Source organism: Pectinophora gossypiella, chromosome 5 (assembly GCF_024362695.1).
Source record: "Pectinophora gossypiella chromosome 5, ilPecGoss1.1, whole genome shotgun sequence".
NCBI lineage: Eukaryota > Metazoa > Arthropoda > Insecta > Lepidoptera > Gelechiidae > Pectinophora > Pectinophora gossypiella.
This window is the reverse complement of record NC_065408.1, coordinates 15,890,920-16,035,098: the sequence shown is the minus strand read 5'-3', so window position 1 is coordinate 16,035,098 and position 144,179 is coordinate 15,890,920. Positions and strand designations below refer to the sequence as shown.

Below are 144,179 nucleotides of genomic sequence, written 5' to 3'. Positions count from 1 at the left end.
TGGAATTTTCGCTAGAATACCAGGAACAAACTATGCATTGGTGAAGTTTGTAGCCAAAGCACACAGTTGATCGAATGTGGTCACGCGGGGTGAGCACTAAACAGTATTTTGCGCGGTGATGCAGTAGGTATCATTGTTTAGTGGATTCACTTGTTTTTTTTCGAGGTGGCTTATTGTTAGTTTGCCTGAGATATCATTAACTACTTGGCCGGCCAAATGGGGAGCCTGTGATTTGCTGTACAAGAAAAAGAGTGTAACGAAGTGGAAGGAATTTATTCTTATGCATTATGGGTACATTTGCACCAGGTATCTCCAGCCAAGTAGTTAATGCCATCTGCGGCAAATCTACAATAAGTCACGTCAAAAAAAAAACCACCAGGTATGATTAGTGGCGGGCTTTTTTAATTAAGGTTTAGTTTAAGTGTTATTTGCAGCGTCGTGGAGTATGCTCATTCTTCTTCTGTAAAATAAAAACCGACAAATACTTGTAGTTTTAGAACTTGCGAAGGCTATAATTCATATATCAAAACTAGCCAAGACAGACCTTAGGCTACAATACATTATCTTATGTTATAAGAAGATATTTTATGTTATACTGTTACTTATAAATAAATTTAGGACTGACCATTGAACTTGGCACCCATTTAGATCTCACTTCTTTTGTCGTTGAAGTCAACAACCAAGGCATATATTTGTATTGAACTTGGCTGTCATTTCACATTTATGTTTTTGATTGGATACATAATTACTGAAATTATTCACAAAATAAACATAAATGTTTATTAAAAATTCCAATATTGTGTTTCCAGTTTTTAGATTTGGGAGGCATATCAGTGTTCATACATTTCTCGCAAATGGCACTACCCATTCAAATATTTTTCCAATTCCATTACCCTCCGGTTGATTGAGGGGAGGCCTGTGCCCTGCAGCGGGACATATATAGGCTATTTATGTTATGTTATGTTTGTTAATTGTACTTAATTTATTTTGAATTTTGTTTATTTGTTTTAGTTTAATTTAATTTTATTTTTGTTTTGTTTGATATTTTTGTTTTGTTTGTGGTGTAAATAAAGTTGTTATACCTTCATTTATTCTTAAACTGTGAACCGTCGAATAAAGAATAAAAATACGTATAAAGTGACGCTCTATGCCCCGCACCATTTCGTATCGGTACCCAGCTAGATTTAGCTCACCCCTGCTGGGTCTTACTTTAATCCAAATGGCCTGTACGGCCTCCGTGGTCCAGTGGTTGAGCGTTGTGCTCACAATCCCGGAGGTCCCGGGTTCAAATCCCGGTGGGGACAAATCACAAAAATCACTTTGTGATCCCTAGTTTGGTTAGGACATTACAGGCACTTGATTGTCTAAAAAGTAAAAAGCTCCGTGCTTCGGAAGGCACGTTAAGCCGTTGGGCCCGGTTATATAAGTACGTAGTCGTTACATGAGTCATGTCAGGGGCCTTTGGCGGCTCAATAGTAACACTGACACCAGGGTTGATGGGGTTGGTAATTGACCTCACAATCTACACGATAGTAGAAGAATGGTCTGTAGAAATGTCTGTCTCGCTCGCACTTACGCACACAAAGATATTTCATGTTGAAATAAATTAGATATAGACTGAATAAACATAGGCTATTAATCCATTAGGTCTTTTTTTATCTTTTTTGGGGTTATGTATACGTTTTTACAATAAAATACCAGATAGTATTTTGAATTTGTCAGAAAATAAATTTAAAACTCATGTGAAGCTTACTTTATGAAAAAAAAGCTTATTATAAGATAAATGATTACCTAATAAAATGTCTGGTATTAAATGTGTTCCTGTAGTTATTAAAGACCTTGTAATGTATAACCTCATTGATTTAAATAATGTGTTACTGTTGCAGTTTCTTGTCATTTCTTCTGCTCGCCTTGCGAAATGACGTAAATTCAAAAATATTACATTGACCTTCAACAAGTTTATCTATGATAATTACTTTGAATAAATGATTCTGATTGTTATTGTATTACGAGTTTCGCCGAAAATAGGTAAAGATTATTTACAGGGGGGTTAAAATGGCCACATCGAAGCAATTCATCTAAAAGTAAGTGCGCAATGCAAACAAATGTTAAATAGCAATATTGCTTTCTTAGATGAATTGCTTCGATGTGGCCATTTTAACCGCCCAAATCGTATTTAATGTATAATCCACATTGTGGAATACTTGACCAGCAATTACATTTACTTAACCGAAATAAGCTTAACTTTCTGGAATTCCATAGAAACTTCCTATTGTTAATATGTGTATTTACCTATTTCCGCGGAACATGTATTAGTAGCCATTGTTTCGCGGAAATATCCTAATTTACAATAAGTTGGACGGATTTAATAGTTGACCTCCAGTTATAGTCGATAGGGTTACCACCGAATTCCGTTAAGCTGGACTTCAATAAATACCAAACCTGCTACTATGTATTATATTGTCAATTATTTAAAATGTTAAAACGTTCTGTTTAATTTATCATTATGTCCAATAATTATAATAACACAACATTTAAAGCAAATTGTCTTAAGGGGCCTCTACGTGTTGGCTTCGGCCCCACGCACGCCTTCCAAAAGTCCAGGACTCCATAGGCCCGAGATATGGAAACGACATAAAAAAAAATTATATGATAAATTGTATTGCTTTTTTAACTTTATAAACATGTCTTATTACAAGCTCGACCATTATAATACAGAATTGCATCAGCTATCATCTTGGCCTAACAGAAAGTCGTCTTGTAATCAAAGTCAGACAATCTTGTGATCAGCCTGTAATGTCCTAACCAAACTAGGGACCAAAAAGTTTTTTTTTTGTGATATGTCCCTACCGGGAATCTCCGGGAACCAGGGACCTCCGGATCGTGAGCCCAATGCTCAAACCACTGGACCACAAAGGCCGTTAGAACGAAAAAAAGCTCGGTGAAGTGTGGGTACTTAGTTCATCTTGCGATGTATGTACCTCTCACTAACCCATTTGGGACATGGTCGTAAGCTTATGTTATGTTATGCTTATTGAAGGTTTATCTCAAATGGCAATAACTACTTGTTGGGATAAATGGAGAGGGCTGACCCACCTGTATCCCCATGGGGTAGACAGAGGTATAAGGAGGAGAAGGCGTGGGGTGGGATAAGTTGTTTTGAATAATGTTCTTAACTTTGGAATTGGCTACTTAACAGTTTTCGGATAAGTATTTTTTTTTTATATTTATTTATTTTCTCGAAAAAAGCTTTATATCAAAGAAAAAAATGTTTTTCTTCTATAAGTTCAAATTTCGTGCGAAATCGGTTGGTCACGTGACATTTTGTCCAGTGACGTCACATTTCAATTTCATTTTAATTTGTAAAATGTGACGTCATTCGAAGCTCAATCATGGCCGCCCGTGTTTCGGGTCTTGTAATACACAGATAAAAAAATCGCATTTTTATTTTGAAATAATAAAAAATAATCATCTTCTATCGCGTGGGTTGTGAGGTGGATTACCAACCCTAGTGTCAGGGTTACTATTGAGCCGCCAAAGGTCCCTGACATAGCTCATGACCTGACTTACTTACATCAGTAAGTAGTAACCGGGACCAACGGCTTAACGTGCCTTCTGAAGCACGGATTATCTTACTTTTTGGACAATCAGGTGATTAGCCTGTAATGTCCTAACCAAACTAGAGTTCACAAAGTGGTTTTTGTGATATGTCCCCACCGGATTTCGAACCTGAGACCTCCGGATCGTGAGTCCAACGCTCAACTACTGGACCACGGAGGCTGTACCATTTAGTTATATATAGTATATAGTTAGTACTTAAATACAATTTTTACTTTCACTGTGTTCTCTGAAGGACCAGCTGGAGTACGCACAAGACCGCGAAAAATTATAAGAAGAAGTAAAGGCCTTTGCCCAGCAGTGGGATCTTGGAGACTAGATTAGTTAGTTTGTTCTCTTATGATCTTACATTGAATAAAATTAATTATTAATTTCGTTTTTTTTTTATTATTATTTTAGACCTGTACGATAAAGCAATCCATTTATTGTGAATACGAATAACTTCACTCACGCACAAAGCCCCGGTTCATTGCAGCGGACAGACGCGAACATTTACCGCCGCATTGTGGCAGTTAGCTGGTTTGTAACCGCAGAACTTTTTCATGCTTGCAGTAAAAAATCAGTTTTAAAACTCATTTTAATAATGCATGGCGCAAAATGTACCAAAGAGGGTTTGTCTTGTAAATATAAAGTTGTCATGTGAAACTGTAAAAATAAGTAGTTGTATTAGTGTAGCAGTGAAAACAATGTTGGAATCTAAATGTGGTAACGGAAAATCGAATCGGCCATCTTTGTGGACCGCACAACGAACCCGGTTCGGTATCGCATCATTTCGATTGGCTGTGCGCCACACATTAATTATTATTAAACTCTCATCTGCCGAGATACCATGCACAATAGACTTTACATTGTGTCTGGTTGAGATCTGCGTTCCGGCATTCGAAAGGATTATAATTTTTTATTATTAATATTAGTGTGCCGCATGCATCCGGAACGATGGGCAAAGATCATCACGCACTGGATACCACAGGACGGACACCGTAGACGTGGTAGACCCCGGAAACGATGGCGCGATGATCTCGACGGTTATCGAAAAGACTGGATAGAGCTCGCACAGAACCGGGATACTTGGAAGAATATGGGGGAGGCCTTTGCTCAGCAGTGGGATCATATAGGCTAATAATAATAATAATAATTATTATTATTAATATATCATTATTACTCTTTTCGACGGTGAGGTCGTCTTGCGCATCGAACAGTGTGGATGGTGCACCACACCGAAATCAGTCCAATTGCTATTCTGCCTTTATGCGCATAGGTAGTGCTTGTTTTTAGTGTCTGTTCTTTTTTTTCCTTTTTACTTGTCATGGCAAGGTTGGTAGCTGCGAATATGCGATTTTAGTTTGTTGTTGTATGAGGTGATCACACACCGCTAGCTCGGAAACGAATGGACAGTTTCGTCGTTCACACCATACGACCGCACCGCACCGCACTATCGTGTTTGAGGTGCAAACCGCACAGGTTCAATCGTCTATTTGTCCTTTAAATTCTGAAGTAGGAGCAAAAAGAAATGCGGTCGAACTACATGTTCTACCGGAAATCATACGTATAATAAACGCGGTGCAGCATTTGCAGGTAACTTAGGTTGCTGGCCGACTTCGGAATTCACTTTCTAACATTGTAACATAACATTTGGGGTAACATTGTATTGAACAATATTTCTGTTAGACACTTTAAGTCAGTTTTTTTATTTATTTTTCTTCGTACGTTCGTTTTTTATACAACTAGTATTGTATAAATAATCTTTTGTTGGAATCGATTAATAAATATATAAAAATCATCTGCATGAGTTGCCCTACGGTATTAACGTTTTAATAACGTTTTTTAGTCACTTTCAAATTACCTTAATTAAGAATTTAACTTTTCTATAAAGTCATTGACTAGCTAACATACAACAATCATATCCAACAAAATATTCCAATCACACCTGAGTCACGCACGTGACAATCCAATAGCATTGTATACGAATAATAGCTTCATAGAATGACTGGATCGTAAAAGTTCAAGTACATTTCAGTTTTCAACCCAAGTATATAGGGTTAAAATTCCATTTTCAACTTCAACTTTATGGTTTATGGCAACCGGTCGTCGAATGCCACATTGAATCAAATCATCTAAAACAAAAATTTTGCTATTTGACATTTCCGTATATTAAATATCAAATAGCAATATTACTTTTGAGATGAATTGCAACAATGTGGCCATTTCAGACCCCCAGAAGACTGTAAATTAGAAAAATTAAAAATGAAAATTTAGTAGATGTTATAGTCCAAAACTCAAACATCTTACAGAGATTTTTTTTTTGACGTAATTTTTATTTGATTTGGAATTAACTAGGTACTTGTCCAGACTAATGAGGACCGCCGATGTGTTTCATTCGATACAAAATTTAAGGCATTACGCATTAGGGTGCCCAGTTGAGTGAACCTAGGCTGAGAGCGTCGCGCTGGATTGTTCATTCATTCAATCGACATTCGAGAGGATTGTTGTATTTGAAAGAATTAATGAAGTCCCTCATAAATTTATTAAACGCCATGGCTTCATGGTCATCTGATCCCACATAAAAATCGTCCCGCGGGCTGAATGACCCCTTTCGATTTTTTGCGTGGGTGAGTGGACTTAACTCAACCCGCGGGCTCAGACGACTACTACATTCAACCAAAGGGTCTACTCGGCCCACAGATTTATAATAGTTAAAATTGTAAAAATATGAACAATGCCCACTGGGCACTGTTCACTAAACGCAAACTGCCTAAAGGTCAATTAAAATGTATGTACGAGGTTATTAAACATTTATTAAAATTAAAAAAAATAAACATATCTCTTCTTGTAAATTAAATTAGTTTCACTGTGTACACCTACAACGTGTATCAAATAAGTAAAGAAAATAGGAAAGGCTCAAATACCTACATCCTTAACTGTTCAACGCACAACTCTAGATTTATTTTTCGGTTTTCCAAGTTCATTATTATTTCGGTTATTGTATCATTGACTGATATAACTTCGGGATTTCTTTTAGACGACTCATTTGTTCTTATATTGTCAACATCCTTTCTCATCAACTTTTGAAGTACTGCTAGTAGTTGAATTATATTGGGTTTTGGTTTCAGCAGTTTATTTATTTTAGCATGCCATCCTTCGACGGCATTGTTCGTGCGGTTTAGTTGCTTATAGCAAGTCCATCGGCCAAAATATATAGATTTTGGGTTCATCCACGTCTTGAAAAAATAGTTGTTAAAAACTTTTGTATTTGGATTGTTCATTCATTCAATCGACATTCGAGAGGATTGTTGTATTTGAAAGAATTAGGGAACGCCATATCTATATTGTTTTTGATAAACGTATGCTGCAAAGACCCTCATTGATTCTAGTGGGCCGGTAGCGATAAAGCGGGGTCGATTTCGGCGTAATGATATATTTTATTACATGACAGACATTTTTAGACAATTCTAAAACTATTGCTATCCTTCTTTAACAATAATTGCATGAAAGGGACAGGGAACTGTCCAACTAAATTAAAAACGTATGACTAACATACAATGCTATGTAGAATGAATACTATAGAGTATAAGTACGTTCGTACTATGAATACTAGTGTCCAGTAGATGGTAAAGACGCGCCAATTGTTGAACACTTCAACTCCACTTCCCGCCGATTGGTGTCTAGTAGGTACTACTAAACGAGCATTCCCATTTGCCTTTAGAGTCTCTCAGAATATGGAGACGACTTCAATTGTCGTGGCAAGTATCGATTTTAGTACACTTTGATGTATAATACTGACTACAATTTCCGGAAAAGTAGATACTGCGGCTCAGCGGGGCTCAACAAATAAATAAATAGGAAAGTAACTCTAGATAGAGTTACGATAAGTGTGAAATGTAACAGATAGACAGATAGACAGTTTATCTGTCCACACGGACAGAGTCGCCTGCGAAAAGCTAGCTCACCATAAAAAGAAGTGCTTTTGCTATTCGGGCTAATTGAGGATCTCGTTTTTTTTTTATTTATCGGCATTTCTCTAAAAATACTTGTTTTGTAGTTTGTGTGCAATAAAGTATATTTGTATTGTAAAAATACAATAAAGTAACAATTGTCGCCTGACGAGGCCGGATTGAGTCGCTAGTCCACAAAAAACAATTTAATCTACTCCATAAATTCTAAAACTTACGTAGTATACTATTATTTATATTTCCCAGTTAATTAAGACAGTGATACGAGATTCGGTCGCGCAATCTTGATAGCGCGAGAACAGTGCGGGCGCAACCGTTTTCAATAAAATAAACTAGTCGGCGGGTCGGGCCGGTTCAATAGCGGCGCGACTTGCAACTTGCGATCCCGGGGGACTTGCTAGGGTTGCTCGCAAGTCACAGATATAGTAAGTAAAGTAATACTCACAGAAACTAATCAGTGCCCTTCTTTGGCTAAACGTCTTCCGCTTTGCCACTTCTGCATTACTCAATCTTCAAAGTTTGATAAAAAAATATTAGCATTCTCCGACGTCACGATAGCTACACATTTGTTCGTGATTTTGCCGCAAGAGGGCGTTGCCGGCATATAGAGTGATCGGCGTTTGTAGGTAGTAAAACAATGATCGTGCAGCCGAAATTGATACAAAGTGATTGAGGACCCGACAAAAGAAGGTTTGAAAAGTGTGCGTGTAGTCAACGAATTGCGTGTTTATTGTTTTTTTTTTTATTATTTGTACTTTATGCCTAATAGACATCATCATTCTATCCTTTATCCCGATTTTATTCCTGTATTTCGAGTTCTGAGTACAGATATCTCGGTGAGGTATAGGTACTTAGTGCGTCGTGATATTGTCGTGAGCTTATATTATAATACTATGTTTTATTCCGACTTCCGTTTACCTAACCTGAATTATATCGAGAGGTCTGGTTTTTACAGGAAGGGAAAACCGGATACTGTCAGTTTTAATAACACATTTACAGCAAAATACTAGATTATTAAAGTAACAGCGAATACGAACAGTCGCGCCTCTACTGCGGGAGCTATTGTGTACGAATCTCGCGGCAGTCACGCGGGGTGTGATTTGCGAAGCTTTTTGTGACTCACGTGAAGGCTTTGATTGTGTACCATTTACTGTATAGAGCATCTGCGTACTCTACTGTGTTACTAACTGAGCTGGTGGAATGGAAGGCTATTTTAGAGGGTTTTACATTTAATCTCATTCCAATACAGATGTAGATCATGCGTGCGAGTGAGAAAGAGAGTTCTCGCGCGATCCTTACTCTTTAGAGACGTAAAGAAATAAATAGACTGATTATACTGCAGCCTCCGTAGTCTAGTGGTTAGAACGTTAGGCTCACGATCTGGAGGTTAGGATTCGATTCTCGATCGGAACATTGTCGAAGGCACTTTGTGAGACTGTCCTTTGTTTGGTAAGGACTTTTCAGGTTTGAATCACGTGATTGTCTGAAAAAGTAAGATGATTTCATGCTTCGGAGGGCACGTTAAGACGTTGGTCCCGGCTATTAGCCGTAAAATCACCTCCACCAACCCGCAGTAGAGCAGCGTGGAATATGCTCCATACCCCCTCCGGTTGATTGAAGGGAGGCCTGTGCCCAGCAGTGGGTCGTATACAGGTTGTTTATGTATCTGTGTTATGTATACTCCTAAATAAATAGTTTTTTTTTGTTTAGGCTGCTTATCAACTCACATGTCTTAATTGTCTGCTAAAAGATTTTATCCCTCTCCAACGTGATTAGCTGCTTAAGCATGGCAGATATGAGTTAGCTTCCATATGCTACTGACAACGAAATCGGCCGTATTGTAGTTACATAAGAAAGTAGGTAACCCATTGCCGTCTATAACGATTCTTCGTCCATTATCAAAGGTGGCAAGGTCTTCTGTGTTATTACTTTTCCTGTACCCCTATAAGCTGTGTCATTATGTAAACGCAAGAATAATGCTCAAGTACTAAATAAGTAAAACGGGGAAACATTTTTTGAGCAAGTAATTAAGCAACGTAACGAAATTAGTTATTGTTATAACGCCCAACAAGAGCGGAGAAAGTTTCCAACTTGGCAAAGAGTGCACGTTGGTGTGGTGTAAGTTTCATGTAATGCGCGACCAAGAGCGAACATTACTTTCCTAAACAATATTATCTATACAAAAAATATGTTCTTCAGTACCTAACTAGTACAAAAGCGAATATGTGCTTCTTTAATCGTGTGGGTTGTGATGTAAAGTACCAACATCATCAACCCTGGTGTCAGGGTAGCTATTGAGCCGCCAAAGGCCCCTGACATGGCTCACGTAACGAGTGCTTAATTACATCAGTAAGTAGTAACGGGACCCACTGCTTAACGTGCCTTCCGAAGCACGGATCACCTTTTTAAAACTAATTTAGCGAATAATAATAATATATTTAATTAATTTTATTAATTATTATAATTAATTTGGTACTAATTTAGCGAATTATGTTGAAATGTTTCATATAAAGTACTAACTATTTTTATGGTTCCGAACATCAGATGAAAAACGGAACCCTTTACTAATTATTTTTTTGTCTACACTTTAACACTTTGTTGTCTGTCCTTCTGTTTATCAAGACCTATTTTCTCAGGCACCAAGTTGAAATTAGCATCTAATACTAATTAATGTCTGTGGTCCCTTGAAGCTGTTAAAAAGTAAATGTAATCGGGCCGCATGTCGATATTATGGAGACAACAGCTTTTCAACGGCAATAAAATACATGTGTTTGCGTTCACAAACACATTTGCAGTATCAAAATGTTAACACAGTGTGTCATGTGTTACAGATTAAGATATTTTATAAAGAAGTATAAATTATGATATGATATATAAGTATATGTATTACCTATACCTTTAGGTGTGTCCCACTTCTAGGCACAGGCCTCTTCCCAATAAACCGGAGCGGCCTCTCTCCACCACGCTGCTCCACTGCGGGTTGGTAGAGTGGAAAAGCTATACCATTATTCCACACTTATTTGATGATCTTGTAAAATACACCAAGTCTTAAACAAATACCAACTCGTAACAAGTTTTAACTCGATCACCGCAAGCGATTCTAGTCTTTAACTCCAAGTTTTAAGACATAATGAGATAGTGGAATAACTTTGCCTAGAGCGTTAGCCTACTCATCTTTGTTTCGTAGACTTTTTTAAAGAAATAATATGTGTGGTATGTTTTGTTTCGATGTATCATTATGACTGAAAGAAACAGTCTTGTACAGGCAGAAGGTACAAGCTGCGTACCTATAACCTACTAACTTAATTACTTTTTTCATCGTTAGGGTAAATGTTTAAGTAAATATAATAAGAACATTAAATTTCTGTGATAATATTTAACAAACTTAGATCTTAACATTATCCTACATAATAGCATGTATTTTTGTAAGAAAAAAAAAAACAGACACAAAGTTCTGAAATTTCCTCCCTTTTGGAAAACGAATCGCTTGTGACAGTATTTTGTTTCAATTGATTTATGCATCACGGTGATTCTTACGAAAAACGACAACCATAACGAAAAAATACATAAATACTTCCTTTTTTCTGCATAACAATGTTACATAATTATAATTCGATATATTTTCTGCAGATACCGATGCAAACCCTTCAAATTAAATTCGCGATCATTCAGCAGTGGGGACGCGAAAGTTCAAACCCCAAAATCGCGGTGCCACACCGCTAGTCTAAAATGGGTTAATCCACTTTTATCGTAAAATTGACTTAAAACATAATTGGTCTAAGTACATTCTTACCTATACCTGACTTCATTAGCAGCCGTACGACGCCCACTGCTGAGCATAAGCCTACCCCAAGGATCTCCACGACGATCGGTCCTGCGCTGCCCGCATCCAGCGGCTTCCCGCGACCTTCACCAGATCGTCGGTCCACCTTGTAGCGGGCCTACCCACTGAGCGTCGTCGCTCCAGAACCCTTCCGCCTCAGCGGCCATCGGTTCTCCTCGCTATGTGTCCTGCCCACTGCAACTTCAGCTTTGTAATTCTCCGAGCTATGTCGGTGACTTTAGTTCTCCTGCGGATCTCCTCATTTCTGATTCAATCGAGCAGGGAAATACCGAGCATAGCTCTCTCCATTATAATAATCATACCTGACTTGCGGTATGATTATTATATTAGCAATAAGTAAGGTAATAAAACTAAAACGCGCAATATTCAAAATTCGCTATACTCTCATTAGACACAGAGCTAACTTTTGCATGCCTCCATGCTCTCGTTCCGGAAAACGAAGATAAAACAAATGAACACGCAAAAAAGACATCATACCGGCTCACACCGCTTGTCCTTTTAAGGAAAACAAAGTTCATTTACAGAAGCTTAAATAAAAGCTGAAAAAAAAACGGAAAGTCACCCGCTCTGCACAGTATCCTCTTTTTGTAAGTCGGTAAGAAAACCATTAGAGCTATCCCCATAATCTTAGTTAAGTTAACTTTACTTTAAATGAACTGCGCTGGAGTTTAACGACGTTTTTAATCATCAATTACATTTAATTAATGTCGTATAACCCTTCTAGAGTTGTAGGTTGCTTTTTTGTATAAATTTAGAAGAAAGAAGATATCTCTTTTTGTCCGTTACATTGCCATGGTAGTCCATAAACGTATGCACTCTATTGTGTTTTATGATGATGGGTGATCATTTGTGAAGCTATTTTTTTTAACGGTAATTTTAGTAGATTTGCCGCAGATAGCATTAACTACATGGCCACAGAAACGAGTAGCGCTGAGGGCTCTCACCCGGTACAAAATTTAAGACAACAGGAAGTCGTCTGAAAGGATTATATTTGAAAGATTTAATCAACCCTAGTGGGTCGATAACGGTAAGCGCTGAATGAAGGAAAGCTGCCTATCCCGATTTAGTTTAGGTTACGAATAATATTAATAATATATCCGAACGTCTCATTAAGAAATATTCGATTTATATTTCAGTGAGCATTTTAATATATCTCGCATGAGTACTGGCAAGTAATATGCGGCAAAGTAAACAGTTAATACACCTGTATGTAGTTGAAAGAAGATCTGTTTCCGTAGCCCTGGGGCATGGGATATCATATAGGGGAATACTCAAGGGTGAAGAGGGGTGGTTTTCTTATTAGCAGACCAGGGAGTTGATTAAACGCAATCCTCCTTACCTTATAACCTCATGTTATTAACATATCCGTCTTCTAGCAGGCTCGAGAAACATATTCAAATTTTAAAGGATTTCATTTGATATTTGTTTTGCAAAATGTTATGCATAAGTCCTTATGAACACTCCATAAATGTCTCAAAATGAAAGGAAGTTTGGTAATTTATGTCTGTCGACATAAATGAATTAAAGAATAAAAAATAGTGATCAGGCCAAAAATAAGCAAAAGCACTAAATAAGTATGAAAAGAAGAAAACACAGTGTCAAGAAAATTCAATAAAGAGTATAAAAACAATTGCGTCTAAGTCCGCAACGTCTAGGAAATGAAATATGGCTGACGCGACACACTACGGACAGACGACAAAAACTGACATGATTTGTACTTGCCAGCCATTCTTGAGTCAAGAAGTCAGGAATATAATTTATTTGTAAAAAAAAAAATATGTTAATTGATAAGTACCAAATTAGTAGAGTTAACTGAAACTAAAAGAAAAAACGAAAAATTTAACTTTGTATTTCCTAAAGAATAAAATACTTACTTAATAATTGTTTTGAATCATAACCAGGTCGACTCGCTAGTTTTTGAATGCAGAATAATTACAGAACTGCCATTTTCATTTGTATCCCTAAAGTGGCAGAAAGCGGTGTATAGTATATTACACCCACTTCTCGACAGCTATGTTTTTAAATGTCATATATAAGAGGGCGAGCCTACTGCCATTAACAGGGCACTAATTCTGGAAACTTCGTAATATTAATTATCTATAATCCAAAAATCAATTTAAACTTACACACAACTACAACTTACTTAAAACACATAATAACGGGTTCTTACCGCGTTTAAATCAAGGATAGAGACTCCCTATATTTCGACACTGTTGCGAGTGCCATGATCACGGGATGACTGATGAGATTAGCGTTATTGTCATTTAATTATGATAATAACCGCGTAAACCTATAAAACAATGTATAACTTACTTAAAGTTTGAACATAAAGAAAGAAATCGTTTAGGCACCAGGAATCTATAAATAGCGACTTGAATTAGGAAGTGCAGCAGTTTATTTCCGGATCTCAATTCAGATGGAGCTCTGGATGGAGTGTAACATCGGGTTCCAAGTTAGAGGGGCTTGTTCCGGCTATTTTTGAATGTTGTTCCAATTCAGTTCAGGAAAATGTTGCCCATTGAATGAATTTTGGGGGAGGCCTATACCCAGCAGTGGGCGTCGTACGGCTGATGATGATGATGAATGAATTTCAATGTGCTGATTACGTTTAAAATTAATATATCTTCTTTTTATCGTGTGGGCTGTGAGGTGGAATACCAGCCTCATCAACTCTGTTGTCAGGGTTATGATTGAGCCGCCAAAGGCCCTTGAGATGGCTCATGTAAAGAAATCAAAAAAATAATATGTAAGAATGTAAGAATTCACACATAAAAACTTGTAATCCAAATGTTGTCAGAATTATATATAGCTCATCTGGTGACAACTTTAGGTTCCTGGAGCAGTCATAAAAAAAATATTTGTAATAGTGAGTGAACATACACACATACATACATAAACTCACGCCCGTAATCCCTAACGGGGTGGGCAGAGCCACAAGTAATCAAAGACAACTTGCAGCCACTGTGGATACGATGTCGTAAGCTGGATATGATGAACCTTATGGTGATAAGGGATCAGCCTATCGCCCATAACATTAGTCCATCATGTTAGAGGACGCGACATGATGGAATAGTGAGTGAACCTTGCCAATAACGATTTATTGATTACGTATATATACCAACTCCCCGCCGGATATGTTGTTTAATTAATTAATCTTTGACTAATATTAGAGACTGTGCTTATAGACCGTACTGAAACGACGTAATACTCGTATACGATCCTCGCGACCCGATTACTCTAGTCATAGAGGCGGCCAATCAGCTCGCGACAACAAACACTTTAGGACCCCGATACCGACCACGCCGGCGACGGTCGACATTTTCCCTCATTCAGCGCTTATCGCTATTGTTGCACAAGGGTCGATTTTTTTTTTTTTTTTCAAATTAAAAAATTAAATTTAAATTTTAAAGATTTATTTCAAAAATGGCAAATGGCAATATTCAATAAGTCACGTCAAATGTGCTTATAGACCAGCGACATTTGATCGACAATGTCGTGTTCACTCCATTTAGATTTATTAGGGACAATTATCATTATTTTAGAATGTTTAAAATTTTTATTATTCTTCTAAGTAGAGTTAATTTGTATACTTAAGCTCCTGTTATTATTTTATAGTCAGTGGTGTGTGCGTCCATATTGGCAGGCATAGTCGAACCTTTCTCAAGTGTATTTTATATTGTACTTGATGCATCATTATAAATACCTATATACCTACTAACTAACTGAGCGAATTTTATCAAACTTTATTAAAACCCACGAACAAATAAGACAATTTATATTTTAGATATCGTACAAAGATGCACTCACTATACTTATAAAATATTTGTTTTCGCGATCCTCCCTCAGAAGTCCCCTCAAGAAAAGTCCCTTACAAAGAGGGATCATAATTCTCCCGGCAAACAGGCAGCCAGGTATTCTGCACAGTGGCCACCCCGCCGACTGCACATTCATAATTAATGGCCGGCTAGTTTGAAGCCGCCCTAATTTACTGCTCTCCTCTTGTTACCATTTTTTATTGTATCTACTTTTGTGTTTTATGGGAATTTTCTTCTGCGCTAGATAATTTGCTTATAAGGCCCCTATCTCACTACATGTAAGTATGCAGCTTTATAAACGCCACATCACCAGGTGCCTTGTTGATTGCGCAAGTGACTTTATGTTTTGAATTATGTCGGTGGTGCCACTGTGGGGTCCTCGTGAGCAAAAATAAATAGATTATTTATGTTAGTGTTTCTTCACACACACAGTAAATAAAACACAGTTACAAAACAAAAGAGAAGCGCTATTTGAAATTCAAGGTTATATTTCAGTTCTTTTTATTTTAATATATTATAATTGTAAACTAATATCTTACTAACAGAACAGCCTCGGTCTAACAGAAAGCTTGGTGGATATTTAGTTCATCTTGCGATGGACGTATCTCTAACTATTCCAATTGGGATACACCTAGTCGTGATTTTATCTATACTTATAATAAATCTGTAGAGAGGTCAATTCTGTACATTAAATATTTTTTCAAAATAACTATCAGGGGGTGATAAGTGATCGATACTGATGCCAAAAATGCAATCAGTAAAATTTTTGTCTGTCTGTCTGTCTGTCTGTATGTTCCTTATAGAAACAAAAACTACTGGACGGATTTTAATGAAACTTGGTACAATTATTTTTCACACTCCTGGACAGGTTATAGTATACTTTTCATCACGCTACAATCAATAGGAGCAGAGTAGTGAAGGGAAATCCTTTTGTATGAAAAATCTAAACCACTCAAGTTAGACGTTTGAAATTTGGCATGCAGGTACCTTAGATATCGTAGAGGTGCACTAAGAAAGGAATTCCCGAAATTCCTACGGGAACGGGAATTAGCGGGAAAATCCTTTTGTATGAAAAATCTAAACCACTCAAGTTAGACGTTTGAAATTTGGCATGCAGGTACCTTAGATACCGTAGAGGTGCACTAATAAAGGAATACCCGAAATTCCCACGGGAACGGGAATTAGCGGAAAAATCTTTTTGTATGAAAAATCTAAACCACTCAAGTTAGATGTTTGAAATTTGTCATGCAAGTACCTTAGATACCGTAGAGGTGTACTAAGAAAGGAATTCCCGAAATTCCCACGGGAACGGGAATTAGCGGGAAAATCCTTTTGTATGAAAAATCTAAACCACTCAAGTTAGACGTTTGAAATTTGGCATGCAGGTACCATAGGTACCGTAGAGGTGCACTAAGAAAGGAATTCCCAAAATTCTCACGGAAACGGGAATTAGCGGGAAAATCCTTTTGTATGAAAAATCTAAACCACTCAAGTTAGACGTTTGAAATTTGGCATACAGGTACCTTAGATACCGTAGAGGTGCACTAAGAAAGGAAATTCCGAAATTTCCACGGGAACGGGAATTAGCGGAAAAATCCTTTTGTATGAAAAATCTAAACCATTCAAGTTAGATGTTTGAAATTTGTCATGCAAGTACCTTAGATACCGTAGAGGTACACTAAGAAAGGAATTCCCGAAATTCCCACGGGAACGGAAATTAGCGGAAAAATCCTTTTGTATGAAAAATCTAAACCACTCAAGTTAGACGTTTGAAATTTGGCATGCAGATACCTTAGGTACCGTAGAGGTGCACTAAGAAAGGAATTCCCGAAATTCCCACGAGAACGGGAATTAGCGGGAAAATCCTTTTGTATGAAAAATCTAAACCACTCAAGTTAGACGTTTGAAATTTGTCATGCAGGTACCTTAGGTACCGTGGAGGTGCACTAAGAAAGGAATTCCCGAAATTCCCACGGGAACGGGAATTAACGGGAAAATCCTTTTGTATGAAAAAATCTAAACCATTCAAGTTAGATGTTTGAAATTTGGCACGCAGGTACCTTAGATACCGTAGAGGTACACTAAGAAAGGAATTCCCGAAATTCCCACGGGAACGAGAATTAGCGGGAAAATCCTTTTGTATGAAAAATCTAAACCACTCAAGTTAGACGTTTGAAATTTGGCATGCAGGTACTTTAGTAAACTTAAAGCTTAGTTGCAACAGGATATTACAAAATTCCCACGGGAACGGTAGTTAGCGGGAAAAAAACATTTGTATGAAAAAATCAAATCTAAATAAAAGGAGAAACTGACAGACTCAGTGACTGACACATCAACGCATAGCCTGAACGGCTAAACGTAGGTATTTGAAATTTGGAAGGAACATAGCTTAGGTACCGTAGAGGTGCACTAAGAAAGGAATTCCCGGAATTCCTACGGGAACGGAAATTAGCGGGAAAATCCTTTTGTATGAAAAATCTAAACCGCTTAAGTTAGACGCTTGAAATTTGGCATGCAGGTACCTTAGTTAACTTAAAGCTTAGTTGCAACAGGATATTGCAAAATTCCCACGGAAACGGGAGTTAGCGGGAAAAAAACATTTGTATGAAAAAATCGAAACCGCGTAAGATAGATGTTTTCAATTCAATTCAATTAAATTATTTATTGCATTCCATGTAGTACAATGGGGTGTTACATAGGCATAGGAACTAAAACATGGACCCTGTAGGGCACAGCAACGTTGAAGGGAAGAGAGGAAGTGTGTATTAAAATTAAAACTCAATGAACAATCAATTAAAAAAAAAAACAATTCAATCAATTGATTGCATGCATGCATACCTTAGTAAAAATAAAGTTTATTTTTGGCTGTATTTTAAAAAATGGGAGTTATTGGGAAAAAAATTGTATGAAAAAATCTAAACTGCATAAGTTAGATGCTTGAAATTTGATATGCACTCCCACACACACAAAGATCTCTCTCTTATTTAACACGCCACGCGGACGAAGTCGCGGGCAAAAGCTAGTGTAATATAATACTACGTGTACTATTTTTTATTACCATTATAATTGTATGATTATATATTTATGCACAATAAATGGTAGTCAATAAAACATGTGTTAACATTGCTTAAAAAGGAAAATAATTACCTCCAAAAACTTGCTACGACTCAATTTTGCGAAGGGACATATACATATAAGTACTTTACTTTATGATTATTATTTTTTTCTAAGGTTGTAAATGAATGTGTATCTTCCAATGATGTAAAATTTATATACGTTATTTCTAATGTAACCCTGATAATAAGAAACCATTCAACATTTTATATTTACTGCCAATAATATAGTAGAGAAGCGCAGTCGCTACGACACGCCATGTTTATTTAAATTATCTCCGTAAAACATGTTTCTACACGGTAGCACTTGACACATGGCCACTTCATCCCCACTACGTTCATAATTAACATCCACCAACGCTCTGCGCTCCTGGTAGGTCACAGTTTCAGCCTGCCCCAATTTACTAGTCATGACTGCAGTAGTTTTATTACTACTCTTTATAATTCTATAGTTACTACAGATGGACTTTTGACTGAATAAAAGGTTTTAGTACGAAAATATAGAAAAACCTCGTAAGCGCTTTATTAAAAAAACATATTCTGATGTGATTTTTTTTTAAATATAACCTCGCAACAGTCATGCTAGTTTCAATCCAGGTCAAAATTTGTAGTCTCAGCATTTGTTAAACAAAATCAAATTATGTAATTTTTCAAAAGGCCTTTAAGATGTTTTTCTTATGAGGCGACAATAAGTATTTTTTGTCACATTTTATATTTGACTATTCTTCTTAATTCAATTTAATTCAATTCAAATTATTTATTTCAGATTAATATCCATAATTATAAGTACATTAGATTAGATTCCATTAATAAAAATAAAATAAAATTATATAAAATAATATGATAATGATGATGAAAAGATAGATAAGTTTGTGATAAACTGCAGTATCTTAAGTGTCCTGTAACAGTAGACATGAATTGAATGGCTTTTTCATAAATTGCATTAGAATGAAAAACATTAAAGGCCAATATTTTTGGTAGTAAAATGAGAGCCTTGGTTATCTTGTTTTGCTAAATATTATAATCGTGCTATAAATATAAATGCGTCTGGCTGTACTGTGCATTGAAACATCATCCTTATAATATCCGATCCTTAACCTCTTGAGGTCTTAATACCCATAATGATAAGATTAACTTCCCCCGATGTAAACATTAATTCAATTACCTCATCTCCTAAAAGATTCCACTAAAACACGGTACTTACGTTAAGGCCCTTATTAAAACTCGACACACAGCGCGTTGGTAAGCCGGCATTATTCCGCCTTTCGACAATTACGGGCGGCAAATAAAGACGTTGCGAGCAATATTCAAGGGGAAGGAAGGCGTATAAAAAATTATCATCACCTCATTCCGTCCCGCGGGCTGGGGCCCAAATAAAAAAGTAAGTCGCGAGTAATTTTTTTACAGGCTTTACACATAGCGGCAATAAAAAAGCGCCGCGGCGGAGGGGCACGGCTATATTTCATTTTATGTCTCACTCGAGTGTATCCCCGCCCCGCGCCGCGCCGCTCTGCCGGTGACACTCGGAATGAAAGTTTAAATGTCGCTCGAAAATAATGTGGATTACGTGGTCCCCGTGACGCTGGAGAAAGAGTTCGCGAGTTCCGCTCATGACTTCTAATAATTTCTTAAGTTCTTTTGAGAAATGGCCAGCGAGAGAAATTAACTTCGGATCCGAATGCAATAAAAACTCTTTTAAAAGTAACTCTCTAGCACTCGATATGAATATAGATCTGAGAAATAATGAATTGTTTCTCAGAATCAAAACCAATCATTATAACAAACATTTTTATCGTAAGCAATCCCCATCACCTCTCTATCGTTTGTAGTTACACTGTTTTAATACATGATCCTGTTACCTAACCTGAATTTCGAAAAAGTTTGATTTATATTTCAACCAATAAACCAAACTCTCTGGTCTCCTAAGAGCTCTCACAAAGGTAGTTGCGCCACCAACAACAAAATGTATGCAGTTTTATAAACGCAGATAGCGTAAACATACCTGGCGTCTTGTCGGTAGCGAAACTAACACTGAATACGCCGGCTAACATCGTGTAAATATTCCAAACATCCCGTAACTACAGCGAGACAATACCCCGGAACTGACCTTTCATCTGTCCATTACAATCTCGACATTTCTCCGAAGCCGAAAACATCTCAATCGGCTCTCGACGCGACGTATAAAGGCGGCGCTCATTTGCGGGATGCTCGCTTAAATCGATTTAATATAACAAGATGAGGCAAAAATGTTCCCAGTCACGCTCCTTATTACCCGAGCAAAGGTTTAAGGTTTTTTAATCGCATTATAACCCTTGGAAATATTCATATCGTAGGAAAAAATGTAAAGAGCGCGGGATTGAACCCTCAGCGAACGATTAAGAAATTTCAATAGAATCCCTTGAAAGCCTTTCAGAAGCTGATTGTGTTGAAGTTTTAAATCTTTAGGCATTGATTCGGGTGGAGACGGCTGTTCATTAGTGATAGCAAACTTCTATGTAACAACGCCAATTACAATTTCATTAAATTCTTTATTGGGACTTAGGGAATTATATAAATAGGGTTTCAACGATTCTTTTGAAACTGAATGAGTGGTTTATATCAATTTTATAAGTTTTAATGAGCTTATACGCCTTAGGAAACCTTTCAATAATATATTTATCAGAAAACTCAAATGAAGTACATTTGGTATAACAACTACTGGCAAGTGCCTGTGACTTCTTCTATAATTAATTTTAGTTATCGCAATATGTACACTACGCCCCTCTCTGGAAATTAACAAACAAATTTACTGTTGTATGTATTAGTTTTTATTTGATTTACTTACTGACAAATTTACTTTTGTATTTGATGAACTGAAACGTTTCACGCACTTTTCTGTAACTTAATATAATACAATCTGCACCGTGTGAGGTGGTGAGCTGTACCAACGTCTGTAATGGTCTACCCAAACTCGATGAGATGGGTACTTAGTTCATTATGTTCGGTGAAGACAGTGTGGGTACTTAGTTCATATATTTAAGCACCACTGACTAGGTACGCAAATTATTGGTAATAAAGCCATGAAATTACGTTTGGATATTAGTATTATTTTGTCATGTTCGCAGGTTTTGCTTTTCTCACATTTTTACTTTGCTATAAATACAATTAATTATTACCCCCATTACCCCACTGCGGCGAAGGAAAAGGAGGGTCATGTGTTTTACCGCTATGTATGTATGTGTGTGTGTGTGTGTATACACGTCTCCTGCAACCTAACTTCTAAACCACCAGTCAGAATTTAACAAATGAAGCTCACTGGAAGCATCTTGGTTATCCAGTGGTTATATATATGACGTCACATTAAATTCTATGTGGCGCCCTCTGGACGACATAAATGTTTTTTTAGTGGTATTGTGTTGAGTATGAAATGAAAGGGTTTAATTTACACAGTACCAACTTGCTGCGTTGGATTCTGTTGAGCGACGTGCTAAGAGGTAGATCGGCGACAGGAAGCTGGTGGAAGCCAAACTGCATAGCCTATACCACCGCCGTAAAGTCGCCTGCCTGTCGGTTTTTTACAGATTGTACTTCGGGGAGTGTGCACAGGAGCTCCATCAGCTCATTCCACCAAGTTCATTCCATCTGAGGACATCCAGACTTACGGCGGGTTACCATCCTTACTTGATTGACATACCACTAATCCGCACCAAACGCTTCGCTTCATCCTTCATAATGCGCACAGCCAAGGAATGGAATGGGCTGCCGGCGTCGGTGTTTCCTGACTCTTATAACCTGGGGTCCTTTAAATCACGGGTGAATAGGCATTTCCTGGGTAAGCTCGTTCCAACGTCGATCTCTTCTTCTTGTAGAAGAACGAAGTCAAGAGCAAACCCATCTTAATTAAAAAAAAATACAAACCATACGTACTACTAGTTTTTACTTGCGGGTTTTTATTTAAAGCAATAAATGGCAAACTGGTCAATAACGCTCGTCATAAAGCTATCTTCACACAATCGGAGAGCCGTGGCGATCCCCGGGCAATTTGTCGACTGCGCCCGTGGCCCACGACGTTCCGTTCTCTCAAATTCAATATCCTCAGGCATTTTTCAACAATCTCCTGCAAGACCTCGCAGACGGTTATTGGTATTTTATTGGTCATACTCTTCAGGTTAGATCTCATTTGTGGGTAATAAGCGAAATTCTATTTGTTAGCAGTCTGATTGTAAAGTGTGTTCTAGTTATTTGATAAATCAGTATAATATAACATACATTCTTACCAATCTACACATAACAATTAATATAACTTGTCCATTTTTAAATATACATTCAGTTGTTACTGAAAAAGTACTTGAGAATGTAAAGAGATTACACTGAGAACGCTATAAATAAAACCTGTCAAAGTTCAACAACACCTTTTGTACTGCAATAATCGTCTTGAAAGCTTCCGAGCAGCAAATTCGAATCTTAAAACGCGGCAGTTTATCATCGTTAAATAAAACTAAAAGTATTGAGTGAAGTTTGTGCAAGTCGCGCAGGTCGTTGGGAGGCGGCAGCGTGGAACGGAACGCAAGATTAATTGCCGGCAGCGCCGACGCCGATCGTCGGTGTGTAATCGCCTTGTCGAGAATTACCGGCTTTACGGCTCGTAGGCGATAATTGTGTAAATAAGGATATTATGGCTTTAGGTGGATTTGGGACCGAATTTACCTCAAGCTGTTTAGCGATAAAATTTGTGTGATGACAATGTTATTGTTGCTTACGTAATGAGGATTTTTGAGGTGTTTAAGGTTGATCTGATCCGGTATAGATGTTTCGAATAATAATTTAAATTAATGGGTGTATTCCCAATTGAAATAATTAGAGGTACAGCATCGCGTCATGGCCCTCTTCAGACGAAAATTTTTGCTGTTATTAACATAACATAAGCTCACGCCAATAATATCTCAATGGGGTAGTCAAAGGCACATTGATCGTATGTATATGGTGTTTTAAGTACCCACGCCTTACCGAGCTTTCTGTTAGACCAACAACGTCACAGTTGGTGAGGCGTATCGCCTTCTAGAATGGTCGAATAATAACTCATTGCTGCAAGTCAGGTCGGGGTTCCAACCGGCGCTTCCCATTTGAAAAGCAAGCCGGGTTACCACAGGACCACAGTGACTTCTTGTTATTAAATAAATCCCAAAATTATCTTATTTAGGAACAATATGTTTATTACAGAAGCCAAATTAAAAACAACTGCATGAAATCATAAAAACAACATTGACAGAACAAAGGGGGAAGTATTTGCTCAAAACAAAAATGGTGTCCAATGTTTTTTACAGCACTCACCCGTGCTTAGGGAAACTCACAAAGAGAAAATTAAATCGAAAATAAAATTTCAGACGGGACGAGACTTGAACCCACAGCTCTTCCCGAAGATAGATGCCGAGGGCGTCGGCTGAATGACGATACATAGGTCGAAAGAATTTCGCATGGACAGGAGGACCCAGTGGTGTAATGGTTAACACGCTCGTCCCGGCTTGACAAGAGCTACGGGTTCAAGTCTTCGTTCACTTCACTTCACACGTCACTTCACTTTTCACTTCACTTCACTTCACTTCATTTCACTTCACTTCATTTTTACTTCATTTTTTTTTTCAATTTAATTTTCTCTTTGTGTGTATCCAATGTTGTCTAACAAAGTGCGGTTCGCTGGTAACGACCGGTCACCGTCGGGATAAATTACTCGACTCGCTCCCCGCGGCAACTGTCCTATAGCTTTTCAATTTACAATTCTATTACCAGGGAACAAGCTATTCTAAAAGCTGCTGGATTTTTAAATTTGAAAAAATGTTGATAGCTTGTCTAGAGATAGTCTTTGGGCTGACGGTGAGTTCGAATCTATACCAACTCGTGGTAAGGGGATTCATTACCTGTCTCATACAAAAGGGTTTCCAAAAACATTAAATGTTTTTGTCTAAAGATTAATTATGTAAGACACGCTAGAGTCAAAATAAGTATTTTTATGTCGCAGAATTATGTTACAATGTGTTTCTTTTAAAGAATGATAAAAATAAAAATTAAAAAAGAAATCATAAATGTATTAATAATATAGCAGTTCAGCTCCCTTGGCACCGGAACCATTAAACTAGCTTCTATTATAAGAAGCTTCTCAAAAAGCTGACTCCTCGTATAACTGCGAGTACTGCAAGTGCCCCCAGCTATTGTTTTCTTGCAGATTAAAACTTCGCGGCTGAAGTTTGATCGAGACAGACCAGCAGCACCAACTAGTTCACTTTGTCCACCGCTTTATAATATGTACGCCTTTATTTTACTTGCGCCTCCTTTGTTTTACTCTTTGAAGTCTGAAACTGAAAGAAAAGTACAAAAGAAGTATACATTATTAATCAACAGTACCGACTCATTCCTAGAAGGCAGACAGTTATTGAAGTTGCGTAAATATATATAAGATTATTATTATAACATAACTTTGCATCACGCCTCTATCCTTGAAGGGGTAGGCAGAAGTACAGTACATACACTCACTCCTCGCCAGCTGTGTTTAAGACCCATGAAACCACGTGATAGAAATTTTAATATCTATGAAACTATCTATGAAAGTCCAATAGCACAAACAAAACAATCCGTGTTCCTCTAGTTATTAAATAACTTGTAATGTATATCCTCATTGGTTTTTAAAAGATGTGTTGCTGTTGCAGTTTCTTGTCATTTCTTCTCCTCAGCCATAACACCTTGCGAAATGACGTAAATTCAAAAATGTTACATTGACCTTCAACAAGTTTATCCATGATAATTACGTTGAATAAATGATTCTGATTCTGATTCAATCGCTAGTCGTGTAATATATACATAAGATGACGCTAATACCCCAGTGGGGTAGGAAGCTTTCGCTTCTTTCAGTCCCAAAGACTGAATTATATCGTAGTACTGGCGATATATCATATCCAAACTCATCACCCATCCAATGACTGACCTTCATCAATCAACATCCGCCGTCCAGCTGCCGGTTCCGCCATCATCTCCCTAGCATTATCCCGTCTTTCACAGGGTCCGCTTATCTAACCTTTCAACCCGCGAAGGGAAAACCAGCCATACTTCCTAAAAATCTAATTCTCTGGGTTTCCTCACGATGTTTTCCTTCACCGCTGAGCACGTGTTAATCATTTATTATAGGTATACAAATTAGACAATTATTGGTTCAGGCCTGTGCTGGATTCGAACCTGCGACCTCAAAGTGAGAGGCAAGCGTTCTACCAACTGGGCTACCATGGCTCAGAGCATAGGTACCGGCTCCTGTAATATCTAAAAATTCAAAATCTATAAAAAAATATAAAGGATACCCTCCAAAACATATTTCTGCGTAGCGCTGTGGATGCAATTTCAATCATAGTTATCTGAGCTTGGCGATATAACCTATAGTACATTTCTGCGTTATTTTTTTATATGCGGCGCAACCATGTAGTGTTTCACAATGAAAAGTTGGTTCTTTGTCATAAATGTTGAAGTGATAAACCGTTGGTGAGGACGTTCGTGTTATTGAAGTATTTTTGCCCATAGGCTGCGGATAAATGAATTTATTTGGATAAGTATGCCAATATTTACAAAACTACGTTACATATGTACCCACGTATTTACGTACATTGTATTAATTGGAGAAGTCCTTAGAAAAGCTTTTGTATGATCTACTCTGAACCGGCGCACTTCATACACTCATGAAACGATTGATGAATGTGGATGAAGCAAGAGAATTGTGTCAGGATCGCAACTAATATAATTCCATAGTTTCTGCTTATCCGGTGGGAAGCAGGCGTGAGTTTATGTGTGCTTGTAATATTAACAGAAAGCTTTACTCATCTGAAGGTTAGTGCCGAGATATAATACTTCAAAATAGTTTAAAAGTCCAGATTAGCTGTAAACCTATTTCGTCTACAATTTGCGACTTATTTTATAATAATAATAATATGTAGTGACCACAAACACATACATATGTCATTAGATATAATCAACTTGATACCTCCAACGTATTCCCGAGAAAAGGGATCTTGACGGACAGATGGACAGTCGGACGCACAGCAAAGTGACCTAAAAAGTTCCATTTTTCCTTTTGAAGTTCGGAACTCTAATAATCAAATTTAGAGAATATGACGGCAATTTTATAATGGTTCAATTTTAAAATAAATTTAACATACACGCATACATACATAAACTCACGCCTATTTCTCACCGGGGTAAGCAGAGACTATGTAATTCCATTTGCTTCGATCGTGACACAACGACACGATAACATGACATGATGTATTACATATGATCACATATCAACACCCGCTCAATCATCAAAATCGGACTAACGCGTTTAAAATATATACCTGTAGGTCACAAAAATGCTGAAAGAATGGGGAACGGATAAACTTAAAATATATTTGCTTTTACGTTATAAAATATTTGGTATATTCTCTGTGAACCGCAGTTTTTCAAACAATATTTTTTTCATCGCGGCAACTTTGTCGTGATAGCGATATTTATATGACGTATATATTGCTCTCTGTGTGCTATGACGTCACGGGTGTATCCATCGCGGCGTTAATGCATCACTTGCCTCCAATAACACACTTTACCCGCGGTATTTTGCAAGGAATTATTTTTAAATTGCATATTTTGCGACATTTTAAACGAAAAGCTTTTGATATCGTACATTGTTTTTCACGATGACGCAGTGTTAGTGAAATTAGTTCCTTGTTTTATTTTATTTTTATCTTTGTAACATAGCGCTTCCACTAAAGCCAATTGCAAACGATTATGACAATCGACAGTGACAGTCGATTTTCCTTATTTGCCAAAATAATGTCTAGGGCCCTGTGCCGAGGTTTTTCTTTCAGCTTCTTTTCCCCGGCTATACAGGTTGTGAGAAGCTGCAGTAGTTTTAGGCGGATGAGACGTTCGTTATGGAAAGACGATTCAAAGTTTAACTATGTTACCTACTGAATAAAGATATTTTTGAATTTTGAATTTGAATTTGGGATTACAATCCCCATTAGGGATTACGGGCGTGAGTTTATGTATGTATGTATGTATGAATTTGAATTTGCAACTTTGATAATACCCGTGAAGTTATTACAAGTTTTGTAACGGGTCAGGCCAAGTAAAAACAGCAGAAAGAAAAAGGACATAGGTACGTCGCTATGTAATTGCTACGATATGAGCAAAAGAAAAAACTAATTCACTCCTATCGGCCAATTTGGAGCTCAAAAATTCAAATGTATAAAACGTAAGACGACAGCGCTCCAACAGTAGAATTTTTAGTCAATTTCTCGTTTGACACAATTGAATTTGATCGCGGGATAAATCAGGTTTCTGGGCACGGAGCGAAGGGGACTTCCGTCGAGACGACAAGTGATAAGCGACGGCACGTCGTATGTATTCTAATTGATTATCACACAGGAGATACTTATTAAAAAATAAACAACAAAAATCAGCGCGATTTTTTTTATGATTCATCATCACCAATTTAAGAGCCACGCCCTTGTCGGTACAGTATTTTCCATGCTACTTTTTAGGGAAAAATAGGACAGTGGTTTACTTCTTGCCTTCCGCCCCGCAGTACTCTGTCTGACGCAAGTGAGATGGCGCCCAGAGTAGTCCATTACAAAGCCATACTAGGACTCCTGTCCTCCGCCTCTGAATAGTACTGACAGTTACTGCTGCCCTCTGTCTGGTGTGTGTGTTTTTATGATTATTTTCAAATAATTCCTCTCCTACTTTCTTTTAAAAAAAAAATGATTTTAAAATGTCTTCGTTATACCTAACTGCCTAACCAATACATAAAACGTAATTTAAAAATATTAAACCGACTTCAAAATCTGTCAAACAAAAAGTGAGAAATAATGTTTTATTAAATATAATGTTAGAATCTATAATTATTATGAAACCGGCGCACCAGCAACGTTCATTACCTGCAAACCCTGCAAATGTTCCACAGTGGTTACTAATGACAACGGATGGGACAATTTCGATTTTTGAACACGTTCACCGCTTGTCAGTTTAAAGAGCTTTATTCTCATAAAAAACTGTACGAGTACATAGTCTCTTACTATGAGAACTAAATATTTAAAAACATAGGTTTTTATCCTGTTGAACAGGCGGAGAGGGTATATAATATAAAAAAAATTAACTATAATTGCACAAGAAAAAAGAATAAGAATAAACACCGGTTTGTAACATTGGAGCTTGTTTATTTCTTATTGGCAAAGCGGTTATTGTGTTGCGTTTTGTTTGCCACAGCTCGTCATATTATAAAATTCAAATATTGCCAGTCACTCCCCGCTGACGCCCCCGCCTTACTCCATCCGGTCTCCGCCGCTCGCGACCCGAGATCACTCGTTTGAGGCTACTTAACGAGTCTTTGTACTGTTCGGCTCGTTTGTGGTCGCACGCCAATCACTTTACTGCCTTCACTACAGTTACTGATGTTTCAATGTCACTCGCGTCTGTAGTAAAGGCTGTTTAACCCTTTCACGGACAGAGACCATGGGTCATTGATGGTTCATAATAGGTAATATGCGAGTATGGCAAATTGGAATCGGAACGTCATGAGACTTTCTGTCCTCGAAAGTGTAAAGAAGCAACCATTTTTGATCTGCTGCAGGAAATTGTGATTGTTTTACTGTGCTCTTGTGGTGATTTTGGTACTTAATAAGAAACATTGAAAAATAAATACGGATGAAACCTTTTAAGCATATTTACGTCCCACTGTTAAGCTAGAGAATATTTACATCAACTAGAGATAATACGAAGCCTATTTTACCACTTAGACCCAAACGAATTTAAATAATAATCTTTTCATAATGAACAGAAGTAGAGAAGTTCCTAACGAGAGTTGGCTGAGAAAAACCTACAAAAAGAAAACAATGACCAAATTGAGGATGTTCTTAAAAAAAATTAGTACGATCTACTCAGAATCAACGCGCGTGAATGCAACGATTTATGAATGTAAAGGAAGCGATATGTCAGGATCTGAGCAAACGGAATTCCCTTGTCTCTGCCTGGCCCGGTGGGAAATAGGCGTGATTTTATTGACGTATGTACGTATAGATTCCAGAAACTCTAGATTAGTGGTTGTTTTGTCCAGCCAACGCACCACGGAGATCATACATATACATAAATGTTACAGCGCAGTACAGTCCGTACGTTCATAAAAAAACATACCAAGAAAAACCCCCAATGAATGCAGTACGATAGTTATTTCCATAACATAACAAAAACTAAAACTCCAAAGTTATATTGAGCTGTGCTGGCATGCGAATAAAACCGTCGTCAGTCCAATAATCTTTTATTGCTACGGGCTACGACTGCTACGGCACGCTACGATGCTACGGCGTAGTGACGAATATTTCATTTTAGTTTACCAACTTGACCGCTAGGTAGTAAAAATTGCTATTCTTTTAGGTTACAACAAAATATCTAGTAAACAAATTCTGAAAACACTTTGCTTAAAGTGCTTGAAATGTATTAATCTTCGAAGTACGTATTCTGAATTTGATAGAAAAAAAACAATTTGATAATGAATGAGAAAAAAAAGTAGGTAGATAATTAAAAATATTTGCACAATTTAACAAATTGTTAGTACGTGTTTTCCAGGATTTATGATCGGTTGATGGCTATAGCCTCCCTGCTTAGTAGATCTGACTTAAACATGGCTGACGAGGACTGGGTGTGTATAATATACAATAATACTGGCATGAGTCTCCTTTTAAGTCATTTAAAAAAAAAATATGATTATCCTTGCGAACTAACGATGACTACATCACCAGTCCGCGCACCCATATGCCCGCTGACTATCTTCTTCTTCTTCTATCGTGTTGGTTCTGAGGTGAATTACCAACCTCATCATCTCTGGTGTCAGGGTTATTATTAGGCCGCCAAAGTCCCCTGACGTGGCTCATGCAACGACTGCTCACTTAAATCAGTAAACTAAGTAGTAACCGGGACGAATGGCTTAACGTGCCTTTCGAAGCACGAGTCATCTTAATCTCGGGCAATCAGGTGATCAGCCTTTAATGTCCTAACAGGATCACAAAGCGATTTTTGTGAAATTTCCACACCTGGTTTCGAATTCGGGACCTCCGGATCGTGAGCACAACGCTCAACTACTGGACCACGTAGGTCGTTAGGCGCTGACTATTATGAATGTTAAATGAGTGAGGTATTAGTGAGACTAGCCGCCGCCCGCGGGTTCGCCCGCATCGATTTGATGCTCGACCGATTTAGCCCCGCTGCCTTGACGATCTATGATGTATGGAGCAATGAATTGGCTCAGGCGGCGTCAGTCAGGAATAAATCCGAATTAGATCGAGAATCAAAATGTAGCTTTGATTAACCTTTTAGTCGCGGCTATTATTTACTACACTTAGATCTAAGTGGGTATATACAATAGGTATATTACATTAACATAACTACTTTACAATATATTATACTATATTGATATCAAATATAGTGAGGAGCTCGGTGGCGCAACGGTAAACGCGCTCGGTCTTCGATTGTTGTAGTTAAGCAACTTTCGCAAAGGCCGGTCATAGGATGGGTGACCACAAAAAAAAAAGTTTTCATCTCGAGCTCCTCCGTGCTTCGGAAGGCACGTTAAGCCGTTGGTCCAGGCTTCGATAGCAGTCGTTAATAACCATCAATCCTGTGCCCCAGCAGTGGGGACGTTAATGGGCTGATGATGATGATTAATTGAAAATGGTATTATTTAGAAAAAAAAAATGGTTGTTAATAAAATAATATATAGGTAATAAAATAGACAATAGATAGTAGTTATAAGTTCCCCGTATCGCCGGATACGTATCTGTCAGTCCATACATCACGAACAAAACATTGATTTTATCACCGCCGGCCAATGTGCGACACGTTTATCAATACAGCGATAAACGCCGACACGAAAATTAATAAATCAGGAATCGCTTCACTCTGTAAATTGTTGTCGTTATTTCAGGAAAACATCCACAAAAATAACACACGCGTATTTATTGTTTATATTTGTTATGTGGAACAGCATCCGTGGTCTATTAGAGCGTTGGGCTCACGATCTGGAGGTCCGGGTTCGATTCCCGATGGGGACATTGTCGAAATCACTTTGTGAGACTGTCTTTTGTTTGGTGAGGTAATTGTAGGCTTAATAATTAACGTAACATAAATATAAACAGCCTATAAGTCCGGTATTTTACAAAAGCGACTGCCTGTCTTACCTTTCAACCTGAAGCAAAAACCAGCACAGTACAGGTTAGGTTACATGCGTTCGAATCGGATTTCTCGGCAATATGGGTTTCTTCACGATGTTTTTCTTCTGTACACATGATACACATTTATTTATGATCCAAAATTAAATCAAATATGATAATCAATATTTTACGCCTCCGTGGTACAGTGGTTGAGCGTTGGGCTCACGATCCAGAGGTCCCGGGTTCGAATCCCGGTGGGTACATAACACAAAAATCACTTTGTGATCCCTAGTTTGGTTAGGACATTACAGGCTGATCACCTGATTGTCCAAAAAGTAAGGTGTTCCGTGCTTCGGAAGGCACGTTAAGCCGTTGGTCCCGGTTACTACTTGCTGATGTAAGTAAGTAGTCGTTACATGAGCCATGTCAGGGGCCTTTGGCGGCTCAATAATAACCCTGACACAAGGGTTGATGGGGTTGGTAATTCACCTCACAACCCACACGATAGAAAAAGAGAAGATCAATATTTTACGCCCGTGCTATGAGTCGAACCTACGACCTCACTGTGAGAGTCAAGCGTTCTTCCAACTAGGCTAATGGCTCTCAAATATATTAAATAAAAAACACTGTTGCTACAAAGTAGCATTTATTATTATGAAGGCGTTCTCCATTTATTACAGATAATTTATACAAACTTTTTATGGCTGTGTGTTGTCTATATGCTCAATTGGGCTAGTCATAAGTACATCCAGTTAGTATTAGACCAACATGATAGGTGATGAGCTGTACGGTTCGTACAGTCAAACGGGAGCAAAAATTAAGTGTAGATTTTTAAGTTTCCTACTTGTAATTTTTTTTTCTGTTTTTTTTTTAGCCAAGTATATGTTGGCTGATTTTTTTTTGACGTGACTTATTGTAGATTTGCCGCAGATGGCATTAACTACTTAGCCGGACAAATGGGGAGCGCTGAAGGCTCTCACCCGGTACAACGTTTAAGACAACAGGCCTGAGGGTGCCCAGTTGGGCGCGAACCTCGGCTCAGGGCGTCGTCTGAGAGGAAAAATATTTGAAAGAATTAATCGACCCTAGTGGGTCGATAGCGATCCGCGCTGAATGAGGGAAATCGTCGACCACGCCGGCGGGGTCGGTATCGGGGTAATTTGGCTGAACTGTGCCTGATGGTAAACATAGGGAAGCCCTAATTGCAGTAGCAAATGAAAAGCAACGCAATGAGTCAGTTAAGTTTCCTTTGCCAAATTGTGCGCCAACCTTACTCTTACCCCATTTTTTACGGTTTCTCAAGATACGTCTCCGGCTAGTTTGGGAATCACTGTTAATATGGTCAATTTTCACTAACACATGTTATCTCGACCATTATAAACGCAATGAGAAACAATCCAGTCACAGGACCACAGATACCTTATTCCTCTTTTTATCTCTTTTTTTAGAAATCTAGTAATGTCATCATCATCAGCCCATTAACGTCCCCACTGCTGGGGCACGGGCCTTCCCTATGGATGGATAGGGAGATCGGGCCTGAAACCATCACGCGGGCCCAGTGCGGATTGATGGTTATTAACGACTGCTAATGCAGCCGGGACCAACGGCTTAACGTGCCTTCCGAAGCACGGAGGAGCTCGAGATGAAAACTTTTTTTTTTGTGGTCACCCATCCTATGACCGGCCTTTGCGAAAGTTGCTTTACTTCAACAATCGCAGGCCGAGCGCGTTAACCGCTGCGCCACCGAGCTCCGTAGTAATGTAATTGACATTATTATTATAATAATTTAGGTATCTACAAAAGCCTGTGTTCGGTTTTTGTTCAAACTATTAAGTTTCGATATTATTATTTAGTCACAATCAGCGATTTAATGTAATCACCACACTGCCTACTTTCATTTACCTGAACACGACTGTTAATTAAATTCGTTTACGTTAATAACGTTTATGACTTTTATGATATCGCCTATATTGTTCATTAAACATGTGAAATGATGTAATTTCCTTCTAAACGGGTCGTTAAATAATTATTAATTTATAAGTCCATTAGTGTTTATATACTTCTTATTATAAGTGTCAATTTGTGAATAATAATTAAAGCACTAACTAATAGTAACATACTTTAAAAACTTAGACATATTTTTGGAACCTAAACTACTGAATTCGACTTTATGAGTTTGAATTCATATTTGAATCATAGATCATAGATCACATGGTTTCTAGAATTTATGGTTTATGGCAATAGGCTCGCCACCTATTACAAAGGACTTAAATAGCTAGCGAAGAGTGGGTATTATACTATACCCCTCTGGCTACCCCTTTGGAGAAACAAGTGTGATACAATTTTTTGTGTCCAATTATCAATTATTATCAAAACGTCAAATGTTTGTACCTACCTTACTTAACCTACTTTAACCTACTTTACTTAATTCTTGATTTTTATGATTGTAAAAGAGTAAATAACTTAGCCACTATTAGGTGGAGACTTGTAATTAGCCTTTAGTTATTGTCTGGTTATTATTTTAGAAAATGTATATGGCCGTAAGTCATCCTCAAAATAAATAAATTATCATTAAACTAGAGATGTGTTGTTTAAAATTTTGGTATAATTACGTGTAGGTAATTACAAAATAATTGCACTCGCATATGAAACAACACAGAATAATCTGTTTGCAAAATGTAATATTATTATCAGAACAAATTAAACACAGACTGAAAGTCACAATGAATAGTAAAAGAAGAAGAAGAGAGGCAAGCCTATAAGTTATATCTACAATTGCGTGACCTTAACTCTTACCACAAGAAATCCCCGCAATCACACATTGCATGTCTACGTTATCCAATAGTAAACCAGCAATGGCTTGTTACAGATGTTACGAACCAATCAGTGGTCGCGTGAGTGGCGTCATATCGGAGCGTTGTGATTGGCCGCGGCATGCGAGTCTGAAGCTATGAGCTGGCGACGGGGGCCTTGCAAGAGCTTCGCGATCAGCGTCATCCAGATCATAACCATCATATGCCAAGGTCAGTCAGTATCATTATTTAAATCGTTTCGGAGAGGGTAAGCAAAATGACACAATTAAGTTACCATCAAAGCTCGTGATAGTAGCTCTAAGTTTCTTTCTTCATCATCATCAATTTAAAAGCCACGCTCTTGTCGGTGTAGCATTTTCCATTCCAGTCTATCAAAGGCCAATTCCTTGACTTCCCTATAAGACACGACGTTAACCTTTTCTTTAATCTGTTCCATGTAAGCTCTTCTTGGTCTTCCCCTTCCTCTCTTTCCTTCTAGCTTTCCTTCTATGATGTTTTTAATGAATTCGTCGTGTCTTATTAGGTGTCCAATCATCTTGCCTCTTCTGTCCTCAATAATTCTCAGTATTTGTCTCTTTTCCCTTACTCTTACTAGCACTTCCTCATTTGTAACCCTTTCTGTCCAACTTATTCTTTCCATCCTCCTCCAACACCACATTTCAAAGGCCTCGAGTCTCTCTCTGTCCTTCTGTGTCAGTGTCCAAGTTTCACATCCATAGAGGGCTATACTCCATACGAAGGTTTTGACACATCTTTTTCTGATAGATTTGGCAATCCTAGCCTTGAATATGCACCCTTTGTTATGGAAAGCTTGTTTTGCCATTGCTATTCTGGTTTTAACGTCTAAAGTACATCTTGAGTCATTCGTTATTATGCTGCCTAGATACTTAAAGTTTTTTACATTTTCAATCGGGATATTATTTAACTTAATTATTTGGCTGTCTATTTTTGGAGTTTTGGAAATTGTTAGAATTTTGGTTTTACTTATATTAATTTTAAGGTCGTATTTTTCAAAAACTGTGTTCATTGTGTTAAGTAGGGTTTCTAGGTCTTCTTTATTACTGGCCAGTGCCGCAATATCGTCTGCAAATCTGATACTAATTATATTCTGTCCATTTATTGTTATTCCGTTACTGATTTTAGCTATTTCCTTCATGGCACCCTCTATGAAAATGTTAAATATTAGTGGAGATAAGGAACAGCCCTGTCTTACACCTTGCCGTACTCTAGCTTTTCTCTTCACTTCTCCTATTTCTACGACAGTTTCCTGGTGTTTATATAGTTCGTATATTATCCTTCGGTCTCTATAATCCATTCCTACTTCCTTCAACCCCCTCATCATTTTCCTCCAGTTTACCTTGTCAAAAGCCTTTTCAAGGTCTATAAAAGCCACGCTGGTATCCATGCTTAAATCCAATCTCCTGTCAATTATCAGTCTTAAAGCTAATATTGCTTCTCTTGTACCTTTCTTTTCCCTGAACCCATACTGGTCATCTCCCAGACATCCCTCAGCTTTAGGTCTCAGTCGGTTTTGAATGATTTTAAGTAAAATTTTTGAAGCCTGTGATATTATGCTCAGTGTCCGGTGTTCTTCGCATTTCAAAGTATTTGGTTTTTTTGGTAATGCCAAAGTTTTACTAACTTGAAAGTCTGTTGGTATTTTGCCAGTTGTATACATTAGATTGATTAATTCGTAAATTTCGTTCAAAACTAAGGGGTTTGCAGATTTTAGCAATTCTATAAACAACTTGTCGTCTCCGGCCGCTTTTTTATTTTTTAAACTGTTTAAAGCTTTATCAAATTCCTCTCTCAAGATGTCCGGGCCACGATCATCCTCTTCCACCTCTTGTTCATCCTCTATATCGTCCTCGGTTAGTCCATCTCCCTGATATAATCCTTCTATGTATCTCTTCCATCTGTTAGCTATATCCTCATTATCAATCAAAATCTTTCCATCTTCATCTAGTATTGCTGTACTTCTTGTCTTTTTCTTCCTATTTAAACTTTTTATTATGTTATATGCTAGATCCATTTTACCTGCTTTCATATAATGCTCAACGAGATCACAATCCTTTTCTAAGTCTTTTTCTTTACGGTTCCTACATTGTGTTGTTATTCTGTTAGTAAGTTTTCTATATTCAACAATGAAAGTTTCTTTCTTATCCATATATTATAGCAACAATATAAATTCACGTGCAAAAACGTCTGCACTCTAGTCAAAACTCACACAAAACAAGGATTGTCCCAGTGAACGGGGCACGGCAACAAGAAGGATTATCTGATTACAATTACCGCTAAATCTGTTAAGCTCCGAACTCCAGTTTAAAGGTTTACCTCTCATGGGAGTTATACAAAATCGGGGTAAAGTTCTACCGGAACACGGCCCGGCAGAAATGAAACTTCTCAACTTAGCTGTAAGTAACTTATCTTAATTTGAACCTCGCAAATACGGTGAAACGAGAAGGCTGAATCGAGAAAATTGAGAAGTTAAAGGATTGTTTAAATAACAACAAGCCGGCCCTCGCCGCACATAAAATTTCCATTAACCCTGAATGGGTTCAGTACACAGCAGTATCATTAAAACGATATCAACTTTTAAGGTGATGAACATCACAAATGGAACTGTTAATAGGCTAACTAAGTTTCTAAAATTACACGGAAACTTTTCAAATAAAACCCGTCTGAGCGCGTCGCCTCTTAATGAAGACAATATTTTGGGATCCAAGTTGAGTAATTAAATCTACTTCATATCGGGCGTGTGTTCGCGATGGCCCGACGTCGGGTATTTAATTAGTTGCGGTGTCAATCAATTTAACTGGCTTTGGCGAACTTTTAAAGTCGGAAAGTCACCTGGGGCGATAAAGTACTTGGATGAAGTCGCTCTCCGACCTCGATCATTATTTAGTACAAGTCAGATCTTAGGTTTTACTTTCGTTGGCTTAGTTGCTGTTGTAATTTGGAATATTTAAGTACCTCCAAAACCGTAAGTAAGTATATACTTAGATTAAAAGGGAGCTATTTTTTATCTTGTCTAGTTTGTAATAATGTGTCTTTTGGAGCACAATCGAGCCTCTCTCGTTTGGATATTACCTCAGGATATTACACACAATACATGATTATATAACCTGACGTTCTTTTCGATTTTAGTATAATATTGTATTATTAAATATAAATATCATAAGGATATTATTCTGATTATGTTGCTCTTGTAGAATACATATTGTCATAAAGCTAGCCTGTGAATGTCAAAACGTTTGATTTCAATATAATTTGGAAGAAAAACAATCGTCACTATAGCCAAAAATATTAAAAATTAAAATTAAAATTTCTTTATTTCAGATAACAATGATCCATAATTTACAAAATAAAACATTCAAATAACTTAAAATAATAAATATAATAAAATAGAATTAGATAAAACAAATAAAATCAATTAAAATATAATAGTATTTTATGCAACAGTTGTATAAGAAGGGTCAAAAAATGCGAGTGGCGTGAGTTGCGATGTGAGCCTTGGCGAACATCGCAATAAGAGACGCCACGAGCATTTTTTGACCTAGTTATACAACGTTGCATACAATACTTTTTCTACGACGACGTAATTTTAAATGAAACAAAAAAAAATTCCAATTTATTTTCCAACGCGCGGGAAAATGGCGGCAAATGTATACTTTTTTTTTATAGTATATCTATGGCACCAAACAAAGTAAAGGTGCCAGTTTCCAGGTCAAAAAAAAAAAACAACAACAATGCTTTTTTGGCGACATTATAGTACAGTTACACTTTGTAAACAATGCTTTTATAGGCCATAGAGCGTACACTTTTTCAAAGAGTTTAATTATGTATGTACTTATATTAGACTTTTTGGTTATTTAAATGCCAGATTAAAGTAGAGGAGTAGAAAAAACATATTAAATAACTGCATTAATTTTGTATTGTATTCCGTTTGTTTATTTTACGAAATAACATTTAAATTAAATATTGAAAATGTAATTCTAAATACAAGTTGTTGTAATTATAATATAATATTTGGTACGGATAAATTGAATACGTATTTGCAATTAGTATATAATCTGAGCGAGCGTTAGCCTCTGAATACAGTTATTGTGTCGAGTCTCGCCACCCCTCGACGATTATTTATATTCGAATATGTTTTGAGACGGATACCATAAAATCAGAAGAATAAAATTCGCCACAGATGATGATTTCTCGTCTTATCATCATTTCCCTAGCGTTAAACTGGTTTTCACAGAGTCCGCTTACCTAACCTGAAGATTTGACAGGTCGGGTTTTTTACAGAAGCGACTGCGGTTTGGAAGGCCACACCTTCCAACCCGCGAAGCGAAAACCAGCTCAATATAGATTACTTACATAACTTCGAAATGCATTTCTCGGGAAAGTGGGTTTCACCGCTGAGCACATGATAATCATGGAAAAACAAATTCGATAATTATTAATTAAGGCCCATGCTAGAATTTGAACCAGCGAAGTGAGAGACAGGCGTTCTACCAACTGGGCTATCATGGCTCACATGATATTAATAAAAATCATATTGTAATCATATGGTTACAGAACCATTAGAGTTACTATGTTTTCAAGCTATCACGATCATGTTTCAGATCTTTTCAAGTGTGGGTTGTGAGATGAATGAGCGACCCCATCAAACCTGATGTCATGGCTCATGTAACGACCACATACGTGGTCTCCGAAGCATGTTTCATCTTACTTTCGGACATTTTGGTGATCAACCTCCAATACCCTAACCAAACCAGGGATCACAAAGATTTTTTTTGTGAAATGCCTCCATTGTGATTCGAATCCAGGACCTCTGCATCGTGAGCCCAACGCTCACTAATCTCTTCTCTCGTAAGCTCGAAAGTGGCCGACAAGGCCGAACTTTGTTTTGAACACCCGGTCATATTGGAGGTAGAATAGCTGTCCATTTCAGATGAAGATACAGTTATAGATGGGCTAAGGACGATCCGATGTTATTCTTCTCTCGTGTGAGTTGTGAGGTCAGTAACCGACTCCATCAACCCTGGTGTCGGGGTGTTATTGATTCCGTAACGAAAACGTTAGGTGATGATTCAGGCCATGATTGTAAATTGATGTCAATTGGAGTTTCCTGTTGGCAAATTAATGAAAAATATAGTGTTTTTTTTTTAATTATTTTCAGCCCTATATTGTGCTTTAAGCTGCAAAGAACATCAATTTAAAATGAGAAATAAAAAGATTTACATTATTAAAAACCAATGTAAATCGAACAACGCGTACATAATGCGCAGCCTAGCGACTATTCACGTTGTTCGATTAAGATTGCAGCGCAAAAAAACCTAACCTGAAGATATTCGAAAAGAAAACCCACTGCGGCACCCATATACCTTTATGTTTTCCAACTACTTAAATATTAATGTTAATGTGTGTATATTTTAATGTTGTAAATGTATATGTGTGTCGTAGATTTTACCTAAATAAACTTTTTTATTATTATTTTTTTTTATTTTAAAAATACCATCTATCATTTTAATACAATCAAGTAAAAGTTCTATCTTTTTTTATTATTATTTTATAATATATTTATAAAATTTTCGTTACGGAGTTACTAAAAAAAATATTTATATATTTACACACACACATATACATTTACAAACGCCCTGTATACAATGTATGTACTCTTTATTGGTAACAAAGAAACATTTAAAACGCCCTTTGAGAAATTCATGCGAGAGTAATGGCTACTGGAAAGTATCGATAGAACGTAACGTTCGGTAGTAAAATGTAAATAGAGTGTGAAGTTTTAGCTTTGAATCATCCCGCTTGATATATGCACATTGTACCTCAGTCAAATGTATTGTGATTTAATGTGCAGGGGATAAAGTCTATTGTCGTTATTCTTGCTAACAACTTCTTCAACCTGATTCCATAAAACCGCAGGATTAAAAAGAAATGGCGTATGATTACATGAAGAAAAAAAATGTATTTAAATTAAAAGTGTTAATTGCGCTATCTAGGCCTTTTTTCTTGCAGCTTCTTTTCCCCGGATATACAGGTTGCGAAAAGCTGCAGTAGTTTTAGGCGTATGAGACATTCGTTATGTAAAAATTGACGATTCAAAGTGTAACTATGTTACCTACTGAATGAAGATATTTTTGAATTTGAATTGAATATGGTTACAATAATGTAATTGAATTCATCGATTTATTTATTTATTTAAAAGACGACCACAATAGTTAACAATCACAATAGAGGATAATTATCATCTGTAAGTGTGTAAGGTATTATACCAGATTGTTAAACCAGTAAAGTGTCGTACAGTATGATCGACCTTAACAACTGTGATAGCAAAAAGAAAAAGACAAAATATTAATTGATATTATTATAGTGTATGAGGGTTTAAACACAACTGAACGAGGGGCGAGTTGGAGTCTTCTCCCAAATGACCAATATTTGGGATCCAGAAGGCATCGCTATGGGCCGGGCTGTTACCTCATTATTGTTTCCTTTATCTCTTTGGAGTACATGCTCTTTGCACGAGCTGTGTATTTGTTAGGAATTTTTAAGGGCGATAATCACTTAGATTTGCATTTATTTTATCGCATACGAGTACTGTCTAAAATACATAATTACGTACGACATATCGATATAGCTGGTAAAGAATTTTTTTTTTGCTTGACTTATTGTACATTTGCCTCAGGTGGCATTAACTACTTGGCCGGACAAAGGGGAGTGCTGAGAGCTCCCGGTACCAAATTTAAGACAACAGGCCTTACGGTGCCCAGTTGAGCGCGAACCTCGGCTCAGGCCGTCGTCTGAGAGGAAGAACATTTGAAAGAATTGATGACCATGACCATAATTCTGAGTTATTAATGATTGAGACGATGGAAAATTCCACTTGATATTAACTCTGAATAATGAGCTGAATCATCCCCCCATATATATACAAGTAGATAGGCCATACAAGTAGATAGGGTGTTAGTGATATTGTAACAAATACTGAGAGGGATGTTTCAGACCATGATTCTGTATTGATATCAAGTGGATTTTACTGACGGATAATTCATGAATATTTTAGTGTTGTTTTTTAATTATTTTCTGTTTCATACTATTGCGATGGCAAATTCCACTTGATTTCAACTCAGAATCATGGTCTGAATCATCCCTCAAAGTTTTCGTTACGACGTCACTAACAATGTGACTCTGTAAAGGTCTATTGGGAGGGGGATTCAAATGTGCTTGTGTGTGTCACATGCAGATACATGTGTGTTAAATAAACCTTTTTGGAGTGTTCCTAAACTACTTCGATTTGGTAATTCAGTCTGCCAATCGCTTAGCCTTCGCCAGCCATGAGTTAGTGTCCCGAGAGGGCTATAGTAATTTGAAAACCGTCTTGTGTCCAATTTACACAACAATCTAGGTCCATTTCTCAAATGGCTTCACATATTCACACATACATATATTCCGTTATCTGTTGCTAGGTAGACAATAGACAGCAGGTGGTCTTAGATGTTCGATCTTCTAAAACTTCGTTATCGTCGTCACACAACACAATCACATCGTGAATTTGAATTAGAGGTGTGTTTATAATGCCTTGCCCTCTAAGCTTCCCACATTACTTGATACGGATTGTTACACATTACATAGTACTAAATCTTTTTCTCTTCTATCGTGTGGGCTATAAGGTGGAGTACCAACCTCATCAACCCTGGTGTCAGTATTATTATTGAGCCGCCAAATGCCCCAGAGATGGCTCATGTAATGACTACTTACTTACATCCGTAAGTAGTAACCGGGACCAACGTCTTAACGTGCCTTCCGAATCTGGTTCTGATTTTGATTCTGATTCTAATGAGCAGGGGGGTCAGCCAAGTCACAAACGTCACCTTATGTCACCCATACAAATTTATCACTATCAATGTCGCTTTTTAAAATCTTTTGCAACTTGGCTAAGGCTTCTAATCTGTTTAGTAATTGACATAGTTCTCTTTCCTACCTTCAGTACTCCTAACTTTCCTACCTTCCATACAGTACCTTATATTTCTAAAGCCTGCTTGTGGATTGTTCACTTCGATTTAAATTCATCCAAACATTTGCCAAATGCAAATCCTCAAACTCGTCAAGTTCGTCACAACTTTGCGTTTGATTAAAAATATCAATCCATGTCGTCTTTTCAAAGGATGTTTTGATATTCCTTTACAATTTGTAAATATTTTTCCACGAACTTTTCCTGTAATTATTTACATTCAAGGCTTGTTGGCACAGCAAAATATGAAATAATTTGTCAAGCAAATTAAGTACATTGAAATGCTGATAAAATTACCAAATATCTGCGACGGGAATAATTTCGTAGTAATCATCAATTTATTGATTTAATTTATTATTTCATGATCTTGTTAGTAAAATTTTCATCAATCCGGACCTTAATCAGACAGTCAGTGGGTTACATCGTCAAACTGAGCTGACTGATGGAATGGACTGATGAAATTATAACCGCAGAACCCTGATCTATTATTTTACAATAACTAAATGTGTTTCTGTGTGTTATATGTGCAGTGTTGACGGAGGAGCCTCGCTTCGCGGAACCGATCCCCAACGTGACGGTGGCGCTCGGCAGGGATGCCAGCCTGCCGTGCGTCGTCGAGCACCTCGGCACTTACAAGGTACGTGTTACCTCGGCACTTACAAAATGCGTGTTACCTCGGCACTTACAAGGTGCATGTTACCTCGGCACATACAGGGTGCGTGTTACCTCGGCACTTACGAGGTGCGTTTTGTCTCGGCACTTTTAAGGTGCGCGTTATCTCGGTGTGTTGCAAGGTGTGTGTTACTTACCTCGGCACTTGCTAGATATCACCATGAAACCGTGTTAAAAATCATCCAGGCCATCAGGGGCTAATCTTTAGCTAAATAACGTATAAAGTGCTTCAGCAATATACTTACATTATGATTAATCAATACATAACATATATAAATGCGTATAACAAACCTCTTTCCCATCATAAACTTCCGTTTACCGTTTCATTTATTCATGATATCTGTCTTGCTTCACATTGGTTACCTACTAATCATTTCGTACACACGTGTCGGTAGACCATACTTGACCTTTTTAAATATCCCCCAATTCCGACTATGTATATCTGCCATTATCCTTTTCTTTATACACCGATTACGTAATTTACATTATGTATAAATTTATTCGAGCTAAACAGCCTGTAATGGCCTAGTCTGGGCACAATAATTACTTCAATTATCAAATTATGTAGATACTTATGAAGATTCTTATCCGGCGAAGTAGTAGGTTCAGTGGGAGGCAAATCATAAACATAACATGGTTGGTGGAGGTGTTTTTACGGCTAATTATAATAGCCGGGACCAACGGCTTATCGCGCCCTCCGAAGCACGGAATCAACAAGTTGAAAAGCCTCTCTTTTTTTCGACTCGACGTAGCAAATATTCAATTGACTCGTCATCATCTTCCTGCCTCTATTCCATTCTAAGTACGGTTGGCACAACTTGTATTTTTCTTACACACATCCCACCTTCCATACACTATCTTTTCATACTTTCTTGGGTCTTCCCCTTTGATCCATCAGATCGTTTACCATCATTTTTCTCGTAATTTGCCTTTCATCTCTCATACATGTCCACGCCTGTCTATTGTTCCTCAATTTAGAAAATAGTCATGGGACTTATAACAAAAATAAAATATTATAATATGGAAACTTGCTTATCTAAAGTAGGTAATGAATTTGATTCGGGGTTTCCAGGATTTGTGCCCGATTTAAGGCAATAGGCTCGTTCCCTATCAAATTAAACTTAAACATACGTAGCTAGCCATGAGTGCATGATACGATATACCTCTGCTTACCCCTTTGAGGACATAGGCGTGCCGCTATGTCATGTCACTGCAGGTACGCAACTCCGTACCTACCTACTTCAAGAACGTTATACTAAGTACACTGGGAAACATTGAAACCCAGTTCTTGAGTTCTACTCAAAATATTAGTTGAAGAGTTATAATAACAACAAGACACATTTCGTGGATGAGAAAATTACATTAGTCTTACTTACTCGAGGCGGATTCTGAACTGAACTGAACGAACACCGGAGTTCATTACGCCAACTAAATATCTTCCGAGATGAGAACAATATCTGAGAACAACTTTTAATGAACTTGGAGAGAAACAAGAATTATTCCGTGAGCCATTTTGGTTCGGACGGTATTTTACAATTGGCTGAAGGTTTATATTGTCGACGCCGCGCCGTGCCGTAAGCTACGTGTGTGCCAAGCTTGCCAGCAAAAACGCGTGTCATGTTTACGAGGAAATACACGTGCTGTTCAGTTGTAAAAAAAAATCTGTCTAATAATTATAAGGTCGGAAATTCGGTTGCATATTCACCCACCAGCAGCGGTACCAACGGTAGTCCGTATTAAATGTATTGTATGCTCAAAGAAACTGTCTCAGACACTAAAACAGATTTAATTACATAATTTACTTAGTTGCTTTTTTTTTTGTTTATAATTTTAATTTCAAAAATAAAATTGTATAGTCTCTGCTTACCCCGGTGGGAAATAGGCGTGAGTTTATGTATGTATGTAATTTTTATTTTAAATAGGTGCGCCTACAAAAACTGGAGATGCTTTTTAACTCCAAAGACTTTAGCCTCGAGTGATTTCTAACAAGGGAGCTGTAACCGAGCGAAATGAAAAAGGACTATTCAGTATTCATATATTAATATAATGAAAAGAGATATAAACACAAAAATAATTATATTATAAAAAAAACTTATTTATCAACAAATTTAGGCAAAGGAGGTTAGCAGATCTGACGCCAACAGGAGCCGAATGGCTGCAAAATATTTTGATACAGAGAACGCCCCAAAGTAATTGTTACTCTGTAAAACAAAGTAGATAAAACGGTAAGTTCGCGTGTAAGGTGCGCAAACAAATTGTTCTTGCTTATTATATTTCGGATAACGTAAAACTTGGCATGTGTCTATATAAACCGAGTTTATGGAGAATTATTTCAACAATCAGAAGAGAAAATAAATGAACGCCATGTTATTAAATACCGACCACAAATAAAGTCAATACAGAAATATCAACTATCACAAATGTAATCTAAGCTAATCTAATCTACTAACAAAAAAGAAACTAACTTTAAAAATCAATAATTTAAAATACACTTCTTTTTAAAATAAAGAATAAATAATCTTTTGTTACGTTTTCATAAGGTGACAGTGATATAATTTTATTTTAATGTAGTAAAATTCCATTTTATAAAATTGAATTGGTTTATTAATGATTTATAAAATAAAATAATTCAAACTGTTACCTTCCGTTGCAGCTGCACGTAGAAGTAATTTATTTAATTAATGGATGCAATTTGTCGTATGTAAAGCGGCCTGATTAATTTTATCACGTTTAAATGCGCACAAAGGCGGTACGATACGGTACACGTGTCTGTTTTTATTTCTGCGAGTTGCCATCTAACCCTAAATTTCACAGCACCGACGCTGCGCGCGGCGCGAATTATATCGAAGGCTTGGACCAATAGCCGCTGAACATTTATCTGTATTCGCCGCGTTTGTTGGTCCAATTTGTGACGCGCACGGTGCGATTGCTGAGGCGCGGGCGCTGGGCGCAGGAATTTGAATCAAGCCGCCCGCGGATTTCAGTGTGGACGGACGCATACAATTCAACCTTTAATATCACAAAAAACGTCTACTCCCGCTCTTAGTATAACTTTTCTGTGCATCTGTGTCTATTTAAAATAGAATATTGTCGTGAAGATGTAAATAAGGTGGGCAACCCTGCATGATGTAATATATTTTAAGAGGTTATATTATAATTCTTTCACAATATAATATCCCAAGAAAACCTTCAATATGTCACTTAAAAAGAAACTAAATATTACTATACTAATAAAAATAAAATATCAAAAAATAATTCGCATAACCGGCGTCTTTTTTTCTGCCAACCGTACGGCGCGAGCGGTCCCCGGGGAAATCTGTCGCCCACACGAGCTCCGGCCCGGTACACGGAACATGAACCCGGTACTGGTACGTGGAACATACGACGAGAACGGAGAACAGAAACATGGGGCCGTAGGAGTACCATGCTTGTTAAGTACAACTAATTAACTTTACTAAGCCCCCTGTGGTACTGTCCTCGATCCACGCGTGTATTGGAATGTGAAATAAATTAATAGCATTATTTAGATAGATCGATACAAAGTTTGGTGAAGGAAAACATTGTGAGGAAACCGAAAAATTCATTTTCGGAGGTATGTGACCTAACCTGTATTGGGCCGGTTTTCCCTTCGCGGGCTAACCGGTCGTGTCAAATCTTCAGGTTAGGTAAGCGGACCCTGTGAAAAACTGGATAATACTAGGGAGATCTGCGATTGTTGAAGTTAAGCAACCTTCGCAGAGGCCGGTCATAGGATGGGTGACCACAAAAAAAAAGTTTTCATCTCGAGCTCCTCCGTGCTTCGGAAGGCACGTTAAGCCGTTGGTCTCGGCTGCATTAGCAGTCGTTAATAACCATCTATCCGGACTGGGCCCGCGTGATGATTTAAGGCCCGATCTCCCTATCCATCCATAGGGAAGGCCCGTGCCCCAGCAGTGGGGACGTTAATGGGCTGATGATGATGACTAGGGAGATGATGACCAATACATCTTTACCTAGTTCTAAGACATTATTCCACGTCTCAAATACATCTACACACAGAGGCGATACTGTAAACTACGCTACGTACGCTGCGTCTCTGCATGATAACGCTTCAATATCTGTGTGAACGCGTGCGTTGAAATTCGAATATAAAAAGAGTCGTTTAATCCTTTAAAATATTATCCTCTCAGACCCTGAGCCGAGGTTCCCACCTTCACCTGTTGTCTTAAATTTAACCGGGTGAGAGCTCTCAGCGCTTCCCATTTGTCCGGCCAAGTAGTTAATCCCATCTGCGGCAAATCTACAATTAAGTCACGTGAAAAAAAGCGTCATAAGCACTAATAAATACATTAGATTTATCTTTGACTAACAATGAATCTCTCTCATTCTGATTTTTCAATTTGAATTATGAATATTCAGTTGCAGTTCTCAAAATAGAATTTCTTAGAACTTTCGACAATTGATTATTGTTTAATTATAAAACAGTTTTGAAAGTTTAGGTGCGTATAGTACGTATACAAAGGTCACAAGTGTCCTAAGCATTGATGTATAATATTTTACTACAGCCTAAATGCAGCCTACAGCCTAAAACAAGCAAAAAATCAAGCGCTTTACAAAAAAATATATATTTGCATGTGCATAGTTACTAACCACCATCAATAAAAAACACACAAGCTGTAAACGTGTCCTGTATTTGACAACCAAGCAAGCAAAATTGAATCCAATTAACAAATAATTCGATTAAACTTTGTTAAATACTTTAACATACGCCTTATATTTTCTTACTATTTCAAAGATTAATTATAACAACATCTAATTTAAAATTTTCCCATGGTAATTGATTTATTAACTTCCATATTAAATTACTCATTTCACATGACAATTAAGTCGACACTCGAACGCCGTTGCCATGATAAAGCGCTGAATTAGAGAGCGGAGGCTGCATAATGGTCCTCTAAGTAACTTCCCCGGAATATTACCCCGGGTAATATGGGTAATTTACTAATATAATAATATGTTATTGAACTAACTAATTCCATATAGTCTTATACGTTTATCTATCAATTTACAGTGTGTCGAAATGAAGACAGCAAAAATAATGTTTCTTATTTACATAATATTTTTCACTTTTATGCAGTCCGGCTTTTTTTTACATACATACATACGTAAACACGCCTATTTCCCGCCGAGATAAACAGAGACTATGGAATTCCACACATACACACATACTTCTCTTGCTTCCTCCACATTCATCAATCTTTTTTTTTTTTAATTATTTTTCTTCGGTTCTTTTTTCACACAAAAAATAACACACGTAAGAAGAAGTACGCCATCAATACCGAGGAGGACTCCTATAGGTGTGTTTTTTTTTTTTTTTATAAGCTCACGACTACATTCCAATTGGAGTAGCCAATCAGTTTCTTGCATAGAAATAAATTATCAGGTTGCAGTTAAGACCTCCTGGTTACATGTCGTTTCTGTAATAGACGAAAACACCTGTAGGTGTTGTTAACATAAAAATAAAATAAAAAAATAAAAAATGTTTATTTACTTTAAAGGTAGATTTTTACAATACAAGGGCTCGGGGTCTCCTTTTAAGCAAGAAGTTGCTTGTAGTAGGAGGCTCCGCTCTTCCATAACTATTTTATACATATGTAAACTAATAATTAAGTGTACGTGTGTATGTGAGGGTGTGTGTGAGTATGTGTAGTGTATGTGCGCTTATGCAGTGTATATGTACGTTATATAATTATGTTATTCTATATATTCGTTAGCAAGATAGATTCTACTTCTGCGTAGGTTTTTTGATTTAACCAAGCTGTAACAGATTTTTTACAGTTATAATGTGACATAGGATATATATTTAGTTTTTTATTTAATAAATTATATATATAAGATGACTGTTTATTGTATTGCCTCATTGCAAATGTAGTTTTAACTCTTACTATCGGAGCAACATCATGTTTTCTTCTCTTATTATTAAATAAATTTGGATCAAAAGGGAGTGCAAGATGTTTTTTAAGAATAAGATGTAGAATGTACAGTTTTCTTATCGTAAGAATATCCGATTTTGTATATAGGAGATCTGTAGGATACCTGAAGGGTTTGAAGAGCATCACTTTTATAAGTGATCTCTGGGCTCTTTCCAATTCCAAAAATTTAGTTTTTGTAGCACCACCCCAAATAGGCAAGCAGTACGATATAATTGATTGGCCTAATGCTGTGTAAATTTGTTTTATTAGCCTTTTAGAGGTTACATGGCGCAGGGTTTTGAAGATCCAAATAAGTTTGCGGATTCTCTTCATTATTAGCTCACTGTGGTCATGCCAGGATAGCCTTTGGTCGACAATAACGCCTAAGTATTTAGTGTCATGAACTTTCTCTAGCACTGTGCAGTTACAATCAGCCGCTGCCGGGGGTTGACATCTGTGGATTTTAATTTGGAAATCAGCTGTCGGTTGAGTGACTTCATACATGGTGAAACAAATATAGTTTGTTTTAGCGGTGTTAAGGGTCAATAGATGGGAATCCAACCATTCCACTATTTTAATAAGTCCAGACTCGGCGATCAAACGAACTTCGTTCCATGTCCTGCCATAGAAGACTACAGCAGTGTCATCTGCGTAGGAGAATATGTGACCTTTCTCTAAAACCAAATTACATAGGTGGTTTATGTATATCAGAAAAAGGGTCGGTCCAAGTACACTTCCCTGGGGAACTCCGTAAGTATTGATGCTCTCAGAACTGGTGTAATCTCCCACCTTTACAGTTTGCTTACGTTCGCTTAGATAACTTGCAAGCAATCTCAGGGGTACATCTCGTATACCTATCTTCTCAAGGCTGTGTAGAAGAATGGGGACCGAGACTGTGTCAAAGGCTTTTTTTAAGTCGAGGAAGACAGCCAAGCACTTACCTCCACCATCCAGTTTATCTGTAACAGTGGAAGCAAGCGCAAGGATGGCATCCTCAGTTGACTTTCCCTTTCTAAAGCCATATTGTGAATTTGATAAAATATTATATTTGTTTAAATATTTGATCATACGAACATTAATTAATTTTTCCAATATTTTAGAGATGGCTGTTAGTACGGATATTGGCCTATAATTGGCACAGTCGATTTTGTCTCCATTCTTATAAACAGGTGTTATAACAGCCTTTTTAAGGGCATTCGGAAAAACTCCTTGTCGGAAACAGAGATTCACCAGTTGAGTAATTATTGGGACTACTAGTTCATGTACTTCTTTTAGGAAAAAGGTGGGAATGTTGTCCCATCCGGCAGAACTATCCGACTTCAAGCCCATTAAAACCGCATGCACCTCCACAGGATCAGTCTCTAAAAGAACAAATGATGACAGTTTTGTGTTTGAAGAGGTATTGAGCCGCTTGATATTATTAGGCTTATGATGAGACGTATTTCTTGACATAATATCGTTTGCTAGATGGTTCCCAATATTAACAAAGTATGTGTTAATTTTATTAACCGCTTCCTGCGGGGTCGCAGCCACTTCTAGTAGTCTGGTATTTGATGACATAATTTTATTTCTGTTTGTAATGGTGTTAATAGCTTTCCATAACTTTTTAGGGTCCTTGCTCGACTTTGCTATCTGATCACGATCAAATTTTCTTTTTAATTTCCTGATTAAGCAATTGCAGTGATTTCTATAACGCTTATAAGTAATTTTTAAGATTTCATTTTCAGGGTTAGTTTTTAGCTTTTTTTGCATAGAATTTCTATTTGTGATGCACCTTAATAGGCCAAGAGTCATCCAAGGTTTTATCAATCGACATTTTTGTGGTATTCTTATTTTAATAGTGTTTGCAAGAATGCAGCTTTGTAAATTATGTATAAGATTATCTGTAAATATATTAGGATCCGTTAATGAAATCAATTCGAGTAATTTGTTAGTGTTACACAGTTACACACAGTTACACACAGTTACATAAATTTTATAATTATGAATTATGGTTCATAATTTCACCACTGTTTACAAATAGTTCGCTGGGCCCAGTGACTGCACTTTTACTCTTTGATTGTACATACATCGCAAAATGAACTGTATACCCACACCTTGCACGCTTCCTGTTAGACCAACGATTTTGTTAGTCAAGAATAGAAGACGATATTTTTTGTATAGTTTGTATTATTTCATAATGGCGTCATAAAACTGTTAGGCACATTATTGTATGAAATAATTTAAAATCACCTTTCATTCTACCTATATCCATATTGTATCAAACATATTTTTAAAACCCTCCCCGCTGCAGTTGGGTAAAAACTAAAATTATCCAGCTGTGGAATTAATTCAGACTTAGTACTTAAGTACTCAACGTGTAAAAGCATAAATAAATTCATTTTTGAATAACTTTTCGCGCGAATTCTGTAATCCCTTTATAACAATTTATAACCTCGTTGGAGTTCCAAAATGAACCTTACGAACTTTTCATAATAACTTGGAATTTGCAGCAATTTACTACTAGAGGTATAATTAAAGAGGTCGAAAAGATTCACGCGCTATCCAAAATTGTCTAATTAATAAAGACTATTCAACGAATAGCCTCGTAATTTCAAACGTAGACGGTAAGTCAGCCCAAGCCCATCTCGCCTTACGGGGCTGGCAGATATGACTGTGAAAAGTCTCTTGAGATTTCTTCTATCGTGTGGCTTATGAGGTGAATTACTAACCTCATCAACGCTGGTGTCAAGGCCATTGTCATGGCTCATGTAACGACTACATACTTACACTAGTAATTAGTAACCGGTACCTTCTACTAAGCGTGCTTTCGGATCATCTTACTTACAGACAATCGGTTGATCAGCCTGTAGTGTCCTAACCCAGCGGTAACAAAGTGATTTTTGGAATATGTCCTCGCCTGGAATCGAATTCTGGGGATATTTTTTCTTGTGTATAAGAAAATTCCTGCCATCACCACGTCGGCATTGACTCAAATTAGCCTGTTGCACAAACATTAATTTAAGACAGGTACATGGCGTCATTGTATATTCATGACTAATTATGCAAGTTGGTTCACTTTTGAGACTCCACTGAACAACAACGAATGTACACCGTTGTTCTTTATGAAAATTTAAAACTTAATTTGAAGCAAAATGCATTGTAGCGCAATAAAAAGGGGAAGGAACCCAAGAAAAGGGGACTCCACATAACTCTTGGGGATTTGGTATAAAATTTACGGTCAAACTGAATATTTCTCTTCGCCGGTATTACGGTGAGAGATATGGAGATAGTTCATAGGTTACAGGAGATGTTTTATTGGAATTCCCGCCAAGTATTTTTTCTTAGAAAAATGTCTTTATCTTTCTTTTTACAACAATTGAGACTTTAAATGTTCTCTACTTTGTACAAATGCAAGAACTTCATTTAAATTATTCCTACCTCATTGTTTAAGTCAAGTTAAAGCTTTTTTCAGCTTTCATGAATTAAACATATAACATAGGACTTAGAATTTTTACTAGCACAACTGAGTTATACAGGGTGTTAGTGACATCGTAACGAATACTCAGGGGGATGATTCAGACCATGATTCTGAGTTAATAGCAGGTGGAATTTTTCGTCGCAAAATTCATGATTTTTTTTAGTTTTTTTTAATTATTTTCAATTCTATACTTTTGCGATGATGGAAAATTCCACTTGATATTAACTCAGAATAATCAGCTGAATCATCCCCCTCAGTATTCGTTACGATGTCACTTACACCCCGCACAAGTACATACGGTAGCCATACAAGTAGGTATAGGTGTTAGTGACACCGTAACGAATACTGAGGGGGATGGTTCAGACCATGATTCTGAGTTGATATCAAGTGGAATTTTCAGTCTGAATATTCATGAGAATTTTTGTGTATTTTTTTGATTATTTTCAGTTCCACACTTTTGCGACGGAAAATTCCACTTGATATCATCTCAGAATCATGGCCTCAATCACCCCTCAAAGTTTTTGTTACGATGTCACTAACACCCTGTATATCATCAGACGTATAGATCCACTCTAGTAATCCACCACATAACTCTAAATTACGTTCTACGAATATACTGTCAGTTACTTCACCTGCTTTAATGTATAGTCAAACAAACCTTTTTAAACATATACAGAGCATTGTACTATAGTAATAAGATTAACTAAACAACATCATCATCTCCGCAGCTTTATCGCCGATTTCACAGGATCCGCTTACCTAATCTGAAGAAAAATAGGTTCGGCTTTTTTCCGAATCGATTGCCTGTCTGACGTTCTAACCCAACGGGAAAAATAAACGAATAATTAGTAAATCATATACCGCCGAAAACACAATTTTCAGGTATGGATTCCCTCACAATTAAATAAATACATACATTAACACACGGCATACAATTTTATTTTCTTCATTCTAAATAAATCGCTAACCATTGTCCAATGGCTCAAATTAGCTTCAAAACGTTTTTTCGATTCTGCTCCGCACCACCCAAATTCCCTGGTACTCGTAATTGCGGCTTCCGAATACATCCCGCTTAGGGACGGCACTGAAAAGTATCGGCGTCCGAAGGATGTAATATACGATCCCGACGACCCGATTACTCTAGCCATAGAGGCGGTCAATCAGCTCGCGACACCAAACACTTCAAGACCCAGATACCGACCCCGTCGGCGTGGTCGACGATTTCCCTCAATGAGCGCTTATCGCTATCGACCCCCTAGGGTCGATTAATTCTTTCAAATATTTTTCTTCTCAGACGACGCCCTGAGCCGAGGTGGGGCAACTGGGTGAGAGCCTTCAGCGCTCCCCATTTGTCCGGCCAAGTAGTTAATGCCATTTGAAGCAAATCAAATAAGTCACGTCCAAGTACCAAAAAACTTTTCTATTCTACTTTTGCTTTGGCGCTAAACGGAAGATATTTGTCATATTTGCGTTTATTTGGTAAAATAAATTTTATTGTGTTGAATCGGTTTTTTTTTTCTGGGCTGTCTCCTTCAGCAAAATATTATTGTAATTAAATAAATAATATTTTTCATACTCTATAACAAATCTTAGTAAGAGCAAAGCCATGATTCGTTCGCATTGTGGAAAACTCCTCAATAGGAAATGGGATAGTAACTCTACCATAGAACAGTGTATGTCTTAACCGGGCAGTGACTATTAACTTATTCATAGAAGCGCCGGCGCCGGCGACGTCGCAACAATCATGATTACAACGCTATTATCCTCCTAACTTCCCACTATTCCACTGGTGCAAGATTACCATCCCATTATCTGATACACGGTATCTTCGTTACCATGGTAACAAGGAACATCGTAGAAAACAGTATTTTATTTAATTAATTATACGAGTAAAATAAATATGATTATTTTTATTAAATAAATTTAAAATACCTATTCAGTGAATTGAGTCAATAATTACAGTAGTCTTCTTAAACAAAGTTAAACGAAAGTTATGTGTCAGGATTGTAGTAAGTGTTATTCCATAGTCTCTGCCTACCCCAAAAGGAAATAGACGGGATCTTATTTATATACGTATATTATATCGTATTTTTAACATAGATAATCATGTGGGTATACGAGTACCATGTAATATGCAAAACCGATTATCCCCCAATATAATAATATTATAATATCGGTTGAGTCCTGCCTCCGCCACCGGTTCAACCCACCCTATAGGGATGACGGGCATGACTCTCTGTAAAAAACAGCGTATTAAAGGAAGAAAATTTAAAAATATGAAACTTAGGGATATAATGAAACGTTAAACAAAAAAAGAAACTCTGAAACTCGCTCACCTCAAACTCTTCATCTCAAAGAAAACTAATCGCGCCTCAGAAAACCGCAGTTGCTGTAAGTGCATAAAGTTCTCTCAAGATATGAATAAACTGTCAAACCCCCCTCAGTAATTAAAGAGGGAGGCAACCCTCAACCCTCCAACGGGTTGACTTACACCAGTGTCTTGCTACAATTAACTTATTCATGAATGTGCTTCAGCCGTAATTATTTATTTTACTTTACGACCGCTATTATCTCGATACAGGCTCCCCGTAAATACTTAAGTAAGGCCGCTTTAAAAAGTGAGAGAATTACAGCGTTATAACCCGGTTTATTAGGAGGGGTGAGGCCGGCAATTTTGTGGTCGTTTTTTTTGCGTCAATGGCGGTGTCTATTAACGAGGTTAAAACATCTATGTTGGGCTCACAATCTGGAGATCCTGCTTCGATTTCCGATGGGGACAATGTCGAAATCACACTGTGTTTTGCTGTTGCAGTTTCTTGTCATTTCTTCTCCTCAGCCTGCTTCTTGCGAAATGACGTAAATTCAAAAATGTTACATTGACCTTCAACAAGTTTATGATAATTACGTTGAATAAATGATTCTGATTTCTGATTTTGGATGTTGCAGGCTTATTTTATTTATGGACACCCAATTCTGTACTTCGGAAGGCACGTTAAAACGTTGGTCTGGGCTATCAGCCCAAAAACCTCCAACAAACCACAGTGTAGCAGCGTGGTGGAATATTCTCAATATCTACTAAAGTGATTAAAGGGATACCTGTACCCAGCAGTGGGACATATGCATATAAAGACTGGTAATGTTTTATGTTTATTATCTCGTAAATATTGAATTAAGGGCAGTTTAAAAATATAAGAATTTCACCGTAATATCTCGGTTTATTAGAAGGGGTGAGGCCAGTCATTTTGTGGTCGTTTTTTCGCGCCAATGACGCTGTCTCTTAACGAGGTTAAAAAATATCGCCGGCAATTAAAAATTATGCACTTTACACTCCGCATGTTTCAACGTTATTGAATTTAGCTTTTTAAATTCTGCCGTGTTGATTTGAACTTTGAAATTCGAATTTAAATGTTGAGCAGTTTAAAAAAATATTGCACACATGATCATTAACAAATTCACGAGTTTCGGATTCTTTTTCTTTTACTTGTGCTAAGTCCTTCCTTTATGCCAAATATCACGAATCTAGGTCTATAGGATAAATACCCCGTAGATTTTTGATTGCCCTACGAAATACATGTAAATAAGGCTAAAAATGGTAGTATTTTTGGATCGCGTTGACTTAGAAGCTATTTTTTTTTACACTTTTAAGGGACCGTCTTGGTACCTCCTCGCGTTTCCGAGAAATAGGGTCTTGGCAGATAGACGGACGGATATAACAAAGTGATCCTATAAAGGTCTCGTTTTTCCTTTTGAGGTTCGGAACCCTAAAAAAATAAATAAATTTCTTTTCAAATATTGACTCACATCCGTGATCCCTAAAGGGGTGGGCAGGGCTATTTGTAGCCAGAAGTCATCATACAGCAATAATTGTCTAACGAATGTTCTAGATGGTGATGAACTATTAAGATAAAAATCACTTTGTGACCCCTAGTTTGGTTAGGACATTACAGGCTGATCACCTGATTGTCCAAAAAGTAAAAAGATCCGTGCTTTGGAAGGCACGTTAAGTCGTTGGTCCCGGTTATTACTCACTGATGTAAGTACGTTGTATGAGTCATGTCAGAGGCCTATGGCGGCTCAGTAATAACCCTGACACCAAGGTTGATGGGGTTGTTAATTCACCTCACAATCCACACGATAGAAGAAGAGATTAAGACCATCACGTAAGATAAGACGCGGCCTAGCCGGCTTTTACTTACGTCATGCTCAAAAACAATGTAACGCTTCTATTGTAGGTAGTGTAGTAAAATACGGAAGAACAGTAATCACACTTATTTATTTTGGTATCAAGAAAATAACACTTAACTTGGTAAACACGTCCGATGTCGACAAGGTCCCCAACGCAAGAAAGCGTGTATCAATCCGTCCGATTTGACAACCCCATTCTTGTGTTGCCATTTATAGAAAAATGTCTTATAACTGTCAACGAACTATTCAGCCTAACAGTAGTGTACCTACTTATGGAAATAATCTCGAAATAACCACACTCAAAGAAGTGGAATAACCCCTCTCTGTGATATTTGAGGCTTCGCCAACAAAAACATCACGATTTTACTGAAACAAGACACGTTTTGTTTTACTGAAATGAAAAATAAATAAACCCTCAAAACGATATTAGGGCATCTCGAGTAAAGGGCATCGTTGAAAATCGATTTAATGCGAAATAAAAATAGGCATATGACCGCCCCAGGGGCGGTTCAGGCCCACGGGACCCTAATCAAATATACCTTACCGTGGACGATTCAGATTTACAACGATGGATCATGTTTTTTCGATAAGTGATTTCATATTATGTTGTTTGATGAAGCCCCAGTTTGGTCATTTTATTGTCTGCATTTTTATACACATGATTTGTTTTGTTTATTGGGAACATTTTATCGTTTTGTAAGTACTTATTTTTTTGGATTTCAATTCGAAGGTTGGAGGGTCAGACAGGGTCGCTTCTGTAAAAAACCGGACCTGTCTGTGAAAAAAAAGATTATTATTTACACAACCCGCAGTGGAGCAGCGTGGTGGAGTATGCTCCAAACCCCCTCCGGTTGATTGAGGGAGGCCTATGCCCAGCAGTGGGACGTATATAGGCTGTTTATGTTATGTATGTTATTATTTACACATACACATAAAAACAGCCCATACACGTCCCACTGCTGGGCACAGGCCTCCCCTCACTCAACCTGAGGGGGCCTCGATTATTAGGACTAAACATCAGGAGTTGTTGATGACTCAAGATGAAGCGCTGCTCACCCCAACAAAGACATGAGTGTGATTATTTTATTTCCAAAATTTAGTGTGTTTACAAGTGTGTGTCTTTCTCGTAACTTATCAAGTTAAAAGTGTATCTCGAAAAAAATGAATGTGAATGAACACCAATTTATACGTCAATTACTTAAAGTAAATCCTGTTACTCCACACGACGACAGTGTCTGGTAAATATTGAAAAGTGTAGGTTTTAAAAGGCAAACAGGCGTTTATTTCATTAAGGTGGTAATCGCGTCGGGCAGTGTAGCCGCCGCTAACTCGGTTACATCTCGCCGCCGGGAAGTAACTTCCCCGGATACACTTTGTTTTTATTTCGAAAAATACAAAAAACCATTTTAAAATGGATATGAGATACTACTCGTTAGTCAACTATACCTCTAGCAACTCAGGAAGGGGTTATACTTTATTAACTACAGAAAATTTAAGTATGAATTCTTAAAGCGTTTGTCACAATTGGAAAGCTCTTTGTAACTGTGTCAGAAAATTTACAAAGACATGATTTAGGAGTCCTATTACGCTACATTAATTTCAGGTACTAAAAGTAATTTATTTACGTTACATAGCTACGCTTTACAGTTTTGTTCGTTGCAAATGGTTCAAATTAAATATGGAAGTAGGTTCCTAGAAATTGACTTATTTCATTTTCTATATACCGTGAAAATAATTTAGTGCGTTTTAAAATGATCCCACTCATGTAACGTACACTTGTTGTTTATATGGAGAGAGTAACCTGGGTGTAATCATAATGATACGACGCGGCGGTGCCGCGGGCTACAGCTACAGCCCGAGCGCAAACTCCGCGCAATGTGTTAAATTAAGAATAACAAAGTTAAACAAATGCGCATCGTCGGCGGCGGTGCGGCGCGGGCGGGGGCTTCCAACACGCGGATAAACCGGCGGTTTACTCAGAATTGCCGTTAAGTATGTGGTGGGGAAATAAAAAGGGGGCAAAGAGGAGCAAAGAGGCTTAAGGGGGCTTTGCGAGACTCTGAGAGGCAAGTTTCGGAGTTATGCTTCTTTGTGTGTTTGCTCACGTGCCATTTGCGAGGTGATTAAGTGAGGGATTATGAGTTCATGAGAGATGATTTGTATCCGCGGAGTGGGTAACGGATATTTTCGTTTGTGTTTTGTCTTTGTTGCTGTTTAGGAGTTTACGTAGGCCCCGCTTCGGGCGCCATTATTTGCTCGAAATATCTTGAGGTAATTCCGTGTTTACTATTGCCCTTTTATAGCGGCAATAGTTATAAATAGTCGTTTTACGTTTCAGTAAACTTTGCAACTTCCATTCGTGCACGGAAGTGTACTGGATGCAAATTGGATCGTTCGGCGAAGTCTGCATATTCAAAAGTCGAACAAACGAAGCTGTCAAATCTTCAATACGTTTTTAAATTCAGCTGATTGGCTGAAATCGGTGTTCGCAATTGGGTCGCTCGGCAGTCGGTAGTCCATCTCAGTTCCGCAGCCGGTGAGCTAATAGAAGGTGGACTCGCTCGCAGCCGGCACACTTTATTACCGCCCGGAACTGCGCCAGATAAATTATGACGACGCTTAATCACAAATTCGCCATTGCTGTTAATAGTCCCCGGGTTAGGGCACTGCATTGATTTATGCTCGCTCTTAATTTAAACGGAGCTTCATCATTGGGTCAAGGTATTTGCAAGTGCCCAGCTGTGTCAAATTTTTTTTCCGGATCTTTACAGCTTATATTTTCTTCCAGAAGGTTCAATATAATGAATGCATGTGATCAAATATTACTTCATGAATTCCGATCTGCATGCTACGGACGATTGCCCCGCTTTGAAAACAAGAAATAAAACGTGAAGAGTCAGTACTCAATATGCAGGAGACTTGCTCGGCGCTAGCGAGGCGACCGACAAATCCGAGTCGTTCCGCGGCGAGGCAGCTCCGCAAAAATGGCACATTTCTACCCACGATCGGATCACAGTACACAAAAGCAGATACCGTCTGAGCAAAGTTGAGAACTCTCATAAAATATGCAAGGTATTGACTGTTGCGCAGTGCGGCACTGCGATACGGTCCCATGTCTGCGGTCTCGCCAGGCAAATTTAACGCCGCCGTGACTTTGTCAAAGTAAACAGGGATGCGTGGCCTGAGGTTCTGCTAGTTTGAGTTGATGTAAAATGTTGTTTGTCTTAAGTTTTAATAAGTAAGTGGCAGCTTGGTGTTTAGCGCTGGTCTCGCACTAATTTAGCTCCTTTGTAACGACTAATTTGACGATTACGTCCATGTTTGTTTTCTCGTTAAGAATAAATTCATGCTTACTGTTTTGACGTTCAACCTATTCATGAAGTGGAGGGATATGCCCAGCAATGGGATCGAATACGATAGATATGTCTTAGAAGTATAAAATCTTTGATACTTACTAAAAGTTTGGGGCAAATCCAACAAGATGTAAGTGTATCATTTAATACAAAATCAATAGGAGTAAAGTAAACCAACCCATAATGGGACGGTACGTACAGTATGTGGTTGGAATTCAATTTCCGATCTCGCTAAAGCTAAATTCATACTACAGAGTTCAGTAGTTCCAGACATAAATATCTGGCGGTAAAGTTACTATTTTAGGAAGGAAGTTTTATGTGCTAGGTGTATAAATAAAACAGGAGCGGTGGAAATGGAAATAAATTATGATCCAAGCATCGTATCTACTAATGGGGAGATAAATAATACCGGTATCTCTCACGGGCGCACGCGGGGGCGGCGGCGGCGGGGGGAGGGATTGTTTTAGCTATACGAGGCGGATGGCATCATAAAACTTGTACTGCGATTAAAAAGTTACAGTTTTCCTCTTTCTTTGAACCATAAAATACTGCGGCATCAAAGGACTAATCAAATCAATTCATATACATACATAAACAGCCTATATATGTCCCACTGCTGGGCACAGGCCTCCCCTCAATCAACCGGACGGAATATGGAGCATACTACACCACGCTGCTCCAATGTGGGTTGGTGGAGGTGTCTTGACGGCTAAAAGCCGGGACCAACGGCTTAACGTGCCCTCCGAAGCACGGAATCATCTTACTTTATCGGACAATCAGGTGATTCAAACCTGAAAAGTCCTTACCAAATGTCCCCATCGGGAATCGAACTCGGACCTCCAGATCGTGAGTTAACGCTCTAACCACTAGACCACGGAATAATACTTATAAGACATACATATTACATACATATTTTTTTAATACAGATTGACTTTGATTAGTCTTACGATAAAACCAAAATGTGATTGATAAAGAATACGAATTTACATATTGGTGCTGATTTCAATACACACCGCCTGATTTTATTTAAAGTTATTAGTGATTCCGAAAAGGAAAGGAACGGGTTATCGACAGGCATAAAATTTATGGAACACGTGTCAATTTTAGGCAGAAATTTAAACAACCCTATCAAAATTTTACAAAGACCAACGCGACCGAATTAAGTTGTAAAGCACACGTCAGATTACTCATTCATTAGCTCCTCCTTTTTAAAATTATCATGTATCAATCGTCCGTCCCTTTCCTTTTCGACGGATATAAAGGTATAATTTAAAATAAAATTAGAATTGATTTGAAATCTATGTCACTTCCTAAAGTGTTTTTTTTTTTTGCCATAAAGCTGAGGAGATAAAAGTCAACATTTTTCTTTGCTTTTTCTTTTTGACATGACTTATTGTCAAAACTTGTTGTTATTGGTTTGCCTCAGATGGTATTACCTACTACTTGGCCGAATAAATACTTGGCCGGATTACCTACTTGGCCGAATCAACTTGTAATTGCAATTTAAATGTAATACAAACTGGACTTAAAAGAAGAAAGGAAAACATGAGACAGTAGGAGTAGGGCCCTGTGCTGGGAGGTTTTCTGGCCACGTCTTTCCCTCAGCGATAAAGCTACCGATGTGGTAGTAGTTTTACAGCTAGTTACATAATAATGTAATTTAATTTTTGACTTTAATATTTTTTTTTTATTTTGAACTATTTGCCCGGATTAACTATTTAGCCCAATTTACTCCTTAGCCGCAACAAAACAGCAACATATCTTTAAACTCTTTTTGACTCTTTTTCTCTTCCCGCAGGTGGCATGGATCCACATCGACCGTCAGATGATCCTGACGATCCACCGGCACGTGATCACGCGGCTGGCGCGGTTCAGTGTGTCCCACGACAACGCCATGACGTGGCTGCTGCACGTCAGCCAGGTGCAGCAGGAGGATAGGGGCTACTACATGTGCCAGGTCAACACCAACCCCATGATCAGCCAAGTGGGGTACCTGCAGGTTGTTGGTGAGTGGTGGCATTTTTTTTATAAATAAATAAAAAATAGTATAGTTAGTTGTATCGAGTATTGTTAAGGCATCACAAACTACTCTCAGGCAGCTATTTTTTATATATTTTGTAGTGAAATAAAATTATTTCACCCTAATCAGAAGATTGAAAAAAAATATCTTAAAAAGTTACGTGGACTAACTGAACTGTAACATTTTAGGGTTCTGAACCTCAAAAGAAAACACGGAACCCTTATAGGATCACTTGGTTCTCCGCCCGATTGTCCTTCTGTCTGCCAAGACCCTTTTTGTCGGCAACGCGTGGAGGTATCATGTTTTTTTTTTATTGCCCTGGATGGGTTTGCTCTTAGCCTCAGACTTGCCCGAAGGCATTGACGAAGCCTTAGATGGAGCGAACTCGCCCAGAAGGTGCCAGGTGAAGGATGTTGAAATTAACATCTGATATTTATGTCTGTAGTCGGTGAGAGGTTTCTTGTGAATGTGCGTTAATCATTTTGTGTGTTTACGCCAGATTGTACGGAACCCTCGGTGCGCGAGCCGAACTCGCACTTGACCGGCATTTTTGTTAATAAACTCCCGGGCGTAACGTCCCACAGAGTTTTATTTTTTACTTCAAGCAATAATTATAAAAAGTCTTGCTTTTCTCTTGTTTGTATATCATTAAAGGGAAAATTGTAGGACTTGAAGGAGGAATCCCATGAGGTGTTCTCGGCGGTTTGTTTCTTCAAAGTTTTGATTACCCTCCATTAATATTTGAATGGTTTACGTTTGTTCCTTCAGCTCGTTGCGGTGAACAATAATTTCTGGGTTAAACTCCACATTTTGTGAATGATTCATAACGAGCGCGCGACTGGATACCTTGGGACGGGTCCTTTGACATTAGGAAATTAGGTAGATGGAATTGTTGAGGAAACGTCGCGAGTAAAACAAAATAATATAATAATGGCTTTTGCTTGTAATGAGATTGCAAAACAAAAACGGGAACGTATATTTGTGAAGGAACAGTAAATAATAAAACATTAGCAAAGCAGCTCTATGTCGCAACACAACTCTCAAGTGGGTTAGATCGTAACTCTGACGTCGCTAATTTGACATCCTCTCCAATGGTACGAAAATCCGTTAACTCAATACAAATAAATATTAGTGAAATATATAGTAATAGCCGGTTTGGATTATATTTCAGGACAATATTTCGGAAATTGTCAGGGAACTTCGTATTAAACCGTTAACAAAGTCTCGCACCCAGCCCGCTCTCCGGGCGTGCAGCAAACATAAATATTTGGAAATGAAAACTGAAATAAGGTGTCTAATACACAAAAATGTTTAGTTACTTACTTGATATTGAAAAGAAAGACTGTAGTCGATACTTAAAGGTAAGGGATTCAAAATTCGAATCCTATTTGTAAGTCAAGGCAATCGCTCGGTGCGCCCTCGGGGGCAGTTACTGAGAGACTGACCGATATGTGCGGCAATTTGTATGTGGACGTAAACCTCTGAGACCGAGGGCTGAGCCCATTGGTGGGGCGGGGCCGGCTAACAGTCGATCGGGGAAACACTTAGTCTTTTATATGGCCGCAGTTTCAGCCAACTTTTAAGTGGAAATAAAACGGAGGTTTTTTTCGGGTTCGCCTGGGATTAGAGGCAAATGCTGGAGTTTTTATTTGCATTTAAAACGTTGCACTCATGGTTTGTTCAAATTAAAATGTGTTAGTGGTTGAAATTTTTTAGTCATCATAATAATAATAATACCTTACCTTAGATGTTGCGCGGGAGTCTAATGCCTTTTTACCCGCGTCCACTAAGGCAGGGAAACCCAGAGTACGCATGAGTTGGTTCAAAGATGTAAACGAATTCATCATGCGTACTTACTACCATTTAACAAAATTAGAAACCGACATGTCTTGTTACAGAAAAACACTTCACGAGCTTTTTACTAGACGGTATCCCGGTGTTAGAAATACATACATAAACTTACAGAAAGCCTCAATTCTGAACACCTGCCGGATAGTTAGAAAATTCCTCCAAACAGATGAATGCGACACATCAACAACAGTTGCAAATCCTTAATACCTATGTTATTTACTTGGCGCCAGCCCGTAAATATCATACGTATACCAGCATTAAGCTGAGATAATATTAATTTCACAAGAAAATAATAATAATAATAAACGTTTATTGCATAAATTGTTATTTTTTATAAATACACGTAAAGTTAACATTTACACGAAAAAAGGCAAAACATAATGTTATTAAAATATTTTATGAATTTAAGAGCCACGCTCTTGTCGGTGCAGCATTTTCCAGTCTATCAAAGGCCAATTCCTTGGCTTCCCTATAAGACGCGACGTTAACCTTTTCTTTAATCTGTTCCATGTAAGCTCTTCTTGGTCTTCCCCTTCCTCTCTTTCCTTCTAGCATTCCTTCTGAATTTTAGGATTTTATGAACACCCCACTAAATTCATGTAAAAGTAACAGCCTGCTGCACTCGTAAATATACATCGTAAAAGTACGAAAAAATAATTCTTATTGTGTTTGACTACAATCGCAAATACGCGTCCAAATTCGCTCCAATAATCGTTCCAATCACATCTTATTTAAGGCGTCTTCCCATAATACAATAATACGAGCATTTCGTGTACCCTTCGAATGAGTGTCGACGCGTGTAGACGCGTGTCGGCGCGTGTCGACGCGGCGGCGTGTCCTGTCAATTTTATACGGGACCTTAGCACGTTGCAGCCGTTTTATGTCTGTTTCATGGCTCTCGGACGTTTTACGTGTTTTGGATTCCCCACTTCGCGTTTTATCGGTTACTTTTATTAATTGACTCCGGCAAGTACAAATTGAATGTCCTCCTTCGAACGTTTATTGGTTGTTTGCGGCCGTTATATTGTTATGTGCGCTTTAATGCTGTTTTTGAGTAAATTACTCTTTGATTTTATTGGGATTCGTTTTATTTGTTTTCTTTTGCGTGTTCGGATTTTCTTTTGACTTAAACGGAGAGAAAATATGCGTCAAAATAACTAATCAGATTTTGTTCAAACGGAACCTGTACTTTAACTTCATTCTTTTGGGTTGTTCCACTGCTGGGCTAAGTAAGGCCTCATTTTAAGCTACGACTTCTTCCTGGCCTGGACCTTATCCAGATTAGCTATTCATCACTGTCTGCCTCTGTTTCTGTGCTCAAGAGGCCTCCACACCGTAACAGTTTTTGTCCACCTATCAGGCTGCATTTTACAAAGATGGCCAGCCATCTCCCAATTTTTTTGTAAAACATATAGAAACAGTTTAGTTCCAGTGGTGGAAGTGGGGTCCTGGGTTCGAATCTCGGTGGAGACATATCACAAAAATCATTCTGTGTTCCCAAAGTTTGGTTAGGACATTATAGGTTGATCATTGGCTGAAAATAGATGCTACGTGATTTGAAAGGTACGTTAAGCTATTACAGTCCCGGTTACTGCTTACTGATAGTCGTTGTATGAGCCATGTCAGTGGCCTTTGGTGGCTGAACAATAATCCTGACATTAGGGTCGCTGAGGTTACCAACCTCCTCCTCACAGACGATAGTAGAAGAACCAATCGCAAATATTGCACCATAACATCTATTAAACATGTTCTGTTATCTTCAGTGCCACCGAACATCCTGGACGAGGAGTCCACACAGTCAGCAGTGGCAGTCCGCGAGAACCAGAACATTAGCCTGGTGTGCAAGGCGGACGGCTTCCCCGCGCCGAAGATCATGTGGCGGCGAGAAGACGGCCAGCCCATCTCCGTGGATAGGAGGAAGAAAGGTAAGGACAGAAAGAGACAGAGAAGAAGACAGAGAGTGCACCTCTGTCTGCTTGTAACCTAGCCACGCTTCAACCACTAAACATGTTTGTATGAAAAGCGAATAGCTAGTTTAAACCTCAGGCAAATAATAAAGAAGAATACAGCTTATAGACCGGTACCTATACTCTCTGCCCCGCGCTAATTCGTATCGGGCGTCGAGCTAAATTTTCCTCACCCCCTCTGTGTATTTTACTCTAAATGGCTGTAAGCTGCTAAAGTGGGCGCGCGGACTCCCTGTCTATCTTGCACTCAAGTGAAATGACACATTGTAAGAATGTGACTTTTGTACCTACTGCAAACATAACTGACAAAACCTTTGATTTTTTATATTGCAATCGTGCTATCAATCTTAGCAACTTGTATCGGCAAGTTGCCACACAGCGAAATCGTTTAACAAATGACGTCACTTAAAGAGCGACTAGTAAAACAGTTTGCGAACTTGTACTTACTGCTAGTTTAGCTATTAAAGCTTTATTACACAAGTTATAAGTTGTGCAAATGGGGGACTTAGTACCCATTAGCATTCTCCGACCTCCGGGAGAAAAAACGCCGGTCGGTTATAGTTGTAATACCAAGTAATGTGCAGTGGGTTAATGTTGTTTGCATTAACATGCGACACTTGCTGCAACTGTTTTTAAAACGGGACAATTTTGTCAGGTTGGCCGTGCTTGGAATCGCTATTAAATTTTATGCTGCATACGCTGAAAACTAAGTGAAATACTTAGATAAATAAAAACAACAAACAATGTATAATAACAATGTATACTTACATAAAGTCACGTCCGTATTCCTATTGGGGTAGACAATCGAACCATCAAAAAGCGCATTCTTTTGCCGTTGGATGGCAGTGAAATGATAAAAAATCCTGGTATTTATGTGTTCCTCTAGTTCTTAAATAACTTGTAAATTATACCTAAATTGATTACATTAAGAAACTACAACAGAAACACATTTGCTGTTGCAGTTTCTTGTCATTTCTTCTCCTCGGCCAAAACACCTTGCGTAGGTTAAAAAATGTTAAATTGACCTTAAAGAAGCTTATCCATGATAACAACGTTGAATAAATAATTCTGATTTCTAAATGCAGATTATCTGTAATAGCCTTAAGTTCTGTAAACCTCTTAAAAGTTACGGTTTAGGTCCCTTTCACTCTGTGAAAAACTTACGAGACGAATTTAAATTAAAAAAATATTTATTGGATATAAGTATTAACTCGACATTTTGATGTACGATATTTTCATCACATCGCAGAAACATGGACGTGTAGGTACTAGGTTCAAGACAAAGTATGAATTTCTGATTACTGAATAAAGAGAGACCTACAATTAACGAAAAACATTTTCTTTTTAATTGAAAAAAAAACATAATAAGTCCGACATTTTATCACGTTTTTCTATGACGTCACGAGTGAGCTTTTTCGAGCAAATTCCATAGTAATTTCGTATTTTGACGTTTAGTGAAAAGTAACTGATATGACTAGTTGGAAACCTGCCTATTCCAGACAGTGACATAAGATTATAGCCGCCGTGTTCTAAATTCAAATTGAAGAGATGGTAGCGACCGCGGGGCCCGCGCGGCGTGCGGCGAGGGCGGAGGAGGGGGCCCACTCTGTAATTAACTAATCATGAGCTCCTCTTGTCATCTACTGTTACATGCTAATTGGTCGGAGTATGGGACCATCCTTAGATTGCTTATAGAGAAGTACAATTCACGTCAGTAATCGGTTGCCTAAAAGCAAAAGACAGGCAGAGTATTTTTTTAATTAGGTTTAGCTCACCAAGCATTGCGTGGATACTTTACAAAGTTTAAATGAACAGATTGAGTCTAGCACTATAAAAGAGCAGTGGTCAGTCATCGTAACCTGAACATTTGAGGTCCAATTCAAAATTCAAATTCAAAAATATCTTTATTCAGTAGGTAACATAGTTACACTTTGAATCGTCAATTTTTACATAACGAACGTCTCATCCGCCTAAAACTACTGCAGCTTCTCACAACCTGTAGTGTTATTACAGAAGCCTATTTAACCTTCCAACAGAAAACAAGCTCAATGCAGGTTGTGTCACAAACGCATTTCTCGGAAATATGGATTTCCTTACGATGATTTTTTCGCCGCTGAGTGGTAATCATTTATTTTTCAAAGACGAATTCGAATATCATTGGTTTGGGCCCGTGCTGGACTGGAACCTGCGACCTCACAGTGAGACTCAAGTGTTCTTTCTCAAGTGGGCTACGTTCATTCCCAAAAAATATACTAGGGTTTAATAAGTAACCAATGCACACGCTATGTATACAGGGTGTTAGTGACATCGTAACGAATACTGAGGGGGATGATTCAGACCATGATTCTGAGTTGATATCAAGTGGAATTTTCCGTCGCAAATTCATGATTTTTTTTTAGTTTTTTAAAATTATTTTCAATTATATAGTTTTGCAATTAAAAATTCCACTTGATATTAACTCAGAATAATCAGCTGTTTCATCCCCCTCAGTATTCGTTACGATGTAACTTACACCCATACAAGTAAATACAGTAGCCATACAAGTAGGTATGGGTGTTAGTGACACTGTAACGAATACTGAAGGGGATGATTCAGACCATGATTCTGAGTCGATATCAAGTGGAATTTCCTGTCAGAGAAGTCATGAAAATTTTAGAGCTTATTTAAATTATTTTCCGTTACATACTTTTGCGACGGAAAATTCCACTTGACATCAACTCAGAATCATGGTCTGAATCATCCCTCAAAGTTTTCGTTACGATGTCACTTACACCCATACAAGTACATACAGTAGCCATACAAGTAGGTATGGGTGTTAGTGACACTGTAACGAATACTGAAGGGGATGATTCAGACGATGATTCTGAGTCGATATCAAGTGCAATTTCCTGTCAGAGAAGTCATGAAAATTTTAGAGCTTATTTAAATTATTTTCCGTTACATACTTTTGCGACGGAAAATTCCACTTGACATCAACTCAGAATCATGGTCTGAATCATCCCTCAAAGTTTTCGTTACGATGTCACTAACACCCTGTATATAGGTACGATGTCACTAACACCATAAATTAAAAGCTGACGTGAAGCTTACTTTATGTAAAAAAGCTTATAAGATTTATGATTACCTAAATGATAATAATGTCTGGTATTGAATGTGTTCCTCTAGTTATTAAATAACTTGTAATGTACCTTCATTGATTTAAAAGATGTGTTGCTGTTGCAGGTCTTGCCATTTCTTCTCCTCAGCCATAACACCTTGCGAAATGACGTAAATTCAAAAATGTTACATTGACCTTCAACAAGTTTATCCACGATAATTACGTTGAATAAATGATTCTGATTTCTGATTACCCTGTATAGGTACGTGTCATCGATCTTTTGGTAGAACTCACGTTCCCGTTCAATTTGCAAGCAATCGCAGACAATGTGAATTGTTAAGAATAGCTCGTTAGCTGCTTCATTGTGCCACTCTACACGAGGCGGATTTATTTTTAACATTATGTAAGTTAATGCAGTTATTTTTATTGCTTAGCTTTCTTTTGTTAATTTGAAATATTCTGATGACGTCATTAGAAAGTCATCGAATGTCACTGGATGACATTCGAAATTTTCAAATTACCAAAACAAAAATCGGCCGTAGCTTTTCTGTAAAAGAGACTAGAGAATAATTTTATCCTGGGTGTTAGTGACATCGTAACGAATACTGATGGAGATGATTCAGACCATGATTCTGAGTTGATATCAAGTGGAATTTCCTGTTGGTAAATGTTAGTGTTTTTTTTTTAAATAATTTCAGTTCCTAATTTTTACGACGGAAAATTTCACTTGATATCAACTCAGAATCATGGTCTGAATCATCCTTCAAAATTTACAATGTCACTAACACCCTGTATAGTCTCTCTCTTACGATATACAAACTTCTTCTTCTTCTTCTTCAGCAGCTGAACATTTTCTCTGTTCATAATTAAGTTTTTAATTCTCAGTCCCAATGTTCAACGAGCAGACCAACAACAAATTCATATTTAAAACCATGCCATCTATGCCATATATATTTAGCCATGTCAGGGGCCTTTGGCGGCTCAAGAGTAACCCTGACACCAGGGTTGATGAGGTCTGTACTCCACCTCACAACCCACACGATAGAAGAAGATATTTAAAACAAAAGTTTGTTTAGGCAACACAGAGTCATTCTGCAATGCAGCCACGCGTATCTGCCTACGTTAAATGTGAAAGAAACATAAATAAAAAAGTTACGTTCATACAGGGATCGGCTAATATTTTTTTCTTAAGGTAAAATATTATAGTATTTTCATCTTTCGCTACTTTTATAGCATTCACAGTTGTATTTCTCAAAGTACTACATAATCATTTTTATTTTATTTGGAAATAAGTATAACACCTACACATTACTTTTTCTTTCATGTGGATCGCAAGGTCGATGACCGACCTTTGTAATATTGACCTTACGGTTATTATTGACCCGCCAAAGACGTCGTTCATGTGACGAATAAGTGCTTAGGTAGGTACTTCACGAAATAGCAAGCGGGACCAATGATTTGTGTTGCCTTCCGAATGAAATATCTTCGTTTCGGACTATAGATAACAAGGGACAATTTCACAAAGTGTTACTTAGTTTGATAATGGTGTTCCCATCGGGTATCGAACCAGGAACCTCCGTAGTCCAACCCTCTAAGGCAGGCGCTCACACTATTAAGAGTCAGGCCTCATAGTTTAATTAAGTTTCAATATAAAAGTAAATTGTTCTTATATTCTTCTTCTATCGTGTGAGTTGTAAGGTGTCCAACCTCATCAACCCTGGTGTCAGGGTTACTATTGAGCCGCCAAAGGCCCCTGACATGACTCATGTAACGACTACTTACTTACATCTGTAAGTAGTAACTGGTACCAATAGCTTAACGTGCTTTCCGAAGCACGGACCATTTTTCTTTCGGACAATCAGGTGATCAGCCTGTAATATCCTAATCAAAATAGGGATCACAAAGTGATTTTCGTCCCCACCGGGACTTGAACCCGGGACCTCCGGATCGTGAGTCCAACGCTCTAACCAATGGACCACGGAGGCCGTCAGAGTTCTTATACTGATACCTGCCTACTTTTATTTCCTTCATCCTAGCGCACACCATACAGTCGTAAGGAATCTCCTGCTACACCCCAAGGGGTGATAGAGGACGAGTCACGTATACTTGACACGTTTTATTTTTGGCGAACGGCTATTATTTCTCTCACTTCATTATAATACTGAGAGCTCTTTTGCATAGCAAATTACAATTCTAAGCGTCCTGAATCACAAACAGGGGGCGGCGAAACGAACCCACAAAGATATTTAAACATGTCTAAACCCATATTAATCCTGCAAAAGCAACGTTTCGGGAGGTTAGAGAAAAATCTTGTTTAAAGGTAGATCTTTAGAGACAATTATGGCGAGAGTCGTCGGCGAATTAAACGGAGCGCCGAGAAGGGTCGAGTGCCCGACAAAGCTCCCAAAAATTGAGTTTAATTTTAAAAGTGATTTCCTTGTACCGGGAAATTAACGTGTGGTGTGGAGAGGCACTTGCCGCTAATTGTGTGTGGCCTTCCCGTCCCTCGCGCTCCCCCCCGTGACGTCACCCTTCGATATCATGTCACTCGCATCTGCTGTGATTATTTGCGAAGGACGTCCAGACTGAATGTTTTAATTACGAACGTGAAAAAACTGCTCCCGTTTTCAATTCCGTGTTAAGCTTTTGTCGGAATTAATGTGCTCACAAATCCGGTTTTTATTTGCGGGTGTAATTGGAAGAGTTTACCTTACGGCCAGCCCGCGCGGCGACATGTTAATTCGACGGCTTTCTATTTAGTTTTTAATTACGTTTTTTTTTTTGTGTTGGGTCTTTGAATAGAATTAATTTATTTGCTTTCTTAAATGTGCACTTTGAACTAATTCAATCTGTGTAAATATAGAGTATTTTATTAATTTACCATGCCAGCCAGACGAGTAGTTAGTATCTATCTAATTAGTTTGATGTTGTCCACTTTCTAAGTTTCAAGTAAAATGGACTCCTATTTCTTATGCAGACTAACAATACAAGTTTTTCATCTCATTGTCTTTTGGGTCTCAAAGCCTTTTATATTAATATTTAACATAGCTTACATATTTCATTATAACATCAAATAGAATATTTAATAACAGACAAGATAATAAGATAGTAGCTACGTTTTGTCGCGATGAATTACTTTTATTTCTTTTGACGCAGCTGAGAAGAATAGCAAAGGATTTTGGCTCTAAAATCAAACATCCTAGCTCTGCTCTACATCACACACTTTTCATCCAATTAACATAATAATGTCTAAATCAGTCTCAGAAACAAAAATAGATACCTACTTGTAAATATTATAATTTACTATGAGAGAAAGTAGTTATCTATTATAGAAGGACGCCACACACAGGAACGAATCTGAGACTTAAAACTTTGAATTATACAAAATTAATATACATTTACATATTTCCTCGCCTTATGGTAGTCTGGAAGAAATAGCTTAAAGCGATAAGGCCGCCATTTGCCATTTACCAAATTAAGCCTCTTTTTATATATTTTTATTATTTTGGTGCAATAAAGTACATTTGTACAATGTCTCTCTCTCTCTCTCTCCTTGGCATTTATTATTCCCATCTGTATTGTACAATGTAAAAAAAATATGCTGATATATGTACTAACCCATACCAATATTTCAACTTTATTGTAGTAAACGTTTGTTAGTTACATGCGAAACTAATAAAAACGTGTTAAAAACAGGTCAGAGGGGTAAAAACGGTCACATCGAACAATTCATCTGCATTTTGTCATTTGCGCATATAAAAGTAAGTGCGCAATGCCAACGAATGTCAAAAAGAAATATTAAGGCCAGAAGTTGCGATGTGGCCTTTTTAAACCCCCTGTTGTCTATAAAATAGCGCATTGTTGAATGAGGTTCAGTCGTGAAACGTTTTTCTGTTTGCCCTCAAATACTTCGCTGCTGTATACTTTTTCAATGTAATAAATATTATGTATCTACTTATTCCAAAATGAATTTTGAGGTTGAATTATTATGAAACTGAAATGCAAAACATTAGTCCGATAAAGTCATCCTGGACTTTGTGTACAGTCCTGTGAAATTTGCATTGTTAAGTAAGGCATTCTCTCTGCATAGGGAAATGGAAACACGCATTCGAGCTTCATACGGAAATTATACGGCAGAGTAATAAGGCTAAACGCTGATGGGGCTGAATGTAACTACAGGGCGATATTGTATGACTTACATTTACCTAATTAAAATAAAATTGTTTGTTAGATAACATTCACAAAAAAAACTATGTTTTTAAAAGGACACTGGTGCTAATTCCTGTAAACACCATCTAATTTTATTTTAAGTTATATCTGTCATTTTCTTATCCGCCGAAAAGAAAAGGGACGAGTAATCGACAAACATAAAAATTATGGAACACACGTCAATTTTAAGCACAAATCTAAAACAACCGTCTAAAAACTTTACATTGGTCAATAACCCGACAGAATTATGTTGACAGCACTCGTCAAACGGTTTGCATACCAGCGAGATACCTTTTTGATTCGCCCGGGTTAGTCATTCATTTACTCATTTTTCCTAAAATTAAGAGCTGTCAATCATCCGTCCCTTTCCTTTTCGGCGGGTAAGAAAATGACAGGTATAACTTAAAGTAAAATTAGGAGGTGTCTGCAGGAATCGGGGCCAATGTACAAGTTAGTGTCGGTGTTTACATTACAGCTCCTACCGTCGCGTCTAAGGATGGCTTCCGTACATAGCCATCCGTATTACGGTTTGCTTACCCGATAAGAATCCGCGACCTTATTTTCAAAGTACCTAAGTTTATTTTTATGATTTCATATTATAGTATTTAAATAAAAAACACTGACATACAAACTTATAATGTGTAAGATATAATATTATGACAGTATTAGGTACCGGTTACGATTTATTTGATATAATCAGAACCAGAGGAGCCTACAAGATCCCTGCTAATATTATAAATGCGAAATTGACTCTTTCTGTTTGTTACGCTTTGACGTCAAAACCAGTAAACCGATTTTGATGAAATTTGTTAAGGAGATAAATTAGACCTTGGGATAGATCTGGGGATAGGTTTTGTATTATTTAGGGGAGGAATAAACATGCCGTGGACGTCGCGAACGTAGTTTCGAGTAGCTAGTAACTAAGTAATAAAACAAATACCTACAACGTACCTATAAGTACTATACCTTTAATTCTTCCCCCCAGCTACCCTGTAAAACGTTTCGGCCGTAAAACCTCAGTTCGGCCAGCGCAGCTGCAGGTCTTCTAATTGCTTAATGTATTCGAGTTCTCATTAGCACCGCGCGCCCGAGTTTGATAGAGGATGCTTGTTTTAAAACATGGCGGCTGAACCAACTAGGACATAACTTACAAAACACTCGGCAACTTCATGTACTAATTGAATATGCCATTGTAAGACATGTACAAAGTTAAGTAAGTAACGTTTGGCATGTTAGGTTAGGTTAGTTAGGTAATGGAGGCGGCCCAGCATACGCTTGAGGTGTGCCCAACCTGGGCGGAGCTGCTGTTGGGAGTGATCAGTCCTTGCGGGTGTGGTCGAGGCCATGGTCAACGAGGACAGACCGTGGAGGGCAATGATCTCATTCTGTGAGCAAGTGATGCTATAGAAGGAGACGGTGGAGAGGGAACGGGAGGCAACCTCCGATAACCCGATCCGTGCCCGGCGTCCAGGGCGCAGAAGGAGGTTAACGGCGATCATCTGCCGTGAGGACTAGAAGCGCCGTGCGCTTGTTCTAGCGGTTTACTGGTCCTCCTGAGCCACTGGCGCTGAACACGGGGGTGTGAAAAAAAATTGTTAGGTAATAGTGAAATGTAGGTGGTAGCTTTATGGAGATCTTTGATTTGATACAGTCGTATTACAGTAACAACTAAGATGCACTAAATCATTTTACATAGCGATACAGCGGTGGTACAGCATCAGTAAGAACCCGCTTACTTTCTTCAATATGTATCGATACCGAAATACTTGTGTTTCATTATTTTTATTGTTATTGCTAAATATAGAAAATTTGTGTAAAGATTGCGTCCATTTGTTCGTCCAAAATGTGGAGTAGGTACTTAATTTAAAAAAAAATATATATCATTGCAACCATTAGTAATTCTGTAACCGAGCATTTAAGAAAACTACAGAACAGTTTCCAGTGAAATAAAACCTTTTTGCCGGATAAAACTGTCCCTTGTGCATCTCTGGGTGTGAGCTAAGTAATTCCAGCGGCGATTCGTGCCGCGACGTCGTGACAACGCTCCTTAATTGTAAACGTACGCAAACTCATTTGGCCACTTGATGGCGGCGCCCGCACGAGCACGGAATTTTTAATCTTCATGAGATTTTAAGGTGGATTGTTTAATGCCCACACGGGAGACTCCCGTTGCCCGGATCTCTCCACAATACGAGCTCCGCCTAACAAAACAACGGCGCGACACACATACCAATTAAGGGTTGTTTGATCCCCATGCTCTTTTGTTTACCGCCACGACACTAGTTCCGAACCAATCCCAAAAGCAAACATATGAACCAATTATGAAAATAACCGGCTCCACAATCGGAAACTTCTCGAATTTCCCCCACGCCCAATTTAGCTGGCATACGTGACGTCACATCTTTTGAAAACAGAACTTGTTGGATGCAAACTTCCGGAACGCACCGGTCCGGGCCGGTAACGTTTTAACCGTCGAATAAATTCCGGTGCAGCGCGACGCGACGCGGCGATAAAATTTGTCGGGAGTTATTGGTGCAATTTGTCTTCCTTTATAAAGTAACAACACGGTCGTCTGCTGCGAGATTATCCGCAGCTCTACAGCCTCCGCAGGTGAGCTGTGGGTGAGGGTGAGCCAGTTTAGTGCTAACGCCTATTACTCGCCTATTACGGTTTATTTGTCTTTGTGTCTTTTTCAATTATTCGAACAATAAAAATGCTGGTTGTAAAATAATTTTCAGAAATTATTCATACAATTGGATTCCTGATTAGGTGCTTGTCGAAACTTTCCTTTTCATGTTTACAATAGCCAAGGAATTGTACAGAAAAAAGAAACACGCCGCTGAATAGAATGCAAATACTCTCACGGAACGAGGTAATGCCGCTACAAATTGGATCACTCCAATATCTTTGACCCTTTGAGACCCTTACCTTCATTTAGCAATCGACCCACACGCGTCATACTTGGTGTCGGTCCTGATCACGAGGCCATAACGACCATATACTTTGTACCGTTGCAAAAATTCTAGTGTGATTTTGACGTGACTAGTATCTATCTTAAATATTTCATTGACAGCTAAATGTTACGTAATATAATATCACGCCTTTGGGGTAGGCACAGACTATGAAATCCCACTTACTACCACCCTCGCTTCCTCCACTCTCATCAAAGACTTCATGCATGCTCGCCGGTCAAGTGTAGTCTTGACCTGGCTTTTCTTTAAAACATCGTGCATCTGAATGCGATATATAGGTCTAGCGGAAAACGGCACGCACTTACTCCTTAGCGGCATACGGCCATTTGGCAAGAATAAAACCCAGAGGGGGTGAGGTAAATCTAGCCCAATACGAATTAGTGCGGGCGGGGAGCTACCGTTCTATGTATATGCAGTCACATACTATATACATTTTCGGCCTCAGGCTTTTCGTCGCGGACTCCACCTCACTGCTCCACTGCAGGTTTGTGGAGTATACATTGTATTATTCAATGACTATACGCAGATCGGCTGTATACTCTCTGTGGCTTTGTTAGGACTTATCTTTGGTTAGGGACTCGTATCAACTCTTATGTCTTCACCTGGGTGTCATTTTTAATCAATCTTATTTAACCAATAGCCGGAATATACTGGGCGATACTGTAAATACATGACAGTCTTCTTTTAATACTATAATTATATTAATGATAGTAAGGAATTTTCGTCTGTACGTATATTTAACCTGGAACCTGAGAAAGGGCAGCAGTAACCGTCAGTACGTCAGTAGTCTATATCAAAGCCGTATTAGGACTCCTGTCCGTCGCCTCTGACAGGAGTCCTAATACAGCTTTGAAATAGACTACTCTAGACGCCATACCACTCGCGTCAGACAGAATACTGCGGTGCAGGAGGCAAGTGGGAAACCACCACTATTTTTCCAAAAAAAGTATCATGAAGAGGAATGCTACACCGACAAGAGCGTGGCTCTTAAATTAGTGTTGTGATGTGTATATTGAAGTTTTTATACGTGATGTTAATCAGTGAACGTTTGTCTTAGTGACGGTGTACGAGGGGGAGACGCTGAGCCTGCAGCGCATCAGCCGCACCGAGATGGGGGCGTACCTGTGCATCGCCACCAACGCGGTCCCGCCATCCGTGTCCAAGCGCATCATCGTCGACGTTGAGTGTGAGTATTGGTGATGTCAGTTTTTTTCGATTCTGCTCCGCACCACCCAAATCCCCTGGTAGTTGCGGCCTCCGAATACATCCCGCTTAGGGACGGTACTGAAAAGTATCGGCGTCCGAAGGACGTAATATACGATCCCGACGACCCGATTACTGTAGCCATAGAGATAGCCAATCAGGTCGCGACACCAAACACTTCAGGACGATTTCCCTCAAACAGCGCTTATCGCTATCGACCCACTAGAGTCGATTAATTCTTTCAAATATTTTTCCTCTCAGACGACGCCCTGAGCCGAGATTCGCGCCCAACTGGGCACCCTCAGGCCTGTTGTCTTAAATAGTTAATGCCATCTGCGGCAAATCTGCAATAAGTCACGTACAAAAACACCATGTCAGTTATTGACCTCAACTTACACGAGGAGGTATTTAGGTAGTTATAGGAATAAGTGAATAGAGTCTGAGGCCAATTTATAATTATTGTTATATTTAGAGCCATGGTAGTCCACTTTGCAGAACGCTTGCCTCTCACTTTGAGACGGCAGGTTCGAATCCAGCACAGGCCTAAACTAATGATTGTCGAATTTGTTTTCGAATTCATGTTTGGATCATAAATTATTATCACATGCTCAACGGTGAAGGAAAACATCGTGAGATAACCCACATTCCCGAGAAATGCATTTTCGGAGGAGCTGGTTTTCCCTTCGCAGGTTGGAAAATCAGAAAGGCAGTCGCTTCTGTAAAACCGGACTTGTCAAATCTTCAGGTTAGGTAAGCAGGACCCTGTGGAAAACGGGGTAATGCTAGGGGGATAATTATATTTAAGTAATGGCGAAAATTGGAATTACACTACATTAATATTTGAACATGAACATTAATATTTAAACTACCAAAAACATAATTCCAACCATTGCACATCAATCGCAACATAATTAAAATTCTGTATCCGTACAACATGTGTTTGGAATATGGCGCACACAAAAATATTATCATTACCAAAAACGTATCAGAGCAAAACTTTCATTTTAAACGCCAATGTCCCACTAACAAAAACAATAATGGCTTTAATTATCGTTGTTTTCTGCATCGCTTGTTCTATAATGGGTCTTATCATAAACAGAATAATACGATTGTTGGTGCATTGTCACAGAATCAACAATGATACTACGTAGTATTATGCAGGATCCTCGAAGCTGCTGCTGCTCCACCCGGACTAATTACTACGATCATTCGGTGTCTACTGAACAGGCAGCGGACATACTGGAGAGATCTTAAAACCTGTATTCAAGAGTTTCCAACGAAGAAATCAAGACCTATCTTGGGACAAATATTATTAAACTATAGGTACAGACAATATCTTCTGCACGACAACGTTTATCTATCTCGTTACAATACAAAAGAGGAGACAAAACGAGGCGCTGAAATTAGTATTCACCAGACCCCTCAAATATTTCATAGACTCCAATTTAAGTTTAACTATTCTCTTCTAACGGTAACGAACTAAACTCTGTAATTCATACGGACGTCGAACACCGACTGAATTAAAAATTAACTCAAAGCCTCCGGAACTGTACAAAGAGGAAATCCTTTTAAAAACGGGATTTTTGCTCCCCTTTATTTTCAATTCTTATTACAAGGCGCAGCTGACTAAATAGAAGGCAAGATGGCCGCCGGTGATAATTGAAAGATAATATTTTTTCACGGTGCACGCCCGACGAAGATTGTGGCTGCAGGCACTGAAGAAAATTGATCTTTTTTAAAGAAAGACAAACGACTGCTCGCGCTGTGCCGACAAACAAGAAAATAAATGAATAACGCTGATAAAACCACAATAGACATCGACCCTGGGCAATTATTTGCACTTTTGCGGTTACCCAAGTAGCAGATACACGAAATGAAACATCTTGTTAACTTTAAACGAGTCGATCAAGTCTTATATATCATAATAATACCAAATGAAAGAAACAATAAATACATCGGAAACATCTCTCGAGATACGGCAGAGCATTTATATAACAGTATTACAGAGGGTTGAGTAAAGCGAAATGAACTATGAAATAATCGCGAGCAGATAAGGCGAAATGAACGCCGTCTCCGACCTGCAGCTGAATTGAAACGAAATCACCGATAAATTACAGCCCTTTATTCATCAAGTCGAATCTTTATCACTTTAATAATAATCATGGTACTCATAACATCTACTGTGATACCTTAGTACTGTCGGTTTTCTAACAGACAGTATCAATCTGCTGATTTTTATGACAACATAACAAACAACACACACATAATGCTCACTGTACCGCTGCGCCGTCTATATTGGTTGTAATTGTAATATTTTAAAAATGTATCCACTTTCCATAACAACAATTTCTGATGGTCTTGAAAATCAGACTGTCCTGAGAATCAGAGAATCAGGGTAATAATTTCAGATCTGAAAATGAAATAAAATAAATTGTCGGCCGATTTTAAATTCCATGCAGTGATTGCTAAATGATGCCATTCGGTCACATCAATGAGCGCGATTTCGCCAAATTTATGCTTTACGGCTGCGACGGAATCAAACTGCGACCCGTGAATAAATTGTTCGTATTTATTGCCAAATAAAACCGGAGAGGCGGGCTTCCGTTCCCACCGTACCCTTAAAGATAACAGTATAAATATTCACAAGGTCCCAAAAATTATTATCTCGACCGGTAATGAAGTCATCTACAATAAGGGCATAAAGAACGGGAACTTTATAAATATTTTAAAACGTAGAATATTAAAGCGTATCACGAGGCACAAGTAATATCTTGGTGAAAATTGCCACCATAAACTCGGAGAATGTGAATTACGTCCTCAAAGTGTGGATTTTATTATCTAGCGTTATGTGAAAAATCGCGAGACATTCGGGGGAGGTCGGGCGCGGTCGGACGAGCTCGCGCCGCTATCCATCATTATTGAAACTTTATAAATTGCTTTCTTTAAGTTTCCAATAACTACTCCCGGCGGACGGCCCTGTTGCTTTGGATTGATGAAGTAGGTGAGCTCCCGGGAATAGACAATTCTTTGTTGGAAAATAAAACTCTCGTCATCTTCCTGATGGAGCACGAAGATAATTTAGTTTGAACGATTCTTCTTCTTCGTCTTGTTAGGTTTATATACCTTTCTTTAAAACGATATTTGGGGTAAGGATACGTTATTTAGCGATCAATACTTTTCAAATCATCTGTAGTGGAGAACATGCGATCGGAGTAAGCAACGCCAATAATAATAAAGTTCGAATGAGCTTAGTTCCGATAGAGAAACAAACATAAAACGCCATCTTATAGCAAGTGTCGTATCTACCTCAATACATCGCCCTCGAAAAAATCTATCAATAAAATCATAGATTTTGGAGTCGTTTCTTCAAAATTTGATCAGCAGACCATCACAGTTTTTATTTTTCTTGTATGGTTTGTCTGTATTATGTCTCATTCAAACATCATGTTCTGAAACAAATGACACCCGGATTCCAATTGCCGTACTATCATGAATTAAAGTCCAATGTATTTCTGTATCGCTGAAAGTATTAACACCATATTTTTTTTTAGTTCCTTTACAAGAAAATGTAATTGTTTACTAAATTATTATTTTACTGTTTGTATTAAATATATTATGTATTATGCTATGTGTCGTTATCTGAAATAAAGATTTTATTATTTTCTTATAGAAGCGACTGCCTGTCCGACCTTCTAACCCGCGAAGGATAAACCTGCCTTGAACGTATTAAGTCAAATACGTCCGAACTGCATTTCTGTAGAATATTATGTTTCCTCGCCATGTTTTCCTCCACCACTGAGCACGTGTTAGTCAAGCATGAATTTTTGATTATTCCTTCACCAGTTTCCCCGATGATCTGGGTGCCGAACCAGCTGGTGGGCGCGCCGGCCGGCACTGACGTCACAGTGGACTGCCACACGGAAGCACATCCTCGCGCCATCTCCTACTGGGTCTACGACAACGTGATGGTCCTGCCCACCAAGAAGTACGCCATCAATACAGAGGAGAACTCTTATAGGTATGTTTCTATGAAACATAAAGCGAAGATTAATTGTAGAGGAATATCTAGAAGGACGTACATATACAGCCTATATACGTCTCACTGCTGGGCACAGGCCTCCCCTCAATCAACCGAAGGGGGTAGAAGGACGTATATTGACCAAATTGGAGATGTCTTTAGAAAAGGTTCAGTACGATCTACTCTGAACCGGGGCGTGCGTATATGAAGCGATTGATGAATATTGCGGAAGCAAAAGAAGTGTGTCAGGGTCGAAGCAAATTGAATTCCATAGTCTCTGCTTATCCCGATGGGAAATAGGCGTGAGTTTATGTCTGAAAGTGTATCATCCTGGTAGAGTCGGCACATGTCTCAATCTCAGTACTCCGACACCTGTTTTTTTTGTATGGATATATTTTTAATAGAGTAGAGAACATAATTATAAGCTTCCTACTATATCGCAATTGGGGTAGTCAGAGGTACATCCATCGCAAGATGAACTATGTACCCACACCTTACCGAACTTTCCGTTAGACTAACGTGATAGGTGGTGAGCCGTATATAAATTAATAATAATAGCACTTAAGGATAAGGAGTGACATATGCTATTTTTGGTCTCTTTCTAACCCCCCACTTCTCTAAAATGGGGGTGAATGTTTGTATGGAGCATTCCGCAATTTTCAACGTCGAAAGCTAAAAATAGGTATGCGGACTTTTTGTGACTAGCAAAAAATCGTGCATCATTTTTTTTGGAAATCTGCCGCCAACCCGTTCAAAAAGGGGGTGAAATTTTATATGGGACTTTTAGCAGTATTCAATCATTTTTAGGAGGCTAAAATTTGGTGTATTAGGAACCGTGTTACCTCTAATTTAACGCGAGCGAAGCCGCAAGCAAAAGCTGGTTTGCTATATTTGTGGACACATAGAAAATGCATTGAATATTAACGTTAACCTAGACGGTAAATAGTAATGTAAATACTTATTATGCAGGAATGTAATAATAGGAATGCTATGTGGCCATTCAATCGGCCGTTTATCAGTGGGAATAATTTATCGTCGAATTGAAAGCCGACTGCTGACCGGATTCATTCCAGACGACAGCCATCACCGAGACGGGGCCGAAAGTCCAAATAGATGATACTATGATTAGATTTTATACAAAAAATGTTTTAAGAATCACAATTAATTTGTGTTTTCGCGTTTGGACATGTTGTCGATCTTTAAGACATTCATTGTCGAAGTGAACTTTATTCCAAATATAATACAGCCTGGTAACGTCTCTTTACAACGACGCTTTCACAAATAGACTAAGACATATAGGAAAAGATTCAGGATAAAAAAAAGGCGTTTATATTTGAAGTGATGTGATTGTTTTCTGAACTCCCTATATTTACTTTGTCCCGTGCTATCATCAATAATTCATGTGATCTATAACAGTCGACTGAATTGTTGTTTCATAACGTCTCTACATATATTCAGTATTTTCATTGTATATTTTCCCTGTACGCTGCTCAAAATTGTTTGTTCATCATAAATAGCAAACAATCAGTGAAACAGCAATAATTTTGTGTCCTAAGCCTCGCACAAGCCTATGAAATTGGATCCCAAATTTTGGAGCTAATTACGTTACGGGCTCGATAAACAGTATATTATTTGCGGAATATAATGTGTAACTTGCGCACATAAGTACTGATTCTATGCATGAAATAGCTCTTGCATTTTGAATTTTGACATAATTGTTTTATTCATATACATACATAAACTCACACGCCTATTTCCCACCGGGGTAACATTATATTGTTTTATCATTAAATTGTATTCAGAATATACTATAATAACATGTTATTTAAATTTTTCATGTCAATCTTCTTTTTTTCAGTCGTGACTAATTATGATATTTTCTCTTAAAAGCTTCACTTTAATAACCTTTTATATTGTTTTCGAAACAGGGCTCACATGAAGCTGACAGTACGGAACCTTCAGATCGGTGACTTCGGCAACTACCGGTGCATCTCCAAGAACTCCCTGGGCGAGACTGAAGGCTCTATCAGGCTGTATGAGATCCCAATGCCTTCCACGTCACCCAAAGCGACCGAGATGAAAAGCAATGCCAATAAAGAGAGTAAGTTTATCTCCGATATTTTAAACAGCCGATATTATTCATTTATTTTTATTCCGATATTTATTTATTTTGTATAAGGGCAGGAGAATGAATGATGATGGTTTTAAACAGCCTCATTGAGTGGCGCGGTTAATTCAAACGTATTTCGATGTATCGTTTACGTAGAAGCACTTTCATGTCATGAGCAATACCGTGTACCCGCTTTAGAACCCTGTCGCACTATCATATTAAAATTTGACATTTAATGAGACTTACGGTTTAATTTGTCAAAAAAGTTATTGTGACATGGTTTCAAAGTGTATACATATTAGTACTCGTGACCGTACATTACCTCTAGTGCCGCTCAACGCTTACCACAGCGTCTCTACAAACGAAGCCTTAGAAAAGTCTTGCGTTGTTAATTAATTATATTTTATAATTTCTTAATCGTTCTTGCTCTCATACATTTCTTTTTCCTATTACTTAACCTTTTATCTTTTTTCTTAATTTGTTTAAATCTTCATTCAACATAAACACAGCTGGCCACGGGCCTTTCTTCGTCCATTCGACGTACTTTTATATTCCTAGCTGACTATATTCATAAATATATTAAAGTTACATCAAAGCAAATTGAGATCTATATTCTCCACCTACTCTACTTTATGTTAATATCTATTAGGATCTTGTGCATTATGTATTGAAGGTTCAGAAACAGTGTTGTCGATACTAAAACCAGCTACGCTAAAACCAACTTAGTTTAATAAGTGGGGCTTGTATCATTATAATACAAAGCATGTATAGTCCAATTACTCATAACCATGTTGCGAAAGTTAAATAAATAGTGGTACAATTTTCTCATCAGTAACTCTCCTTCCCGTAAATACTCATTTTATTTTTCTTTATATATATCATCGATATGCTTCAAAGTTTGCTGTTAATTTTTGTTTCTGAGAAAAAATGTAATTTATTTTAGGTACCAAAACATAATGCAGACACATAACATACACATAAATAGCCTATATACGTCCCACTGCTGGGCACAGGCCTCCCCTCAATCAACCGGAGGGGGTATGGAGCATACTCCACCACGCTGCTCCACTGCGGGTTGGTGGAGGTGTTTTTACGGCTAATAGCCAGGAGTAACGGCTTAACGTGCCCTCCGAAGCACGGAATCATCTTACTGTGGGTAAGTGCCCTCAGCACTCCCCATTCGTCCGGTCAACTAGTTATGTATGGTTATAAAAGCATGTATCATATCAAGCGCATATCTGTCCGGTGGCCGAGTTTACACATTATATACATTTTTGTAGTCAACTCACCTGAATGGTTTCATGAGATTGACCTAGTTTACTCCCAACGAGAGTTTAAGAATTAAGGGGTAATTCGCCCTCGCTCGCAGGCCAGATATTTAGCTACCTTACTCATCATAATCATTCGTAAGCATGTGCTGACGTGAGGCGTGTTGCAGGCTCGCGGCGGGCGAACGCGACCCGCGGCGGGGGCGCGGGCGGCGCGGCGGGCGCGGCGCGGGAGCGGGAGGGCGGCGCTGGGGCGGGCGCCAGCGAGCGGCCCAGCGTGCTGCGGGCGCAGCTGGACCGCGCGCCCGACCGCGAGGCGCACCACGTGTACCGCCCGCCGCACCCGCACCACGTCTCAGGTACTTTACGTTGCTCATTCTTGAAACATAATATCGCACGTCCGGAAAAAACAGTCATTTTGCTAGTTCAAAATTATATCAAAATTATGCTATGGTTTGACGTTGTTCTTCTGGATGTGGGATTATTTTAACACTTTCATGGCCATTACGCCTTTTGTCGACGATATCCCGATCTCAGTGTCAACCTTTAAAGATGTTAACGGTCTATTTATCTTTCCTTTTCCACAATGTAGATAACCGCACAATATGCACAGCACATTGTTATTACTAATTCAAAAGCCACACTCCTGTTGCTGCATTCTCTATTATTGTCTACAAAATACCAATTCTTTGACGTCTTTATAAGACCCGGTCTCGGTCTTTGCCTACACTCTATCATCATTCTTCTAAGTTTTTAATAAATTTGTCGTGCCTTGATATGTGTCCAATCATCTAATCTCTTCTATCCTCGATAACTCTCAATATTTGTCTACTTTCCCTTAATCTTTTATTATTATGCATAAAATACACAAAATATTTTTTTTTTTTCAATTTCCCATTTTTACTTTCTAGTGCTTACTACATAACATTTAAGTACTTACGTACATTTTTGACTCAATGTTAATACATTAATATAAATAAAATAATATATTGTATATAATGATATGTGAGTCTGACATAGTTCAGTTTCATATCACTGAGAACTATCTCAGTCTCATGAAATCTATCTTCAAACATGAGATAATATTACACTCCCATTCGCTTCCAATACATTATTTAGTAGTCATTAAATTATATTAATAGCTCCATTTGCAACAGGACTAATTAGCAAATGAATAATATTGGAGTAACATGTCGATTCAACTTCACTTTGTTTCGTCTTGAGTGCTGTGATGTACGAGTCATAAATAATAAAGAACATACTTTCGGTAGGAAAATATTTCTAATGCTCAGTTAAGCTTACACTTGGAGGATGTTCCTCACAGAATTCCATCTCTGTACAGGGCTGTGGAGGCAAAGTTCTATGAAGGGGATCTTAGAGGAGCAGCCCGCTTGCTCACTTCGGATTGTGCTTTTGCTCCATCAAATGATGATACCTTGGCGGCGTTAAGGGATAAACACCCTGCTCCTTCTCGCCCTTTGAACATACCCCCCGCGCCTGACCCAGCGGACCCCTTCCTCTCTGTTAAGGTCGAGGATGTGTCTGCAGCTTTGTCCTCGTTTCCTTGTGGATCGGCGGCTGGCCTGGATGGGCTTAGGCCGGAACATCTCAAGGAACTTACTTCTTCGTCAGCGGGAGACAATGGGCCTTTACTATTGGAAACTCTAACACGCCTGTGTAATTTCCTTTTGAGGGGACAACTTAATAGGGAAGTCTGTCCTTTTCTGTATGGCGGCTCCTTGTGCGCTCTTTCTAAAAAGGACGGGGGTATAAGGCCCATTGCAGTGGGGAATACTATCCGCCGTTTAGTTGCCAAACTGTGCTGCCGGGCTGTTAGGGCAGATATGGCTGCGTATTTGCTTCCTTATCAAGTAGGTTTTGGCACTCCCCTTGGGTGTGAGGCGGCAATCCACGCGGCTAGGATTTTTGCCATGACTGACGGAAGCAACGACGTAATCATCAAATTTGATGTTCGGAATGCCTTCAACAGCATTGAAAGGGATGTGTTGTTGGACGAGGTTAGGAACCTAGCGCCAGAAATTTTTCCTTTCTTACATCAATGTTACTCCACGTCAAGTAACCTTATTTTTAATGGCCAGGATATCAAATCACAGATAGGGGCACAGCAAGGAGATCCTCTTGGCCCACTGATTTTTAGCCTGGCTATTCATAGAACTATATCTTCTCTGGAGGCTCCTTTGAACGTGTGGTACCTGGATGACGGCACTATAGGAGGTAGTCCGGATACTGTGGAAAGGGATGTCCGGAAACTGTTCCCGGCGCTAAGGAAGCTGGGCCTTGAGGTAAATGCCTCCAAGTGTGAGTTTTTTCCCTGCAGCCTGGAGGCATTAGACTCGTATCAAAGATTTCAGTCCCTAATTCCCGGGCTCAGGATCGTCGATGAGGCATCTTTGAGCTTACTGGGCGCGCCTGTTTTCCCGGAAGGGGTGCCTGATTGTTTGTCCTCAAAAACAGAAACGTTGAAATCACTAGCGGAACACTTAAAACATCTGCCCGCACACGTCTCTTTAACCCTCCTTCGTAGCTGCTTGGCCATGCCAAAATTGACGTACGTCATCAGAACAGCTCCTACATGGCGATTCCCGGCTGAGGTAGCTGGTTTTGATGGCGCGTTAAGGCAGGTTCTGGAGGAGACACTGAACGTGGCCCTAAATGAGGCCCAATGGTGCCAGGCTAGTTTGCCTATTAGACACGGCGGGCTGGGTGTGCGCCGCTTGCAGGAATCAGGTCCAATTGCCTTCTTGGCCTCCTCGCATGGGGTCATGGAGCTCGTCACTCGTATTTTAACTTCTTATGGTGGTGGGCTCTGTATCCCGTACGCAGTAGAGGCCATGGATATTTGGTCGATTTTATGCCCAGGTGGCACCCAACCGCTCCATCCAGAACGTCAAAGAGACTGGGACGAAATAGTGTCTTCCCGTTCGGTGGCAGATCTCATCGACGAGGCGTCGGGGTTGGAAGCGGCCCGGCTTCGTGCAGCGGCAAGACCTGAATCAGGCTGTTGGCTCCAGGCTTTCCCGTCCCCGCACGTGGGCACGCTTTTGGACGACGACTCGCTCAGGATAGCTGCAGCGTTGCGTCTCGGATGCGCTGTTTGCGAGCCTCATACGTGTGTGTGCGGTGCCAGGGTGGAAGCAGATGGTTACCATGCTTTGAGCTGCATGCGGTGCGCCGGCCGTCGACCTCGCCATCATGCGGTGAACGACATCATCCGCCGTGCTTTTATTTCTGCCGGAGTCCCGTGTGTCCTGGAGCCTCCCGGGCTGTCTAGGGCAGATGGCAAAAAACCGGATGGCCTTACGCTGATTCCGTGGCAGAGGGGTCGGTGTCTCATTTGGGACGCGACATGTGTTAGCACATACTCGCTTTGTCACCGGGGCGCTACGCAACAGTCTGCCGGTTCGGCGGCTGAAGCGGCGGCGCTCAGGAAGCACAATAAGTATGCCAATTTGGAGTCAGCGTATGAGTTCGTGCCATTTGCGTTAGAGACAGCGGGACCTTGGGGCGTTGAGGCCAAAGCTTTGGTGCGTGATGTTGGTCGCCGTATAAGGGTTGGAGGCGGAGACCCTCGAGCTGGCTTTTTCCTCGCGCAGCGTATTTCACTTGCGGTCCAGAGAGGCAACGCTGCAAGCATAATGGGTACGTTCGGGCGGGGTTCGCTTTCCGGAGGGCTTCTTGACGCCTGATATGGTTTTTATATGTATATATGTGTGTGTGTATTTTGACGTATTGTAGTGTAGGTTTTTAATTTGACTATGTTATATATTTTATTAACATTGTATTTAATTAATGTGTGAAACAAAAAAAAAAAAGAACATACTTATTTACTTTTTTCGTCATATATATCTTTTTGAATTACTCTGACTGCATTAAAAACCCAAATTTACAATTTTAATGGTTATTTTTATTTAACTTACATTCCAAAAGATGGTAGTCAGAAACGATTTTAAAGGTCCTATCTTACTAGTCTAACAAAATGTATGCAGTTGTGTGCTGGGGGGAAAAAGGCCACATCAAAGCAATTCATTTAAAAAAGCAATTTTGCTATTTAACACGTTGAGTGCCATACTAGAAACCATGTTTAGTCCAGTGAGCCGCAGCGGACACCATGTGACCGCCAGTATGTCGGGTCCAGGAAGCCGCGTCGGCCACGGTGTGTCCGCATGCCCACGATCACTTCGAAAGCCTCTAGGCGGCCGTCGGCCAGCGTTTCGACTGTTTTTACTACGGCAAGTGACCCGCGTGGCCTCACGGTACAATCTGACCCCTTGGCACAAAAAAAAAAAACTAAGTGACTTAGAATTTATGGACATTTCAAGAAGATGTTTTCAAAAATGTTGTAGATACATAAAGAAAGTATTTTATATCGTTCAATAGTATGACGTTATAGTTAGTTAGACATTATTTTTTGGTCTTTACAGGGCACTGTGAAGTTGTAATAATTAAAATCCATTTCAGTCAATTACGTAGCAAGTAAGTAATGGGTTCTGTAGGTAATTATTTAGTTTAGAAAATACTTTTTCACGAAAAATTCTAAGGTCTACTCCGTTAAATGGATAATAAAACATTACTTATTTTATTTTAACTACTTGTAAATAGTATATCAGGGGGACCGACAGCGTTGTCCACTCGGCGTCGGCGCAAGAACATACGGTTGGACGTTCGTGCAGGCCGCGACGGACACTGGTGTCTGCCATATGACATCTCGGAAAATAATAAGTTAATCGTCGTTTCTGTAAGGCGTTTTTGAGTTATTTCCTGACAATATTTGCGAAAAAAGTCCTCAACGATTTTTGGATAATTCTCATTAGTGATGCGTCAGGGGAAAGTATGCTGTCAGACACATGGTGTCCGTTATGGCACACAACGTGTTAATATTTATTTGCATTGCGCACTTACATTAGATGAATTGTTTCGATGTGGCGTTCTTAACCCCCCAGATCACCCATCTCTTGACACTGTCTTAGGAGTTTAGACTTCAAAAGAAAAAAAAACTGGAAATTTCCTTCTGATTATTTGTAGCTCCACCCACCTCACTACGGATCAGAGACATCATTTTTGTTTATGTAAATAAGCAAGAAAACAACCGAATTACCCATTATCGAAGAAAGTAAAGCCTCTCAGTCGACGCATCAAACAGAGGCGCGGGACTTACTGTGTCGCTTTGTATTCTTTGTAACAATACACTGCATTATTAAAGCGGTCGTCCCGCTTCGTGGTAAAAAATAAATGCTCCGGCAGAGGTTACACGTGGCGATGCGTTCGAAGACAATTTGCCAAATGTATGCCGCTTATAGTACTTTAAGGATAAATTACACGGAGTAATTTCCATTCGTCAATTCAGTCTTCCTGCTCCTCTGAATTTGTTGTAATCCACATAACATAAATAGCACATATACGTCCCAATTCTGGGCACAGGCTTCCTTAATCAACCTGAGGGGATATGGAGCGTACTCCACCACGCCGCTCCATGCGAGAGATGTTTTTACGGCTAGTGGCCGAGACCAACGGCTGAACGTGCCCTAGTACGGAATCATATTATTCTTTCGGATGATTCAAACTTGTAATATCCTTAACAAACAAAGGACTGTTGTAATGTAAAAGACGTTTTATATAAACGGATACGAAGATAGGCGCGGCGGCAGGGCGCGCGGGGCCTACTCCGGCCTACTCGAGTCCTGCGGTCGGGCGTCGCGAGCCTACATCCACCGACGCCGATTAAACATTCAACGAGTTCGCATACACACTTAACCCTCATAAATATTCAACGCAGACCGCGTACAATCAATTCTTGCAGCTAGTGCTCTCAAATGATATTTCTTTCTAACACCTCTTTAGTGGTTTTGTGCAAATATATCCAAAATGGACAGAGAAGGGGCCTTTGGCCAGCTCAGAATATTACATAGCCCCATTTAAAAAATACGTGAGATTATGTATCTACTTAATTGTTTTCTGTAATATCTCTCATTAAAATCAGATGAAATAGAGAAAAAGTAACGAAGATTGCATTATTTTATTTAGGTATTCATTTAATGATACCTTTTATTAATACTAGCGGACATACTCGACCAACCAGTGGTGGGCTACATATACCTAGTTTTAATTGATTTCCTAATCCCGATCCATCGTTACCAATATGATTTGAATTATACAGGATGTTAGTGCCAACGTAACGAATACTGAGGGGGATGATTCAGACCATGATTCTGAGTTAAAAATTCTACTCGATATCACCTCAGAATCATGGTCCGTGCTCATAGTTTTCGTTACGATGCCACTAACACCCTCTATATGAATTGTATTTGAGTTCCCGGTCCGAGGCCCATTATCATCCAGTCGAAGCGGTTACTTCAGTTGTGTTATCTGTGAAATAATGTTCAGCTATTGTCGTTATCTGTTGCATACCGATTGCTGGGCTATAAACATCGCCCTTATCGCCTCGGCTTCATTTTATATAGCACTTGGACACCCAATCCCATTGTACATATTATTTATAAATACATACATCGTCCATAGAACAACTCGACTAAGTCCAATGCTGTTACTATTTATAAGACTCTTGTACAGGTTGACCATAGATAGATTTATATTTATTTCGCTCGTTGTAAATCCTAAATCTATGATCTCGACAAAGAGACATCTAGAGTTTGATTCCCGATCAGAAAATTTTACGAAACAGACCTTTCTAATGTGTAGAACGTTTTCTCAGAAACACAAAAGCATTAAACGTTGCCGTAATATTAAAACGACTCTGGTATAAATATATCTGTTTACCTGTATCATGCCTCTCCCTAGTTGCAGCTCTATGTTCGAAGGGAAAAGTGTTTGAACAGTCGGATAATATGATATCAAATAGAGTGGGGGAAACGTTTGAATAAATATAAGGGTATCTATCGCGAAGATTACCGATGGGGCTGAAATATGAATCCTGAATTTTAAGCGTTTGGGCTACGTGCCTTCATAGTACACCACTTTCATGTTTGCTCGTCCTAAACTAACAGCCTGATTAAATTTGCTCGAATAACATTCCACAGATAGGATTCAGCTCAGATGAAGTATTTTGAAAAGAGTGTCATTTTTGCTCTTAACTATTCTGTATGTACCTATTATTGATATACATATAACTTTTAAAACTGTATTTTTTGACATTTTATACTTCAAACCAAAATAAGTTCTAAGAGTGTATGTTTCTTTTAAATTGTCATAAAAACAAAGCTAAGATACAACCAGGTATTGACTTCGTAAGATCCAGTTTTCTAGGTACGGAACTTTGTATGATTCGTTAAGATACCAATAAACAAGAAGCTACAGACCTTTGTCTAGTACACTACATCTAAACACAGTAAAAGGCTAACGTCTTGCCTTATAAAGAAGTCAAATAATTGAGTTGTTAAAAAAAAGCAAAAAAATATGTTTATTGTGCTAGTTTAGTGTACTACCACTATAAGATGGAAATACTTACATAAATTAACTCACAGCTATTTCCCAATTGGGGAAGATATAGGTACATCCATCGCGAGATGAACTAAGTACCCGCACCTCACCGAGCATACATAACACACACATAAATTCACGCTTGTAATCCGTAATGGGGTCAGCTTCTGCCTTTCTGGTTTGTGTTTGTGGTTCTACACAAGTAATCAAAGACAACTTGCAGACACTGTTGATACCAAGTTCTAAGATGGAAATAATTAATGCCAATGAAAGAAAGGAAGATGCATTTTTTGTTGACGTGACTTAATGTACATTTGCCTCGGATGGCATTCATTACTTGCCTGGAAGCGAGAAAGAGATGCAAGATCAGTGTACTCGTAACACGAGTAGGTATGGATATCGGTGTTCCGAGCCGGGGATAAAAGTCTCGCAGGTGCAGTGAAGTGGCAACGATAGCGGCAAACGCTGCTTCCGATGGCATTGACAAATTCCATCTACTCTTATAATGGTCATATTATATCTACGTAGCTCCCCGGATAGAGCAAATCCAATTCCTGAATACTTCAACTTCGACTTGTAAATACTAGAATTAGTCAATGATAGAAAATTCAGTTTCTCTCAGGGTTTTATATTTTTACCACTAACACTTTTTACAGACTAGATTTGAACACACAAAAACATAAACATAGCACATTAGTATGATCACAAGTCTTCCAAATTATAAAAAAATTAAAGGAAATAAAAATTATATTATTATTGTAATGTCCTTAGATTTAAATTAAAAAATAAAATATGTTATGAAGCGTAAAACGTAGACTACACTGTAAACCGTCTCGAACAAGGAGCGAGTATAATAAATTAATTACATTTATTACCACCTGATGTGATATGTTTGTTGTCCGCAGGTACAAGAAGTCTGCACTGCTGGCGGCAGTCGTTTGTGGCTGTTATCATATTGGTTCAGATGGATCTAGTTTGATTACTTTGTCCACTTTATTAGGATTATTTTAATATTTATTTTACGCCCTTTACATAATTTATTTATCATATCAATAATATTTTATTTAGGTAAAACAATCATAAATTAAATATACATATACCAAAATAATTATAAACTGGTAATTTGTCTATTATTATAAATAGTAAATTGAAACATATCATCCTGGGGTGTCCTGTCATATCCTGAAGTGAAGTTGAGAGAGTGATTTTATATTTGTATGGATATTCAGTTTACCTTCCCGATATTAAATACGAGTAGTCTGTAAGTCTATCCTCAGAACCCAGCTGATTTTACTCCTACTATTTCTAGTGATAATCCTCTCATTGTTTTATGACTATATTTGTGGCTAAGTCGACGGTTATATTTGTATATTTTGTAGTCTCTTTCCACACCCTAAGATTTAATTCTTATACGCGGTCTATTCGTGTCCTATGTCCTTCCAGAGATAGTCTAGTAATAAATAAACTATTTATGATATTCATTGTGATGCCGTGCTTCGCATAGCTACGAGTATACCTTACCCTCATACAACTTAATGTGCCAAATTTTGTAAAATTATAGTTTTTACTAAAATATATGTAACCCGTTTCTAGTCAATCCTGTTAAGTTGAAAAATAATTCCGTTATTGAATAAATAATTGTTACAGTGTTCAATAATTTTAATGTTGTTTTCAGTAGTGTTTCCATTAGTGTATCGAATAACCAAGCTTGCCCCTCACGCTTGTTAAATAAATGTAAATAAACAAAATTGATGCACAGTAAGAACGATAAATTTTAAACGATTATATAAAACTTCATATTTGATATTATTTGTTAATCAATCGACCTAGATATACCTACGTTAATGTATAAAATTGTATCTTTTATTAAAAATAAGAGATATATCACTAGGCTATATTTACGTACCTTTACTGTACAGATTGTGTGAATTTTGACGATGTAAATAAAGATATTAAAATTAGTATAAAATTAGGGTGGTGTTTTATTTATAATTGGATAGGGGACGATGCGTGGGGAAGATGAGATCGACGATTGATATAATTAAAAGGTTGCGTGGCTCTCGGGCGGCGGGGGCGCGCGGGGCGTGCTGGGGGAGGGCGGCGGACAATCTTATCAAGCATTTTCACTTACCCTGATGGACGTTATCGGCGCTCGAGAATCGATGGTGCTCTTTAATTGATTCCCCATTTCCAACGCCGGACTCTCTACAATCGGCTCTTTGTCTTTTCTAATCGAAATTCAGCCCAAGTAGGGCGGCGCTAACGAATTTTTCTTAAAAAGAATACCGATCCGATCGCAGTGAACAGACAGAATAAATGTTGTTATCGTTAAAGTGGCTTTTGGCTGCCGGGAAAACAAGAAACAGAGAGATGCTTTGTGACGATTTATTTATAGAGCTCCGGAACAAAAATAAAGCGTTGTAAAATACTTTTAGTGCGCGCAGTTGGTTTGTTGGGAACAAGTGGGTCGGTGGGCAGGTCGTGGCCTCTTGCTGAGTTATGTATAGACATACGTTTTTGAAAGAATGGGAAAAACCTGCGCTGTCGTACGACAGCGCATTCTTTCAAAAAAAGCAGTAATATTATTTAAAAACAGTATATCAATCAATATACGACTGGTTGTCTAGTTTTTGGTTGTTTCAGATTGCCTTTAATAGGTATTCTGCTACTATTATTGAACAATTAAAATACAATAAGTACTTATTTATATGACTCAAAATATATGAGAAATGACATAAGCTGTTTATGGTCTGATTTTTATCTTCAGTTTGGTAAGTCTGAAGTTAATACATCAGTTTTTTTAGTTTTAGTAAGCAGACCCCGGCATTCAGAGTCGAAACGCCATAACCCGTGGGGCCTTGGTCAAGTTGCAAAGTTGCAATCCAACTTATTTAAGGCTGTAACAGCTCCTTGTCAGCTCAGCTTCCTTCCTGCCGCTGCTATCCACGGAGCTAGGGAGGTTTTTATAACAGTTTTATCACATTTAAGTGCTTCTGTAGTGCACTTTATGATTCCTAGTTTGGTTATAGGACATGACAGGCTGATCAACTGATTGTCCGAAAGAAAGATGATCCATGCTTCGGAAGGCACGTTAAGCCTTTGGTCGTAGTTACTACTTACTGATGTAAGTGAGTGGTCGTTACATGAGCCGTGTCAGGGGCCTTTGGCGGCACAATAGTAACCCTAACACCGGGTTGATGGGGTTGGTAATTCACCTCAAGAATGTTAAACGAATGACCAGTGGACTTAAATCCCTAAAATGTACCCTTAGGATTTAAAAAGTTCAAATATTTGTACTTCTTCTGTATTACCAGTACCTATTTATAATAGTTTTAATATTTATAATTATGATTTTAAGTTTTCCGATAAATAAATTCCAGTAACCAAATACTACTTTTGTTTACTTTCTTTTATGTTAGGTGAACTTCGCTCAACCCCCCTATACCCTCTTCTTATATTTTTAAATATTACAAAACGATTGTGACAATCGACAGTGACATTGATAACAGTGTATATACAATATGTAGTCTCACATATTCTTATTACTGTCACTGCCAGGCCCCAGGACAAAGATAATATCAGTATTTTCTGTAATCCCCTTCCAATAGCCAGCTTAGTTGAATAGACAAAAGGAAATCGTTTCTATAGTAAACTACATCACCAGATGGTAAATCCGGCGCCGAGAAAGCAAACCGCATCTCAGCTGCAAGTTTAATTGACACCAGCCTCCGACCGGGTAATTCTAGACTAGACGACTTTGGTTAGGATCCTGTGCATATCTAAGTATTGCGAGAAGCCAAACTTAGGGGTAGGGTTAGGTTAGGGGATGACCCAGGAAAGTGTGAAAGGTAAGTACTGAAATGATGACTGACTGAAGTTAATGGAAAAGGAATACAATACATGTTGTCCCGACCACACTTAGAGTGAGATAAAGAAACCAAACTTGCTTCTTTGTGATAAATATATAAAATATATTATATGTACACCTACATTCTATTTTAAGTAATTTGGTAATATTTAATCTATGTACGAATATTAACGTATGTTTATGGAACACGACGTTCGTGCCTCACCCAACAGGGTCCACATAATACCAGCGTCGTGGTTCACGCCGCGACTTGTGCTGAGTGAGGCCCTTTTATCTCAGGACGTCCACCACCACCTTATGATCTTTGTAATGAACATCCTTCTATGCTTTTTATTATTGTTTTGTAAAAAAAAATAAGTGATGTTATTGTCTTGTCTTTGTGTGTGGCGTCCTTTTAAAATAAACAATTTCTATTCTATTCTATATTCTATTCTTCTAGCGAATAAAATCAGATCCTCGTAATATAACTGATACAGGAATTGTGTCCTTTTAACATGATGGATGGAGGCCTTAATGGCTTAGTGGTTAGATCGTTGATCTCTCGAGCCGGAGGTTCCAGTTTCGATTCTGAGTGAGGTCGTCACTAAAGCTACTTTATGATACCTAGTTTAATTAGGATATTACAGGTTGATCACCCGATTATGCGAAATTAAGATGATGAGGCCATGTTAAGCAGTTACCATTAAGTTTTTTCTTCAAACCTGAAACAACCGATAAATAAACAATAAATATTGTAATACCATGTTGTTAAAGACGATCTAGGCACTCGGGAGCGTATCAAGCCAAGTTCAGCAAGTAACCCTCATTTGTTTTTAAAAGATGTGTTGCTGTTGCAGTTTCTAGTCATTTCTTCTCCTCAGCCATAACACCTTGCGAAAAGACGTAAATTCAAAAATGTTACATTGACCTTCAACAAGTTTATCCATTATAATTACGTTGAATAAATGATTCTGATTTCTGATTATTTATATACTGGCAAGCAGCACACGAACCATTTATAACTATTTCATATACACGTGTCAAATTTGGCTCAAAAACTAGCCAAGTCGGGCTATAGTATATTATCTTAAGTTATAAGAATAAATTATATTTTATGTTGCTATTAATAAATTTCAGGACAGACCATTGAACTTGGCTACCATTTCCCATTTATGTTTTTGATGGGTTTTGTCTTCTGTAACATGATGGCAAAATTGCGGAAAATAAACTGTCTAACAAAACATCCTGTTTTTATTAAATTATGACAAACCAATATCGGTAACATACTCATCAATAATTCACTAAAACATTTTCTAAATCTGCTGTGTCTTTGACACAATGCTTGTATGTGTCAGTTATTGTTAAGCCTAATCGGAGGCGGTCCGGTGACTAGAAAATTCTCATAACCGTTGGAAGAGGGAATACGTCGAAAATTCCAGAAGGGCCAATATGGAGAATCGGACACCTTTGCTGTTGGTGTATTCTAATCGGTCGTTAGAATCACAAGCTCACAACAGGAGTTACTCACCCACCCATATTCTAAAATGTCAAATCGAAACTTCACCCACTGGACTCGGCCTCAGCTAAGGATTTAAGTAATTTAAGTTGACGGTTTCGTCCGCAACGAGGACTTTATGCACTGGAGTCGAGCATTATGATACATACTGCTAACAAAATAATACGAATATAATGATGTCATACCTCCACTCAGCCTCACTGGAGTAAACTCAAGATAAGGTTGAGGGCGACGTTGAAGAACTTCTTCTATCGTGTGAGTTGTGAGGTGGATTACAAACCCCATCAACCATGGTGTCAGGGTTATTATTGAGCCGCAAAAGGCCCCTGACATAGCTCGTATAACGACTACTTACTTACATCAGTAAGAAGTAACTAGGATCAACGGCTTAACGTGCCTTCCGAAGCACGGATTTTCTTACTTTTTGGACAATCAGGTGATCAGCCTGTAATGCGCTAACCAAACTAGGGATCACAAACTGATTTTTGTGATATGTCCCCACCGGGATTCGAACCCAGGACCTCCGGATCGTGAGCCCAACGCTCAACCACTGGACCACGGAGGCTGTTGAATACCGATTTTGATTGATTCTGAGTCCGAGGTTTTCCTTAAAGTCGCCTCAAATGGGGCCGTAGTCGGGAAAGTTCGAGTTAAAATAGTAGAAAACGAGTGTAAGTCACTTTTGTAGATTGCCTTAACATTGCCACGGGCAATCACTTTTATTACTAAACAACGTATCGCGTGATAGGTTCATAATGTATCAGACAGAAATGGGCATCGTTTCGCAACAACAAAACGTCAATCACGTGACCATTACGTGTAATCTATGACACTGCGAAAATGTCGAGTGACAATGAGTCTGAAATAAACTTTTCTACCTTTATTTAGGTGTAGGTACCATCATCATTTATTAAAGAGCCACGCTCTTGTCGGTGTAGCATTTTCCATTCCAGTCTATCAAAGGCCAATTCCTTGACTTCCCTTTAAGACACGACGTTAACCTTTTCTTTAATCTGTTCCATGTAAGCTCTTCTTGGTCTTCCCCTTCGTCTCTTTCCTTCTATAATGTTTTTAATATATTCGTCGTGTCTTATTAGGTGTCCCATCATCATGCCTCTGCTGTCCTCAATAATTCTCAGTATTTGTCTTACCATACTGTACCACCATACCACCATAGGTACCATATTATTATACCTATATTTTTTTAAACATGGTTTTTACTGAAAAACTGTAAGCTTGCCTAAGATGGTATTAACTACTTGGTCGGAGAAATGAGAAGCGCTGAGGGCTCGGTTAAGACAACAGGCCTGTTGTGAACGTGACTAAGGCCTTCTTCTTCGTCTGAAAGGCGCGTTGGAGGAAAATCAATAACTACGCCGGCGGGATCGATATCTTTAATATATTATTATGCTCTAATGACAATGTAGTCAAGTGCAACAACATTGCACGATGAATTAAGCAAACACAACAAAACTATACTATAATAATACATTCATATTTTTTAATGCCTACATATTTCATAAAATAGTAATAGCGAATAAAAACTAAGGGGACACGTTGTTCCTCTCGTGTAGTTTCAACACTTGTTACACTTCAACACTTTGGGTTCCATTTGTAGTAAAGTGTGGCAATGCTGGACCTCAGGCGATATCATTTTTGTGAACGAGACTCATCCCGGGCAATGCTGTGCCGTACAGTGTTGCCACACTATCGATAGTTCCATTATAGATGACCTTGAAATTACAATATAAAAAGTAAAAATAGAATAATTAATGTTGATGCTTTAAAGGACAGAGTACTGCGAGGCAGAAGGCAAAAGGGAAACCACTTCCCTATTTTTTCCTAAAAATACTGAATCGACAAGAGCGTTGCTCTTAAATTAGAGATGATCTAGGTACACACTTTTAGTAATAACAAGTCACAGGCGAACTATGCGAATAATTTCCAGATTTTAACCATTGTGTCTTAGACGTAGCTCAAACTCACGTAACTAACATCATAAATAAGCTCACGAGTACGAATCTCTCTTTAAACCACTGAATCAGATTGGAAGGTAAGGTATGCAGATCCTGTGTAGATAGAGCAACGCTATGAAAGATGATATCGATATCGTGGTACACCGACGGGCGTCACTGAGGCCTCGGTTCCCCACGTGCCAGCCCGAAGGGAGGGCCAGGGAGGCCGCTCCCAGCCGACACTTGTAAAATTTCACGCTCAGTTGCGCGCCTTATCTCCCAAGGATATATGAGGATATCTCACAGCAAACTACTCTCATGATGGAGTACGCTTTATTTTCCGTTTAAATAAACTCCAACTAAATAAATTTGCTCTGCAAAGATATTTCGGGAATTTTATTAAGTGGATTCTGGACTTTATGTCATAATAAAACAGGTTCCAAATCTTGGATTTAATCGCTTTTTTGTGTATTGAATAAACCGTATCCCAAATATTTCGTAGGGAGAAAGAAACATAAAATAACAGACATATCGACTTATGCTGTTTCATACTATGTATAGTACATACAGTCTGGTGAAGGTCGCGGGAAGCCGCTGGATGCGGGCAGCGCAGGACCGATCGTCGTGGAGATCCTTGGGGGAGGCCTATGCCCAGCAGTGGGCGTCGTACGGCTGATGATGATGATAGTACATACACAAATAAGACCACGACTATTAGGCTAGTCAGAGGTTCATCCGCCGTAAGATGAACTATGTACCCACGCTTCATCGAGCTTTCTGTTAAACCAACCAAGTGTTGTGTTGTTTATTACCCCAGATGCTAATATCTCAGCCTAAGCTGACTATTAACCCAATAAAGTTAATAGACAATGACTATGAAATATTGACAGAATTTCCTTTCGTAGCCACAGTTTCTAAAATACATTATCAAATGAGTATTATATAAAATTATTGGATGCAATGTTTTGTTTCGCTATAAATGAAACAAGTCAAGATTATACTCAAACTGTTTGTAATCAACATGCGTCTCAGATGAAAATCACAAGTGTGAATATTGGAACGTAACTGCAAGCATGACTTAATTTTAATTAAAAATTCGCTGCATGACTAAACAATTTGATTAAAAAAAATCATCGCTCCAGTGTAAACTGGCGCATAAAAATACAAAATGCACATAAACTGGACGGTGTTCATTGTGTTAATTTGTAGTTTAATCGTCCTCGGGCAGGTGAAGATCCGGCCGCTGAGGCACGTGCGGGGGGGAGGCTCCAACCTGGTCACCAGGAAGATTGCTGTCGTAGTTCCCAAGAGCTTTTCGCATACTCGTAAACCACCGTGGCAAAGGGTCAACGAAAGGCATGGATCGGCAGCAATCAACAAGACGGTTAATAAGTTGCTTAACAGTCAAACTACAATTTTCCATGAGGACCTGTGGACCAAGAAGACGAAACCGACTACGCGTAGCACCAGCCCTCCGTGGGAGAAGGGCTCTCCACCGGCCACCGACCCCTTCGCCAAAGACATCACCAGATGCAAACATTACGCCAACTGTCACTCCAAATTGTGGGAAAAAAAATAGCTAGTTGGACTCTGGAGTATTTGTGATTAATATGTATTGTTTTGTGTAAGGCTGGTTTCAGAGCAGATGATCCGTGCGGACCTTGGGAACGGAGTCACACTCGTTGACACACCGTTTTACAGTGATGAGGAATGCTCCGTACGGACCACGGTTGCTCTAAAACCAGCCTGAAAAGTTATAGTTTTTTATTCCTCTCTTCAACAAGATATCCTAAATTCTTGTCCTTTTTGTTCACTGTGACGATTTAATGCGTCAATGTGTTCAATAAATTTAAGTTAAATAAATAGTAATTGTCAAATATAAGTGATTTTCAATTTTATTCTAGTGAAATCTAGTTTTCTTACAAACTATAAGTACATCATTCAAAAAACTCTTCATATAACTACTCTATACGTAAGGAAGGTTAGGAAAAGAAACTGCCTAACCATTGCACTACAGTAATCAGAAATCAGAATCATTTATTCAACATAATTATCATTTTTGACTTTACGTCATTTCGCAAGGTGTTATGGCTGAGAAGAAGAAATGACAAGAAACTGCAACAGCAACACATCTTTTAAAAACCAATGAGGGTATACATTAAGTACAAGTTATTTAATAACTAGAGGAACACATTCAATAACAGACATTCTTATCATTTAGGTAGTCATTAATCTTATAATAAGCTTTTTTACATAAAGTAAGCATCACACGAGCTTTAAATAAATTTTTTGACAAATTTAAAATATTATCTAGTATTTTGTTGTAAAAACGTAACCCCAAAAAAGATGAATTTAATTTACTTAATCTAGAATTTGAAATAGCAATTTTATTTTTATTAAGTAACGTTGCTTCTACTAATCGTTCCAGAAGCCCGTAATGCAATCTCATTTCTAACTTAACATCACGCCCGAAGAAGTAACCTAACCATTAGTATACCCACTTCTCGACAGCTACTTAAGTCTCAAGTAATAGGGAGCGAGCCTATTGTCATTCCGGACACAAATCCTGGAAACCACGTGATATCAATTATGATCCAAACATGAGTCCAGACCTACAAAATTGAATTCAGTGGTTTGGATTCGAACCAATGACAATGTAAAATGGCATGCGTTCTCCGCACAGGATTATCACGACTTCAATCATTTATTCCTACTAAAAATCTTTATCAGTACATTTCCCGATGGGTAAAAGCAAAAACTCATATAAGAAAGAAACATAAAACATTTAAGTACATGAATTGTAATTACTTTAACCTTTTGGACGCCGCAAACAATCAAACCACATGTCATTCACACTTACACGAAATATTATATCGGGCTTGACGAATCGGGTGTAGTTAGGAATGTATAGCGACATCGTGAACCCGCCCACCCGATGTATTGATTATAACACCACACGACCCCGACGCATCGAGCAGGCCTTCAATCAAATGCAGCGTTCTAAATAAAAATACTCAGAGTAAGCCGCTGCTGAGTTAATCACTTTACAACCAACGTATTGTGATATATTTTGTGTCCCTCTCCTGGGCACGATCTTTCTAACCTCGATCCGAGGAAGTACGAAGCATACTGCACGAGGCTATTCCATTGCGATTACACAGGAGAATTAAATGTAGTTAACACGCCCTATTATGCTTTGTATTGTTCATAAACATATTTTTACGGCTATATCCCAATTGTCGTAGTCATAGGTACGTCCATCGCAAGATGAACTAGGTACCTCACCGAACTTTCTGTTAGACCAACGGTGTTGAGCCGTATCGCCGTCGTAAAAACTGATGATACGATTAAGTTTGTGTAGCGTATGCGTCTGTGTAACGTTTGTGCAACTCTCGAATCGCGTGCCTGCCGAAATTTTTATATTTCATCACTAATTTAAGATCCACGCTCTTGTCGGTGTAGCATTCTCCATTCTTATCTATCAAAGACCAATTCCTTCACCTCCTTATAAAACACGACATTCGCCTTCTCTTAAATCTGTTCCATGTAAGCTCTTCTTTGTCTTCCCCTTCCTCTCTTTCCTTGTAGCTTCCCTTCTGTGATGTTTTTAATAAATTCGTCGTGTCTTATTAAGTGTCCAATCATCTCTATAATATATCTAGCAAAGAAAAATGCAGCGACTGTATATTACAATTTGTAAGGCAAAGATGAATTCATGCGTGTTTGCAATCACCCTATTCGTAGAGTTTTTTTTAATATAGCCGAAGGCAGCCAACATGTTGCATGCTAGCATTTAAAGTAATTAAAGTCTATAATAGTAGTACTCTTACGCAGCTACACCATTATAGATGGCGATACGGCTCACCCATTATCACGTTGGTCTACAGAAAGCTCGGTGAGGTGTGGCTACTCACTACTAGTTTATCTTGCGATGGATGTACCTCTAACTACCCCAATTTGGAATATAGTCGTGAGCTTATGTTCACTCTACATGTCGCATTATGGGTCCGATAGCAGAAAAAAATTATGCTAGAGTGTAAATTAACTAAAGTATGTACATATATAAACAAAGAAAAGGTCCAAGCGACTCGAAAGTGGCACGGGACTTCCTGCCACTGACTATATCTGCAGAGCGTGTGTTAGACCTTGCCGCTCTCGTATTGTCTTATGCAGTATATATAGTAGTAGAATTACCTCCCAAATTAAAACAATTTCATAATTATTTTCGGTATCACAAAGTTCATACTACATTGATCTTTACTCGGGTGAGCAGAATTACCAATTATCACAAGACAACTCACAACTACTCTTGATACGAAGTTCTAAGATGGATATTACGAACCATTTGTAGCTAAATTTCCATTTAGTTAGAGATATCCAGCCAAGTTGTTGATAATGAAATGTGAGGCAGGCCTATAACAATTCACGTCAAAAAAAAACAATAGGGTAGGTCAAAGATAAATTAAAAATGTTATTCTCAAAATAGATCTTACTCTGATGTAACTTTTTTATTTTGATTATATTGAATGCTATTGTAATTTATTTAATAATTTTATTTGTAATTTAATAATCTGTTATGTTTCAAATTCGTATACCGAAAGGTGCGACATAGTGCGACATATATTATATTGTAACAACTCTTTTACCTATGTTGACGAATAAATGAATTTGAATTTGAAATTATCAAAATCTATTTTTTCCAAGCCAAGATTCTAACTTTACACACCCTAACTATACTAATCCTTAGTTTTAAACCTCTACATGGTAGGTGAAATATGGGGCTTGTTCGTTTCGATACTACAATAACTATAACTAACGGAATGGCAATGAAGAAGTAAATAAATTAGTTGCCCATGGTGATAACATGAAATAGTTTTTCCATCTTACGCTCCTGTGATGGGAGCGAAATGGCCAAACCACATATTTTACTTGACGTGTAGAATTTGTAAACTTAGGGTTTGTATACTTAGTTAGTTCATGTAGAGTTTGAAGCTTGGCTCTACATGAGATCGGATAACTTTTTGATATTGCGATCGATACGATCTCGTCTTGACAACATTTTACATGAAAATGTTTTTGTTGGGATTTCTCTTCTTAGTGCCTAAACAGCACAGCAACCGCGCCGATACATGTCCAGGGTTTTGACCAATAGATGAAGCGTATGCAATCCATGCAGATATACATCTCTACTTCATCAACATCAGCCCATTAACGTCCCCACTGCTGGGGCACGGGCCTTTCCTATGGATGAATAGGGAGATCGGGCCTTAAACCATCATGCGGGCCCAGTGCGGATTGATGGTTATTAACGACTGCTAATGCAACCGGAACCAACAGCTTAACGTGCCTTCTGAAATACGGAGGAGCTCGAGATGTTTTTTTTTGTGGTCACCCATCCTATGACCGGCCTTTGCGAAAGTTGCTTAACTTCAACAATTGCGGACCGAGCGCGTTTACCGCTGCGCCACCGAGCTCCTCAATCTCTTCATCTCTACTTCAAGTGAAACTATTCCACAATCCATATTCACTCTATAAGAAAATTAGTACTACTTACTGCTAAAATAGGCTTAATAATTATGTTTTCCCGAGCGGCCAGTTTGACTGCGCACCCTCTAAACGCCTAAGGTGTATGCGACCGTGCAACAGTCATTTTTGCTCAACTGCGCACCCTCTTATTATCTTGGGCGTGTAAATCAGCAACTTAAAAAAGAAAGTTCGACTTTTGCTAGTACTAGTAGCGAAGCGCTGTTAACCAATCTATGGCATGACAAACTTATATTTTCACTTCGTTCAACAAATCATCCATACAATATGTTCGAAACTCGACCGCATTAATAAATTTGTCTTTGTTTAGGAAATGATAGTTCGAAATTTTAGATTTTTTTTGTTGTTTGTGTACTACTGCCTATCTATATCTCAAATTTCAGCCTTCTAAGACTTCTGGAAGTACCTTATGATTGCGATGATCGTTAGTGAGTCAGTGTTCACAAGCTTGTTTGTATATAATTGTATATAGTGAGAAATCGGGGGTTTTTTGCATCACAATAAAATCTAAAGTATAATAGCTATGCATTTGAAACTATATATATTTAATAAGTCTTAATAAGTCTACTACTGGCAACATATTGTAAGAATTTGGTTTACCTGGTATAATCCAAACCAGAGCTGTGAGGATTCAAAAATTCGAGAAAAGGTAGGTAGTGCCCTGCCTACCTCTTTGGGGATCCAGAGATGTTATGTACTTATTGAAAACGGTTCATACAGGATCTATGAGGTAGCAGTTAGACAAATTTACAAGCAAGTTATGGGTTCTTTATAACATAACATATCGATTGCATTGCGTTAGCATTTAAAATCATAATAATTCTACATAATATTTAACAGATTTGAAAAAAGAAACAGGTTATCAATTCGACCCTTAGGTATGTAATTTCTTACTTTTTATTACACAGATTTTGAAGTCAGTTTAGTTTTTTAAATAATTCATTCCTTCTAGTAGGTTGTGAGACCAATGACCGACGTTATCAACCCTGGTGTCAAGGTGACTACTGAGCTGCCAAGACCCGCGACTCCTCACGTAGCATCTAACATAAAATGTTTTTTTTTATGTTATAATACAAATAACATTGGTTTGTTTTTTTTTTTTGTTAAGAGATTTGAGTACGTTTGATCATGATCCGTTGATGTTAAACAGCCAGGGTTAATGAAGTCAGTTATCGACTTCACAATCCGTATTAGAGAATTATTTATTTCCATAGTTTTACATAGTACTTCTAACATAATTTAATTCTTAAAATTACGGTAAGTAATTTTAATAGATAATAGGTAGATCTTGTTTGATATTTCAATTGCACATTTTTAATTCCTGATTCTCTTAAATATGTCTTCTCCTGGATGACATCCAACTGACGCACGGCGATCTTATCTTCTATATACGACAGCACTGAAACGATCATTGGATTCAAACATATTGGATGCAATTATTGATTACGATGTAAACACTAAACGTCACATTGTGTACAATTTGTTGATGTCGGGCTCAACATGCGTCTCAGATGAAAATCACAAGTGTGAATATCGCAAGGCATGACTGCGTTTTAATTAAAAGTGGATTGCATAACTAAACAATTTGATTAAAAAATCAGCTTTCCAGTGTAGAACATACCAATACAAAATGCACATAAAATGGACGGTGTTCGTTATATTATTGATTTGCTGTATCATCGCCACTATAGAGTACACTAAACGAAAGTTGAAACTCGATTATACAGAATCCAACGTAATTAGCAAGTTGAAAACAAAACGTGATACTGAGAACATTCGCCGTTTTAGAAGAGACAACGTGGGTCAGGATGATACTGTAAAAGAGCCTGATGGGGACGAAACAGAAGAGAAGACGACAGAGATTATAACAGAGGCTACAACAGAGGCTACAACAGAGGCTACAACAGAGGCTACAACAGAGATTAATCCCGCGGAGTTGCCTCCATTTACCGAGAAGGAGGATACTGTCAATCCACCGAACCCACCAGATGACGTAACCCCTTCGAACGAAAATCCGACAGAGAACCCGGATGATGTATTGAACCCAACGGAAGCCGATACGACAGCGGCGACGACGGGTGAGCCAGACCCATTGCTGCCCAACAGCAACGAAGATGTGTTAAACACAACGTTGGCAGATGATTTTGAATCAAATAACGACACTAACACGACGACGACAACAACGACCACGACAACAACCACAACAACCACAACTACGACAACAGAAAGGACGAAACCGGCGTGGATGACCACTGCGAAGACGAAGACCTCAAGCACGGCCGCCCCGTATGAGAGAGGCTCGCCCCCGGTCACCGATCCCTTCGAGAAAGACATTTCGCGGTGCTCGCACTACGCCCACTGTAAGTCACAAGTGAGGGTGTGGGATTAAAGACATTCATACAACACGTTGTGTCATTGAACCAAGACCTATTACTTATACAGTTATTATATTGTAATTATTTATTAAAGCAGATACGGTGTCACTTATAAATGACCGAAATACATCTGTCGGATAAGTGGTCCAATTCCAACAAGCCATTTTAAAATGCTAGTCAATTTTTTTACTCTCAATGATACATAATTATTTGTCATCTTTGTTTAGTTCTTTGTGCAGTTCATTAGTGAAACACAATATTTTGGCTGACAGCTAAAAAGATATCAAGGTGCCTATTTACCGCAATAGAACTTAACAGAATATAGATGACAAACATGAAAAGATAAATACAAATAATTTATTGTAAGATAAGAAAATTAAAAATACCCGCGACATAGTAATCTACTATCCTTACCACAACATTTATCTATAGGCGCCTCAAGGACCGTAATATAAATTCCTACAGGTATCATTCTCAAATTGCGAAAGTACGTAATAATAATTTAACATAACATTAACAGCCTCTAAACGTCCCACTGTTGAGTACAGGCCTCTCCTCAATCAACCGGAGGGGGTATGGACCATGCTCCACCACGCTGCTTCACTGTTGGTGGAGAAATTAAAAGTTGTTTATGCTAATAGATTGACTTTTAAAAGCCGGCCAATCTTCTTAAAATTACTCAGAAGACACCAAACACGAGCATCAATGAGGCAAATGTAACTTAAATTCGGTCAAGTGCCAGTTGGAGCCGTGTACCAGTACACAATTCAACCCGTGAGTTCAACCAATGTAGCGCTATTAATGGAACCCGATATCCGAGAACCCGGTTCTTATCTAGTATACCGTTTGTTCTATAGAACACAAACTATAACCACGTTTCTTGTATGTCCCTCTTTTAACCGGGAACACATAATCTGTGTAGATTTTAACTGGCTAACTTAATAGTTAGCAGCTTAAAGTTAGGACAGACGGACGGAGAGACAGACAGGCAGCATTGGCTTGGGTCCCGTTATGATAGGTACAACACCCTAAATAAATTTAAACTTCAAAATCAGTGTAATATAAATTAAAAAATAATATCTAAGCGCACGCCGGTACTCAGGACAAGTTCCCGCCATACCAGCACACACGCCGAGCACTTCTAAATTTCATCCTGTGAATATATCGTGCAATCTTAACATATCACTACATACTGGTCAAATTGATGACCTCCTTTCTTTGAAGTCAGTTAATGATTTCACAGAAAAAAATACTAAAATTCAATAACATCGTGAGGAAACCCACATACCTGAGATATATGTGTTGGAAGGTATGTGACCAAATCTGTGTTGGGCTGGTTTTCCTTTGGGGTCTCACTGCTGGGCGCGGACCTACCCTCAATCAACCGGACGGAGAATGGAACATACTCCACCACGCTGTTCCATTACGAGTTGGGGGATGAGAGGATAGTTAGTGCGGACCAATGACTTAAGCTTAGCCAAAAGTCATCTCCTTAGCGTTACCCCGATTTTCACAGAGTCCGCTTACCTAACCTGAATATTTGACAGGTCCGGTTTTTTACAGAAGCGACTGCCTGTCTGACGTTCCTACCCGCGAAGTGAAAACCAGCCCAATACAGGTTAGGTCACATACCTCTGTGTGGGTTTCCCCACGATGTTTTCCTTCACCGCTGAGCACGTGATAAGCCCAAATGTGAATTCAAAAACAAATTTGACAATTATTGGTTTAGGCCTGTGCTACGACCCCAAAGTGAAACGCTAGCGTTCTACCAACTGGGTTACCATGGCTCAAAAATGTGGAGAGCTTCACGATTTTGCGTGTCATCCTTGCGCAGGCTTAAGCAAGCAAAGTAATAATACGTAGTTACTGTTAAATAACTTGTAAAACGGTATCGTATAACATAAAGTAACAGGTAGGAGCGGAGCCAATTCATTGTTTCCCGAATGAAGACACATCGCGGCGGCCCTCGTGACATGGGTAAACCCTTTTTCTTCATAATACACGAACACTTTGGCGTAATATTTCACATTTAAAAGCAATATCATATTTTTCCTGCGCTAACGGGACTTCCGGTTATATTCATTGTAGATACATAACAAGAATTTCAATCATGAATTTGTATGTTCTTAAGATATCCATATTGTATTGTCTGTTTATGTAACAATAACAAGTCAGAGAATAGGCTAGCGTCCAACAAGTCAAAACAGTTATTGTTTACTAAACATCTAAACATGAAATTAATATGGAATTTGTATGAAAAAGCAACCTGTGACGTCATAGAAAAACGTGACAAAATGTCGTATTTATTATTACAATTCTTAAACATGTTTAATAGAAAAAAGGAAATATTTTTTCTCACCTTTAGATCTGTATTTATTTGGTAATCAGAATTTCATTATTTATCGTTGACTACCCCCAATTGGCCTTTGTTAGACAAGTATAGAACATGCTACATCCTCAAATGCGTGGCTTTTAAATTAATGATGATGATCTTATATCCTCGTAACGCCCGGATTTCCAGACACAATAGTTAAACAATGGGATTTGGATTTTAAAAGGCATTTAAGCCTTACGACCATATAATATAACCTTGTCTATTCACATAACATAACAAGCTTCACGTCTGTATCCCCAAAGTAGTAGGCAGAGGTGTATAGTGTAAACCCGACTCCCCGCCAGCTATGTTTTACGTCCATTGTAATATGGGGCGAGCCTTTTGTCATTCACACCACCACCACCATCAGCCCATTAACGTCCCCACTGCTGGGGCACGGGCCTTCCCTATGGATGGATAGGGAGAACGGGCCTTAAACCATCACGCGGGCCCAGTGCGGATTGATGGTTATTAACGACTGCTAATGCAGCCGGGACCAACGGCTTAACGTGCTTTCCGAAGCACGGAGGAGCTCGAGATGAAAACTTTTTTTTGTGGTCACCCATCCTATGACCGGCCTTTGCGGAAGTTGCTTAACTTCAACAATCGCAGACCGAGCGCGTTTAATGCTGCGCCATCGAGCTCCTCACCTGCCATTGAGCATAATATTTCGTAATTGGCATAGGTATTATGACATAAATACAGGCTTTTTATTTTCTAATGTCTAAAATATAGGCTCACCCTAGTTCAAACACCTAAAGAAAACATTATGTATGTACATACAATTGTATCTCTCCTTCCGAGAAACTGTCAAAGGCATACTTACAATACAAGGAATAAAAATAACATTGCTATTTAAAATTTAGACAAAATAAATTCAATTCTTCTTTTTTGAAAATAATATTAAAGCTCATGTGAAGCTTAATTATGTAAAAAAGTGAAGGACGGTGTTTTAAGCAGTGTTAAGTGCAGTGTCAAGTTCAGCGTTAAGCGCAGTGTTAGTGCAGTGCTAGTGTCCTGTTTCGTGCTGTGTTCGAGTGTCGAAAAATAAGGTGAAATGACGGGGACAGAGTTATACCGCGAAGCCCTGTGCGGAAGCTGTACCGTGTGTATAGTGAATAAATTCTTTTCTCACACCCACTTCCGTAACATTTACTGTCCTTCAACAAGTTTATTTATTATAATTAAGTTGAATAAAAAATTCTGATTTCTGACGATTTATATTATGTATTGTGTTGTGTCTTGTAATGCATTAGTTTGGTACACCAAGACAAGAAAGATATTTGACATAAAGATCACTTTAATTATAACTGGATTGATTGTGCTTTTCCAGAGAGAAGGTCACTTTTGAAAGTGGGATTCCCCGTAAAGTAGACAGGTAAAAATCATTCGACTTTTCAAAGTTATACCTAATGTGTCAACACTAACAGCTCGATGCAAATAATCCGAAATATTTATACCTTCACAGTATGATTAATGAATTAAAGTATTCTCATGCGGGACTATAAAAATAGACGCGTGGGTTTATTGTTCACTTTCTCATTAGTCATCACTAATTTAAGAGCCACACTCTTGTAGTAGCATTCTCCATTCTTGTCTACCAAAGACCAATTCCTTCACCTCCTTTTAAAACACGACGTTCGCCTTCTCTTTAATCAGTTCCATGTAAACTCTTATTGGTCTTCCCCTTCCTCTCTTTCCTTGTAGCTTTCCTACTATGATGTTTTGAATAAATTCGTCTTGTCTTATTAAGTGTCCAATCACCTTGCCTCTTCCGTCCTCAATAACTCCCAATATTCTACTCTTACTAGCACTTCTTCATTAGTAACTCTTTCAGTCCAACTTAGTATTTCCATCCTCCTCCAACACCACATTTCAAAGGCCTCGAGTCTCTCTCTGTCTTTCTGAGTCAGCGTCCACATTTCACATCCATAGAGTTTCATCATTAGTACATAAACAGAATCGTGCTTCAAAAGGAATAAAAGAAAAAAGGAACAAGCTAGTGCGCACAGCGTCGCGGTCAGTTTAGTATAACGTTAGAAGTGGTCACATCATCACAGTTCTTTCTATAAAGTTTTGATTTGGTATACCAACAGATATGCGCGATTTTAACTGCCTACATAATATCGCAACCATTAATGTATAATCATGCTACTATAGTACCACCTTTATTATTTCCTATTGGGGTAGACAGAAATGAAAAAAAGGAAGAGAACGAAGTTTCACTTACTTTGTCTCTGATAATCTACTTTCGCTGTTTCCCAGTCTCATTAAAACACGCACTCGTCGGTTTAAAGAGTACTTTAAGACATCAGACATATTTATAAAATCACCCATAAGAATAGTAATACATTACATTCCTGAATTTAAAAAATACATTATTTTTACAAAAAACCTGCTTTTGTTTTATATAATGATTTTCTACGACCTAGTTCTAAGAGGACTCCGAATTTTAACAATTTATTTTACAATTGCGCAAGAAGACTACATACATACATAAACTCCACCTATTTCCCACCAAAGTAAGCAGAGACTATGGAATTCCATTTGCTCCGATCCTGACACACTTCTCTTGCTTCCTGCACATTCATCAATCACTTCATACACGCACGCCGGTTCAGAGTAGATCGTGCTGAACCTTTTCTAAGGACATCTCCAATTTGGTCAATGTACGTCCTTCTAGGTCTTTCTCTGCCTGTCCTAGCACCAACCTTAGCTTTATATACAGCTTTCGTAATCCTATTATTCTTCATTCAGAAGAAGACTAGTCAAATTAAAACTAACATTAATGTTTTAATGGAAATGAGTTCAGCTTTATCTCAAATATTATGATTTTTGGGGTTAGATCTGACCCTCGAGACCTTTGAATGGACTTTATTATTTATTTATTTATGTATAGAACAGACAAATGAAACGTATAAAAAAATAAACAGTACAGGTAAGCTAACATTACTTTGTGCACATACAACATTCTTCTTCGAACAATTTGTTCTAAATTAAAACTACACTAAAAAATAGTAGCTATTTGCTAAGGTACACGTACAGTCATGAGCAATATAATGTACCTACTTTAGGACTCTGTCGCACTAACATATTTGACATTCAGTGAGACTTACAGTTCAATTTGTCAAAAAAGTTAATGTGACATGGTACCAAAGTGTATACATATTAATGCTCGTGACCGTACACAAATTATGCCCGTGCCCTGAGTACTAAAAGGCAACTGGCAGCCACTATCAATATTTTAAATTTTTAACTTCACTTTGACCTAACATTAGGTGATCAGCCCACTGCCCATAATATGGATTAATTGGGTCTTGCCTCATTTTAGAAAAAAAAACATTAGCGAAGAACTTTGTCATTCACTATATCGCATCGTGCTTATTAGAAGCATTTTATATTTAGGAAACATTGGATGCAATGTTTTGTTTCGATATACTCGAAGGTAAACGATAGAAGCAATTAAATCAAGATCACATACAATCCGGTCGCAACATGCGTCTCAGATGAAAATCACAAGTATGCATATCGCAAGGCATGACTACGTTTTAATTAAAAATTCGTTGCACGGCTAAACAATTTGATTAAAAACATCAGCTCCCCAGTGTAGCGTGTACCAATACAAGATGCACATAAAGTGGACGCTGTTTGTTATAATGTTCAACTGGTACGTCGTGGCCGCGCAGGTTCTTCTGATGAGAACGAGGAAGGGATTTATCAATCTCAAATTTCGTAATACGCCAAATTATATGTTGAGGGGAGGCAGATCGAAGAGCACGCAGCCATCGACATGGGAGCCCCCTGTAGCCTGGACCAGTTCTAAGGGGAAGAAGGAGACGAGCAGCACAAGCCCCCCGTGGGAGAAGGGCTCCCCGCCGGCCACGGACCCCTTCCTGAAAGACATCACCAGATGCCGACACTACGCCAACTGCAAATCTATTATATATTGAAGGAGTTTCTAAAACACGTTGTCTGATTGAACCCCGAAAAAGTAATCGTCAGGTCGTCACTGTGCATAATGTTATCTTTATGTTTGTTTGCGATGAAGCTTACAGCTACGAGTGAGCTTAGCGCTTAGTGTGGTCGTGTAAAATATGGATAATGTAGATGTACTCCAACTGTCTGAGCTAAGTAGTTACTACGTTGGCTTTGATACGTTGACATAATTTAGTTCCGTTGATAGGAATGCTTTCACCCAAGAATTACACACGAGTAGATTGCTTCAAAATGTTAACATTTTACTTTTTCGGGACTTATTTGAAATGACAAGATATTTTGCATAACATCATCAAACCTTAAGAGCCATGCTAATGTCGGTACGGTCACGAGTACTAATATGTATATAATTTGCAACCATGTCACATTAACTTTTTTGACAATTTAAGCCGTAAGCCTCATTAATTGTCAAATATGATAGTGCGACAGGGTTCTAAAGTGGGTGCATGATATTGTTCATGACTGTACTTAATACTAAATGAATGAAGCAGATTTACAAATCACGTCATTATCCACTTTCGACTAGTTTAGTTTTTCCTCTATGAAAGTCTATCTTGTATGTAAGATGAAATGATTACGATGGACTTGCAGCCAACAGTACATCATATTAGAACACCTATACTGAGCTCTGGTTCTTACTCTCGTGTGGGTTGTGAGATCAATGCTAGTGTCAGGGTTACTATTGAGCCGCCAAAGGGTCGGGTAACGACAAAACATATACTTACAAATACAGAGGTTAATAGAAGCCTACGTCGACTGCTTAACGTGAAAGTAAGATGATCCATGCTTTCGAACAATCGGGTGATCAGCCTGCAGGGCTATTAAAGACCTTTACGAAGCCACTGACATAAGTAAGTAGTAATGCCGTAAACGTGGCCAATTATTGGTCAGCAAAAATTATTGTCGATCGCCATCGACTCGCAAAGAAGAAGAAGCCTGCAGGGTGCTAAAGTCCTAACCAAACAAGAAATCACAAAGTGTATTTTTTATTGTCCTTCCATTCGCTTCTGTTTGTCGTTATCAGTTTATTTAAAGAAGGCACGTTTAACCGTTACGTTACTACTTACTTATGTAAGCACCTTATCGTTACATGAGTCATGTCTGTCTTTGGCGGCTCAATAAAAACCCCGACACCACACGATAGAAGAACATATAAAATTATATCATTTTAAGAAAATTAAAATCGAGTATTGATCTGTCTGAATTACAAAGTTGAATAAAATTAAAAATAAATTGGGAAAATTATTACTATCATTTGCTTATATTTGATAAGCATTTCACCAGTTTTTAACAAAACATAATCAAAGGACTTATTCGGCTAATCAGAAGTATATCCATTGCAGCTTTTTGATAGACCAAATGGATAGCTGACGAGACGTCGCCGTCTATGACCGAATGAGTAGTTACCTAATTTATTTTAAGTAAGTACGAATGAGTATTTAATGTATAACTCACTCCTGTATACTCGTTAAGTGTTGGCAAAAAATAAAGAACGTCTCTAACTGCTTATCATCATGCGTGTTAGGGAACCGAATAAAAATCGAAACCAAGACTTTAAAAAAAAATATAGTTGACATGCCGCCATTGCGCGCGTATCTTTGCGATAAGTTTAAAAACGTGATAAAGGACTGTTTAATATAGGTAATAATTTTGTCTAAAATACATTGAAAAGTGCATCAATACGTCGTGAAGGTACCCCGCGGTCAGAAGATAACATCTACGGAAGAAATCCTGTAAGTACCCTTTAGTCCGTTTTTTATTTGGGCATTTGCATTTTGACAATTTCACACGTTGAATCGTCTTATTTTATAATATAAATAATTTTTAGCGAACGTTACGTCCGCCTGAAGCAACTGCAGCTTCTCAACCTGTAAGTCTTCTCTTCTCTCGTGTAGGTTGTGAGGTGAATTACCAACCTCACCAACCCTGGTGTCAGGTTTACTATTGAGCCGCCAAAGGCCCCTGACATGACTCATATAACGACTACGTACTTACATAAGTAAGTAGTAACCTAACCTGTAAGTGTAGGCGAGGAAAAGTAGCTGCAAGAAAAACTTTTGAGAAACGGATGGTTCGTACATATAGAGAGAATGAATGAAAGTAAACTTAACGACAAAACAGTTGTAAGAGGAAGGCCTAGGCGAACATACCGCCATCCAGGATCGAAGGAGAAGTTAAAGGTATTTTAAAACCAGCGAGCATGCATGATGACTTTCATGAGCGCAAAAGTGGTGTGTGAGGTGTGGAATCGTTGTGTGTAAGTGGAATTTCGTAGTATCTGCCTACCTTACCTAAAGGGAAATACGTGAAGTGATCTTATTTAAGCAAAACCTCGGCGCAGGACCTTAGAAGTTCTTTAGAGATTACAGACATGAATCATGTCTGTTATGTTAATATTTTGATTGAAACTTATTGTTTCGCACACCACCGCAGTCGTAATTTTAGTGATTCATTACCAGAGCCGACACAACACATATTTGCTTGTGGGAATTGATCAGGCGTTATAACACATGTCATGTATTATTAATGACTGACATGTGTTCATGTTATTTAACCGGGTGAGAGCCTTCAGTGCTCTCTATTTATTCGGCCAAGTAGTTAAAATCTACAATAAATCTAGTCATAAAACAGTTGTTATTATAATTGATGGTATTATTTAAGGTGTATAAAACTGTACTTTTCCGTCCCGCACCAATTTGTATCAGGCACCGACCTGTAGGCTCTGCAAGGTAACTGCGCCGCTCGAGGCGCGAATTATATCGAGGCCTTCGACCAATAGCCTTTTAACATCCATCTACGTAGATAGCATTCGTATTGTTTATTGGTCGAAGGGCTCAATATAATTAGCGCCGCGCGCGGCGCGGTTGTCATGCAGATCCGGTTGATGGCTGTAAGCCGCTAAGGAGTAAGACAGCGTGCGGACTGTCTGTCCCACTCGGACTTACGCGTCAGGCGGTATGCGGTAAGAATTACATTTTTGAATGGAGTGTCCGGGCTATGCTTTATAGTCGTAAAACCGAGTATCCATTCCCATTGTTTAACTATTGTGTCTGGTAATCTCGGCCGCAAGAGGTTCTCTAAACTTAATTGTCAAAACAAATAACCAGTGACAAGTCGGCTGACGTCTAAAAACGTTTTGCCGAAGCCCGGGAAGTACGCAGCCCGTGGTCCGGCGCACAATGCCGTCATCTAAGCGGGCACGGTTATAATCCTTCTGTCCAGCTGTCCCGCCTCGTGACGCGGGTTAAGCCTCCGCCACGCGCTGCGCGCCGCCGGCACACACCTCTGTTATTAACACGAATTTTACAATTTCTTTTAAGTGTATAAGGTGCCTGCTATATCCCAAATGATTGCACACCCTAAAAGGTCCGCCCTGACTAATCCAGGCGCAAAGGTGCCCAGACTAAATAGACATATTTTGCTAGGTAAGTGTGAACCACCGTAGACCACATTGTCACTTACCATCAGATGAGATTGGGGTCACACGCGAGCCTATTTTATATCTGGGCCCGCGTGGTGGTATAAGGCCCGATCTCCCTATCCATCCATAGGGAAGGCCCGTGCCCCAGCAGTGGGGACGTTAATGGGCTGGTGATGATGATTATCATAAGTGCAGTTTTTACTAACACAGTTGAGTCTACCATTATAACGGCGATACGGCTCGAAGGACGTAATATACGATCCCGACGACCCGATTACTCTAGCCATAGAGGCAGCCAATCAGCTCGCGACACCAAACACTTCAGGACCCCGATACCGACCCCGCCGGCGTGGTCGACGATTTCCCTCATTCAGCGCTTATCACTATCGACCCGCTAGGGTCGATTAATTCTTTCAAATATTTTTCCTCTCAGACGACGCCCTGAGCCGAGATTCGCGCCCAACTGGGCACCCTCAGGCCTATTGTCTTAAACGTTGTACCGGGTGAGAGCCTTCAGCGCTCCCCATTTGTCCGGCCAAGTAGTTAATGCCATCTGCGGCAAATATACAATAAGTCACGTCAAAAAAAAGCGATACGGCTCACATTGGTCTTACAGAAAGCTCAGTGAGGTGTTTTTATTCATCTTGCGATGGATGTACTTCCAACTACCCTAATTGGGATATAGTCGTGAGCTAAAGCTGCTTAAAACTGGTACCCAGACGGTTATTCCCATGAATTCTTATCTTCTTTACAATAATATAGGCTCGTGATTATAGTCGTAAGCTTGTAATATGTGTTATGAGTGCTAGCTAATGTACATTATCAGCATTGTATCGGAGTCCATCGCAGGCTTTATCTCAGCGGCTCGCAGTTATTACCCCGGCCGTCGCGCCTTTGACAAGGGTAAATCCCCTTTCTTCATATTCCCGCGCACGTCCTACGCCCGACGGTTTTTATGTCCGTCGCAATAAATAAATAAATATATATTTATTGCGAAACACAAGGTGTTAGTACGGCCCGCGTGACGTAACTATGTGTTGGGAAATAAACCACTAGATAATCAAGAGCGAGGCAGAACCCATTGTCCAGTTGCGCTAGTGGGTTGTAGTGGATCCTCATCATTACTAATTTAACATCTCCTGGTAACAGGTTGTCACCCTATCATTCAAATAGAGTTAATACATCGCGTGGGAAAGCATAGCGGCCACACTCCAATTGCAGTCATAACCACTATTTGTATTTATCCAATCAAAAACGACTGTAAAGCAACTTTGGTTATGATCAGATTCTAACTAACTAAATATCTAATCTAATCTAACCAACAAGATCCCACTGCTAGGCGAGGTCTCCACTTCCTGTTTCCATTTTCGCGGTCCTGCACATACTCCGGCCAGTCCCTCCGGCAAGCGTCCATGTCGTCACGCCATCTCTTTCAATGTCTACCACGACGCCTGTACCCGTCATGAGGCACCCAATGCGTGACGATCCGTGCCCACCGCTCAGGGTGCATGCGACAAACATGTCAACTAAATATAAATAAAATAAATAGCTTAAGGATTTTTTCTCTCTCTCTTTATTTAAGAGCTGCGCTCTTGTCGGTGGAGTAATCGCCATTACTCCATAGATAGGGCGTGTAGAACGGTGATTGCCCCAATCGCCTTCCGTTCCGCAGTACACCGACCAATTTCTCAATCGGTGATGTTCTAGCTAGAGCCCTACCAGAGTCCATATTGCCTCGGCCTCCAACCAGTACTGATATCGCTGCTGCCCGGCATCAGGGGCAAGGATTTTTTACCTGCCTATATTTCGTGTGACTTATACCTAGCTACCTCGTTCGGTTTTATCGTCGATGATCCTAAGCTTTAGATCCGATTACCTAATGCCATTTAAGTATTTCAAACAGAATAAAAACAAGTTGGTTTTAATTACATCAGAACTGAAATCCTGCGTAAGTACGAAAAGTTATGTAAAGTTACCCAATCATAAAATAGATACGTACATAATTTAATAACATATTGGCCCCGATTCCTGTAGACACCTCCTAATTTTATTTTAAGTTATACCCGTCATATTCTTATCCACCGAAAAGGAAAGGGGCGGATGATTGACAACTGTTAAATTTAAAATGAATGAATAACCCGAGCGTATTCAACCTGCTGCTGCCTGCTGTCAACTTAATTCTATCAGGTTATTTGGCCATTATAAAATATTGGGAGGGGTTTTTAAATTTCTGCCTAAAATTTACGTGTGTTCCATAAATTGTATGCCTATCGATTGTCCGTTCTTTCCCTTTTCAGCGGTTAATAAAATGACAGGTATAACTTAAAATTAAATTGGAGGGTGTCTGTAGGAATCGGGGGCGTTCTGTTAAGTAATACATTGCGTAAGTATGAATATTATTTATTTCCACTTATGTGTGCGGCACTTGGCGTTCACACACGCCTTCCCGCCCCGTTCTGCGTCCTTGTCGGACGGATCGGTGGTTGGCCCAGACGGGTCGGTCGCGTTGTCGGACGAGACGGTGACTTCACCCACTTGATCCACTGCTCGTGCGATAATTGAACCATTAAAGAACGCAGTGGCTATTTTTAAGCGACCGGTGGTATTCTCGAACAGTTCGGTGGACTTTTCGAAACTATCGATGGTTTTCTCAGACTGGTTGATGGTGTTATTAGGCGAGTAGGTTACCTTATCTAACCGGTTAGAAGCGTTCTGAAAGCGATCGGTAATTGTCTCGAACATTTTGGCTGCCATGTCGAACAGATTGGTTGCCTTCTCAATTAGGTTGGTTGCTTTCTCGAGTAGGATGGTCCCCTTTTCGGGCTGGGCCTCTTTGGAAAGATCCGGCTTCGGTGGATGGTCTTTTTCAAGCATCTGCATACTTGTGGTAGTTTCAGAAACCTCCTGCCTATTTGGATCTTTCATGATGTCATCTACTGACGACTTTGTTATGTTATTTACTGATGATTTCGTAACGTTGTTATCTGTCGACTTCACTGGTGGCTTTGTCACGTCATTCGTTGATTCCTTTTGTAATGGTTTCGTGACGTCATTCACTAACGGCTTCGTGATGTTTAGCACTGATCGGTTATCTTCTACTTCAGTTTGTCCCTTGAGTTCTTCAGTTGTTTTGTTACCACTAAGCGCAAATATATCACCAGTTGATTTGCCTAAGTAAAAATAACTGTTTCAGTTTGCTAGCATAGTGCCTAGTATAACGATTTTTGCAGCAAATCTTGCTGACTCTGTCAAGGAATCGTTAAACTGGGCACTATAGGGTTCGCCTCTAAACGTTCGCTTATGTCCTTACACTGAGAGGCGGTGTCGAGAGCTAGAGTAAACTAAAACCGCACCGTATCCCGCTCGGATTTCTATGTATACGCGTGCATATACTAATTACAAAAAAAAACAGATCCCGAACGCACCCGGCACCGCCTGTGTGTGACTTAAGCTCAAATGTACCTAGTGCAGTAGCGGTTAAAAAGTAAAATAATATAACAAACGTGCACTTTATATGCATGGTGGTCGTTTCTGCGCCAGTTAGCACTATGGCGGTGTATTTTTTAATCAAATTGTTTAGACGTGCAGTAAAATTTTAATTAAAACGTAGTCATGCCTTGCGATATTTACACTTGTGATTTTCATCCAAATCACAAGTTGATTATCAAGTTTGTATGTGATCTTGATACATTTCTAGCATTTATAGCGAATTAAAACATTGGATTCGATTTTCATTTTTATGGTTATCCTGCAGACACGACAAGTGTCCAAATGTAGTAACAATACAATACTAAAAAAATACTTTTGCTTTTTATTGCACACAAAAGGAATATGTACCGAACCTAACAAAAGGCAGTCTTATCGCTAAGGTAGCAATGACTTCTTATTTAGTAACCTGTGACTATGAAGTTAATATTTAGTTCTGGGTATATAATATTATTTTCTCATGTGAGAGCAATACCATAATCAGGGGCCTTTGACGGCTCAATAGTAACCCTGACACCAGGTTTGATGAGGTTGGAACTCCACCTCACAACCCACACGATAGAAGAATACCATAATTAGCTCAAATTGTTTGTTCTGTCTACTCTGATACCTAAATATCGTGAAGATAAACAAGTGACAATCGCCAGCCCCTCCGCGCGTGTCTGTCGCGCAACTGTCGCCGCTTACAGTGCTCAAGGTATCAGCGTGGACTTCAACGCAAGTCGCCCGTCTGATTACTGTGGACTTGGCTCCTCTGTAGCGCATTAGCGAGGCTTAATGAACCACTTACTAGCTTCCACCAGAAGGTCTAGACTAGCCGATATGAGAATTTTGTCCTAAAATATCCTTTCAGCCCTCCTCCGTTGTTGACAAATGTTTCATTTCAGTATTTTTCCCCGTGAGTATTTTTCTTCCCTGAGCACGGGTTAGTTTTATAAATATATTTTTCCAGTTATTAAATAGACGTAGTTTCTCATAAAACCTTCTTGAAAGATCATTTTGTAGTGTCGTGAGCATTCATAAGAACAAAAACTTTAGTTCAAGACAGCTTAGCACAAAGTGTTTCTATTTCGAAATAATAGCTCAAATCGACGACACCTTGAACTGAGGATCGCCCCAACTGGGGTGCTCCTGTTGTCTTAATTTTTTTACCGGGTGAATGCTCTCAGCGCTCCCCATTTGTCCGGCCAAGTTGTTAACGCCATCTGAAGCATACCTAAGTAAAAATCTCTGATTTTACGTAACATAACAGCCACTCACGACTATATCCCAATTGGGGTAGTCAGAGGTACATCCATCGTAAGATAATATAAGCTCCCTCTCATCACCAAGCTTTCTGCTAGACCCACGTGAAGTGAAAAGCCGTATTACCGTCTATAATGCTCGAGACAAGTGTGTTAGTGAAAACTACAATTAAGATAAATTAACAACTCATTCGTGCAAGACCGGTACCAGGGTTCGAACCGGTGCTGTGTTTTGCGTTGATTCTTTAATTGTTGTGAAACATTGATTAATAAACCTTTAAGCAAACATTTACCTAACCCGCTGTCGTCAATAAATAGTTGCTCGTTATGTGAACGCTCGAAGCACGATGCACGAACGCGGTTGCAACTTTTATTGGAAAACTTAGCCGAATTTACATCCCCCGCACATTATTAAAAACGCTTATAAAACGGTACAAAGCCAAACCCACCCTCTTTTAATCTCCAACCCTCTTTCTAAGTAATAACGGCTAATTTAGATTGTACACCCCTCAGATCGGGTAACCGGAATTTGTTTTGGCATCAAAGGCTTCAGTTTGAGCATGGCGCGCTTGTTAAATGCAACCCAACGTAAAAACCTCATACGTAAATAATTTTAATGCATGTTGCGAATTATTTCGCGCTTACAATTAGTTCTGGTACATGAACAAAACGCTCTGGCTAAATTATAAAGCACCTACTATACTAGTATAAAGTACTACTATAAAGTACTTACTAGTAGTCATAATTGTTATTCCAATGTAGCTCATATGTCGTCCATTGGAACCCTACCCAATTATCGGGTATCGTAAATTGACGCACTTTACGTATGGTAGTAGACGACAAAAGGGACCTGAATATAACTCACCAAGCGTATTATCATTTTGAAGCCGAGAGCCGCTTGTCCAGCTAAACAGTGTGGTAAATCTTAACAGACTGATATAATACTTATCCGCCATAGAATTGTTGTTTATAATATGTTAGACTGGAAGCAAATAATAAACATAGTTAGCGTTCAGCTGATATGCTGCGTGGCATGTCGTAAAACCCGACAGAGGGATTGTCTTCTTTTCCATCCTTGACCATTATCCAGACGATGGGTTTAAAGAAACAACCTTTTTTGTTAGGTCGAAGGGGTCAATGGCCAGTACGATCTACTCTGAACCGGCGTGCGTGATGAAACGATTGATGTATGTGGAGGAAGCGAGAGGAGAAGCGGTCTTACTTAAATTCGTAAGACCGAAAGTCCTTTTTAAATCCAAGCTTCATTGTTTAACTATTGTGTCTGGCAATCTCGGCCTTAAGTGGTTAAATCTACAATCGTATGGGCGTCAGACGTTACACACACAGATGCACGTGTACGATAACGTCAATGTGCGGTGTCTGTGTAAAACGAGGTGTTTTGTATTTTTATTTATTTTTATTTATTTATTTATTTCAAAAATTAAGTACAGACAGTGATTAAACTAACTAGCATCGTTAAACCATGGTTTGTGTCGATGCTAGGTATCTACGATGTCCGTCTTACATTATACATAGATAAGTAGGTAACAAAAACTTGTGGGTAAGCAAAAGGTAAACAAACATGTATGTAACAAACATTGTATGAAGTGTACAGTCATGAGCAATATAATGTACCCACTTTAGGACTCTATCGCACTAACATATTTGACATTTAGTGAGACTTACTGTTCAATTTGTCAAAAAAGTTAATTTGACATGGTACTAAAGTGTATACATATTAATGCTCGTGACCGTACATGGTGTGGTATTAGTGCAAAAGTTAAATAGTAAATAATTATATTTTTTTATCAAATGAATGGAATAAAGAGGTTGAAAGGGTGTAACGAGCTTACCCAGAAGATGCCTATTCGGTCTTGCCTTAAGGAAACTCAAGTTCAGCTCAATTCAATTTATTTTAATTAAGATAAAGTATTAGTAATAGTGGTTGCAACTAATAATTATTATTAAGTTAAAGTACTTACCTAATAATAGAAAGTTATTATGAATGTTTTAAAAGCGATTGACAAACTAGCTTTGACGGGTTGATATCCTGCGACAAGTTAATTTGGGCGTGGATTGGGCACTTCCCGCTCGTATATTTACCCAATTAGGAAGGTGTGCCTCGCGACTGGAAAGTTTCCTTCAAAGTTGGCCCGCGCGCACCCCGCTTTGAGTTCACAGCTGCGCCGGCACATAGCAGTAGCGACTAGCGGTTTACATTTCCTATAGAATCTATTAAATGCTGAGCTTAAGGCCTTACCGGGTGAGAAGTTATACCGGGTGAGAGCCTTCAGCGCTCCCCATTTGTCCGGCCAAGTAGTTAATGCCATCTGCGGCAAATCTACAATAAGTCACTTCAAAAAAAGAGCCTAAGGCCGTTATCACCATACACTTAAGCCTTTAGATAGTTTATAAGAATGTCTAAGCTTTAAACCTAGTTTTGTAGCAAAGCCATTTTACGTGACTTATTATAGGTTTTCCTGAGATAGATTAAAAAAATAATTAAATGAATCCGAATGAATAAATGGATCTGTGTTGTCTTTAATAAATAAATTATTATTATTATTTTAGCATTGATTACTTGTCCGGAAGACAGTTTGTTGAGACAACAAATAAAATAATATTTTTTTTATAATCGTGTTTTGAGCGCAGTTAATAAAACAAATACTTACTTACACTTCTTTTTGTGGATTATGTAATAAATACTTTAAAGGGACCCAGTTAAATAGTAGTTACTGCCACAGATTACAAAATAGTTACTAAATACTGTTACCATCCGGATAAAACACGCAGATACATAGCTGCCCGCGGGCCGGTCTCATGTGGCTTATTTTTATGTTGTCGCCTTCGAATCTATTTTTAGATAAAGCTTTCTGTTACTAACATAACATGGTCGTCCAATATGTTAGTAACAGAAAGGTTTCCGAAATAAATAATTTTAATTTGAAAACAGTAAAGTTATCAGCAAGCCGCAGAACAGTTCCTGTATATCGCTGTTTCTTCCAACTCGCGCCGCCCCCCGTCGCCGCCTCGCCAGAGGCAAGTTTTATTGCAACTTCAGCGAGTCAACTGCACTTTGCACACACTGTAACGCATACGTCGGCCTCCCCCTGCCCCCCTTACACCCTCGCCCCTCCTTCATATTCTGTCACTACGTCACAGCACTCTACTCCCTAATTTACATGACACACAAGATATTACGAACAGAGTTAATTAGCCACCACTGGGACGTTGTAACGATTACACAAACATTTCGTTGTAAGGCTGTAATGGTAAGGATAGTTTTATGATGTTTTTGATCATTACAATTTTTTTTTGTTTTATTTCATTTGGAAAACAATAATTATACATTAGGTAAATTAACTTACATGTAACATGATACGATGCTAATGACAAGCTACAGCCATAGAAAGGAAAGTAATAAGAAAATAAAATGTGGCGGGGACGATATACAAAAATAGTAGTTTATAAGAGCTTTCCGTAGAAAAAGATTCCGGCCAAGTAGTTAATGCCATCTGCGGCAAATCTACAATACGTCACATCAAAAAAAAAACGTAGAAAAAAAATTAACACATTACTACTATTAATATTAAGACATTTGCGCATATAAAAGTAAATGCGCAATGCACAATAATTGTCAAATAGAAATATTGATTTTGTAGATGAATTGCTTGTATGTGTCCTTTATAACGGCCCTGGTCTCGTACTTGAAATAAGAATGACCTTAATAAACACTGAACGAAAAAACTAATTATGTGTCAACACAAATATTCCACGACGAACTTAGAGCAACGTCTGTCGACGAGACATATTATATTTGAGCTTATTATTATCATACCTTTTATAGCTAACCTTGAGAGTGTAATAATCTCTGACGAAATGTATTTTTTGGTATACTTAAATACATAAAAATGGCAATAATATTTTATAAATGGTTGGTATTTCAAAGATATTACTACGCAAAACTACGTGTATTAGGTTTCGATAATATTAAAATTCTACAATATTTATTGAGCTCAAAAGCCTAAAACGTGACTAAATATCTAGTTATATGTAAGTATATCAAATAGATGATCTATAATAGAAGCTACACGCACCAAAAACTTTTGATCCGACTATAATGAGAATGGATTGGCCAATACTTGTTATATGTATACAGCTCGCTGGGTAATAATTTGAATTTGAGAGCCTTACCCATACTTACAATTGCTTAAATTAAAATAAGTATTTCAAATTAAACCTACTTAAATAAATTAAATAATGTAATGTAATAATAGCACACCACATCTTTAATGTCTCGTGTGTGTGTTTGTATGCATGAAAAAATATTTGAATTGATCACAATGATAAGATTTTTGCATCACAATAAATATGTAATTAATTATCTTGCAGGCAACAGCATATTCCATGACTACACTTTACCTACATGATACTTAGTGTTTACGCTATGCATTCTCTGGGCAAGTAATTTGTCCGGCCAAGTGGTCAATGCCATCTGAGGCAAAACTACTATAAGTCACTTCAAAACTGTGAAGTTATACCTACATTCGAAACACAAGCTCTCACAACATTCCACAACAAATAACTTACATACTTACCTACAAGTCTACTGATTAGTAGACCACTTGCAGCCACTTTTGACACGAAAGCCTTTTTTCTTTTTTTTTACTTTTTTAAATTGATTTGATTTGAAGCCTTAAGGCAGAAGTAGTATCAGTACAACAACGAAAACCACGGAAATAAAAGAGAAACTAATATATATACAGGTTGCATAGCTGGGCATTAACTCGTTAATCCGTTAATCGTTAATTAACGAAGTTAACATTTTGATTAACGGATTAACTTTTAAGTTAACTTTTAAAAATGTTAACGGACACGTTAACTTCCGTTAATATGCAGAAGTCCGTTAATCGTTAATCCAATGCCTACTATTTACCACACGGCACCACGGCGCGGCGCGAAATACAGGTTCAGACGAGTATGAAACGAAACGTATGACAGCAGTTGAGTGGACGCAGTAAAAAAGTGTATGAAAAAAAGGTAGAAGATGCCTTACGACAAGAAGCAGTGGAAAATTCGAAAGACAGAGATAGTTTAAGTGGCGGTGGGAGCAATGCGAGTAACAACGATGATTTGATGACTTTTTCAGTTCTGTCACTCAGTCTAAGGAAAACCCAAAGAGCTCCAACTCTTTACAGAGTAAAGCGTAATGTCCATGGACATGGAATCAAAAGACTCGTTCAACGAACAGATATTCATAAATGTATTCATTAAATACAATACTGCTCAAGCACTAATACTGTTCAAGCGCTGCAGTTGAACGTCTGTTTTCCACGGGTAAAGACATTTTAACACCAAAAAGAGCCTCAGATGAGAACTTCGACATGTCATGAAGGGGAATATGCACCTTATGCCCGACAAAGTACTTTGTTTTATTTCTAACCTGTTAACTTCCAGAACCTAAACCAACAAGTTTTATAAGTTCACTAACGCAACGCAATAAATATGCAATTTTACACATACCTATTAACGAATTAACGATTAACGTTAACTTGCGTTAATTCTTCCGAAATGTAACGTTTTAACGTTTAACGAAGCTAACTTTTTTTGTAGCGGATTAACGATTAACGAAGTTAACTATTTGATTAACGGTGCCCAGCTATGACAGGTTGTAAGTGAAACCGTACGGAATACTGAATAGAATGATTCAGCCCACGATTCTTGGAATTTTTCGTCGCAAAAGTATAGAACTGAAAATAATTTTAAAAAATACTATCATTTTCATGAGTTTTTCGACAAGTGTGGAATTGATAATAATAAAAAATAGTCATGAATTTTAAGACGGAATATTCCACTTCAACATTAAAATTCAAGTTCTTTCAAGATTCAGAATCATGAGCTGAATCATCCCCCTCAGTATTCGGTACGGTGTAACTAACACCCTGTATAACATCGGAGGACAGGTGGTAGGTATAATATGTAGGTATTCAAGTGTATATATACGTATATGGTATACAAGTCAATAGGTAGCCATCAGGACGGGGCGTCCGAACTGTACGCAGCTATTCCCCAAACGAAGCGAGGGCATAGTGACGACTCTGAGCGGAACACAGCTATTACAAGTGTTGTAAGTGTATGTACCCTCTGCCACTATACTATATGGACAATGGACTGGTAAACTGTCACCATTCGGTTTATCTTATTATTCTTTTTCTATCGGGTACTCTGGTGTCAGGGTTACATAGGAAAAAATATAGATAAAAAATATATTTTTTTATAATAAAAAAAAGATAACAGAGAAAGGGAAACACAACTACCGAATAGTAGAATACAGGCACTTATCGGTGAAAACTGCCTGCCTGAGTTAATAATAATAATAATAAAGGCGTAGGGAAGTGACGACCCCATCGCCCCCTGGTGAATTCATTAGCGAACCTGGTGAATTCAACAGTGCAGTCAGTCTCCGCAGGCCAGCTTGTGGCGAGCTGTTTTCAGTTACACAGTCGTTTGAAACTTATAAACTACGCGCCTGCCTGTGCGCAATCAAAGCATCGTAATGCTTTCTTACTTTGTATTGATTCCTACAAAGTAGCAATTAAGTAGTATTGTTATTGCGTTGGCTTGGCATTTACCAAAGTGAAAGCTCGATCTCGCTCCCGCCACCTCTTGTTAGTGTGGCCTCATGTTTAGCAGACAATAAATGAGTGGCAATCGCGAAGAGATTATGGCAATAGCGGGCTGAAGTTTCCCGCTTAGTAAGACGTTCCTCCGCGGATGTTGAGAATTAGTGCCACTATCTGCTCTCCAGATGTACTGCCCTTTTCTACCATTGTAAAATTCTATGTACTTCTTTGGATTTTTATGATGTAACAGTTTATTAAACACATCAAAGAACAGTATATAGACAAATAGGTTGCACACAGCACAGATTATCTCAAGTGGAGGTGCCTTTCAGCGAAACGGGGAATAGTAACATCTAAAATTGAATAATTATGTAGATATGCATTATATATATTCATTGATTTGCATACATATGCGTTCACATTACAGTAAGATATTAAAAAATAAACATGTTCTTGAGAAGTACTAGAATGTGATGAATATGTTTAAATTAGAATGGGCTTAAATAAAACTTTGGCAGTCAGATGTAATAGTTATTTATTGCCTGACTAAGTGCGCCGTCATCATCGTCGTTGGTCTGCAAGCGCCCTAACTTACAGATTGGCCTCGTGTGACATTCGTAAACAAGTATTAGTAAATAACTTCAGGTCAAAAATTCACAAAATAAACGCTAGAGATCAGGATGTAACTCTATTTAACAATATTTAGAGTCCTGTTTAACGGTAATTAGTAGTATCAGACTGGTATGTCTGTTACTACTATCAAAAACATATCCGGCATCACTATTTTATACCCGACGTCGGCGAAGCGAAAAGGAGGGTTATGTGTTTGACCGCTATGTATGTGTATATGTATTTACGTCTGTGCCAACCTTACTTCTGAACCACCTGTCAGAATTTAACAAATGAGGTGTCACTAGAAGCGTCTTGACGGTCAGACGGTTATAGGCTATGTGGCACCCTCTAGAGGACATAAACTGAGGACGAAAAAATTCATTAAAAAAATATGTAAATGCCATATCATATTAATGAATACAGTTTAGTGGCATGTCTATCTGTAGCCTTATAATACTTGCTTGTGTATGAGTAAGGGTAACATCCCGGCATCATCTTCGTCTAACGTCGGTTAATCTGTCTGTCTGTCCAGCCGACACGGGTCCCGGGCCCCGTGTTCCATCATATTGTACGTTTTTTTTTGCGCGAGAATGATCCCATTCTAAATATATTATTCACAGTTGGTAACAAAATATAGTCGACATAGGTACATGACGGGTTTATGAATTATATTTTTTAGTAACTGTATCAAACATAGCTGTTACAGTTAACATCGCTGGAATATCTTTCATTCCCTTGCATTTACAAAAGTCCCTTCTCTATGCTTCTGCATTATAAAAAGAAGCTAGCTGCAAAATTTCTACCTTTTAGCACATCCCGTCCACTCCATTCAAAATCAGAAATCAAAATCAAAAGAGTTTTATTGCAATTGTACAGTACAAAAAAAGAAGATGTCGTAAAATTTCGTTCTTTCGTTCCAAAGCGTAACATCGAGTGAGACAGACAGGCCGCACGCGCTCCTTTAGTCCTTAACGGCTTACGGCCATTAAGGTAAGTCTAGCTCGACACCGATACGCTTAGTGCGGGGCGGAGAATGTCCGTTCTATAGATAATTATGTTATTATTATTTATTTCTTCTTCTTCTTCTATCGTGTGGATTGAGAGGTACATTACCAACCTCATCAACCCTGGTGTCAGGGTTATTATTGAGCCGCCAAAGGCCCCTGACATGGCTCATGTAACGACTACTTACTTACATCATTAAGTAGTAACCGGGACCAACGGCTTAACGTGCCTTCCGAAGCACGGATCATCTTACTTTTTGGACAATCAGGTGATCAGCCTGTAATGTCCTAACCAAACTAGGGATCACAAAGTGATTTTTGTGATATTTCCCCACCGGGATTCGAACCCGGGACCTCCGGATCGTGAGCCCAACGCTCAACCACTGGACCACGGAGGTCGTCCGTTATTTATTTTAATCCCAGCGATTGTACGATGATAGTTACGTCGATCGGTTTCGTAACGAATACTGAGGGGGATGATTCAGACCATGATTCTGAGTTGATAACAAGTGGAATTTTCCGTCCACTTGTTATTCCGTCGTGTACAAGTACATACAGGTGACTACCATACCATACAACTACCATACAAGTAGGTATGGCTGTTTATTTATTTATTTATTTACAAAAAGTGTTTTGTAAATAAATGACCACATCACATACATTAAAACATTTTACTTTTTTTTTGGGGTGTTAGTGACAGCGTAACGAATACTGAGCGGTATGGTTTAGACCATGATTCTGAGTTGATATCAAGTAGAATTTCCTGTGGGAAATTCATTAATTATTTTCAATTCTATACTTTTTCGACGGAAAATTTCACTTGATATCAACTCAGAATCATGGTCTGAATCATCCCTTAAAGTTTTCTTTAAGATGCCACTAACACCCTGTATACTTATTTAGATGTTGAATTCTAATTATGACGTCAACAGCAATTTCGGCGTATAGTTACTAAGGTAATGTTTATGTTGACCATATGCGGCTATTGTCTCGAGCGTAACTGGGCTGTAATCAATATTTATGTTATTGGACGATCGTAGTCCCGCTATGACGACGTACTGGTTATTATACGAGCGGTAACCTATATCGATGCAATCATGTTTTCGTTATACCACCTGCCATATCTTCCTCTACTCTAGAAGTTGTGTCTATGAACTTTGTATTTAAAAGCTTGAAGATCATCTTCTTCAAACGTTAAGCCGTTGGTCCCGGTTACTACTTACTGATGTAAGTACGTAGTCGTTACACGAGTCATTTCAGGGCCTTCGGCGGCTCATTAGTAACCCCGACACCAGAGTTCATGAGATTGGTAATCCACCTCACAACCCACATGATAGAAGATCTTCTACAAATAATGTCGATTGTTTGTTTATTATTATTAAATACGTGTCGAGGGAGGAGCAATATCTCTAGCTGTGTTAATATTAGCAAATTAGCACGGGTCACGCGTCAAAGGGCCGCCCGAGCCCAAATGAACTGTAAATTAACAGCAAATTGACTACAAGCTGACTTCAAGGCGATCTCAAAACGACGAATATCAAATTAGTGCGTGTCCTTCGTGGCAACACAGAGACAATGGATTGGTAAGTGGTTCCTAACTTCATAAGAATCACCTCAAATTAAATTAATCAATTAGTGTTCTAAGTGTATTTACTTTGAATACTACTACTCTTTGACTTTGACTACTATACTTTGACTTTTGAGAGCCGTGGTAGCCCAGTTAGTAGAAGGCTTGCCTCCTTTGAGGTCGCAGGTTCGAATCCAGCATAGTCCTAAACCAATTATTGTCGAATTTGTTTTCGAGGGTTTCCTCGTGATTTTTTCATTCACCGCTGAGCACGTGATAATCACTTATGATCCAAACATGAATTCGAAAACAAATTCAACAATCATTGGTTTGGGCCTGTATTTTCGGAGGTATGATTTTCGATTTATTATATTATGTCGAGTATCAAATAAAAGGGCTTTTTTTGCAGATTTTCTCGTATTTATTACGTTGATAGCTCTGACATGTCCCGGATAGGATTCTCCAAATCTTGCATAAAACACGTATCTTAATAAATGAGACTCCAAAATAATATAAATAAAGCTTAGTTTTTGAAGTTATATTTTTATTTTAACATAACAAAAATAAATAGCATATTATATACGTTCCACTGCCGGGCACAGGCTTCCCCTCGATCGAGCGGGTGGGGTATGAAGCATACTCCACCACGCTGTTCCACTGCGGATTAGTGGAGGTATAGACAGATAATAATTCTAAATCTTCCGGCAACGAACTAAACTCCTCATAAATGGAACGAGCCATAAAAGTCTCGCTGCGTTTATGAGAAGACTTATTTGCGAGTTGTAGCCGCTTTTATTCGTAGTTATCTAAGGCACAAAACAAAATATACAGAGTGTTAGTGACATCGTAACGAAAACTTTGAGGGATGATTCAGACCATGATTCTGAGTTGATATCAAGTGGAATTTTCCGTCGCAAAAGTATGGATAAAAACAAAATTAAAAAAACAAAAATTTTCATAAATTTTCCGATAGGAAATTCCCCTTGATATCAATTCTCAGTATTCCTTACGGTGTCACTAACACCCATACTTACTTGTATGGCCTGTATGTACTTGTACGGGGTGTAAGTGATATCGTAACGAATACTGTCACTGAGAGGCATGATTCCGCTCATCGCAAAAGTATAGACTTTTGTGGCGTGGTCAACGTTTGACAAAACCCTCTTTATTAAATAAAGATTTTACAAAAAGTATAGAATTGAACAATAATTTAAAAAACTAAAAAAACATATTAATTTAAAATATTTTTTAAAATTTAAAAAAATATTAATTAACGCAAAATTCCATTTGATATTAACTCAGAATTAAGGTCTGAATCATCCCCCTCAGTATTCGTTACGATGTCACTAACAACATTGTCCATAATAAACGTCTTGAAGGCGGCCCTTTGGAAGGCGTGCGTGAGGCCGAAGCCAACACATGATGGTACATCAACCGGCGATTATCCCTGTGTGCACTATGGGAGTACACCGAACGGCAACCCCCGGTACGTGCAGGACGAGTGCAGACATAATAACATAACCTGCCTATATACGTCCCACTGCTGGGCACAGGCTTCCCCTCAATCAACCGGAGGGGGTATGGAGCATACTCTACCACGCTGCTCCACTGTGGGTTGGTGGAGGTGTTTTTACAGCCAATAGCCGGGACCAACGGCTTAACGTGCCCTCCAAAGCACGGAATCATCTTACTTTTTCGGACAATCAGGTGATTAAAGCCTGAAAAGTCCTTACCAAACAAAGGACAGTCTCACAAAGTGATTTCGACAATGTCCCCATCGGGAATCGAACCCGGACCTCCAGATCGTGAGCCTAACGCTCTAACCACTAGACCACGGAGGAAGTTACTAGACCACGGAGGCTGTTGCTACGAGTGCAGATTATGGGAAAAAGGGAACTGGGCTATTGGGTTGGGGTATTATTGGGCCGTGATACCGGCGCTGCTACGGGAAACTGTGGCACTTAAAATTAATAAAAAAGAACTAATTGAAAATAATAATAAGTATATTTAAAGTATGTTTGTCGATGAACACAATTGAGTTTGTCGAGAATAGCCAAAGAAGCAAGCTTACATTAGAAACCTATCAAAATAATTCTAGCTGCCTATATTATTATTGCGAGTATATTCAGATTTAAGTGCACCAGTACTTACCTACAATTTGCGTTAAAATATCGCAGAGAGAACTCCTTCCATTTGGTGACTGCGGCTTTTCATTAGCGTCGCGAACGCAGGTAATCGGCTTTAACATTACCTACACACGTTCACAAAGCACATAGAATAGAAACTAGAATATCAAACCGTGCAACTGCGTTTCAACGTTTGACGCGTTTGTTTTTTGAAAATAAACTTTTTAATTTAAAAATCTGTGAACATTAAAACTGCTTCTGGTGGTCTGCGAGCGAATACAAAATAAAGAACACAAACTTCTAGGCCTAGCAGTACTAATCTTAAACTACAGCATGCCGGCAACTGAATGCGTTGTCATCCCAGAATCCCGGGGCGTCGTAAAAGTTGACTTGAGGTGCGTTAACTTGATCCCGCGCGGGTCAGACCAACTAATGCTGGATGTACTTATGCGCGACTTAGACGCGTGCGGTTAACTTACACTTGGCGATGAAAAAGTTTAAAGAATTATCCAGCATAAGTTAACCCGCGCGAGATTTAGCGTACGCCTAAATTAGTAAATAGCACGCGTCGGTGTGAATGCGGTTTGCATGAAGTTTATTCGGTGAACTAATTATGGCGGCGCTCGGTTTGTCAATCATGCAACGTCTCCGCAAGTGCTAATTATTTAACTTCATCCCCCCCTCGCCCCGCCACTCACACGCCTTATAGAGGGGGTTTCTCGCTTACCAGCCCGCTACATGTTAAATCTACAAAGAACTAGATTAGTAAATTGCGATTGATGGGGTGGAAAACTTTGATTGACAATATTTTTGTAGTTTTATAGTCCAGTTACGTAAAATTAAGAAGCTGGCCCTCACAGTGCCCTAATATAATTATAACATATACTTATTTTAGGGCACTGTACTTAGAGCAAATATAGAGCATTGTTTAATGATAAAAGCTTCCTTTATTAATTTTTATTCTTTATTTTTTTAATAGCCTTTTTAATTACATTTATCTCACAAAACCTTGGAAAGTAGATTCAGGTGAAGCAGTTAATTTTCCTCTTTTATAGTTACTTTCCAATTTTCTTCTAACATGATCGTATCTACAGAACTATATCTTCGTCATTGTGCCAGTTACTCGTGAACGGCGGGATTACTTTAATTGGATGTGCGAGAGTAGATTGCATAGTGATAACACATTACTTACTTACCAGTCTGAACACGCAGTTAACGTTTCGTGAGCACATCATTAAGATTTGCAAGAAAGCGTACAGAAACTTAGGCTTCATACTTCGACAAACATACAAGTTTACGAACATCGCGGCGGTGAAGGCTCTGTATGACGCGTTGGTAAGGAGTCATCTCGAGTACAATGCCATGGTATGGGGGCCTCACGAACAAAAATATAAATTAATGTTAGAACGCGTACAGAACAAATTCACGCGCCTCTTATATCTGAGGCTGTACGGGGTCTACCCGTTCTATCCGTTGATGTATCCTACACTATTCGTCCTGGGTATGGTAGGATACACCAAGCTGGAGACGCGGCGGGACGCAGCCCTGGCAGAGTATATATTTAAGTTGTTACGAGGAAAGATGCACAATCCGGAGGTGTTGCAGCTGATAGGGCTAAACGTGCCCGATCGGTACGTGTGGCGGCGGCGGCGGCCGAGCCTGTTGGCGGTGCCGCGCTCACGCACTAACCTGCTCGGGCAGGCGCCGCTCACACGCGCATTGCGCAATCTTAACACTGTAGCAGAGACAATTGACTTATTCTGCTGCTCTCTGAGTGAATTCGCAAAAGCCATCATGTTTGTGATATGTTATCAATGATATTATGTAATTTTGTTGTTGTAATAATATTTAGTGTTTAAGATTGCTTCACTGTCGTATTGGGTGCATACCTGTAATGAGAGTTGTAAGATTGAATAAATAAATAAATAAATAAATAAACCTCAAAAAAAAGTTGTGTACTAGTGATAGTACACATCCACTTTAATACGATTCAAACGCGAGCGATATCGAACGTCAAAGGAAAATTAAATTCATACTTACATCACTTCGGGCTGATTAGCCTGCCACCAAACATTACCTCTCTTTGATTGACGTTCAATGAATGCACTCACGCTAAGCGAACAAGCTGAAAATCATTGCAGAATAATGATTGAATTATATTATGTGTTATGACCTATCATGGGCATAACAATATTAAAAAAATTAAAACACGTTGTGAGGTCGATTACCAACCTCATCAACCCTGGTGTCAAGTGTCACGGTTATTTGAGCCGCCAAAGGCCCCTGACGTGACTCATGTAACGACTACGTACTTACATCAGTAAGTAATAACCGGGACCAACGGCTTAACATGCCTTCCGAAACACGGATCATCTTACTTTTGGACAAAAAGGTTATCAGCCTGTAATGTCTTAACCAAACTAGGGATCGTGAAGTGATTTTTTGTGATTTGTCCCCACCGGGATTCGAACCCGGGACCTCCGGATCGTGAGCACAACGCTCAACCACAGGACCACAGAGGCCGTTTTTTACTGAGTTTTTATTTTAGTTTTATCCTGCATTTTAGTTCCATCTAGTCACAGCTTCGGAACGGTTTATGTCTGAGAAAAAGTGGCGCAAGGAACTTCTCTTGTCTATAAATATTAAAATATTTATTAATAGATCTTATTTTTCTTCTTTTCTTTCATTTTACAAACGCAAATTGTCCATTTTTTTTATTTCAAGGTGAGCGGTTGTAGTAGTTAGTAACAGTTAATACAATAAACACGGCGTGTGTTACTAAGCGGGATAATACCGTGTAGTAATAACCATGGTATTATGAGGAGGTAATTTGTTTGTAGTCCCGGTATCGCGGGTCCCTACCCTCCATCGGGAAATTAATACCGGCGCGCAAACTTTGTATACGTACACCTGGATGCAGGCGCACCGCACGCCAATGAACTTACATACATAAACTCACGCCTATTTCCCACCGGGGTAAGCAGAGACTATAGAATTCCATTTGCTTCGATCCTGACACACTTCTCTTGCTTCCTCCACATTCATCAATCGCTTCATACACGCATGCCGGTTCAGAGTAGATCGTGCGGGAAAAATTGGATAAATAATGACTAATAAAGTAAGAGCGAGGGACTGGTCACACACACATACACATACACATAAACAGCCTATATACGTCCCACTGCTGGGCACAGGCCTCTCCTCAATCAACCGGACGGGGTATGGAGCATACTCCACCACGCTGCTCCACTGCGGGTTGGTGGAGGTGTTTTTACGGCTAATAGTCGGGACCAACGGCTTGACGTGCCCTCCGAAGCATGGAATCATCTTACTTTTCTTTTTTTTATCTTTTGACTGGTCACACACCCCGCACAAATACAAATATACTTTATTGCACTAAAATAAAAGGAAATATTTACAAAAGAGACACTCCTTACAAAAATACCGTGTGCCGCCTAACACTTAAGTGTGAGCGAGACCTAAGCGCGCTTACTTCCTAGTTATTGTCTTACGGCCATTTAAGAGTAACATGAGACCCAGAGGGTGTGAAGTCGGCCCCGATACAAATTGGTGCGGGGCGGAGTATGATCGTTCTATACGTAATATTATTCTTTGTTCTATGTCTGTGTTCTCACTTCTAAGTAACATGAAGTATTCTGTGTATTTTAACTGAAAGTCACCTTTTCCTATCCGGTCCGTAGCTTCAGCGCAGTACGGGCTCCAAACTCCCCTGCGCAGTTGGGGGAGAGTGTATTACGGCTAATTGTTGTTATTTTATATCCCGACACGCGCCATTCAACCCCTCGATTGCCTCGGAAACCTCTTAACATGCTCATCGAGCTCCGAAGGCAAATTACCTCGGAAAAATAAATTAACCCGACCCTAATGGTACGAGTGGTCATGAAATATGGTGAATCATGATTTTAATTAAATGAAACCCTCAGGACGGGATGCGATTGGACCGGCTCGAGTAATGGTATGATAATTATAGGACGCGGCCACTCAGGTAGAGAATGACGAGCGGTCTTATTCATTACAAGATATGGAATTATTGATGTAAATTGATTTGTAATTTGCCTGTTTGGGAGAAAATGAATTGAAATGAAAACACGATCAATTGACTTGACTGAAAGCGAGTCTTTATTTAATATATGGCCCTGCTGATGTGTCCATACTTGTCGGTACCATTTTTGTTGAAAAATAGGAATAAGTTCGTACTTATTACACTCAGGCCCGTCCGCCGAGGTCCATGTTGCTCTATGACTCCAGCTCGCCAAGGATTTTCTAAACGTCAAATCCCATTTTCTCCAACTATGTTTTTAGTTAAGTAATACTCCATAGTCCAGTGGTTTGAGCGTTTGGCTCACGACCCGGAGGTCCCGAGTTCAAATCCCGGTGGGGACATATCACGAAAATCACTTTGTGATCCCTAGTTTGGCTAGGACATTACAGGCTGATCATACGTTAAGCCGTTAGTCCCGGCTACTACTTACTGATGATAGTTAGTAGTCGTTACAATATGAGCCATGTCAGGGGCCTTTGGCGGTTCAATAGAAACCCTGACACCAGGGTTGATGGGGTTGGTAATCCACCTCACAACCCATACGATAGAAGAAGAAGAAGTTAAGTAATACAATTTTAGAATTCATTTACGATATTTTCCAAATACATCATACAATAGCCACGCAAACCAATAAGGAAAATAAAAATGCTGATTTATGATAACCCGTTTAGGTAGCCGCTCAAACGACCGTCAAAGGGACGGCCCCATCCGAGTGTATCGCAATACCGTTGTCAACCCTAATAAAATATACCACAAGTATCGATCGTGTTTATTATTATGCTTATTGTAGTTGGAATACATGACACTTTATGGACGTCTTGTCCCTTTTTTATGAGTATGTTACATGTGAAATTGGTGTACGTTTAAAATAACCGCGGTTTTCTCGAAAATAGCGCCTGTGGCTGATGTATTTAAGTTCATGGAATGCAGTAAGTTTTTTTTTTTAACAGAATAAAATTGTTGTAGGCTCCGATTCCTTCAGACACCTCTTCATTTTATATTACCGACTGTTCTGTTCATTTTAAAATGAATAACTCGGGCCAATAAAATAAGCATCTCGCTGCTATGCAACCCATTTGACGTGCACTGTCAACTTAATTCTGTCGGGTTATTGGCGGGGGAGGGGTTTTTAAATTTCTGCATAAAATTGACGTGCATTCCATAAATTGAATTAGCACCATAATGAAACCACCATGATGAATGATGCCTTTGTTGAAATATTTAGAAATATCAAAAACATGAAACCCCCAGTACAGAAGCTTTTAATTGAACACAATTAAAAGCTTTGTGGTGACAATTGCTTTCAGACTATTCAAGTAATCTACTTCGCGAATTGGTATCCCCATTTTCGCGCAAGCGCAGTGCTATCAATATGTGAATACATAATTCTAAACGGCAAGTTACACTCTCGACTTCAATACAACACCGCCGCCGCCGCCACACACACTTACCGATATTATCTTACCAACCACTTTAAATTAGCCATCGCTACAACTTTGCCGAAAGCATAGAACGCTTTACTCTGTACACCACATATTTGGTTAATGTTAATTGGATAATTTTACCCACAAACCTCGGTAGAGAGTAGAGGAAGCGAAACTGATGTGTCAGGATCGTAGTCAGTGGAATTCCTTGGTCTCTGCCGACCAGACCCTTTTTTTTTTTCATCTCATGTGTCTATATAAACCTCGGAAATTTAAAGACATTCACTGCGACATCGATTCGGTCTTAATTATAATATAACCACCGGAAAATCAAGACGCTTCTAGTGACCCCTCATTTAATTTTGTTAAATTCTGACATGTGGTTTAGAAGTTACAGACGTGCATTCACACATACATACATACAGGAAGGGTTATGCCTACATTTTGCTTCGCCGAAGTCGGGTAACAAAAGGCAGCACTTTACATGTGGCATCAATGGTATATTACATCTTTGACCTGAAGACGCCGAAGCGATGAGATTGACCTGCGCTAATTAAAGATTTGTGCGCGAAAGAGAAGGACCAAGATGAACAAACCTGATGTTGAAGAAAGCTACCAATATATATGACATAAGTGCAAATACAATTACTGTTATCTGGTCTTGTTACGTACCTATCTACACACACAATATAACACAACATAAGCTGACGACTATATACCTTTTGGGGTATTCAGAGATACATCCATCATAAGATGAACTAAGTACCCACACCTCATCGAGCTTTCCCTTAGACCGTAAGGTAAACTTTACTTCATAGATATTTTCCCAAAGAGTGTACGCTGGCATCTAGTGGATGGTATTTTAAGCCGCCGCCCGCCGCTCACAGAGACTTATTAATGAGGATAATGTGAAAGAGGTGTAAACTCTCTCCCAGTCGCGAAGCCCCGGCCTCCGCCCCCGCGCCTCAACGCAAACAATGTCTCCGAGAAGCAACTTCTTTGTTTTCATTATAACTTTATTTGTTGTGGTTTTATGTGGAAAAGCCATACGAGACTTGTTTCACCGGGGAAACTGACGGAACAGACTTCATTAAAAATTAACGACAATTAATTTTGCAAGAAGTACTTATATTTTATAAACGTACCTACTTAAATTTTTGTAAGCTTCAACTTTTGGTTTATATTCTTCACAGTGTGTTTTTTTTTTAAATTAATTCTAATTCTATACTTTTGCGATGGAAAGTTCCACTTGATATCAACTCAGAATTGTAGCCTGAATCATCCTTCAAAGTTTTCGTTTCGATGTCACTAACACTCTGTATATACACTGCGAATACAAAGTGCTAACTGCTGCTAGTTGTTTTCTAATTCTGGCCACTCCGGTAAGACTTACAAGCATGCGTTATGACTGTTTATAGAAATCGTGAAAACAATAAAACTAGTAAAAATCCGTTTACAAACGAGATTTGGCAACTTGTCGATAATGCTTACCACCGACGCGTCAAACCTCAACTGCAGTTCTCGTACATCGCGTCACAGCAAATGTAAGAAGACCAACTCGAACCTCTCTCGACTCCGCCCTTAGTTGAAGAGACCTTATGGAAGACCTCGATGGAGCTCAAAATCGATATTCTTACACTGCGCCTCAACCTTATCTTGAGTTTACTCCAGTAAGGTTGAGTGGAGGCATGACGTCATTACTTTCTTATTATTTGTAGGCAGTAAGATCTGCTCGACTCCAGTGTATAAAATCCTCCAATGTATATATGTAAATAGCCTATATACGTCCCACTGCTGGGCACAGGCCTCCCCTCAATCAACCGGAGGGGGTATGGAGCATACTCCACCACACTGCTCCACTGCGGGTTGGTGGAGGTATTTTTACGGCTAATGGCCGGGACCCACGGCTTAACGTGCCCTCCGAAGCACAGAATCAACTTACTTTTTCAGACAATCAGGTGATTCAAGCCTGTAAAAGTCCTTAACAAACGTAGGACAGTCTCACAAAGTGATTTCGACAATGTCCCCATCGGGAATCGAACCCGGAGCTTCAGATCGTGAGCCTAACGCTCTAACCACTAGACCACGGAGGCTGCCAATGTCAACTTAAAATACCAAAATTCTCAGCTGAGGCAGAGTCCAGTGCAGGAAGTATCGAGTTAACGTGGTAGAATATGGGTTTAAGACTGGCTCGTTTCACCTCAACACCGAGGGCGGCGCGGGCGTCGCGTCGCTAACTTATATTGAAAAACTTGCGCAATCCATACAACCGCCGACGCACGATAATTGCCCGCTGCCTCTGTTCCTACGTTTATTTGCTCGTACCCCCGCACCCTCCCCTTTCAAAGGTAATTGAAATGAAACTCTATGACGCCCGAACTTTCTTCCACTTTCCTAATTTAAAATTAGGATTGGAATATTATGTCCTTGGAGAGCGAAGTTTTTTTTTTGGGAAAGGTTATGTATAATTAGAATGAAAAAGGAATAGGTACGCACGTTATCACAAGAAAACATTTAAGTAGACACAGTTGGTACAGCATCCTGACAGGACAGCTACACCCATAAGGATGTTAGGGACATTTACGACGCCACTCACTAGTTTTGAGGAATATTTTAAACATAAAATAATTACATTTTGTAATTTTTAATAATAAGTATAATTTTCAATAATTCTTTTCAATGTACCATTTCTTTATTTTTTTTTTCTTATGTATATTTGTACGCCTGCATGCAGGCCAAACACATCACAACAGTGTTATTTGAATAATTTTACCACCATTTTGTATTTTATGTGTTCTCACAAATAAATTGATTTGATTTGATTTCGATAGGAGAGAAAGCAGTGGTTTGAGTTACTACACAACCGGCCCAGCACTGCGTACACCAGGGCACTGTGACCGCACACATCCTCATTCCCCTTGCAGCTTCACTTTAATTTTTACACAAGCAACATAATTAAAGAATACTAGGTATTTAAACTTTGACAAAAAATATTTATGTAAATGAGATCCATGGACTCATTACGTTCTCTATGGTATTAATAATCTTTGTCTTATAAAATGTCAAAAATATAATTTTATTTTCTGAAGAAGAGGTTATGTAAAAATGTGAATTATTTGCTTCGAATGTTGTTTCTTTATTTCAGGTGAATTTAGTTATTTAGTATAGAATAATGTAATTACTTACTTACAAAACAAGTGTATTAATAAAAATACTTTATTTCAGAGAAACGCAACGTAGTTTTTATTCACAAGAATATTTCATTGTCTTTAAGAAGACATTATAAAACAACATTTAGCAAAAAATGGAGAAATTTAAATTTGAATTTATTGTAAAAGCGTGTGAAGATCCCAAAACAAATGTAATCTGCTTAACCTCAATCACAGATGCGAAGGAATCGATGTTTTTTATTCCGGAACAATACCAACCGGTAAAACTGCATGATAAACTGTTAACAACACCAACTTTTCAAAAGGTAAAAAATACACTACAAAGAAGGCATGATAAAAGACAAGTTTGGATTACCGTGACACCGGAAATAAATAATGTTTACCGAGATGAAGATGGAAATATGCAATTTAAAGGATATTTATTAGAAGAGATAACACCAGAAACGCGACAACATACTGTTACTACCGGTATTACGGAAGACACTTTAACACGGATTTTAGAGAATTTTTCAGAAACAAGAAAGGATACACATAGACCATACAATATTGGGAAATTAACAGAAACATTTACAATAGAAAAATTTACCAAGAAAACATCAAATGTGGATCAATGGATGAGTATTTTCGAAACAGAATGTACCCGTTTGGGAATAGATGAGGATATTAAGAAAATTGAGGCCCTTAGATTGTTCTTGGAGGATTCGTGTCTAGATTGGTACAGTTCTATGCTCATAAAATATAAAATAAATTCAAAGTGGTCGTTATGGAAAGAGAACTTCTGTGAAACCTATGCAAATAAGGGATGGTCTCCGATCAGGTATGCAATGTTGTTCAAGTACAGACAAGGATTATTATTGGAATATGCCTTAAAGAAAGAGAGACTTTTGTTGGAAATTAACAAGTCAATGGACATACAAACTCTGATAGATCTGATCGTTACGGGACTCCCAAACTATATAGCTGATAAAATTGATAGAAATAACCTGAAAGAGACAAAAGATTTATTTGGTAATATAAGAGGATTGGAACATTTAATAAAAAAAATTATTACGAAAAGAAAACAGGAGGTCTTGAAACTAAAAATAAAGAAAAGGATGGAAAAGAACAGCCGTGCAAAATATGCGAAAAAGAAAACAAAGGAATACGTTATCATCCAGAATCATTGTGTTGGTTCAAAAATAAAAATAATGACAGATATGGACGGGAACAAATCAGATATGTTAATAACTCGGAGATAGAAACAGAATTACACAAAATAAATCCAAAAAACTAGCCATTCCACCATTAATCAAAATAAAATTATTAATAAATGATACCATGAATATTATGGAAATTTATGATTCGGGATCAAATGTGTCTTTAATAAATTCCAAATTATTGTCCATAAAAGGTAATCTAAATGACAAAGGATGTGACAACATTGAAAATACAGGCTTAAAAACGATTAATGGTGTTAAGAGTACTAAAGGAATAGTAAAATTGAAGATAAAGATATTTGACATTGAGGAAAACATAAATGTGTTTGTGATAGATGAAGAAAATTTTGATTACGACTTTCTAATTGGATTGGACTGTATAGAAAAATACCATCTTGTACAAAATGACAAACTGGAAATATCACAAAATATATGTAATTTGAAGAAAGGAAAAAATACAGAAAAAAACAATACAA

At 38.6% G+C, this 144,179-nt stretch overlaps 2 protein-coding genes across 2 annotated transcripts; both read left to right on the top strand.

Moving 5' to 3' along the window:
• The first annotated feature begins 34,443 nt into the window (after positions 1 to 34,443).
• On the top strand, positions 34,444 to 94,123 carry LOC126367210 (lachesin-like). Its single transcript, XM_050010634.1, has 8 exons — positions 34,444 to 34,559; positions 42,900 to 43,006; positions 61,789 to 61,996; positions 65,625 to 65,786; positions 77,164 to 77,292; positions 81,153 to 81,327; positions 83,256 to 83,428; positions 93,066 to 94,123. The coding sequence occupies exons 1-8, from the start codon at positions 34,487 to 34,489 to the stop codon at positions 93,137 to 93,139; spliced, it is 1,101 nt and encodes a 366-aa protein (XP_049866591.1). The 5' UTR covers positions 34,444 to 34,486; the 3' UTR covers positions 93,140 to 94,123.
• A 12,529-nt stretch (positions 94,124 to 106,652) lies between these two features.
• On the top strand, positions 106,653 to 107,411 carry LOC126366986 (integumentary mucin C.1-like). Its single transcript, XM_050010329.1, has one exon. The coding sequence runs from the start codon at positions 106,653 to 106,655 to the stop codon at positions 107,409 to 107,411; it is 759 nt and encodes a 252-aa protein (XP_049866286.1).
• Positions 107,412 to 144,179: the final 36,768 nt, after the last annotated feature.

Bases quoted from the DNA above. Each gene is read 5' to 3' on its own strand.
- LOC126367210 (XM_050010634.1), top strand. From the start codon at position 34,487: ATGAGCTGGCGACGGGGGCCTTGCAAGAGCTTCGCGATCAGCGTCATC. The intron at 34,560-42,899 runs GTCAGTCAGTAT...TTATATGTGCAG, and splicing joins CATAACCATCATATGCCAAG to TGTTGACGGAGGAGCCTCGC. The intron at 77,293-81,152 runs GTGAGTATTGGT...TTCCTTCACCAG, and splicing joins CATCATCGTCGACGTTGAGT to TTTCCCCGATGATCTGGGTG.
- LOC126366986 (XM_050010329.1), top strand. From the start codon at position 106,653: ATGCACATAAAATGGACGGTGTTCGTTATATTATTGATTTGCTGTATC.